Source organism: Abramis brama (genome assembly GCF_963993115.1).
Source record: "Abramis brama genome assembly, chromosome: 23".
NCBI lineage: Eukaryota > Metazoa > Chordata > Actinopteri > Cypriniformes > Leuciscidae > Abramis > Abramis brama.
In genome coordinates this window covers 22,374,676-22,504,750 of record NC_139985.1, presented here as the reverse complement: position 1 = coordinate 22,504,750, position 130,075 = coordinate 22,374,676, and the positions used below count along the sequence as shown (strand labels likewise).

The 130,075-nt window shown below is 38.2% G+C and overlaps 2 protein-coding genes and 1 long non-coding RNA gene across 4 annotated transcripts; 2 read left to right on the top strand and 1 right to left on the bottom strand.

The window, feature by feature from the left end:
- Positions 1-7,140: 7,140 nt before the first annotated feature.
- On the bottom strand, positions 7,141-8,005 carry LOC311074515. The gene is made up of 2 exons (XR_014604311.1): positions 7,447-8,005; positions 7,141-7,250 (listed from the first exon to the last, which is right to left on the bottom strand). It is a non-coding gene; the product is annotated as an uncharacterized lncRNA (long non-coding RNA).
- A 15,758-nt stretch (positions 8,006-23,763) lies between these two features.
- Positions 23,764-83,475, top strand: rap1ab (RAP1A, member of RAS oncogene family b). Its single transcript, XM_084101947.1, has 8 exons — positions 23,764-23,999; positions 40,692-40,780; positions 51,836-51,904; positions 52,010-52,066; positions 56,620-56,760; positions 78,118-78,261; positions 78,370-78,479; positions 82,399-83,475. Exons 2-7 carry the CDS (start codon positions 40,724-40,726, stop codon positions 78,457-78,459), a joined length of 558 nt encoding a protein of 185 aa, XP_083958073.1. The 5' UTR covers positions 23,764-23,999; positions 40,692-40,723; the 3' UTR covers positions 78,460-78,479; positions 82,399-83,475.
- Positions 83,476-96,934: 13,459 nt separating this feature from the next.
- rpn2 (ribophorin II) lies at positions 96,935-129,713 on the top strand. Of its 2 annotated transcripts, XM_084100691.1 has the most exons (18): positions 96,941-96,996; positions 98,910-99,097; positions 99,359-99,454; positions 102,201-102,376; positions 102,479-102,554; positions 103,073-103,207; positions 110,728-110,904; positions 115,894-116,012; positions 116,900-117,005; positions 117,501-117,592; positions 117,680-117,794; positions 120,144-120,338; positions 120,500-120,586; positions 122,352-122,447; positions 122,616-122,691; positions 123,125-123,254; positions 127,640-127,737; positions 129,171-129,713. In XM_084100691.1, the coding sequence occupies exons 1-17, from the start codon at positions 96,984-96,986 to the stop codon at positions 127,689-127,691; spliced, it is 1,929 nt and encodes a 642-aa protein (XP_083956817.1). In that variant the 5' UTR covers positions 96,941-96,983; the 3' UTR covers positions 127,692-127,737; positions 129,171-129,713. The 2 variants fall into 2 exon arrangements, with proteins under 2 accessions (XP_083956818.1, XP_083956817.1); XM_084100692.1 differs by lacking the exon at positions 127,640-127,737 and having other exon boundaries at positions 96,935-96,996.
- Positions 129,714-130,075: the final 362 nt, after the last annotated feature.

Below are 130,075 nucleotides of genomic sequence, written 5' to 3'. Positions count from 1 at the left end.
ATTAACAATTTTATAACATGCCAGTCAACAACTGTAGTATAATTTAATTTGAGGATGCATGATCTGCTGATATCACAGATTTATTTATTTTTCAACAAAATGTTCTGTGGGTAATTCACAAACTACTGAACCAAACTGCAAGCCAAGACCATAAACTGGTCATTATCAATCTCATAATGAAATACATAACATATGTTCTTAATACTTCCGTATACTACTAGTCCAGTCATTTTAAGCCAAAATGGGGGGTCAACCTTGAACAAATTGCAACAGAAGCAAACTCAACTGATTTTGTATCCTCAATATGTCCTGAGTAAGGGAAAAAAAATCCCCGAAAAATCCCAAATATAGCCTATTCATACACCTATTCATTATTTTTCTCACGTGAATAGAGTAAAAATTTTAACCTTTAGATATCACCATGAAAATTACTGAGTTGATTACTTGCATCAAGACAAAAAATGTATTACAAGTTTTTTTAAATGTTTTGTTAACATGGACAAATGGTGCATAATCTAATGTGCCAATTTGCCTAAATACCACAACAGATCTAAACATTGGGTATAGCCAGGCGAAAATGTCTTTTTGAATCTTGTTGACAAATAACAGTAAAATACTTACTGTTAAGGTCTGAATGGAACCCATCTAGGCTACCCATGAACATTAATACATAGAGGCAGGAAGAAGTAGGCTACTTTAGAAACCAGCCTTTATTAATTATTATTGCAGAGATGGGGTTTGGGGCTGGGTCTGTGGGACTGTTTCTGGGGATTCACTTTTTATTTTACATACCTTTTGTCTTCTCCATTCTCCTTACCATTGTCTCCTGTTCTTCCCTCAGACTCGTCCCCCAGAAACAGCCCCATGGACCCAGCCCCAAACCCCATCTCTTAAAAATTAATAAAGGCTGGTTTCTAAAGTACATCTTCCTGCCTCTATGTATTAATGCTCATGGGTAGCCTAAATGGGTTCCATTCAGACCTTAACAGTAAGTATTTTACTGTTATTTGTCAACAAGATTCAACAAGACATTTTCACCTGGCTATACCCAATGTTTAGATCTGTTGTGGTATTTATGCAATTTAGCACATACGTAATTAGATTATGCACCGTTTGTCCATGTTAACAAACAATTTAAAAAAACTTGTAATGCATTTTTTGTTTGTCTTGATGTAAGTAATCAACTCAGTAATTTTCATGGTGATATCTAAAGGTTAAAATTTTGACCCTATTCACGTGAGAAAAAGAATGAATAGGTGTATGAATAGGCTATATTTGGGGCTTTTTCTAAACTTTCCCCTAATGGGATTCTTCTGGGCTTTTTTTTTCCTTACTCAGGACATATTGAGGATACAAAATCAGTTGAGTTTGCTTCCGTTGCAATTTGTTAAACCTTTTTTCATAAAATGACAGGACTATACTATAATATGATAGTTTCACTTGTTATTTACAGCATAGACCTAGGGTCTTCAACAGGAGTTCTTGACCCTATAGGGGGTTTGTCTGTGGCACGAGGTGTCTGCCAATTATTTTTTGATTTCTTAAACTAATTGTTATAAAACAATATTAAGTTAACTTCCACCAGAACAAATTTTTGCTTTGTAAATGTAAATGTACAAACATATGACTCATCAATAATAATTATTTTAACAGCATATCAATGTAAGAAATTGCATAATATTACATTTAATTAGATTTAAAAAAAAAAACATTATGGTGCTATCTAGAGGCCAGACTAAAAGGGGGTCCCTGCTTTAACTCTCTGTCCAGCAAGAAGTCCTTGGCTTGAAAAGGGTTTCTTGAAGATGATTAAAGTTTATTGTTTTTTTGTTTGTTTGTTTTTTAATCACTACAATATGACAATGACATTCACCTTTATTAAAAGTATTTTAAAATCTGTTGTTAAACATCCAGGTGAATGTCTCCGGTTCCGTAACCTTGGTTCTATGAGAGGTGGTAACATCTACATTGCGTCAGCTGATGCTGCAGGAATTCCTCCCTTCTCCACTTTTGTTGAAAACATGGCGGCTAACGCAATGTCTCGTTCCTGCCTCTCAGGGAACCGAGGTTACGATAGTAACCGGAGACGTTCCCTTTCGAGAGCGGTGACTTCTATATTGCGTTAGCTGACGCTGCGGGAACCATATTAAATCCCGCCGTGAGAGTGAGATAAGCCCGGAAAAACGGGGCCAAGCTACACAGCCACGGAAGAGACAGACAGTCAGTCAATAGCTGCGCCGCAAGGAGTGCTCGCATCTGATAGGCGGAACTAGACCAATGAGACATCAGCTCCGACTATTAAAATTTGCATATACAACGCAATGAAAGCGAAGGCTTCACTGATCCAGGGCAGACACAACACAATAAGCACTCAAGCATGAAAGTAAACAGTGTCAAGGGCGGTAGCGGTGACAGCTGTATTAAACATAGTAGCCATATACACAGAGTCAGCATAGCGGTAACCACTGCGTACAACTAGAACAGTTCACAATACATGAGTAAAGAACTTAACTCAACGAAAGCACTTGAGACGCCACAGACGATACATTCAGCTTGTAAAATCTGGCAAAGGTGTTCTGAGAAGACCAGCCAGCAGCAAAACATAAATCCTGGATAGACATTACTCTAGACCAGGCCCACGAAGAGGCAACAGCCCTCGTCGAATGAGCTCATGTTAGGGGGACAAACCTTCCCCTGACAAGCGTAAGCCAGCGCGACAGCGTCCACAATCCAGTGAGAAAGTCTCTGTTTTGAGACAGTTCATGTCTTTCCCTTAGTACAGCAACCAAAGGACACAAAAAGCTGGCCCTACTGAAGGAATGCGGCCACGAGATTCACATACATCGGCAAAGCCCTGTTACAGGGCAAACAGCGCTCTGAGCATCAGCGTCATGAGAGTATGACAGCTCAGCAGATAAGCGGGCAGAGAAACATACTGTGTTTTGAAGGGTGTAACATTAAAGAGAGACTACTCAGTCGATCTTAGGCGGGATGAGGTGCTGACGAAGAGAGAGACCTCGACGAGGGCTGGAACGAGCGACGGGGCAACATTCGTGACTCATAGCCTTCACGCTTCTGCGCCTCAGAGAAATCCTCAGTGACTGATTACACGGTGTCACCAAGAGGCCGGAGGGAGTGATTGGAGCCTTTCTTTTTTCAGACAGATGAGCCGGAGACGAACGGACGGGCACAGATGCACAACGATGGTCTCCTCGACGGGGGGCATGCGCACAGAGCCGTGGGCTTCCGCCTCGTCCCTTTGGACACGCACTGATTGGGGTGCAGACCACGACTTTACCACATGCTCGTGGAAGTCGTGGAAGAACGGAGTCCTCCTCCTCGAAGCAGCCTGGCGGCGGCCCGACTAGACTTACCTAGGAATTCGACTTACTCCTTTTTTCCGGAGCATTTCACGTCAAGTCCAGCGCGTCCGCAAAAAGGACCGGTGGAACGTGGCGACGGCAGAGGACTATGGCCCCAGGCCTCATCGTCACTGTCGTTTCTGGGTGGGAGAGGTGCCCACCAGCGGCTCGCTGGCGGCAGTGGGCCTCGACCCCGTAATAGCAAAAACCCTTCCTGGTTCTCAAGTGTGCACCGGCAGGTCGGCGCAGTGCACGCACGTGGAGTCCAAGAAGGCCGTTTCAGCGTGGGCCAGGCCCAGGAAGGTGGCGCAGTACTCATCGGTGTGGGGCGGGTCGATGGGGCCCGCACAAATCCTGCAAAGTTTAGCCATCGGATGCGAGGAAGAAAAGGTAACTAGTCCTCAGGTGCAACTTTAATGATGACAGCGTGAAGAAAGAGATTCTGACGTAATTGTCACGCCCATGCATTTTATACTGCCTGTCAGTATTTGCATACTTCGCGACAATTGGCCAGCTGCTCCAAGCTGGTGTTAGCCCATAATATTTCAACAAAAGTGGAGAAGGGAGGAGTTCCCGCAGCGTCAGCTGACGCAATGTAGAAGTTACTGCTCTCGAAAGGGAAACACAATTTCTTAACCATAAACATGCTGTCATCTGTCTGCTGAAAAGGCAAATCAGATTGCATATGTACCTTTTGGGCAGGTTGTGATATTCTGAGCTTTGCCTTGTATTTTATTTTTTTTGCCTTGTACTTTGTCTTGCAGCTGCAACATTGAAAACATTAGATTTCATGTCAGCTAATTTCTGAAAGTTAATTCATACAAAGTGAATGGTCATGCTCGTAGTGTTCATGTTTGTGTTAGTGTGGAAGATGTAAATTATCTGCAGGATTCTTGTGCGTTGAATTCAAAAGTCAAGGATGCATATTTAGATTAAGATTGAGATAAGTAATTTAACCACAGTTTAATTTTATTACACGAGTACATACGGTGCGTCCCAATTCGCATACTATCCGTCCTAAATAGTATTCGAAAATAGAATTAGTACGTCCCAAATCGTAGTATGTTGAAATAAGTGTTCCAAAGATACCCGGGTGGTCTACTATCTCCGGTCAGAATCAACATAGATATCATATAAACGCTAGATGTCTTATGGCGCAGTCACTTCCGGCATCACCGTTTGGCCATCTTGTCACAGTGAAGCTGTGCATTAGGTGAGTGATCAGCATGCACACAAATCCTCATATCTCGCTGAAATCTTGATGGATTTACAAACGGTTTGGTTTCTTACAAACGTTATTAACGTGGCTATAATCCCGAATGCTTGAACATGTATGTTATAATTATTCATATGTATGAAGTGTATGTATGTAGTGTCATAACTACATCTCTGACGTTTATAACAAACCAATATGGAAGCAGATTAGTCTCAAATATAATTCACGCAAAAAACATGATTCACAAATGCATAGACAATTTCACATGCATGAAACCTAATTCACGTACACACAAAAAAAATCCACGTGCGTGAAAAAAAAAAAATTATTCACAAAAAGCAATTCACATGCGCAAAATAAAATGATATACTCATAAAATACATTTCACAAATGCAAACCACAATTCGTAGATATACAACTGTGCACAAAAACCTTTGAATGTTTAAAATGTACGAGTGTATCCTTGCATTTGAATGTGCAAATCGTCATTCACGTAGGAATCGCCTTAGATATGTGTGTGTGTGTTTTTGACTTTCCTGGCAGCATAACACCAGAGCCCGTCTACGGAGAGCCTTGGCACTCCCTATTAGCCCCATTATATAGATCTTGGTTGCAGTTCCATTAGAATTCCACTGGAGGTGATCGCGGGCGAGTGCAGACTGAATGGGAGTCTATGGGGCTATACGGCTAAATGTGTATCTTTCACCCGATTGCCGTTGAGAAATCTCAGATTTTATTGTAGGTTTTGCAAGTTCAACATGGGTTATAGGTCGAAAGTTGAATGAACTAGTACTTATGTCCTTTCGATTTCTTACAGGTTGAGTTGTTGTTGCCCATAACACGCTAGCATTCTGCTAATGAACGCTGATTGGTCAGTGAAGGACTGATTACGACCAGAGATACCGCTTGATGGCATTGTGGCATCCGAAGCGGGACCAGAAACAAACAAAACAAAAACTCTTCTAGCACGTGTATTTACCTGTGTCAGCTGTGTTGTCGATGCCTCGAGTGAAAAGAAAGTGCAGAGCGCGAAAGCACCAAAGTGACTGAAGGATTGCCGTAAAGCTGTATGTCTGGTCGTACGATGTGTATGACGTCATTGACATTTTAAAAGACTTTTTAAAGCAAATAAGTGACTCTAAAAAATCTAACACCCAGCAATGTGTAATTTCTTTGCATCTCCTTTCGAATACAACATTCAAATTACTAGACAAAAAATTATATCCTGAGAAAAGTGGATTTTGAGGGGTATTTTGCCATAGACCTCCATTCATTCTGCACTCGCCTGCGAGCGCCCCCGCATGGACAGAGACGTGTTACTGCAGCCAGTCCAGAAACCGGAAGTAAGCAGAGAGTGCCAATTCTCTTCCTATTAATTAGACATTCTCTGATAACACCATAGACAGTAAAAGAAATGGACACAGCGACCCCATTGGATTCAACGGAGACAAAGTGAAGCCCATTAGAAACTCTTACTTCCTGGGGGTCCAGCGTACTGCGCAGACTCAAACTGAGCTTGATGACGTAGAAGTGACGTGAGCAACCCGTCTGACAATTGTAAGTCTTCTAAAAGCTGTGCCAAGAGAAATCAATCTGAATCACCCACCGAATCTTGCAGAGACGGCGAACGTGAACAGCAGCAAATTTTGGTAAGTATTCTGATTAATTATTTTGTCATTTTGCGTAGTATTTATTTCTTTATTTTAAAATTTAACGCCAGTAGCCTACGCTATCTTTAAAGTTAATGCATAATATTAAGAAGTTATGATAGAACCTGTGATAAGCATATTCTGATGAATTATTTTGGAAATCAAATCGTATAGTATAGTAATAATGTAATGTAATAAACATAATATAATGTATATTCATATTACAATAATGAACATGATATTTTACATTATAGGCCTGACACAAGAAGTGGCTAAAATCGACATTAAAATATAGCCTACTTTGGATTGGAATCGTGTGAGTAGCCTGTTCTTAGTAATTTTAGTTCGTTTATAATAAACTATAAATTATAATAAAACACACAAAATAAAATATATAACAGAGAAATAAGTAGCCTAAATGTAGGCCTAAATCTCAGCACAATCTTCCAAAATTCAAATATGATTCAAATAGGAATTTTTGGAATTCAAATTAAAAAAATTAGACCCGTTTATGCATATGTGTGCATAAACGGGTCTAATTTTTTTAATTTGAATTCCAAAAATTCCTATTTGAATCATATTTGAATTTTTTCAAAAAAAATTACCAAAAAGCACATTTACCAAAAAAATTCCATCTTCTCCGTTTCCCTCTATCTACATTAAACCGAATAATAACCCATTCAAAACAATACTATAGCCAAGGAACCATACTGTAAGTAGGCCTATACAATATACTATCCCCTCGAGTCATTTTCGTATCCATTCAATATTAATTTTAAATAGTCTCTTAAAATGACTCATTGTACAGTTCATCTCTTCACGTAATACATTGACCATATAATATTCCAATTTATAAAAAATGATGAGCTGTTAAATCATGCAGTTTTGGCTAATAAATCATGGACAAACACACTTGAACAGAAACGGTTTTCTTTATTTTTTACATTAGGTTATGTAGGATAGGACATGTTGTATATGGCTTCCGACCAGGATGAAAGGGATCACATTCATCTTCAAGCGTATCTGTAAATAAATAAAGGAATAAAGTTAACCGCGATTGACATTGAGATGTTTTTTTTTTCCATTGCATAATTTCATGATAATTTCTCCATCCCCCGTTAATACCCCGTTACCCATACTTCATTATTTAATTAAGTAGATACATTATTTAAAGATCGTGGATAAATGTTAGGCTACTTCATGTATACTTGCCACATACCGAATTATTTCCAATTCCTCAAAACGTTGTTGCACAATTTTTCCCCGTTGCTTTTATGGACTCTATATGGGCTTCTCCCTTGACTCTACGTCCCCCCGATTGCCTCATAGACGTCTATGCTCATAAAATATTGCCTGCGAGCTTCTCCTCCTGTCCATACGGTAATTTTTTACTGTGCGACAGAGAGTCGCGTGGCTATGACGCAATCATTAGCCTACTTTTACAAAAACTGCTTCTACAGGGCCATAACATAAGCTACAAGGTAATGAAGCCTTTTATACATTGTCGTGTTTCTTTAGAAATAAATAATGGACAAATGGAGTCTTTAAACGCCTCAGATGTGAAGTTATTCGCTGTCAAAGTGACGCCAAAATGAATGGGAGTCAATGGGATGCTAACTGCAGGTGGGGTTCCGTTAGCCAATGGCGGCGTCCGGGGGTACCTTCAAAATAATACAAATCCCTGCCCCCTTGGATAACACTCATAACACAGAGCAGTCATACTCTTTAGCCAATCAGATTTAAGCTTATCAATCGACCAATCGGTATCACGTGAGGGCGGGCCTACCTGCATGTTAAGTCATCAGCTTTCGACCAGTTCATGGCTGAGCAGAGGTAAGTGCAGTTAAAAGTTCATTTCTGTGTTTAGAAGTTAGAGATCAGTTGAAGCAATAGTTTATTAACTGCTGTTTAGTCCACATATGAATATAAACATTTATTTTTAGTATTGATGGATTTTCATGTCCTGTCCACCACACATTCAACTGATGATAATGTATGTAATGACGTGCATATATAGGAGACATGTTTTGATCTGCATATATTATGTAGTTTTATTGTTTCAGATTTCCAAGACAGATGATGTATTAAGTTGCAGACAACCAGTACTGTGATCTTACCATTTCTACTGTAATTCTTTGAAAACAGTCATGTTGCAAGCCATCCATTTTGACAGTTGTTTCAACAAGTGGTTGAAAGTGATGCATTGTTACTGTATTAATTTGTCTCCTGCGGACTATATGTACACGCTTTAGGAATAAAGCCTTGCTATGCATGCATTATTAAATGTTCTTGTAAGAATTAAAAGATTCAGACATAGTTCAATTTGATGTACACGTTTTATTAATTTGAAAGTTCCCGAATCCTTTGGGAATAAAATATATAAAATGACTTGATCATGATTAATGTTCCTGTTACATATGAAGATCATGAACTGACAGTCTAAACTGTGAAGCACAATATTCAGTACAGAGAAATATACGTCTCTTCAGGAGTTGTGAGATCCAGTCAGAGTGTACTTTGCTTTTAAAGTATATAAATATAAGTGCAATACATCAAGTGAAAAGTTAAAAAATGAATTGTGTTCAGTCCGGTCATCAGTAGACCTCTCTGTTAGGACATATAAGATTTTGTCCTGATATTTAAAGTACTAAAACCCTATAGTACAAGAGGTGCAGACAGAGGATGTGGGAAATTAAGTGATGGTATTTGAATAGAGTTTACTGAGTAATCTTAGTCGCATAATCTTAATTGCCTCTCTATGATAAGTACCTTTGTCTTATCATCATAAAATCAGATTTGCCTATTTTACTAGGCAAAGTAAAATTAATGCTTCACAATATTGTCCTGTGAGACCTTAAGATGACAATAAAAAACCTTATTTAAAAACCTTGACATTACAATACAGCATAAGGAAATGCATGTTGAATATATTGGTAACACTCTACAATAAGGTACAATAAGTTAACATTAGTTCATGTATTAAATAACCATGAGCAATACATTTGTTGCTGTGTTTGTTAATCTTTGTTAACGTTAGTTAAAAATACAGCTGTTCATTGTTAGTTTACAGTGCATTTACTAATGTTAACAAGATTTTAATGAAGTATTAGTAAATGTTAACATTAACAAAAAATAATAAAGGCTGTTCACGTGCAGTTCATTATTAATTCATGTTAACTAATGAAACGTTTTAATAAAGTGTTACCAATTAAGACATAAATACAACAAAAAAAAAAAAGTATAAAAGAGAATAAAGAAACAACATGAATTAAGATGTTCGTGACTGCTATCCAGATGTCACACCAAAGGTGAGTAATCCTGAAAAATGCAGGGAAACAAGTGTTAATAATAATTAACCCCTTAGCTGTCACCCCCCTTTTTGAGAATGGACATTAAAATGCACTATTCAAGCTTAAATGGTTGTAATTCAAGAATGCTTTGGAGTATAGACCCAAGTTTGGTCTTGTTTTAAAGGGAAAAAAATGCAGATTATTACTGAAGTGAAAGCACTTCAAAAAATTAAAGTATGAAAAAGTTATTGAGGTTTAAATTTACATTAAATCAAATATAATTTATTTAATATTTTTCTTTTATATAAAATATATATTTTACAAAATATGTTTTACAAAAAAATTACTATAAAATCAAAGCCATATATCTAACCAAGTTGTGTTCCAAATTTGAAGTTGATATCACAAAAATTGAAGCTCCCATGAGATTTTGTTTAGGCGTATTACCAAAAATAGCCACCGGGTGTCATTGAATTCCATTGAATTTAACTGTATGCATTCTACCATAACAAATTAATAAATTTCTGTCCAAATATCACTTCTGTCACAAAATATGGAACCTTGAGACTCAGACCTTTCTGACAATATGTGTTTTGTCAAGATTAGAAAATATTTTGATCATAAATTATGAAACATGACGACGCCCAAAAGGGGAGGAGCCTGATAAAATCATTTAGAGTACCGTTTCTATGGTAACACAATGTCCAATTTCAAAACAGTTTTCACAGGATGAATTCTGAGATCGTAAGCTTTCAAATGATACCTAATTTATGATAACTACTAAAATATGTGATGTAATAAAAAAAGGCAATAAAAAAGATAATATTATATTTTAGAGGATAATATGTATATTATACTTTTTAGAGGATAATATTATTTTATATATTTTTTTATTGACAAATACTAGATTAAATGTTTTATTATGAACTTTTAGCATGAAAACCAAAGTTTCAATTATTAAAAGTGTGTGCGTCAACTTTTTGTGACAAACGCCAGAAACGCCTGTTATGATGTAGATTTTTTGAGGTGCGCTCTTGTCATAAATTCATCTATTACTGTTCCTGCATAAACTGTAACAAAAAACAGTGCTGAAATATCTATTAAGGAGTCTTAGACCTTTCCAACGATATATAGTTTGTCATGATTAAATTAGGATTTAATTGTAATATAGTGGAGTAAACTTAGGCGTCCCGTATACGGGACGGTGACAGTTAAAGGGTTAAACATCATACACAAATGGCAAAAAACACTGGCTGCTCATTAAAATAGGTCTATTCACTATTTAAAGAACAATCTCGATGGGTATTGACCACAGATGATTGTTTTGAAATCATTAGCGTGATTGTAGCTGTGAGAGCTGTCTGTACCTTCAGCTAAAATACAACAAAACAAGCACCATTCTTCTTCATTTTTGACACGATATGGGACATCTGATTACAACAACACTTGCTTACATCAGTTAATAGTTCATAAACTATTGCTTCAACTGATCTCAAACTTCTTTAACTTCAGTTAAAACAGAAATGAACGATTAACTGCACTTACCTCTGCTCAGCCATGAACTGGTCTTCTTCTTCTTCTTCTTTTAGTTATCTGGCCGTTTACTCCATAGGAGCATTACCGCCACCTACTGAATATTTTATCCACCTGGGTGATGAATCTGTATTGTTTTATTTTCTTTTCTTTCTTTCACCTTTCCTTCCTTTCCTTTCCTTCCTTAAAAAATAAATAAATAAATAAATAAAAATAATTGAAGGGGGGTGGATACCCCACCCACCCCAAAGGATCAGAGCCCAGGCTTCAGCTGACGCTGCGTGTTCAGCTCCTCCAGCTTCCACACTGGGCTCCTCAGCCTTTAAGGCAGGCAGAGGCACCATACATCTCACCCTCAGACCCTATATTCCTATATCCTGTAACATATACCTGTAACCTCCAAAAAGATTAAAACAGCCCTATATATCTGATTGTCACTTAAACCCTTCCCCAGAAGATCCACAACACTCACTGGCCTATTTTTAATACTATTAAAAAGACTGTCACGCTGACCATCATATTTACCACACTTAAAAAGCACATGCTCAACTGTTTCTAAAATATTGCATTCGTTACACATCCCACTGTCATGCTTCCCCATTAATGCTAATGTTGAGTTTAATCCTGTATGTCCCATTCTTAATCTAGATATCATTACTTCTTCTTTTCTATATCTTCCAAAAAACTGCACTTTTTTCCCTACTGATTTCTCAATACTATAAAACCACCTACCTGTACTGCTATTTTCCCATCTTTGTTGCCATTTTTGTATTAATTTCCTATTAATCACAGATTTTATTTCACTTCTACCCAAAGGGACTTTAACTTCCACCATGTTTTTCTTTAATGCCTCTTTTGCTAATTTATCAGCTATTTCATTCCCTATTATCCCGATATGTGCTGGCACCCAACAAAAATATACAGTTATACCTTCCATTTTCAGTCTGTACAATAAAGTATAAATTTCCACTAACAAATCTTCTCTATCACTTTTTGTAGATTTTATACTTTTAAGAGCTGATGAAGAATCTGAGCAAATTAAAATCCTGTTTGGCCTAACCTGTTCAACCCATTGTAGTCCTACTATAATTGCAGTTAGCTCAGTAGTGTACACAGACAGTTTGTTACTTAGCCTCAAGCTTATTTCTGTCTTAAAATTGGGAATATACACTCCTATGCCCACTTTTTGCTCAATTGGATCCTTAGATCCATCTGTGTAAATCTGCACAAAAGAATTAAAGTTTTCTCTCATAAAAACATTAACTCTATAACTATTACTGCATATTTCTTCTGCTTTTTCCCGAGCCTCCAATAATCTCATTTCAACAACAGGTTCAGTAATATTCCACACTGCCACACCACTTAATGGCATGTTAGGACAAATTGCTTCATCCTCTATACCATAATCCTTGACCCACTGTCCATATTTCCAGCCAAAGCTATTTCCTCCATTCTTTTTGTATTCCCAACAGTCATTTAGTATTACGCGTGTACAATGATTCTTCTTACCACCTTTTAAGTTAGCCCAATACATCATTGCAAGCTTTTCTCTTCTCAGGTCTAATGGCATTTCCCCCATTTCAACCCTGACAGCATCTAGAGGAGTTGATCTTATAGCTCCACAGCAGATTCTAAGTGCTCTAGATTGTATGTTCTCCAGTTTCTTTAACTGAGATATAGCTGCATCACCATACACTGCACATCCGTAATCTATGCTAGAACGTACTAGGGCTTGATATATACATAACATTGCACTTTTCCTTGCTCCCCATTCATATTTAGTTATTGAGGTCATACAATTTATTACTCTTTTGCATTTATTTTCAATTTTCTTAATATGTTGTTTCCAAGTCATCTTCTCATCAAAGATTAAACCAAGATACTTAAACTCTGTCACTCTCTCTAAAAGTTGATCATATAATTTCAATGTAATCTGTTCAATTTTCTTTTTCCTTGAGAAAACCACATATTGAGTTTTTGATACTGAAAACTTCATTCCCCAATCTACTGACCATCTTTCAACTTCATTTATAGCTTCTTGTACTCCTTTAATTACATTTCCTATATTCCTACCTCTTTTCCATATAGCACCATCATCCGCATACAACGCCTTCCCAATGCTTGGTTTAACTTTTTCAAATATATCATTGATCATTAAATTAAATAAAATTGGGCTAATCACGCTTCCTTGTGGGGTCCCATTCAGGATACCATATGATGCTGATGTTTCCTCACCTATTCTTACCTGAAATGTACGTTCAAATAAAAAATCTAATATCCAGTTATAAATTCTCCCTCCTACACCAATTCTATCTAACTTAATTAACAGTCCTTCCCTCCATAGAGTGTCATATGCTTTTCCAATATCAAAGAAAACTGCAACAAGAAACTCCTTCATTATTAATGCCTTCCTAACCTCATTTTCAAACAATAAAAGAGCATCCATTGTTGATCTTTTTTTTCTAAAACCACACTGAACTGGTGTTAATATTTCTTTCTTTTCCAGAAAATAATTTAACCTTCTTACTAACATTTTCTCCATTACTTTGCATAATGTAGATGTAAGAGCGATTGGCCTGTAGCTATTAGATTTTGTTGCATCCTTACCTGGTTTCACTACTGGTATTACTATTGCACTTTTCCAATCTTTGGGCAAATAACCTTCATTCCATATATGATTGTATAAATCCAACATTGTTTTAATTGCTACCTCTGGTAAATTCTTTAACATACTATAAGTAATCATGTCTTTCCCTGGAGTTGTATTCTTTGAGTTGTTAATAGCTATTTTTAACTCAAAAACATTAAAATCCTCATCCATACTATTTTCAGCTCCTTGTTTTTTCACACGAACATTCTCATATATTCTGCTTAATTCCTGTCTTCTATTTAAAAAATTGTCACTTAAATTTTCAATACTATGGACTTTAGAAAATGTTTTAGCTAGGACTTCTGTCTTCTCTTTATTTGTTATGGCCACTTTCCCTTCCTCTTCAATTACAGGAATCTTCTTACAACTATTAACACCATTCATTTTCCTAATCATTCTCCAAACCACATTCATTCCAGTTTCTCTCCCAATTGTATTACAGAATTCCTGCCAAGCCTTTCTCTTTGCGCTTTTAATTACCTTCCTTGCAATAGCCCTTTTTTTCTGATATTCTATTACGGTATCTTGAGTTATTACTCTTTTTAAAATCCGGAATGCCTTATTCCTCTCTCTCACTGCCACTGAGCACTCTTCAGACCACCATGGCACATTTTTCTTTTTCTTTCCATTACCTGTTATTAATGGTATAGTCTGATTTGCTGCAGAAATTATTCCTCCTACTACCTTATTATATTTCTCTTCAATATTTCCTTCCAGCTTAATGTTTGTGAAATTTTCTTCACACAACATATAAAATTCCTCCCAATTTGCCTGCCTAAATCCCCATCTTGCAAATTGACCCATATTTTCCTTTTGCACTGTACTCTGGATCTCACATATTACAGGCCAATGATCACTGCCCAAGTTATCTTCAAGTACACTCCAAGTACACTTACCAGCTAAAGCTGCTGACATTATTGTTAGATCCAAACATGACATACCACCTTTTACTATATCCATTCTTGTTGGTTTCCCATCATTCAAGCACACAAGTGAGTTTTCTTCTATAAATTCTTCTACGATTACCCCATTGTTATCTGTATTTTTACTACCCCACAAACCATTATGTGCATTAAAATCCCCACATATGATAAATTTGCCCTGAATATTACCCATCATTTCTTTTAATATATCATTACTTATTTCTTTACATGGATTGTAGAAATTTGTAATTCTGATTCCTTCTTGTTTTCCCAATACGTCTATGGTTACACATTCTAAACTATTACTTGTGAATACTCTTTTATATGCAATGCTCTCTTTAATAAATGTTGCACACCCTCCACCTCTTCCAGCTTCTCTGTCTTTCCTTTCAACTACATATCCATCGATCTTAAAATCCAAGGAGCTATTTAACCATGTCTCCTGAATACACATGATGTCTGGCAATTTTCCCATTTCTACGATATGTTTTTTAAAACCTTGCCCATTTGATATTAAGCTCCTGGCGTTCCAATGTAGTAATAGGAAAGACATTATATACCTAAGTATTATTCTGAGTCATATCCAAAGCAACATTTCCTTCCTTAGCTTTCAAAATCTCATGGACCTCCTCTGCTGTAACACCTGCTAACTTCAGAAATTTATTAGCACACCCAACAATAATCTTTATCTTATCTGACTTCCTTTCCACTTGCGAGGTACCATTAACCACCGCACAAATAAAAGCCACAAAATCAATTTTGTTCATCACAATATGTTGGTCTGGTTTATTTCTCACATCATTTACATCTTTCTGAAGAAAGGATTCTACCATAGTTCCTTGCACATTAGTCATTTTTGTTTCAACTGCACCTTTCACCTTACGAGTTGCTTCTGCATATGTTAAATGTTGTACCGTTTTTATTTTTTGTACTTCACGGGCTTCTTGTTGTACTGGACATCCTGCATATGCTGCACTGTGTCTTCCTCCGCAATTGCAACATTTTATCTCTGCACCCTCCTCACACTTTCCATAATCATGTTCTCCCCCACATTTTGCACAACGCATTTTCCCTTTACAGATACTAGCAGTATGTCCCATGCGTTGGCATTTGAAGCACCTTAAAGGCGGAGGTACGTATTCTCTCACTGAGAAGCTTACAAATCCTAGTTTTACTCTTATCGGCAGATTTTTCCCTTCAAACTGTATCATCACGCTCATGCTTTCACATTTTTTATTGTCTTTCCACATCTGTAGCCTTCTAGCAGAAATGACTGTGCCTCCACTCAGGCTGCCTTTGATATCATCCATACTTACATTAAGAGGTACTCCCGAAATAACACCTTGAACTTTATTGCCTATTTCTGTGCACGTTATCCGTGCCCCTGCTAGCATTTTCATTTTCATTATTTTTTCCTTCTGCTTCTGATCCATGCATTTAATCATTATTCTTCCATTGCTAAGACAAGATACAGCTTTCACTACTCCTATCTCTTTCTCGATTATTTTCGATATTTTGACAGGATGGGCTTGCTGTTCTGTCTGCTTAGCAAATGTAATAATCACTTTGATTTTTTTTCCAGACATCTCTTTAGTAGCTTCACTTCTCGTGTGTCTTCTTTGTTCACAATCAGATCCATCACCCAAACTACTCTTTTTTTTCCTTTTATTGTATCTTACTTCCTGATACTCCATATCTTGACCATTATCATCATCCGAGGTGTCTCCCCACTCCGCTCCTTCTTCCGCCATTTTTCCCACGCCCCCCAACACGAATCTTCTGGTTTTTGCGAGGATTTGACGTCACGTCCTGTTTGAGGTATTCCCCATGAACTGGTCGAAAGCTGATGACGTAACATGTAGGTAGGCCCGCCCTCACGTGATACTGATTGGTCGATTGATAAGCTTAAATCTGACTGGCTAAAGAGTACGACTGCTCTGTGTTACGAGTGTTATGCTGCCAGGAAAGTCTCAAAAACACACACACACACACACGTGATTGCGTGATTGATATTTTAGACTAATCTGCCTCCATAAACCAAACCGTTTGAAAATCGGTAGAAAATTGAGCAAGTTATGGTTATTTTAAAGTACATGCACCATTAAACGAGTGAGCGAGCACACTGTGGCAAGATGGCCGCCACGTGCGGACATCGACCTCCATTGGCCAGCAGCGCGCACGAGACATCTAGCCTTTATATATGATATCTATGAGAATCAAGCGTGCCGCACAAGCCCTGAAAAGTGAAGCCAAAACGTCTCGATCGCCCCCCGGTGACTGGTCCTAGTATAGGCCATAAGCCCCGCCTCCCCGTGTTATTCAACGGGACGTGAGACCAACTAAACAATTAAATTACACTTCAAATATCTTTTTTCCAAAGGTGGTTTCTTTCATTTGCTGTCGTTTTTATCACGCTGATGTAAGTTCAAGTGTCTGTTTCAAAAATAAGTTGGTTTTTAGTTAGTTACGTCAGTGGTTCTCAATCCTGGTCCTGGGGACCCACAGCTCTGCACATTTTATATGTCTCCTTTATCTGACACACCCAGTTCAGTTCAGAGCTCTTTCCTAACGAGATGATGATCTGAATCAGGTGTGTTAAATGAGGGAGACATACAAACTGTGCAGAGCTGTGGGTCCCCAGGACCAGGATTGAGAACCACTGAGTTACGTGATGCGGTGCTGTAACGTTATGATTGACAGCTGTGATTGACAGGTTCTCTGAGCGAAGTAGTCACTGAAGCACCAACGGACATTTTTTTAGGGATCTTCGGAGGACTGAGGAGATTGTATTTACTTTATTTTAACAAGCCTCTTGTCGTACTGTCCAGTATGGCGGACACTGGCGGCTTCACTTCTCACCAATGGAAGAGAGCGAAGGGGCGTCGTCCATTTTTTTTACAGTCCATGGTCTATGACGAGTGGATAGTGCCACGGATAACTTACCGAAGTCGACAGTCGTGTACTTTTACGTGACAGATATGAGGTGTGATTTGTATGAGGTGTGATTTGTGCATTTACTTTGCAAACTAAGCAATCATCGTGTCAATTGTCGCGTACCTTGCCGTGACCAATGACATATGATATCGTGCATGTGGATAAACGTCTGGATAACGTATGTGTGGATAAACGTGTGGATAAAGGCCTGGATAACGTAAGTGTGGATAAACGTGTGGATTAATACTTAGGCTATATTCTATTATCTTTACTATTGTACCTTTTTAATTTTGGATATGATCATAACACACACGTTTTCATGTTTTTGTGGGTTGGGCAACAGTGAAGACACCAGTATGACAATAATTAGTATAATTATATTTACGCAAGATTTAAGATTTTAATATAGTAGGACTGCAACAAGTTTTAGCTATATTACTTAAGGCTGCCAGTTAGAAAAAGGTAAATCAATAATTTAAATCTTGCAGTTGGTATTTGACAGATGTTACTGCCTACAGTAATTTTGTACATTTAGTAAACATGTCTAAATGAAATGCCTAGTTTAAAAAAAGGCGGGATGGGATCTGTATCGGGGTGTTGGATTTTTAACAACATCCCAATATAACCAGCCCAAACAAACAACACTCATTTACAGATTATCATACAAATGAATGAGGGCATAGTTATATGTGAACACTCAGAATTTATGATTAAGCAAATGTTTAAAATCGAGGTACCCCAATAGGGCAGGCAAGCCAGGCAATCGCATGATTTGATTTGTTAAACATGAAAAGGACTTATTTGTCTGGCATGGCCGCTCGCTTATAACCTATAACCTAACTTTAATCTCTAGATAAATGTTCACTATTATTAGGTGCATATCCAAGTGTTTGTGCGGTGTGTGGAGCGCGCACTGCATGACATGGAGGCACCGACGCGATTATTTCAATTTATTGAGTTAACAATTAGTTAAAACTAATAAAATAATAAAACAAAGATTAAATTAAGATGCTCGTTAATTTATGAGACAAGCTCCAGTTCACGTGCCAGTGCCTCCGTGTCTGATTATATGTCTGCTATATTTACTTCTTATTTATTAAATCCAGCCAATTGGTTGATGAAACATTTATTAAAATTAAGATACAATTAATACAAAACGAAATTAAATTTAAGCTTTGTGCTTTCTGTTTGAGGTCTCTGTGAAAGTTTTAAAGCAGTCTTTTAGTGCCGCTTTCAGAGCGCTCACGTCCGTAACGGTCACATTGTTTTTTCCTCATAAATGCAAACACGAAAAATAAAATGGAGAAATAAGACAGATATCCATCCAATTATAAGATGGATTTTATTGATAGGCTACTGATTTCATTGTATTAGTAACATAAGAAACCTGACATAAGATGACAGATATGACAAAAAAAAAAAAAAAAATCATATCATAGTCTGATTCATTTTTAGATTTGCTTTTTTTTATTCTGATGGATTTGTAAAGAAATCAGATATTCTCTTCTGACTTGCCATAGTTAGCTGAGTTTGTTTTCTCATTTGAATATTCTAATTTTAGCACAGTCACGTCATTTGCCAGATGGACTTTTGAAATATATTTATTTCTCAAAATCACAAAACCACATTTGACAGCATATAAAAACGAAATTACATTGTGAATAATTTTATGAATAAAGGTGGAAAATTAAAAACCTGTTGAAAAACAAAAACTTTATTTTAAGTCATATTTTAAATTTTCGTACTTATTTGAAGGCCGTGATTTTAAAGGAAGCCAACTTTCAAACAAAACTGTTAGAAACAAATTCAACAACATTTATTTTCCTATATTAGCTTATAGAAACTCAATTTCACATTATTTCTCAAAATATACCATTCACATACTTAGAACCAAATATTTAAAATTCCCTTTTCCTCCCAAAGTTAAAGAAGTTCATTTTAAAATTTTAAATGGGATATATCCATCAAGTGAATATTTACGACTTCGATTTGGATTTGACTCAAATAAATGTTTATTTTGTGATGATATTGAAACCACGGAGCATCTGTTTTTTCATTGTATGTATGCAAGGCCGTATTAACCATAGTGCTAGGCGGGGCTAATGCCCCGGGCCCGAGCAAGAAGGGGGCCCGTGATTGGCTGTGGAGCATATTGAATAGCCATCGGTAACGCTGATTGCCAAAGCCTTACCACGCCCCACACAAATCAGCCCTGTTACTTGGTGGCGCTTTGCCGTAAATTACATGCATTATCATGGTATCATTATCAATATTATTAATTGACCGTTTGCAATTGACCCTCCTTTAGTTACTCACGAGTCACACCACACATCTTACTCACGCAGTGTTTTCGGTGCTGATGCAGAAGTGACGCGTTCATGAACGGCACCTAAAAGCTGTCACAAAGAACCAGCAAGTAATGATTATGAATATGTAAAATTTTGCAATGAGACATTTTAATTGTTTATTGCAAAGATGAAGTTGACGATAGGCTCCTGACTCGCGATCTTCAGTAGGCTAGTGAATGCGCCGGGCCGGAGAGAAATGCACATTTCGATTACATAGTTTTATTTTGTTTTGAATGGTTCTGTTTAAAAGTAAATGTTTCTGTAGATAATAGATAATAGATATATTTCAAATTTGTTTAGGTCTGTGAGGCGAGTAGGCTACCTTTTATACGCTGAGTTTCGGGATGATCTTAAACTCCAGTTCAGGCGCCGGCTTGATTATATAGGCTATAATTAGCCTACTTTTTATTTAGGCTATTAAATCCAGGAAATTGGTTAATGGAAAATGTATTAAAATTAAGATACAATTAATACAAAACGAAAGTCGATTTAAAGAAAGGCTTTGTGCTTTCTGTTTGAGGTCTCTGTGAAAGTTTTAAAGTCTTTTAGTAGGCTACCTCGTCTGTAATGGAGAACTGTCAGCCTAACATTGTTTTTTTCCTCATAAATGCGAAAACGAAAAATAAAAGACAAAACACTTTTTTTAAAAGACAAACCATCAATTTTTGGAAAAAAAATATGGATTTATAGCATTTTGGAAAAAAATGGATGGATTTATAACGTTTTGGGGAAACAAATGGATGGATTTATATCGTTTTGAAATGAAAAAAAAAAACTTTAAATTCATCATCAACAATATTGTTGTTTGATTTAATGATCAGTGTTCAACATGTTCAGACTGAGCCGAAAACACATACACACACACACACACACACACACACACACAAACACATTTTAACAGGATAAACTGAATATTCACAAAATGTGTGGGTCTAGGTAAAAAATAAAAATTTCCTGAAAACTGATTTATTGAAATGGATTTATCGCGTTTTGGAAAAGAGTTCCTCATCATTATTGTAAGATAAAATTACTCATATAATGACAACATTTTGCTCATTATCCACCCCTATATCCGCTATTAGCAAGTCATATTGACATAAAGAATTCTGTAGTTGGTGACCTAAAGTGATGGGGAGGGGGGCAGTAACTCGTAGCCCCCTAGTGAGGTCTTAATGCGGCCCTGTATGTATGTGGAGGCCTTATGGTCTGATCCTCATCCTGCTTGGAAAATTGTATGTTCACAAATCAAAATAGGCCTACCTAAAGATGAAACCAATGTTCTGTGCATTTCATGGTGAATTTGTTTCTTATACATAAGCCTTCAAAGTGATAAAAATGAAAAACGCAATTAGTTATTTTTCCACCAGAAGAATATGATTTAAAAGAAATCTGTGTATTTGTGGTTATTTCATGAACCTGTTTTGTATGTTTTTTTTATGTAAAGATTTACTAATACTGCCATATTGTTTGTACATGAATAATTGTTCAATAAAAAAAGCTAAAAAAAATCTCTGCTGTCAGAACACATTTTACATGTCTCTTCTGTAAAGTACCTATTAATGAGCTGATCTTAATCAGATGGTTTTGATTGAGGAAACATGCAGCATATACAGAACAGACAGCGAAACCCATAAAACATTACGTTTAACAGGTAAATTAAATGACCAGTTTAAAAAATAATGAATAGGCTACCTTTCTTTTTTAACCTTTCTTCTGTTTTTGATTTACATAGGCAGCAATATTACCTTTAAACACACACATAAATACATATATAAATAAATAAATATATAATCATATATAAATGAGATATATTACTAATAGCGTCTACACTGTTGTACAACCCATAAAACATGAAAACAGTGTGTTATGATCATATCCCAAATTAAAAAGGTACAATAGGAAAGATAATAGAATTTAGCCTAATTGTTAATATCCAGACGTTTATCCACATGTACGTAATATTCAGACGTTTATCCAGACGTTTATCCACACGTACGTTATTCAGACGTTTATTCAGACGTTTATCCAGACGTTTATCCACACGTACGTTATTCAGACGTTTATTCAGACGTTTATCCAGACGTACGTTATTCAGACGTTGATCCAGACGTTTATCCACACGTACGTTATCCAGGCGCAAAGTAAAAAAAAAAATCCTTTCTCAGCTCCGTCGCCGCCGCGTCGCCGTGCACTTTGAGCGCAGCTCCAACACGTGACCGTGACGTCTAACGTCTCATGTCTCATATCTTACGTCTGACGCCTGATTACTATGGGATTTTGGCCAGACGATTGGCGAGCGTATACACGTTAGTTCACCTCTTAGTTTGCTTAGCGATTGCCAAAAAGTGCACAAATCACACCTCATACAAATCACACCTCTCGGCGTGCTGTGGTGTGACGTTGGAGTCAGGCGTTGGTGTCACGCGTCTGTGGTGCGGCGTACCCCTTCTGTCACGTAAAAGTACACGACTGTCGACTTCGGTAAGTTATCCGTGGCACTATCCACTCGTCATATTAGTGTAGTCTTAGAAAAGGCACTATCCAGTCGTCATACTATGGTCAGAATCCGAAGTGCAGATCGATGCGCACTATAACGGCTAATATTGCCCACAACCCATCGCGCGTTGGACGAGGATTCGGTTAGAACTACAAACACGAGTGAAAAGTGTTTAAAAAACTACAGACATGGAGGACACTCGAGTCCGGCGGTTATGTAGAGAGGTTTATAGATAAAGGGGTTTGAGTGAGTAATTATCAGTATCTAACCTGACGAAAATGTATTTATTCAATGTTGTCCACATTATATTGCATCTGCAGCGGCATTGTGAACTTTTGTAAAAATACGTTTAGCCATTAACTTTTAAATGCATCATTATATTCAAATTGCAAACACATGAGGAGAGTCTCCGCATGAAAGACCCACGACTGGCAGATCAACGTGCAACTACATTTCTCTCCGAAACGATAAGAAATTAAATTAGATTGAATGGAGGATTTTAACTGTGACAATATGATTGACAGGGCAGTTTACGGTGACAAGACGCACGCGACCGATCTGTCCGTTAAGATGACGAAGTAGTATGTCCCAAAGCTTGCCTACTCTTTTGCTACACACTCAAAAGTATGTACTTTTTTTTTCACAAAAAGAGTACTTTTAGGGCGTAGTACAAGTAGGCGAATAGTGACCTTTGTTGTTGTCCTTCTTCTTCTTTGGTGTTTTACGGCAGTTGGCATCCAAAAAGTTGCATTACTGCCATCTGCTGTCAATTATCATGTCACTTCATACTTATACTCGTCTTTCCAGTCCAGTCCTCTTTAAAAAATAAAACAAATATTTCTTTCCTTTTTCACTTTTTCCACGTTCTAATATATTTTTTTCCACATTTTTATAATTTCTTGTAAATGATGTTTCAACTCTTGCCTTTCTTGTGTAAATTTTCTACATGACAAAATGGAACTAATTTTTTCCTCCTCTTGGCATTCACCACATTGACCCGTGGGATGTTTTCCTAACATACAAAGAGTTCCATTTAATTTACAATGCCCAATCCTAAATCTTGTTATTATAACTTGTTCTTTCCTTCTATTTGTCATCTCTCTTGTACAGTGCCTACTTTATTTTGAATCATGTATAGATGTCTTCCTTTACTTTCATGATCCCATTGATATTGCCATAATTCCATCACCTTTTTCCACACTAGACTCTTCCCTTCTGATTTTGACAATTTAATTTCAATGTCAGCATGCTCTTTTTTTGTTGCCTCTTTTGCCAAATGACCTTTGTTTTGTCGGGTGGCGGCCCATGATTCCACCTGACACCGGAAGCTGTTAGACTCTACGCTAAAATCGCGGTGCTGCTAGTTCGCGCTGGAGCGCTGAGTAGGTGAGTGACAGGCGCGTTACGTGAGCGGCTCGCGAGGTCGCATTGAGGGCAGTACAGTCGTCTTTTTCCGCTCCCAAAGCCCTTTTCGTGTGAGCCACAAGTGCTGTTTCGTGGAATGACCCAGGTTGCTGAGGAGGAAAGGGATTGAGGTTGTCTGACTGCAGCTGAACACGCTAAAGTTTGTCGGGTCTATTCCGGCGGGTGTGTGAAGGTAGGCGGCTAAACGAGCGCGCTAACAGACCATTTTAATCATGAACCAGAAAATCATGAAGAGATTTTAAACCAGTCCAGATATATTGTGTGGTATAGTGTGTTTTATTCACTTACAGTCCATAATTGTACCAACATTGTTTTATTCCTTAAATACAAAATGATAGTCTTTTTTTTTCTGGTTCCAGCAGTCTTAGCATGTTAGCACAAATCTCACTGATTTAACCACGTCAAAATCTGACCAAAATAAACTCTTATTATTGTTGTTATAACACACTCAATAATGCTCTTCTATATAACCTAGGTAGTTCCTTAAACAAAATGATTAAATAAATGTCTATATCATTCGCCTATATTTAAAGTGTGGTGCTCTCCATCATGAAATTAATCGTTTTGTCCAATGTTTTAGGGTGTTTTTTATCCACATGCTTTCAATCAAAACAGCACGCTATTACAGATTAAGTGAACCCTGTTGTTTTTTCACACTGTTTTCATACTTATGAGGATCCTAACTAGAGCTGATTTTGGTTTAATAAACTTTCTAACGTTAGCCTGAAGCTGAATTTAGAATCCCTAGATGACTAGGATGGATCAAGTGATTTGCTGATTTGACAAGAGTAGGCATTGGGCTTTTTTTTTTTTTTCTGACAAGAATGTTTAGCAAATTAGTTTTCAGTTCTCTTTGCTGGTTTTACTGTGGAGTAAAGTGTGAGTGAGGCTTCCTTTTTCTTTTCCACGAATTTAATCATGGTCATGAGTTTTCAAACTTTTTATGACTATCATGTTTTGTTTCACTTGTTGTACATTAGCTCCTCAAACTCATCAGAGTCAAGCTTATTTTGTGAAGATATTCATAGTGGTTTTAACCAGATAAAGTTACTTATGAAAGTAAATTGCATTTCGTTAAACCAATTTGTCTGATTAGTTTGTCAAGAGGTTATGATTTGTGTCAAACCTTGCCTGGGACTTTTCCGAAACCAAAGGTTTTTTTTTCTTCTAACCACTACTGCTTTTGAGTAATATTGAACTTTTTTTTTTTTAAATGATCCTTTTACTTTGTGCTTTTGTTGTAGGGGTTTTCTAGTATTATTGTTTTGTGCAACGAAATGGTTATTTTTGTTTGTCTGATAAACAATATGCCAAACTGGTGATTAATAATTGGTTTATTTTTTAATTAAATGGTTAGATTACAACAATAAAAATCAAATGCATAGATAAATTGTCATATATAAAATTGTACCTGTAAATAATGTACCTGTAGTTCACAAATTGAAATCCATAGCTGCAATTAAAGAATCCAGCTGATTTTTTATTTTTTTTAGATTTTTTTTGTTTACAGGACAACTGCTAAAAACTAAATGCATATTGATAGAACTTATATAGAATTGCTATTGATAGAATTGAATAATTATCATTTTCTGCAAGTAGACTTTGTTAAAGGCTGAATTTGAAGGCAGAGATTATGCAAATTTTATAATATTAATGTAAACCCTGCATTAAACAAGTTATTTAGCAGCAAAAATAATACCAGCATATTGCTCATCTCTTAAGCTTGAAAGAACGGACGACTGATCACGTTTCCAGATATGGTGTCTTTTTAGTAATGAGAAGAGGATGGGGAAATGCAAGTTTAACAGTTTCTCATCATGACTCATGCTTCAACGTAGGTAAAACGTGAAGCAGGGTCATTCCGTGTCAACTCAACTAGAGGTCCCTGGCTCAAATGTTTGATTTTATTAATATTTGTTTCTATAGAAAGACAAACATAAATGGTGATGAAAGCCAAACTATTAAATGTCACAGATGTATATTTACTGAGTAATCCAGTATTTTATAGGGGGGGGCTAAAAATGACTTAAGAAAGATGGCATCATCATTATTTTATTTTTACACTGAGATTGGTAGGTCTGTTAGTAAAATCCGCTAGTTAACCGCCAAACCACGTGATTTGTTGCTTCTTCACCGCGGTAAGAAAAAAATCCCATACCGTCACAGTCCTAATCATGTACATAATTCACCCGCTATGTTGCTTTACACCATTTTTCATATCAACAGAAAAATATAGCCTACCAGGATAACCTGGCTTCTCTTGAGACCCCCTGCTTTGCAGTTATGCTAAAGCCCATTGATGTGATTGGTTACATCTTATGCTATCTGAAGAGCTTGAAACAGAGTGCCGTTTTCTAACGTGTGTTATGAGTCAGAGACCTCCAGAGCTGTCAATCATGTTATGTGATCATCACAGATGGTTTGTGTTTCTGGTGTTGTACCAAACCTAATTTATCTTAATATACTGTTGTATGTTGTGTTGTGGATGAGATTAAATCTAAATGGGAAAACTTACTAGATGCATACATGAGGAAAAATGTATTCTGGTTCAGTGCCACCTAAAGTTCAGGCGTGAATTAGCTGAAGACGATCAACCATTTCATGTTCTGTGTGAAAGCTCTGTTCGTCTGCGCTTAGCTTTATCGCGTTACGCTCAGAGTGAGAGGGCCGTTATTTAGTAGAAACAACTTCTTCTTTTTTTTGTAGGGCCAGTGAAATTTTTTGCAGGGCAAGTAAAAAATTTAACCACAATTTGCCAGTAGAAAAAATCCTTAGCGTTGAGCCCTGCTATGATTTCAAAAGACGTTTAGCAGAGCAGTTCTTTTGGTTCACAGACCATTCATTCTGCCTTAGATGAAGATCAGGGAAGTTTAGTTCATGCTGTGTGGCGAAAGCAGCCTCTCCATCCTAACATGGAAAGACTTCAGTAATGATGCCATACTTGAGTGAGGAAGGTAGATATGTTTATTTTGTACAGAAAGTTTTACAGGAGAAAAAAGAGAATTCAAGTTTTTAAACTACCTATGGATTGACTTCACTTGCATGCATTTGCTTGCTTTTGAACATAATTTGAATTATTTGGAGTTGCAGATGTGGTCTTGCACTATATCCGTCCATGTGTATGTCTGTAGTGTATTCTCCATACATCATGTGTGACTCATGGCTGGAAGTTGTTTGCTGCTTTAATGCTCCTAATCACATTTTACATTTTTACCTCTGGTCATTTTCTCTCTCTGTGGCCTTAGCTTGGCGTCTCATTGCCTTTTCTACACTGCCTTTACCATTAAAGGAAGAAAATTCTCTGTGCATGCCAACCATTCCTGCAAAACCAGAATCAGACTAAGGTATTCGTGCAACGGCACCCATGAACCTCTCCAAATAACACTGGATGAGTTTAGTGTTCCTTGAGTGCACACAGCCTGGACAATGTTTAGATTTGGCCCCTCACCAAGGACTCATAACTTCAGAAGACTTGTGTTTGGCTGCATGTGTGTTTGCTATATGAAACCCAGCTGAATGGTTTTCTGTGACACCTTTTTACACTAAAAATATTAGCGTGTGTGTATTTATTCTGAATGGATCCCACATGGTTGCAGCAGCGATCTGAGAAGTTCATGTAAAGAATGTATTCATTCAAGAACGGGCAGAGTAAATGGTTTTTGCTGATCAATGTACTTGGTCTGCATTGAATGTAAAGCTGTTCAGAACGCAACTGGTTTATTCGCTTTAAAGCCAGTGGAGGTTAACTGTTAACTCTGTGAACTGACACGGTTATGTGAATGCACTTTCAGTGCTGTTATCTAACAGACTTGGTTTTTATGATAAAGCATTTTTTATTATAATATATTATAATCGCAAATAGCTTTGTGCTTTGTTACTTCTGAAAATAAACAGTGTCATCTTTCAAATTCTGAAATTCATTAATTTGAAACAATAAATGGCGTTTTGACGCTCTTAAATGTGACGTAACAGATCGCTGTAGCACCTCAGTTCAAGCGACTGCGCCAGTCTTTTCCACTTTAATAAAAAATGTATCTAGAAAAACATGCATGAATATCAGAAGGTATGTTGAAAGATACAGTACAACTTACTGAAATCCGTATCATGTCTCATATAATATCTTAATCAGTATTTCAACCATGGAAAGTAGGGGTTGACCGATTAAAGTAACAACATGTAACTTTTCAACCTTCATAATATATTTCCAAGACCCTTGTGATAGTACATCGACTTACAATAGGTTGAATGAGACGTCTGCCAGAGCCTGACGGGGTCTGTATCGCTTTTACTGGCACTATGTAACTCCGGGGTGCGGGTAGTAACCAGCGCTCAAAAAGAACTACAAAATTCGACTGCTTTACGGCATACGTCACTTTGCCCACCACTTCCTCAAATGTGGCCAACCAGCGCGTTTGTTTTCGTACGTCTGTTTTCGTCATGGCTGAAGCAGCAGCGAAACGTAAGAAGTCCAAGGTTTTGTCGGAGTAGAGTCGGAAGAGGAAAAGGGAGAGTGATAAACTGAAAGGCAGGACGAGGATCAATATTGGTCGAGCGTTTGCTCGCTGGTGTTAGCTTATGGAGGAGGAGAGTTACCAGACCGATGCTGACTTGGCCGTCATGCTGTTGAACTAGTAAGTAACTGTAAATTGCTTGCATACTATCTTTAGTTTTTCTAATCTGTTGTCTGCCTGGCTACGTTACGGAAACTATCTGGTCCTCCATTTATTTATCTTCATGAATCAGCTAGTAGATGAGCGAATTATCAATCTGGTAGCTAGTAAACACTAACATGGTAGTTTTAGATGGTTAGGATGCTATCGCTATCATTCTCGTTCAGATTTGAGCATTGCAATCGACATGCAAATCGCAAATGTTTGAGTTAAAATGTTTAGTCTACAAAACATGTATAAATTATGAAAGGGGGAAGATTAATAATATTATCATTGCCCATATGAAAAAAACCTGCATGCTTCATATACAGTAACCGTAAATCATTTTACGACAGCGGTAATGGACAATTCCGCTTCCAACCTGTAGGGCGACCGCAGAGGAAAAGTTCCATGTTGTTGCTTTAATCGGCCGTTTTTTTGCATTTTTTTAACATAATCGGCATCGGCCAATATCCAAGTATATCAAGCCGATTATTAGGCGGGCGCATCTGTGGGCAGCCTAGTGTTGTTGTTGTTGTTGTGGAACACGTGTTCGGCGCACGCTGCGCCTAGAGTCATTTTCCAGCAGAGTGAGCAGACCTCATCCAGTGCCTAAGGAAGGAGCTAAGTTCCTTGGACAAAACTCCTTTATATTTAATTAAAAACGTTTGATATGTTACTGACAACTTTGAGAAAAAATAGAATAGGCGACATGACGTTTGGCTACTTTGGATATTGATAGCGTAGTTGAGGTTGCATTAGCACAGCAGAAGGGTTGCTATCATGTCACAATAAGTAAGCAAGAATTTTGCAATTACAGACAGAGAATCTGAGACTTTTATTTGTTCTGTTTGTGTGTCTTATATTTGAGAGGGTTGTCACTTAATGCAGAGAAATAAGTAATAAAAAAGAGACCAACGCACTATAGGCTAGTGAAGGACTGGCTTTGCTGGTGTCGTCGTTGCTAGGGTTGGGTAGCTACAGACAGACCCGGTGCTAATATGGCATTGGTGCCTTAACGACCGCTATCTACCGGACCGAATATCAATGCGGATTTCTGTGCTTCATTTTGGTGCTACTGTTATGCCTGTGCTTCTCTTGGATGCTCTGAAAACGGATGTTAGAATAACAGAAACATCGCTTCGCTGCACGTGACGCTAGTCAGCAGCTAACTTTAGCATACCGTTAGCTAGTAGCTGGATTAAACGCGGTTAAAATGCTGGCCAAACAGTGTAATGTGTGACTGTATTTCACTGTAGACTAGGGGTAGAATGGTACATCATGTATTCGTATTGAACCGAAACGGTACGGGCGTCACGGTTCGGTGTATAAATTTACATGGAGAATACATGGTATAAAAATAAATAAAACTTGCGTGCAAATTAATTAAAAGACACCTATTATGACTCTTTTCACAAGATGTAAAATAAGTCTCTGATGTCCCCAGAGTGTGTATGTGAAGTTTTAGCTCAAAATACCCAACTGATAATTTTTTTACAGCATGTTTAAAGCATTTCATTTTTTGGCGCTGTTTTATTGTGTGCCCTTTAAATGCAAATAAGCTGCTGCTGCACGGCACAGGGGGCGGAGCCTCACGAGCTCGCGCTCAGAGCCAGGACAATCTCATCTGATAATATCAGAACAGAAACTCTCAGTTGCGGTGTTCATTTCGATTTGGAGTCGGACAATAATGCCTACAGAGCCAGAGAATATATGCTGTATGGAGATAGAACAGGTATAGTTTAGTTTAATTATGGTTATAACTTATTTGTCATCTGCTTTTATCCACTATTAATACAAGCCTGCTGTAGCAGACCCTGTCCGAATGATGACCAAAATATACTGATGAGTTCAATGAAGTTTATTGTACATCACACAAAAGATGAAGCATTAGTTTTACTCCAGAGAATCACAGTAAGAGCTGAATAAACACAGTATAAGAAGTGAGTATTAAAGTCTTATCCATAAACTCTCTCTCTCTCCCTTTCATTATCATGGAACATACACAGCGAAGTACACACAACACTCGTTACAACTAACAGTAAACAAATATATACACACCTTATCAGTGGGTGCTTAATAAACTGGTAAACCTTATATCCGTAAAAACGACTCCATGAGCTGTCATAAAGTGCGCGCTCACTTTCATTTCTGCCGTGGTCAGTAACGTTAGTCCTGTCGCTCTGAAGACTGTAAGCTGGATCACAAACAGTACAGATCCATCCTCGAGTAACAACGAGAGTAAATGAAGACTGCTATGTGTATTCTTATATCCAACAACAAAACACCTCAATCACTTAGGAGACATTCTTGTCTACAGCTGCTCAAGCGTCGAAACACTGATGGAGTGTGTCCAGCTCACTCAGGGCGGGTCTATGCTCAAACTGTAGTGTCAATCAACAGTCGTGGGAGGGGCCTGTGCAAAGTGACGTCACATTGCCTCGAATCTGAGAACAGCTTGTTCTGAGACAGTGCTTATGATTTATGGGGATTATAAAAAAAGCACTGGGTGGATTTTTATCATTATAGGGTGGTTGTGTACACACACTGCCAACACACATTTATGTTCAAACACCTTGTAAAAGTGAATTTTGCATAATAGGTGCCCTTTAATGTAATGCGGAACTACTGTTAGATACGCGGGTTCTTTAGGGACACCTAATCTGTAGCTTCGCCTTAGCTCTGAAGCTCTATGCTCTGAAACAGGCTGCAATGTAAAGATTGCAATGCTGGAATATGTTGTGTGTGTTTGTGTGTGAGAGAGAGAGAGGCGCGGGCACGAACGAAAAGTCGCGTGTTTAAAGTCGCAAAGTGTTTACTTATATTTGTGTGTGTGTGTGAGGCGCGGATGCGATCGAACAGTGGAAACATAAAAACATACTCCGTCATTTTGTTTATACAAGACATCATTCAAACTGCAAAGTGTTTAAGTTACTGTTAATTAAAATTTTAAGGAAAACAAATATATTAATCTGAAATGTAGCAAATTAATTTTCAATTCAGGTACAATTACCAAACATATCTCAAGGTCTTTTTGTCTTTTGTACAAGTGCAGATTGGTCAAGTGTTCAATAAATGTTTTTGTTGAGAAATATTGTCTGTCTTAAGTAATTATTTGTGTTACATTTTATCTTTCAAATAGAGGTTAAAAACAAGCACATAATCGGCCAAAATAAATCGGCAGCATTTATCGGCCATCGGCCGACCCGGATTTCAAAAGATGGGCATCGGCCTGAAAAAACCCATATCGGTCGACCTCTAATGGAAAGATGCCACTTAACGTTGCATTTACCTCAGGAATGTCATCCATTTGTTAGTTGGCTATAAAAGGAGCTTACTGTTAATTATATATGTATGTTGCATGGAGAAAAGTGGTGCTTATGAAAACTACCTTATGTGTAAATGAGTTGTATACAAACATAGTTGGTTATGTCTTAAGTGAGCGCAAACAATGGAGAAAGACAACACGTGTAACAGGGCTGGGCGGTATATCGAGTTTGTACGATATAATATTATTTTTATTTATTTATTTATTTGTAGCAATTGTTTTTGTTTTTTGTTTTTATAAACGATATGGAATGAGGCAATACTGTTTATAGCACTATACAGTAGTTTGAAAAATAGTGGAGGATGCAGAGTGAGCTGCTGCGGGGATAAGTACATAATCCACTTTGTCCTAAACATGAGCCATGCTTTATATCAAGGGCTTCAAAATAACTGCTAAGATATAGTTAACACGTACAGTTTAAATCTCTGACAGATACGTGTGCTGACATATAGATACTAGGGGTGTAACGATATTCAAACCGAACCAGAAAACCACGATACACCTGCACGTGACAGTACATATCGCAATACTCTCATGGCGTCCCGAATGCATCCCACAACCTACTTCCCGCCCAGCTCTAGCCCATTGTTGAGGTTGACCTCACTTTACCTTGTCGCAAAACGATTTTTTTCCTTTATTTGTTTAAATAGTAATTAGGGGTGTAACGGTACACACATTCGTCCCGCAAATTTTTGTGTGTCTTGAGTGTACAAGACGAATGCAGCATTGTAGCCTAACCACCAATAATTGCAAAAAGCTCTGCATTTTGTTACTTTAGATTACTTTACTTCAATGACCACAGAGAACTCGAGAACACAGGAACTCGGTTTAACGTCTCATCCGAAGGATGGTGCTCTTTGACAGTATAGAGTCCCCATCACTATACTGGGGCATTAGGACCCACACAGACAACAGGGTGATTCATCTATATTTAATTTATTCAGTTAATACAATGCAGTGTTTTTTTATTTGATTTATTTATTCATTTTCTGTACCTAATCTACCTAATCTCTATCATTTCATTTGTATATTACTATTATGTTTATTTTTGCTATTGGCTTGATTATTTTTTTCTTATTTTATTACAGACTGTTTATTACTGTAAGAAATTTATATTTTTTATTATTTACATTTATTCATTTTGCAGATGCTTTTAGTTTTATCCAAATCGACTTGCAAATGAGGAATACAACAAGCGAATTCATTGTAAAGAGGAGAATAGACACAGGAAGTTTCAGACACTGCTCAGAGTAGCATAAGCTAGAATAGGAAGGGATTAAAGGGAAACGAAAGCATAGAATTTAGTTTTTTTATGATGAGGTTAAGTGTAGTGGTCGACCGATATATCGCCAATGCCGGCCGATAAGTTTTTCTGATTGACCGCTGTGTTGGAAACGGGACTTTTATTTTGACGGCGGTTCAGAATTTTATTTTGACAGACGTTGTTTTATTTGAACACCAGCGCCTGAGAAGAGAAGGGCAGCGCCTGATCACACAGCGCTCACTCACATTCTCCGTCTTCCTTAGTTTATGATCTCTGTCTGTCATATGTAATACTTTGTTAGACATAACTGGTAAACAGAGAAAGTAAACAACAGAAAAGGCAAACAATCAGGCTAAAATACTTGCTAAAACCTTGCAGATTTAATCAAATCCAGCTGTGATATCTTGTGAAGTGTGCATTTGTAGCCTGCATAAACATGTTAGTGCAAGTGACGGTCGGTCCGTGTGAAGTGAGTGAATGCGAACAGAAGATCAGCTTCACAAGAGACAAAGATCGAAAAACTTTAAATCCTGCTTTAAAGGTGCAGATATGACAATATGCAGATTTAAATATATCCGAGCTGATTGAACACAGATGAGGATATTTCTTCAAAATAAATTATATTTACAGCACACAACAAAAAAATTCTGGACAAGCAACTTTTTTACTCGGACAAGTGAATGACAGATTTACTTGTCCAAAGGACAAGCACATGAAAAGGCTTAATGTCGACCCCTGAGTGAGTTGGAGTTGATAGCAATGACAAAGTGCCAAGGTTATTATTCACCTTATTAGGGCTAAAGGCGGGCGTACACGGTGCGAGTTCGGACCAGGATCGGACACTCGGGAGGTCGAGAGATATTGCACACGCTGCGAGTCAGTTTAACTGATAATCGCGTCAAAGCAGCTGGTACACGGCACGACTGTCTGTCCTGCACAAATTTTATCCCGAGCAGCAATCACGTGAGCTTTCGCGCTAAACACAGAGACCGTCAATGTTGCATGCAGCAGGCAAAGCTTCAGATAGAAAAAATGACAGAAATGTGTGTGCAAATGATTTGTTGTAAAGCAGAGAACAGTAGCCATTCCTTTCAACATAAAAACTAAAGAGAGAAAGAGAAAGAGAGAGAGAGAGAGAGAGAGAGGGAGAGAGAGGTGTGTGTGTGTGACAGTGTATGCGCACCCTGTATGGTTGCTGCCACTGAGGTATAGCCCCACGTGGTTGTGTATGATTAGCAATAGGGGACAGCTGGTGAAAATCGGGCCGACTCCCCGAATTTTTTAAACATGTTTAAAAATGATCGGGAGGTCGGGGAGGTGCTCATAACGGGCTCGGCTCGGCTCGTGATTCCTCTCACACGCTGCGAGCCGCGACCATGCAAGCATCACCGATTCCACTCGATTACTCCCGAGTGAAAAAAATCCTCTGCGAGCTCGTAAAAACAGCAAAAATCGCACCGTGTACGCCCGCCTTAAGGGCTATGGTTAGGATAACTCAAGGGCTAGGGTTAAGATAAGGACAACTGAAACTCAACTCGACACTACAAAAAATTGACAATGACAATAGCCTAATTGACAATGACAATACTTAATGATCACAATTAAACATTAGTGTACTTAATATGTATGATGGGTGTGACAGTGTCACACTTATACCTTATAGTAAGTAGTAAGTGGTGCTTTGCATACCCCTCCCACCCCCCAAAAAAGGGCTGCTGCTTGATGTTGTGTTGGTAGTAAAAAATATTGTGGAAAAAAAGGTAGTAAAAGGTAGTAAATTCATCTCTATGATTCCTACTGACTTCACCCTGTGCTGCAATATACATTTAGTTTTACATTAATTTACAGAAATCAGCTGCGTGGATGAAAACTGCTGATGTTATCGGATTTTCAGGAGATATTCTCAATTCATTCAGTTAACGGACGCTCTGAGGTAAAGTGTTCAGACTGCAGACTTAGCAATGATTGTATTTAATTGTACAGTACAATCATAACATAGTACAGACATTATCTTAATTCCATGATGTCCTTAAACATAACAATATTGCTGGCCATAAACTGAGAAAGTGCGCGTCCGGTGTGCGTCTGTGCGATACCTCGAGTTGTCCTAGACGCGACGCTGCGCTTCTCGTCCGGTGTGCGACCCCCTTAACGCCACGTTTTGAGTAGATGGCGAGCGCGAGACGCAGAAATGGATGCCAATAAGATTCTGAATGGAAAGTTTACTTTTAAAAAGTTGCCAAATGGTTCCATTGACAAGACCAAAGTGATCTGTGTGTTTTGTCGTTGTGAACTGAGCTATCATCGCAGCACGTCCAGTCTGAAATACCACTTGACGCGAATGCGAATTCTCTGATTCGATTATTTGCTCTGAGTGTGAATGTTAGTGTGAAATTGAACACTACAGTATATGCCAATGTTGTTTTCAATAAAAAAACATTTGCACAAGGCAAGTCGATGTTGATAAGAGCATTAAAATGAGAAAAAAATAATGGGACAAAAAGAAATCACTGGACATTTAGAATAGATAAAAATGTGCGATTAATTGCGATTAACTGCGAGTTAACTATGACATTAATGCGATTAATCGCGATAAAATATTTTAATCGTTTGACAGCACTAATATATATATGGCCGATGCCGATATCTAAGGCCGATGCCGATATATATAGCCGATATCTAAGGCCGATGCCTATATATATATATATATATATATATATATATATATATATATATATATATATATATATATATATATATATATATATATATATATATATATATATATATATATATATATATATATATATATATAGGTACAGTGCAATGCAAGTGAATACACCCATGCTAAAGTTGACTAAAAAGAGGAATAAAAAATCATATTTTGGAAATTGAACTTAATGCCTTAATTTAAAAAATTAGGAAAAATCCAACCTTTAAGGACACCAATTTTCTTTGTGAATGAATAATGTATCGTAAATAAATAAATGTTCTTCCTTAAAATACATGGTGCATAAGTGAGTACACCCCTATGTTAAATTCCCACTGAGGCAGGCAGATTTTTATTTTTAAGTATTTTAAAAAATATATTTTTAGGATACTATGCATCCTGATAAAGTTCCCTTGGCCTTTGGAATAGCGTACCGCACGATATACGTCACCTTTTCTCATTAATATTCATTAAGCTAGCGACGGTTGCTAGGGGGGTCAAACTCGCGCGTGTCACTCATGCTAGACGCATGTAAACAGTTTACGGACGAGATGTCTACTGAGCTAAACCTGCTAACTCTGTCCGAGAATGATGTCCCCGGTGCCAAATTCACTGGTATAGAAGTAGAAGAACATACAAATATTCAATTGAAGAGATGGCTTGAGTGTAGAGGGCTGAAAAAGACGGGAAAAAGAGCCGACCTGATCCAGAGGTAGATTGTTATCGACAGAATTTCTCCCCCAAAAAACATCGCCTTACATTTTGCAGTTTCAACAAGCTATCTTTTACCACCCTATGTCCTGTCTGTCATATATACTATATATACTATGTCCTCTGGTTGTCTTACGTCTGACAGTTGTTGGGGGTAATTTATATTATTATTATTAATGTATTTATTTTTTGTTTAGCGATCGCTAATGCTACTTGGTCACAACCAACAACACTTAATTTTTAATTAATATCAAATCTAACACAAGTTGACCCATCGTTCACATTTATCCCTCTGGGTTTTTGGCTTCGGGAAACGAATAAAGAATACATCCTTCATATGTGGACGGTCATAGTGTCTGGAGTCGTTTCTGCAGTGTTTACTCGGCATGTTCTTATTTGAGGGATAACCGGCAGAAAACAAGCAGTACTAGCATGAATCATAAGCGAGCGCGCTTCTATGTTGACCCCCTTCCGGTTTACGTTGCTGACGTCACGCGGCCTTGCGGTCTAAAAATAGCACTCGTGCGGCACGCTATTAAAATAGCCCCACATCATCACATAGCCTTCACCATACCTAGAGATTGGCATGGGGTACATTCCATAAGATCATCTCTCAATGCAAATCAAACTAGCTTTTAGGCTAACTGAAATAAAATCATGCCAATCTCTAGGTATGGTGAAGGCTATGTGATGATGTGGGGCTATTTTAATTCCAAAGGCCAAGGGAACTTTATCAGGATGCATAGTATCCTAAAAAAAAATTAAAAAAAATACTTAAAAATAAAAATCTGCCTGCCTCTATGGGAATTTAACATAGGGGTGTACTCACTTATGCACCATGTATTTTAAGGAAGAACATTTATTTATTTACGATACATTATTCATTCACAAAGAAAATTGGTGTCCTTAAAGGTTGGATTTTTCCTAATTTTTTAAATTAAGGCATTAAGTTCAATTTCCAAAATATGATTTTTTATTCCTCTTTTTAGTCAACTTTAGCATGGGTGTATTCACTTATGCATTGCACTGTATATATATATATATCGGCCATCAGCCACCCTGCTTTCTTAGATATCGTCATCGGCCATGAAAAAAACAATATCGGTCGACCACTAGTTAAAGGGTAACTAAACCCTAAAACAACTTTTTTTAGTTAATGATCTGTAAGACTGGGGCTTTATTAATGCTGTTAATTTATTCAAGGAAGTTTTTTGACATTTGGGTATAAAGTGTTTTAATTCTACAATATATGGTGTAAAAACCATAGACTAAAAAAATATGGGCGTAGTGTCCGTGACAATTAGCTGAGGTAACGTGACGGCTAACAAACAGCAGACAAACGGCTAATGATGACTAATGACCACTGCAGCGGGAATCCACCTGTCACTCAAAAGTGGACACCCTTAATTATGCAGAACTTTAAGGCTTAATATAATGTAAACGGATGAGTTCAAAAAAAATTCACCCCCCTCACAGAGTTGTCATGAAGGGAAAAATAAGCTATATAGACCAAAGCCACTTTTTGCACCAGGCTGTAAACGTGTTTTTTTCTGCTGTAAAGTTAGGTATTTTAACATGGGGGAGATACAGATTTGACTCACTTCTGCACCCAGCCTCAAGTGGCCAGTCGATGAATTGCCGTTGAATTCACTTCAGTGTTGGTTTCAAGAGAGAGACAGGGAGGTTGCCGCTTGGTAAAAACGTCTGAGTGCTGCCCTCTTCAGGTTGAACGGTGGTTACTGCAGTTGAATTTTCCTATTGGAAGTTGTGGTGCCCTGTGACGTAAGCAGGTACGAGCTCACCACGCCCTTGCCTACAGAGAGATGGATCTCAGGTGCACGCCCCCCCTCCGCTGAGCTCTGCCCACTTTTCCAGCATTTTTCAAATATTGCCAGTAGGTGGAGTTAGGTTCTGACCAGGGGTTGTTACCCTTTAAGTGCTCCCGGAAGAGATGAGTTTTCAGCTGTCTTGTGAAAATTATCAGGGATTCTGCATTACAGGGGAAGTTTCAGCTCAACTTCATTCCAGAAGTTTCAGCTCAAGGAACAGTGAGCAAAAATGTTCTGGAAAGTGATTTTGTGCCTCTGTGATGATACCACCAGCCGCCGCTCATTTGCCGATCGTAGGCTTCTGGTAGGGATGTAGTCTCGTAAGAGCGAATGGAAGTAGGGAGGGAGCTGAGCCTGTGGTAGATCTGTAAGCAAGCGAGCAGCAAGTGGTAGCCAGTGCAGAGAGATGAAGAGAGGTGTGACGTGGGCCCTTTTGGGTAGCGCATTGCAGTAATCAAGCCTGGAAAGACCAGGGCCTGGATGAGAAGTTGCTGCATGCTCAGATAGGAAAGGCCTGATCTTTTTGATGTTGTGTAGTGCAAACCTGCATGACCGAGCTGTCTTTGAAATGTGGTCTTTTAAGGTCAGCTGGTCCTCAAAGATTACTCCAAGATTTCTGGCCGACCTTGATGGGGTAGTTGATGATGAACCTAGCTGGATAGTGTAATCGTGCTGTAGAGTAGGATTGGCAGGGACGATGAGAAGCTCAGTCTTTGCCAGGTTGAGCTTGGGATGATGATCCTTCATCCTAGGGCTGGGCGATATGGCCAAAAAAATCATATCTCGGTATTTTTTGGTTAAATGGCGATATACAATATATATCTTGGTACTTTCTACGTTTTTCTATTTGGATAAAGAAAATCTGTATTTATTTATTTTTTTTTAAATTCACATCCTGCCCAATGATATCCTACAAACAATGTTGATATTGAAGGATATGGAAACAAGTAATGTAGGCTATGCAATATATTATGTGCAAAAAGGTGGTTAAAATCACATTACATTCTAACATTACAATCTAAAAACAAAAATAATGCTTTTGTTTTTAATTTGACTAAAGACTAAAATAAAAAATAAAAATAAAAACAAAAGCACAAACTAATTATATTAGCCTGCATTTGATTACCCCATTATAAATGGTCACTTTCATAAAATACTTGTATGTTTACAATTCCACATATGGCACATTTATTGTCTCCAACAACAAATATTTTATCAATATGTATATTTTAGTCAGAATTATTGCGCTACTATTCTATTGTGCTCCGTCTTTTTGGCGCGCATGCGCGTGGCGGCGCTCATTCACGGAAGCTTGAGTCTTAGCGGAAATTCACTTGCAGAAGGCTCGTCCTCTCCTGACAGTGAAATGGACATATTTCTCTCTAACCATCTCTAACTAACAGATGGAGAATATACCTGTGAAATGTAAGTTAAGCACTGAGGAAAGCAGCACATCTCAAACGCATTCAGCAGCGCAAGTATTTATCTGTCAGTCAGCAACAATAGCCTCTCTGTCAGAGCATCTGACTGGGCAAGCTGCTTTAAACTTGTTAACTATCTTACCAGTTATTTTGAAGCCCTTAATATAAGCTTGTCATGTATAGGACAAATTGTACTATGTACTTTCACTGCAGCAGCTCACACTGCATCCTCGGCTATTTTTCAGATGTGCTCGTATCAAACTACTGTATCGATATAAACGGTATTGCCTCATTCCATATCGTTTCAAAAAAATATATCGATATATCGTACAACTAGATATACCGCCCAGCCCTACTTCATCCATCGTTTTTTTTTTTTTCTCCTCTCTAAATTGGATTGAATTGTATATATTGCACTACTGTTGAATATCGGAGCCTCAACCAAATACATTTCAGTGTACATATTGTCTTTTGTATATGACAAATAAAATGAATTAACTTGAACTTGAACATATGTCCGCCAGACAGCTTGAGATTCGTGCAGCTACTGTGGGATCATCTGGTTAAATTGAAAGGTAGAGCTGTGTGTCATCAGCATAGCAATGTTAGGAGAAATCATGTGCCTCTATGATGGGTCCCAGTGATGTAGTGTATATGGAGAAGAGGAGGGGTCCAAGAACTGAACCCTGAGGAACCCTGGTGGTCATGTGTCATTAGTATGAGAAAAAAAATGGGATTTTAACTGTCGGTCTCGGGTCGGGCTCGGACATAAATATCTTTATGCCTGTCGGGCTCGGGTCGGGTTCGGTTACTGCTCTGTCGGACGCGGGCCGGGCTCGGACAAAAAAATTCGGCCCGATCCGCACTCTAGTGCTCTCTACCCCACACACACAAACTACCATATATCCATATGCAGTGACCTACTCATTCTCCTCTCTTATCTTGTTTTTAGAGCACTGAGGAGTCTGGTGAAGAGACCCTGCCATGCGTGAATACAAGCTTGTGGTGTTGGGCTCTGGTGGAGTGGGCAAGTCAGCCCTGGTAAGTGCAGTATACAATCTCTTCCTCACCAAACCTCAGAGCAGCTAGACTCCAGTGCTCGGCCAAGCAATGATGTGATCCACAGTAATTATCAGTAGTAGATGGCTGCATCCCAAATGGCTTTGGATTTCTTTGATTGGATGTGCTGTCTTTTGTCGTTTAGTTCCACAGCTGTAAAAGCCTATTCACTTATCCATGCCAAGCATGAACTTTCCATACTAAAAATTATGCACCACAAGATTGTTGAATAAAAGTACTAGTTCTGTGAATGAACACAACATTTGAATCTCAAGTATCATGATGAAATCATCCTTTACAATACTTGAACCATGACGAACCAGCCCTAATCATTACAGTATGCAAGTTCAGTTTCTCAACTTAAATTTTTTCTAGGGGTGTCCCCTAATATTTGACTAAATGTTAGTTGATGAGAAGAGACTCATCAAGGTTTAGTCCAAAATTGAATTACTCTGTTTGTCGCAGAAAAAAACTGCACAGGAATTGGCAGTCCATGCCGGATAGATCAGTACCATGGCTGGTCCATGTGGTAATTATGTGGGGCAGGAAATCCAAATGTCACCTTTCAACCTCAAACATGGATTATCATTTGAAACATCTTAGTAGCCTAATGTTATCCACTTTACATGACTGCTGATATTACTGTATACTAAGTGCATTGTATCACATGATTAATTTAAATGTTAGCACATATTTACACATTTACATTTAGTCATTTAGCAGACGCTTTTGTCCAAAGCGACTTACAAATTAGGACCAAATTAAGCGAGTCATCGTTAAGAGGAAAAAACACAGCAAGTGCTCAAAATACAAAGTGCAGGCATTGCTCAGAGTAGCATAAGCCAAATAAGGGAGGTTTGCAGTGCAAACCGGCATTATCGAGTAGTCTTTGTAATTTGGTCTGTGAAGGTCAGCGGGTCATCAAATATTACTCCAAGATTTCTGACCGACCTTGATGGGGTGATTGATGATGAATCTAGCTGGATAGTGAAGTCGTGCTGTAGAGACGGATTGGCAGGGAGGCATAGAAGCTCAGTCTTTGACAGGTTGAGCTGCAGGTGATGTTCCTTCATCCATGCCGAGATGTCCGCCAGTCAGCTTGAGATCCGTGCAGCTACTGTGGGATCATCTGGTTGAAATGAGAGGAAGAGCTGTGTGTCATCAGCATAGCAATGGTAAGAGAAACCATGTGCCTGTATGATGTGTCCCAGTGATGTGGTGTAAATGAAGAATAGGAGGGGACCAAGAACTGAGCCCTGAGGAACCCCTGTGGTCAGTTGATGTGCTCTGGATACCTCGCCTCTCCATGCAAACTTGAAGGATCTACCTGTGAGGTAGGACTCAAACCAGTGGAGAGGAAGTACCTGTGATGCCCAGTGATGAGAGGGTGGACAGAAGGATCTGATGATTCACAGTGTCGAAGGTAGCAGACAGATCCAGGAGAATGAGAACTGAAGATTTGGAAGCAGCTTTTGCAGTCCGTAGGGCTTCTGTGACCGACAGTAATGCAGTCTTGGTTGTTTCTATCTATAGCATTCTGCTATTTCAATCAGCGCGAGTAAGGTCATTTTGTTTAGATCAGCATGAGAATTCGCTATGAATATTCTCAAAGTTGGTATACTGCTCTTTCAATGATACCAAACTTGTGGTGAGAGGAAGCGCAAGAAGCGAGCAGAGAAAAACAAAAACATTTTCATGGACGTTTTCATGAAAAGGGAAGGTAGTCCTCTCAGAAAACGCACAAATAAAGATACTTTTAGATGTTTAATTGTTATTTGGAGCATTGGGATCGCTAGACGAGGGCTTAAGGCTGATTTATACTTCTGCGTCGGACCTACGCCACAGCCTCTACGCTGTAGACTACGCGTTGGTTTTCATTTATACTTCTACGTCGTTGTTCGCGTTGATGCGCAATTACACATGCAGAGGGAGCATGTGAAACCCGAGGGAGGGGTTCTAGCAGACAATCACAGCGCTTGCGTCCGCGTAGAATTGGCGCGTTGGTACATTTTTGCAGAGGTGCGCGTCAGGGTACGCCGAAGCGTACGCGTGCTACACACAGCCTACGACGTAGCTACGCCGTGAGTTTGACGCAGAAGTATAAATTGGGCTTTAATTAACTCATTTTTGAAAACCTCAAAATCGACCAAAATTTTACTTGTTTTGCCTGTAGCTCGAAATTAGCCTGCTGGCATTCCGGCTCCTTTTGCCAGCACGGATCACGTATAGCCAAGTAAAATTTTAATTGGGTTAAAATAACAGTCAAAACTATAAAACTATAAAAATGTGTGTGTCTTGCAGAATGTCAACATCACGTAGAGTGGAAAAAAACATTTACATATTGTAGCTGTTACAGATTCAACCCCTACAATTCACTAATTCTTCCTAAAATCAGAAGATTTAAGAGCAATTCGGGCAGAAACCCCTTCTGCCAAACTAGGGGTGGAACGGTACACAGAAGTCACGGTTCGGTTCATACCTCGGTTCAGACATCACGGTTCGGTACAAGTTCGGTACAATGGAGGGAAAAGCAAAACAAAAATGCAGAAGGCTTGTGCATGTCTCAGGCTGTACCACCAAAGGAAAATAAATTACTTATGCCTTGTATTTTTTGAATAACTTTTATTAATAAAGTAAAGGCATAGAACCAGTTTATTTGTAGTGCACTGACAATAGTTTTATATAATTAGTTTATTAATTAAATTAATAAAAAGACAAAAAGACCTTGAGATATGTTTGGTAATTGTACCTGAATGAATTGAAAATTAATTTGCTACATTTCAGATTAATATATTTGTTTTCCTTAATTTCAATTAACAGTAACTTAAACACTTTGCAGTTTGAATGATGTCCTGTATAAACAAAATGACGGAGCATGTTTTCATGTTTCCACTGTTCGATCGCACCCGTGCCTCGCACACACGCGCACAAATATAAGTAAACACTTTGCGACTTTGATCGCCCCTGCGCCCCCCTCTCACTCACTCACTCACTCTCACACACGCACACGCGCACACGCACGCACACACACACACACACACACACACACACACACACACACACACACACACACACACACACACACACACACACACACACACACACACACACACACACACACACAAAACATATTCCAGCATTGCAATCTTTACATCGCAGCCTGCTTCCGAGCTAAGGCGGGGCTACAGATTAGGTGTCCCTAAAGAACCCGCGTATCTAACAGTAGTTCCACATTACATTAATTAATTTGCACGCTAGTTTTATTTATTTTTATACTGTGTATTCTCCGTGTAAATTTATGCACCGAACCGTGACACCCGTACCGTTTCGGTTCAATACTAATACATGTACCATTCCTCCCCTACGCCAAACCCTGTGTCCCGTCCCTCATTGATGGTACTCCAAAAAAATGTCCAAGGTTGGCAGGTCTGTATTAAACGTATCTTTTGCCTCTAAGCCAATCACAAGTGAGTGAAGTCTTACAATTTACTAGCCATTGTGCTAGCTAATTAAAGAAATGTTTTAGTCGCCTAGCGTGACATTTGGTCGCGTATAGAGGGGTGGTCATTGAATCAGCCTGAAGGGGTTGTATTCGCTTGGGGTTGATTTTCAGTTTTACTCCAGAAAATCACCGTAAGAGCTGAATTAACACCGTATAAGAAGTGCTCATTAAATATTCTTTCATATTCTTGTCTACGGCTGCTTTGGTGTCGAAACAGTAGCGGACTGTGTATAGCTCACTCAGGGTGGGTCTATGCTAAAACTGCAGTGTCCGTCAACTGTCGTGGGAGGGGCTTGTGCAAAAGTATGTCACATTGCCCCGAATCTGAGAACGGCTTGTTCTGAGACAGTGCTTATGATTTATGGGGATTAAAAAAAAGCACTGGGTGGATTTTTATCATTATAGGGTGGTTGTTCACAATCAATACACACATTTATGTTCAAACGCCATGTAAAAGTGAATTTTGCATAATAGGTCCCCTTTAAGCCCAGGACACACATCAAAGAACTAGCGTCGACAAAAGCTGAGTGTGTTGTCACCTTTCGTCGGCTGCATCTTGGCCAAAAATCTGTGCTTGAACACACCAAAAGGACTACTGGCGAATGTCAACTAGGACGTGCGTTCTACGCCTGCATGTAAGGAAATAACGGTCTATGTCATTAGGTATCATTAGTCTATTTTTGTCATTCAAAAAGGGAAACAGAAACTAGAACTGCAGATATTCAAACCGTAAACAAAGTAGCGCTTGCTTGCCAATTTTGTCAATCATGCTGATCACTTTCTTCATTCCAGTTGTCTCGTGTTATGAAAATATTCACACATTGAAATGCTCGGGTAAGATAACATAAAATTATAACAGCCTTCTGTCTGTACCGTCTTGACAACTTTTCTCGCTTTCATCACTTTCGCCTTTATTCTCGTGCACTGACTCATTCAAACTTTTTATAAAATAAACGTTTTATTTGACAGTAGTTCCCCTTTTTTCCCCCGTGAACATAGCACACATAGCAAATCGAAGTCGTGACCCTAAAACCGTGATACTTTGCATAATGATTTGAACCGTTACACCCCATTGTATGGACATGCTTATTAATTTTATTTGTGTAGGTCTTAAAGGGGTCATATAATGTCATTTTTGTACAAGCTAATATGATTCTTTAGGGTCTAAATTAAAAGTTTGTAATATACTTTAATTAAAAATTCTCATTAGTATTGTAAGAAAACACTCATTTTACCTGGTCAAAAACAGCTCTGTTTTCAGCACGCCGTTTCAGTGCATGTGTCTTTAAATGATAATGAGCTTTGCTCAACCCGCCCCTCTGTTCTGTGCGTACACCGTTTGTAACACTAACTCTTCGTTCATTATAAACATGGGATTATGAATTATATTGAAAACGTCGTACATAGAAAACATGCCATAATGTACCCTGAGTGTAAAAATAGCCACAATCAGCATCGTGAAGCGTGCAAGCTATTTGCAAAGATTAATATAAAGGTCAATAAAACGTTACACTCACTTGTTCTTCTGGAGGTTCAGCAGGAACACGAATAGTTGGTACTGATCCTTTTTTCAGGAGCAGCTTCTTAGCAAATCCAGCTTTATACTTGGGGTTGTTCCGATACTAGTATCTGAAATGCCGCCGATACCAATAAAAATTCTGGCATCGGTATCGGCGAGTACATCTACCCATGTACCGATCCGATACCATTTTATTAAACAATACCTAGTTATGCACGCTAGCTTTGCTTTACGCTGCAAATCGGAGATCAATTCTTCTTCGCTGCTCTAAACAGTGGTTGCTTGTGGCAACACAGGAAGTTGTGCTGTTGCCACAAGCAACCACTGTTTAGAGCAGCGAAGAAGAAATGAAAACGCAAATTTTCAAATGCAGGCGTGCGGCAAGCGCATAATGTAAGAGACGCTGGCGCCCAACATCAAATGGCAAACGTAATGAAAACGGAACAAAACTGCGCTACTTGTTATTTTGTGCTTCACGGACCATTAAACAGTTTGGAACAATGCAGCGCGAGCCGATCTTGATCAAGCTAACTGTTACACTGTTGCTACACAGTGCTAAGAGATCCAGTGAAGAAAGCATTTGAATTCGCCACTTAAGTAATAACATCGCTGCGAGATCTAGTGAGAAGCATTCACATTCTCCGTTATTAACGGATCAAACAGCGCTGACGTGGAAACCAGGAACATTGTGCTTTCAAGTAACGTTACGTTGGTTTTATTTTGACATTATGAATAAAATTGCTGCCCTCAAATGTTAATCTGAAATAAAATAAACCTTTGTTTATAACTTAACTACTACAATATTACATTTCATTTTTTTTATAAGGAGCTGTTTTTGTTTTATATGTCAATTATAGCTCCATCATTGCTCAAAGTAAAAAATGATCATACTTTATGATGTTAATAAAAAAATAAAAAATGTAAATCAAGGAAATTTCTCTGGCATTTCTTTCTTTTTGCTGTATTGAAAACGTACCGAACCGTGACACCAGTGTATGGTATCGAGCCGAACCATGAATTTTGTGGACCGTTACACCCCTATTATTCATATATAATTTTTTAGATTCCTAGATTTATTTGTTGCACTTTTTTATACAGTTATATTGTAAAACTAAAATACCTTTTATAAAATAATTCTATCAATTCATACAGGGCTAGTATGAATTGCAGCTGTATACACACCCAGGTATCGGATTAGTACTCGGTATCGGCCGATACCCTGAGTCCAGGTATCGGAATCGGTATCGGGGAGGAAAAAAGGGTATCGGAACATCTCTATTTATACTGACCCTTGTTTGTAAAGCAGTCTGGTGAAATGATTCGCGCAAACATGACAGCATTGACGTTGATCGTGGGGAATATTCCCTTCGAAAACAAACTCAGCCACTGCGTCTTCAGCTGTACGGATTTAGAAACATCATCAATATGACTGCTGTGTTCGTTATTACACCCAAGAACAGAACACCACAATCGTTAGACGCCATTCTACTCAGCACTCCAGCTATCAACAATGAATGCGCGTTGGCGCGTGCTATGATTGACAGCTCGCTCACGAGGGCGGGTCTGTGTTGAAACGCTGCTGTCAATCAACCATCGTGGGAGGGGCGTCGATATTGTGACGTCACAATATCGAACAGCTTGATTTGAGACAGGAGGAAACATATAAGAAGATTTAAAAAAAAACACTGGATGGATTTTTATCATTTTATGATGGTTGTGTACAGGCACTGCCAACACACATTTCAGTACAATCAACTTGTAAAAGTGCATGTACCATTATATGACCCCTTTAAAAGTATTACTCTTAGCACTCAGCCTTACAAGTTCAAGTAGGGGAATGCGATATCACAATATTAGATTGTGAACGATTAAAATGTCTCCACGATCTGCCTTTAAAGAGAGATTGTAGTATGGTGTTACAGTGCACATTTTGTCAGTTTCAGTTCTGGCGCCCCAGTCCCAACATTCTGTCCAACACGACAAACATCACGTTTAGCAACAGTGGTAGGGTTGGTCTTAAATACCGGTAGACATGAATACACTAACGTGAAAATTTCAGTTCTTCATCGTCATAATTTTATTATTTGCATGTATTTTTTTAAACCCTTGCCAGTTTAAACTTTCAAACAATTTTTGCTGATCTGACATACTCTTTTCTGCACACATACCTGAAGTGCACACAGAAAGCCGGCTGTCACAAGCCCAAATACTGAACGAAGTTCTTTTTCATGTCTTATTGCGCTTAAACTGTCAAATACATACAAGGTCTACATAACGCGGTCGGTTATGTCTTAAGTTAACGTTGGGAGAATGTATTGGATCCGTGAATGAGGTCTGAAAGTGGCAGCAGCCTAATATGCATGCTGCTGTCTGTGTCATTAATGTTATTCAAACAACAAAAGACAAGGAGAAAATCACTCGCTGCTCTTGACTGAATATCTTCAGAAGCTTTAATTAAAAATCAATGTATTTAAATTCATACAGTTGACGTCTATACAGTGTTTTATCATTACATATGATTATTTAATTTCTTTAGATTAACAACTTTAGAAGAAATGAACAGGTTCAACCCTGAATCTTTTTTTTTTTTTATCAAAAGCAAACTTTAACCATATTTTAGGTTTTTAAATAACTATTATTATTTTAACTTGTTACTCACCAAGGAAATAGCCAATGAAGATTGCATAGCGTTAAAACGCCAACTGACCAACAATGACCAAACTTGAACTTTGGAACACAGTAAAATGCAAAAAGACATGGAGCAGGGACCCACGATATAAATTGTCAAACAGAGCTACATTAAGCATATAGCTTTCGACGTTAATATAAACAAACCATATTATGATAGTTATATTCAGGGGTCCACATAAGTGGTGCGCATGTGCGACCAGAAAAAAATGCCCTGGGTAAATAAGTTCAGACCACTCATTTGCATACCGACATGGTGGACAGCTGTTAACGCGCAATTACCGTTTTAGATCGACTAACTGTAATGCTGTATAAGATTTCTATTGAACTGAATGCATAATAAATCTGCCGGTTTCAGAGCAAAACGCAAAGCTGTAACATTCACTGACGCGCTTCAATCGGCAGTGCTTGACCGGCATTGCATATACTTACTTCCTGGCAACTCACCAAAATAAAAGCTTGCTGATTTTAGGTTTGAAAATGTTGAAAATTCATATAAAGATTTTTAAAAAAAAAGAAGTAAATATTAGCGTTGTTTTTTTAAAGGGATAGTTCACCCAAAAATGAAAATTAGCCCATGATTTACTCACCCTGAAGCCATCCTAGGTGTATATGACCTTCTTCTTTCAGACGAATACAATTGGAGTTATATTTAAAAAATTCCTGGCTCTTCCAAGCTTCATAATGCCAGTGAATGGCTGTATGTCTTTGGAAGTCCATCAAAGCTATTCATTAATCTATTCATTATTAAAGTGCTCCACGCATCTCCGGGGGTTAATAAAGGTTTTCTGAAGTGAAGCGATGCGTTGGTGTAAGAAAAATATCCATATTTAAAACTTTATCGACTAAAATAGCTAGCTTCCGGCAGACGGCTGAACGCATCGATTTACGCAAAAATAGTGATGCACCGATGTGAAAATTGTGGCCGATACCGATAACCGATATTAATATTGCTATTATTGCCGATACCGATATTTACCAATGTCGATATCTCTGTATAGAAAACACATTTTTATGATAATCAAATAAAGAGCTATTTTACAAACACTTTTTTTTTTTTTTTACTTTTGTAATTTATTTTCAGAAATGACTGATATTGGGCACCTTTACCTGTGCAAAATGTGTCATCAGATTTTCAGAAGAAAAAAATGATATTTATATAAAAAATATAAAAAATTATAAAGGATACAAGTGTGTCCTGAATTCACACTATGAATAAGGACGAAAAGGCAGTGAATAGGCAATGTCAATGTCTGAGAGTTTTGTATAATATGCTCATTGGGTTTAATGGTGAGATTGACAAGTGCTGAAAAACTGTGCTGTTGAATTTACGCCTCCAGCCTAGTTCAACGATTGTGTAGGCTGCTCTGTACCTAACCTCTGTCATTAAGAAACATCCAGAAATTTCCCAGATATTTATAAACACCCCTCAGCAATCTCTGATATATTAAGTGAATCCCATAAACTTTCAATTATGTCCATGGTTCACGTCAACACACTCTGAAAACGTGCTATGTGTACGTGCTACGTGTAGGCTAGAATAAAGTTGGGCTGCAGCTACAGTGGATATTTTAATTGTTAGCGTGCTTTTCATCCATTCAATGGTGAAACGAAACTCTTCTTATCACTCAAGGAAGATATTTTTCCACCTCCACATAGGCTGTTTTTTTTTACTAGGGTGACAATACATCAAGACTTTAGAGTAAAAGCAAGCTGCAGCCGATCGATACTGTATAGGCTACTGACCCGGCCTGGAAGTGTACATGCATAGCCCGAAGGACGTTAACTTAATTTCTACTATGTCGCCAAATATATGGATTGAGCCAAACTGGACTGTTTGGCAAGACGACTGCTGTTCTTTGCAATTCCTATTACGACCATATAACTACATTCTACCTGATACTAGGGCTGTCACTTTTGAGAAAAATCAAATTCGTATCAAATATCAAGCAATGTATTCGAATATCTACGTCATGAAGAGGAAAAAAACATATATAAGTCACACTGACACACACTAACAATCACCAATTTCATCGACAACATCATCAACATCAATCAATACATGTTAAACAACCCTACAAGTTTAATAGTTAGGTCTATCTACACCTCCGGGCTGAGTTTAGAAGAGAGATGGCTGACGGAAAAAATGAGTACCTGTATCTATTTTTCTTTACTAGAGGTAATCTAAACTGGGACCCAGAAGGTAAGATCTGAAACTCTAAATGAAGGGGGTGGGAGCTATCAGAGATAACTGCATTTGCCTTCCTAACTACCTGTCCTTTATACAGGTCAGAATTTCTTACCTTACATCTTTCTTGTCTTCAAATCGCGTTCTTCTTCTTCTGATGTAAATCCAATGTAAGCTCAGGCGCGTCTTTCAAACTCGACGAAAAGTGAAGTGAAGTGTTTTGGTGTTTTGTTGTTGAGGTAATGAGCGAGTTCGCGTTCCATGTGGAGATTTGCATGTGAATCTCTTTTGCGCGAGTGGGCGTGGCCAAATTAAATATAATGAGCAAGCGTTTGAGAAGCTGGACATCTTGTTGGTTTTATACAAATTACTTAAACAGAGAATATTTGTTTTCGTTTTGAATCCGATCATTTAAAAGTACACACTTAAATGTTTATAAAGGTATATGGCTCATAAATGTGACAAGTATTCGCTGAGTTTTGTTTGTTTATAGACGTGCTCAAGAAAAAAAAGTTCACTGCGATGGAGAGGCAGAACGCACACCCTGTTTATTTTCTTTATTTTACAAAAGCACAATGTTTTGATTTGATTGTAAGTGGACACATACAAAAGTAGAAATATCACATATTCTTTTTTTATATTTCTTTTTTCTGTATGACCATAAATGACGGAGTAATTTAAGTTTATAGTGCTACAATGTGGAGAAAATCCAGCAAAACGCGCCCGCGCGTTTGCCGACCTCAGAGGGTTAAGGCAAATTTATTTTGCCACATCGGTTTCGCCAATATGAAATTACAGTATCACCTGAGGGTGCTCCTGCCTTTCGTTTGGGGGTGCTTAGCACCTTCAAGCACCTCCTTAGAACCAGCCTAAATGGGTTTATTAGCCTCAAAATCTAGATTTGCACCAGTTGTTTCTAAAGAGGTGGAGAAATCCCAGGCTCTGGGTGTAGATATTACAAAGCGATCCATTCTGTCGAGCTAAATTGTATAAATTATTAGCCAGTAGCGTTGTCAAGATATTTTGCTCACAGTCTTCATAGTGTTTAATGAGATGCAAGTTGTTTTCCTCCCACTGACTATTTTAAAGCCTTGTGTGAAACATTCTCTGGCTCTAATGAAATATCTGTGCATCTTGCAGACGGTCCAGTTTGTCCAGGGAATTTTCGTTGAGAAATATGACCCCACAATAGAAGACTCCTACAGAAAGGTAGCAATTTCTGCTCAGTAGATTCTGTCTTTTTTTTTAATAACCTAGTGGGTAATGGAAGTTTATCTTTGTTTATTTTTATTTTCTTCCCTTCTCCTCATGCAGCAAGTGGAGGTGGACGGCCAGCAGTGCATGTTGGAGATCCTGGACACCGCTGGAACAGTAAGTGTTGTCGGCCTTCCTGTTTTCAACCTTCTGTATTTTGGAGAGCTCAGCTGGCAACATACTGCAACTAGGTTAGAGGAAAAATAAAGAATTGACACCCTTCTTTTGTTTGCATTATCATCAGAGGTCTGTACGCTTCTTACCAAAACCTTACATGCAAGGAATTTTTAATAGGAAAAACTGACCCCAGACAGGCCCAATCAAATTAGTTTATTATTATTTATTAATAATATTGCATGTTTTGTCTCTTTGAAATGCACATTTGGCAGTAGCTCGAGTTGATGGTGGCAGTAGTTTGAGCTTGAGTTCATAAACAAAAACCGGAACATCTGTAAAAATTGTAGCCTCATTTTTATAGGTGTTGTAAAGTTTTTTCATCAACGCAAGACCAGGAGACAGTTGGGATCACGTTCAACAGAAGTTATTCTTTATTGAGAACTCCGCTGTACGTTGCTGTAGTACTTCCAATATGATCTAATCTAAAGTAACTTTACATGGTATCTTTATAGGCATTCAGTGGGCAGTCCTTGAAAGTCACCCTGCCTTAAAGATGACCACTGAATCTAATCATCTAAAAACAATAGAGGCAATTACCCCCAACTGAGATAATGGCACCCCCCAAATGGTATAAACAACACATGGTCACGAGAACTAAGACTAGATAACATTCACACACAGTTCAACGTTTAGTTTTCTTATGTGATGTTATGTAAGAGAGTAGGATCCGCAGATCTAAAACATATTTGAAATAGATTCTTAAATTTGTAACCCTTCAGTCCCCCATTTGAGAGTTCTTAAAAACTCTCACAAAAATACAAATTTAGACATTTAAAAGTTCGTTCTTGTAACTTGAAAAAAGTTACAGGCACAAACATGATCTGTGTTGTTCATCTGTAATTGCATGCTGACACAGAAACAAAACATGCAATTTAGGGTCCGTGAATTTTCTGCGTTGTGTATTTTTCATTTTCTTTTGTGATAGTTCGTTCAGCAGTGGGTCTGGTTGTCTTCTTGAGGTTGGGGCTTCATACGCAGATGAGACGGTCGTTGCATATGGATCTCGGAAAAGCCATCAAGTTTTATCTGCACACTGTAAGACAGAAAACAGAAAAACAGAGAGCAGTATTTCTTCAAACACTAGAGTTGTATGTTTTTTTTTTTTTAGAGTCTGCTGTTGTTGTTTCATTCTTTCCCTATTTCTTAATTTATTTGACACCTATGGACCAGTGAGGTGGGGATAAGAGGGGGGATGAGGAAATCTTCACCACATGGCTGACCCCCGAGGCCTGTTGCACTTCGGTTCTTCCATGGGCTCCGCAATGGTCTGTGTGTCCTATTCTGTCCCTGTTGTGTGCATACTGTAGAGTGTGTGAGAAAATTGGCACATTTCCATTCTCCAGTGAAACATCAGTCCTAATAAACATCATTAACAGAGGATGGTGTCTGATTGCAATATTCTGTGGTATAACATTTAAGGCTGTGAGTATACTGAATGTCCCCCAAACAAAGGCTGTGACAGTCAATAAGTCTTTCATCTTTGTTGTAAGTTACTGGGGAGATTAAGCAATCACAGCCCAAATGGTTAACACCTCAAAAAGCTTACCCACGAGTCCAATGACGAGGGGAGGGGTTGCTTCAAAGTAGCTAACAAATGTAGTAAAAGCTGCATAACATTGTTAACTTGTCTTAAGTTATTTTTGTTTTTTCTACATTCTTTTCCAAAATGTCCGTGCTTGCCACAGTAAGAACAACTGGCTTCTCTAGGACATTTGCATTTCTTTTTCTTCTCTGAGTTGACCATAACAGAAACTGCTGCAATTCTTACTCTCTCTTTGACATCAGAGTCTCTTTCCCAAGTGACTAAACTGTCCAAGTTGTCTTGCAGGGTTCTTGTACACCATGTGATGTTTAAGTAAGGCAACGCCTTTCTGTGTTCTGGCAAAAGACAATGAAACCATGTGCGAACCAAAGGGCCATTATCACCTAACACCTTTTCTGGAGTGTCTGCAATTCCACTGTACACTGCAGCTGACTGACAGAATCGTTCTGTGTACTCACAAACAGTTTCACCCTTCTTCTGTACACAATTAGTAATTTTCGACCAATCCATTTTTGGGTCCTAAGATATTCTTTAGGATTTTCAAAACACCTTCTCTCAAATCGCCTTTACTGACATGTTGCAGTTCGGAAGCAACAGCAGACTCAAAACTGTTGAATTCAGATTCAGTTAGAATTTGTCATATCAGCTGTGTAACTTCTGCCAACGACATGTCATAAAGACGCATTTTACTGATCAATGCTTTCCTAAATTCAGAAAAATGTGTGCGTGCTGAGGGTAAACTCTGGGAGAGTCTATCTATATCCTTAGGACCTAAAGATGTTTTGGCAACAGTTTGTATTTGGACAACAGAAGAGTTGGGAGTAACACTTTCAGTTCCCTGAGATCTTCTCCTAGCCCCACAAACCTGCACTGAATCTACAGGCTCATCAGTTACTGATTGGACGGCTACATCTGTTTCAAAGAAAGCTTTTAAGTCAGGATAATTGTTATCAGGCTGACTAACTTCTTCCACATCAGTTTTTTCTGTATCTTTGTTGCGGTTTACTTTCTTAGTCACAGAAGATAATCTAGCACGGAGCTCTTTGATCTGTTTCTCTAGCTCTGAGTTGCGCTTAGACTGTTCTGTAGCTAGTGTTAAACCAAATTCTCTGTGACAACAGATAATACATTTCACATTGTTCTTGCGAATACTTTCTCCTAGTACCTTCTTACAATCTTCAATTGACCATACTTTGTCTGGATCAATGCCAAATTTCTTTGTTAAATTCAATCTGACTGGCTCAGTCACGATGGAGTCCATGTGCTCTGATAACAAAGACTTGAATTCACTATCTGTCCAAAAAGGTGTAATCTGTCTAGTACTTTTCCTAAACATTTTGTGAATTTCTGTTACCACAAACAAACACTAAAAAAAACTTCTCTCTACTGTCTTACAAACAGAGGGTACAATCTTATTAGCACATGACGCAAAATTTCTCTAGCTTACAGATAGGTCTTCTCTAGCAAGAGCATACACACAATATTAACATGTAACTGTTAATCTTCCCTGCCAACAGCAGAGGATAAATTTCATCTCTAAAAGAAAAAAAAATTTTAGAGGCTCATCTTTAGTTAACCAAACACTACAGCTGTTTGTTAACTACTTCTCTGAATGGCGCAGAGGAAAAACACATTTGTACTGGTCTGCATTGGTTCTTTGAATGGAGTGAAACTCACCGAATCGTTGGTTGTACAGAAAAAAATTTGTCTGGAATTTTTGTTGAGATTTTTGTCAGCTTTGTTGAGATCTTTGAGCTTGAAGTTTCAAGATTCAGTCTGGAACTCAGTCAGGCATTGAGATCTTTTTGGAGCTTGAAGTTTTCAATCTGGAGGAAGCTGGAAAGATTCAGTCTGGCAATCTTTGTCAGATCTTTTGTTGAGCTTGAAGTTTCAAGATTCAGTTCTTTGAGCTTGAAGTTCTTTGAGTTTCCTTTTTCTCCATCCGGGTCACAGGGCACCATCTGTTGTAAAGTTTTCTTTCATCGACGCAAGACCAGGAGACAGTTGGGATCACGTTCAACAGAAGTTATTCTTTATTGAGAACTCCGCTGTACGTTGCTGTAGTACTTCCAATATGATCTAATCTAAAGTAACTTTACATGGTATCTTTATAGGCATTCAGTGGGCAGTCCTTGAAAGTCACCCTGCCTTAAAGATGACCACTGAATCTAATCATCTAAAAACAATAGAGGCAATTACCCCCAACTGAGATAATGGCACCCCCCAAATGGTATAAACAACACATGGTCACGAGAACTAAGACTAGATAACGTTCACACACAGTTCAACGTTTAGTTTTCTTATGTGATGTTATGTAAGGGAGTAGGATCCGCAGATCTAAAACATATTTGAAATAGATTCTTAAATTTGTAACCCTTCATAGGGTAAAATTTTACTTCTGACATGAGTTACCTCTACTCTTATTAAAATTCATCATTGATCTTCCGTAGTATTATATTGTATATATTTGTAGGTCATGATAGCCACAGGTAAAACCATGCATGGCACATCAATGCCAAGGTAAAAACTAAGCTATATACTGTAACTGTTTTCTATTATATTATGAAAAACAATAGCCTAAGAACATTTACTATAAATTCACAAAACAGCTATAGCTTAATAACAGTTACTTTAGTTATGTTTCTTTACTTCTTTAATAAATGTCTACATTATTATAATATAATTTGATATGTATATGCCACATTTCAGCTACAAAACCATGGTTACCACAATCATTCTCTCATTCTCTCCTCTGAAAGTCCACCCAACTTTTTTTCAAAAACTTTTTATGCCATTTTGAATTGTCAGTTTTGTATTTTCAGTGAAGGGACAGAAACCTCAGGTTTCAATAAAATATATTTCTTTGAATTTCAAAGATGAACGAAAGTTTTATGGATTTACTTGTAAGTCTCAATGTAAAATTTCATGATGTTTTTCCTTCTTATTTTAGGAGCAGTTCACAGCCATGAGGGACCTGTACATGAAGAATGGTCAGGGCTTTGCTCTTGTGTACTCAATCACAGCACAGTCCACATTCAATGACCTGCAGGACTTACGAGAGCAGATCCTACGAGTAAAGGACACAGAGGATGTAAGTTTGAGAGAAAATACAGAGAAGCACTTTACAGACTTAGTTTAATTATGTTATGTTAACCCTCTGGGGTCTGGGCTGTTTTTGGGGCCCTTGAGATGTTCTGACATGCCCTGACATTTGTGCTTTTTTCAGTTGCTTATAAACATATTAATGGCAAAGGTGTAAATTCACTCTATAAAGCACAAACAGGGCTACAATAATATATATGAGCCACGTGTATGTACATGTTTTTATTTTTGAGAGAATAATGTTTATGCATGGATATTGAAAAAACTAAAAACTAAAATTTCTGAAATAAGGCCACAAAACACATAGTAAATATGTGTCAATAAGACTTTTGACTAATGGATGTCCTCGCCTAGAATTTTTTCTTCAAAATTATGTGAAAATAGTCTTGCTTTATCGTTCACATAAAACCATACATTGATTTAAATTGATGTAAAACAGGTTTTGCTTGGAAAGCCAATATGCGAGGGGGGCGTGAACGAGGAGTGGTTTACACCTGAGAAATACAATGTCCCATCCCACTCTGCATAATGATGAGCCATTCACTCAGGTGTGAAACTGACTGAGCCACAATGCAAGGACAAAAGATATATTTAGAAGAAGACTTATATTGACCATTTAAGATTTTGCTTACATCTATCTTGTAAATATGTTTTGCTATTTTATTAAAAAGGTTACAATTACAACAATAATTACAATTTCAACAATATTTCAAGTGTACTCTTTCTTTGTAAAAAAAAATGATTATAGGCCTACATTTTATCTATGTATTCATTAGTTTGAATTTAGTCAACATTGGAACAGCTAACATCTTAGTTGATGACTTATTTTTGACAAAAATAGTAATTTATATATAGAAATTGCTAAACAAAAGCTTATTTGACGTGGCAGTATATTCTACAGTAAAAACTGTACCCAAATCTAGTCAACAAGATGTTGTCTTTCATATTTCGCCTGACTGTAACGTTGGTTTCATGAAATATTAGGGCATATTGTTAATTTGCAGTTTAATACGTTGCTTATACAAATAGCCTACATTTTATTTCAACATATTTCAGTCGATTTTTACTCATCTCAGTATAGCAATACAGTTTGCTAAAACATCATCATTCATTCACACACGCGATTTAAATTTAATTTCTGGCAAAGATGAAGTTGACGATAGCCTATTGACTCGCGATCTTCGCAGTAGGCTAGTGAACGCACCGGAGAAATGCACATTTATTAGGCTACATAGTTTTTTGTTTTGGATGGTTTTGTTTAGAACCAGCTTTCTGTAAATATATTTCACATTTTTTAGACATGTGAGGCGAGTAGGCTACGGTCTGGTTAATGATGATCTCCAGTTCAAGCACCTTATGTTGGGATTGCTAGCCTATATTTACTTTAAATCCAGGAAATTTGTTAATGAAAAAATTATTAAAATTAAGATACAACTGATACAAAACGAAATTCGTTTTAAAGAAAGGATTTGTACTTTCTGTTTTGAGGTCTCTGTGAAAGTTTGAAAGTCTTTTAGTGCTTTTTTTAGAGCGCTCGCGTCCATAATGGAGAACTGTCACGTAATATTGTTTTTTCCTCATAAATGCGAACACGAAAAATAAAAGACAAAAGACTTTTAAGTAAAACTTACTCCGAAATTGTGTCCTCGGCGGAATTCGCTCTTCAAAATGCTGCCGTTCGTCGTCTGAGGCATTGATCGGGGGGCGTATGCGATGCATACTAGATCACCTAACTATTTACATGTGAATCGCGCCGGGGGGCGGGGCGGCCTCAGCTCATTTAGAGATAATGAGGCAGAAGGAAAAACGGTACCTCTCCTTGCTTTCAAACGGATTACATGAGTTGAAAACATTTGTTTTTTATATAAATTACTTCATTTAAAAGAAGAGATTTCAAGCTTCATAGAGACATATCTCACGTGCCTGTGTGAGAAGTATTCGCTGAGTTGTGATTCATTTTCGGACGCGTTTCAGAATGGACTACACTGGCAGAGAGAAGGCAGAACTCGCCTCGTGTTTATTTTTCTTTATTTGGCAAAAAGCACAACAGTTTGTTTTTATTGTGAGTATACACAAAAATAATACACATTTAACAGGATCGATTGATGTATAATACAAGCATATAAAATAAAAATTAATATTAGAATTTTGATTACTTTTTGCACTGATAAGGAAAAAAGCGATCAGATCACGCCGGCGTGATTGCCGACCTATAAGGGTTAAGTTTGGTCTCATTTTAAAGACCCTTGGCAGATTGTTGTTGAAGTAAAAAATTTAAAAAAGTGCAACCAAAAAAATGTTATAGAAGTTTAAGTTTATGAAAAATATTTATGAACATTATAATCAATATTTTATATAAAATATATATTTTATGAAACATTTGGAACTCTAAAACTGACATAAATTCAAAGCCATAAATCTAAACCGGTTGTGTTCCGAATTTGAGGATGATATCTCAAATTAGCTTTCAGTAAGATTTTGTTTGGGCGCAGTACCGGACTTTCCCCATTGGATGCCAGCAAAACTCCACTGGTGAACACAGTGATTGGATTTTCGATTTGCAGTTGAGTTTTTCTCTCTCAAATATTACAAGCACACAAACACACTTTTTATTTTATTACACACATACAAACCACACTTAGACATCCATACCAACAAACCCACACAATTATCGTTGTATAATTTATCCAGTTGGCTCTATAATATGCCGAAGCAGAAAACAGAAATAAAGCGAGTATTTGCTTTATAGGCCTAACCTGAAAAAATTGTAAAAATGTCAATTTTGAAGCCTTGCCAACAGAATGAAAGCCTATTAAAAAAGATTGCATCATTTTATAGTTAAACGGCACAGGGATTAAAAAATGCAGTTTTAATGGGTTTCAATGGGGCCATTTTTGTCCGAAAGGTCCTGAGAGGAAGTATTTTGTGTAACTAGTGCAAAATAGATTTTTTTAAAGGAAATGGTGATGAAATAGTAAAATTCCAATAAAAATACACACCCGTGCCAAATTTTATGCAGTTAGCATTAACACAGGCAAAGTGATCAAAAAAACCAAAACTGAAAAGGACAAAAATGTCCTCAAGGATGCACAAGGGTTAAAGACCAATGCCGTAGAAACAAGCCTTCACAGCCTGAACGAGCCACAAAGTGCGTCTCATGCCTGGGAATCTCCCATGCTGAAGCCGCACTCTCCGCTGGTGGCTGCTCGGTCTGCGAGAGCATACCTGTCTCTGTGCTTCGGACGCGGCTAGCTCTCTCCAAAGACAACAACACCGCTTCTCTTGCTCCTTTTCCCGCTCTACTTCTCCCGAGGAAAAAGAAGCGCCGCAGCCAACGGCAGCCCGAGGGTATGGAAATAAGCGAGCCCACGCTGGCCACGTCCCCGTGTGCCTCGCTTTCTCCTGCTCAAATGCCGTCACCAGTCCTGTTCTCTCAGGCGGACAAGCGCCCCCAATCCCTACGTGGCGGCCTTGTCTCATTCGGTGGATCGGACGACGAACGCAACGACAGCCCTCTCCATTGCTGCGTCTGAGGAGGATTGGTTGGGCTCTGTCGACCCCACCCATGTTCTCAGTCAAGTGCCAGCGCCTCAGCCACCAGAGGGTTGTTCCATAAAACAAGATTAGAATACAAGCCAGACTTATTTTGGTTAGTCAGACTTATTGTGGTGGATTCTGTTTCATAAAGAAAACTTAAAATAGTTCAAACTCAGTTACCCTGGCAACTTGTGCTGGGAAACTAGCCTGGTCCAGGGCAGGCTAACTGTCAGGCTAAGCCTCAGTTGTTACACAGATCCTCTAACACTGACCGACAAGAACACAATGATATTACCACTGACACTCTCTCGTACCATTATTGGACTTAATTAACCACTATTATATATATATTTATTATGTACTTTATGTCTTTCAATTCAAACACGTTTAACACAATTATACAAATAGACAGTTCCTTTAAAGACATCATATTTTCCCCCAATAAATATTCCTTATTTTTCCTTCTACTTTTTTTCTTTTGTGATACCAACACATACACATACCAACACATAGCCTAAAAAACACATAATTAGAAAAAATAACCAAAAAGTACATAGTTACACACTTTACATATGATTTAAGGGGGAAAAGACAAAAAACAATAAATAAATATTAATAAAAATGTAACATTCACATATTTATATCAAACTCTTATAATGACACGTAATTCCTAATAGTTATTCAAGTAATATTATTTGAATATCAAATATTCCATATTAAATAAGTAAATAAATAAAATAACAAATAACTAGAAATAAAAGGGAGGGAGGGTTATATAAAAATGTAGTTAATGTAGGCTAATATATATTCCTTTATTTTATGGAATATTCTTTGATTTTAGAGTTGCACATATCTTTTCAAAATGTATACATTTGCTCTTAATTTCATGTTATCCTCTCCATAATGTACTTTAGAAACTAAATCTACTCATTTAAAACTGGGGATTCTTGCTTTCTCCAAAAAAGTATTGCATTAAAAGCAGTAATTCTCAGCATTCTAAATAAGTATACATCATCTTTATTAAGTAGCATAGGTCCTATACCCAAAACTATATTTTGTATCTTTATATATTTAGTTTCTTAAAAAAAAATCTTCCCTGAATTAGGCTACTTCTGTTCACTGAAGTACTTATGTTCGCTAGAAGTTTACGGCAACTTATCCAACATCCTAAAGATAAATTATTATAATTAGAAGATATTTCTAGTGTTATAAAATATTGCATATTAATTTTCCAAGCAAAATGTATATTTTAGTCAGAATTATTGCGCTCCTATTTGGCGTGCATGCATACAGCAGCGCTCGTTCAATATGAAGATTAACTTTCTAACATTTACAGATGGAGAATATAACTGTAAAATGTAAGTTTTGCACTGAGGGGAAAAAAAACATGTCACAAATGCATAAAACAGCACAAAATATACGCTGTTTGATGGTGGATCGATTTGATCCACGATCGACCTCTAGGGCTGCTTAAGAAACGCGTGCACGCAATTATCTAGACTAGATAAACCTGGATCAAATTCGTGAGATTGCGTGAACTTCAATTACCTTTTATGGAACCACTTTAGCCCCAACTTATTTGTTAGGCTCATTCAAGTCCGGTTTTGGAGTTTAATCCCCGCTTTTCTTAGCGTCTTTTATAAAACAGCCCTCTGGACTAACTCGGACGCGGAGATGCTGCGAATCCTCACCGTGGCTGTCTCGGACGAGTCGGCTGGATGGCTGGACCAGGGCGCCAGCAGGTCCCTCGTCATAGGCCTGCGCCGTTCTTCCCTGAGGTACACGAAGAACTAACCAAGACGTGGTGCGCTCCCTACTCTGCCCGCACAATCTTTTCTATTTCCGCAACGCTCTCCTCTGTTGACGGCGCGGCGGAAAAGGGCTACGAGTTGCTGCCGCCCCTCGAAGAGGCCGCACCTGACCAAGCCATGCCGAAATACCTCAGCTCTCGCTGGACGCGCTTTCTCCGCCTCCGGCCAAGCTGCATCGGCCCTGCACACGATGGCTGTGTTGCAGGTCTACCAGGCCAAACTCCTCCAATCGATGGACGAGGCTGGCCCGGACCCTGAGGCCTTCCATGATCTTCGGAGTGCCACAGACTTAGCTTTGCGTGCTACCAAAGCTACTGCGCAAGCTATCGGGAGGAGCATGGCTAACCTAGTCGTGCTCGAGCGCCACCTCTGGCTGAATCTCACTGAGATTAAGGATGCGGACAGAACTGTTTTCCTCAACGCTCCCGTCTCCAGCACCGGTCTCTTCGGCCCGGCGGTGAAGAGATTTTCGGAGAGGCATACCGAAGCGCAGAAGTTGTCCCAAGCTATGCGACAATTCCTGCCCAAGCACTCCAGCTCCACGTCGAGTAGGCCCAAAACCGCACCGCCTTCTCCTCAGCCAGCGAAGCCGGTGAAGCAGGCCTCTCGGCCCCGCCCTGCGGCTGATACCCGCCGCCACTCACAGCCAGCTAAACGCTACCCACTGCCCCGGCGCCAGGGCCCCCGACCCAACATTGTGTTGGACCCTAGGCCTCCGAAGACCTCCTAGCAACGGGATTAAAAAGAGAGGGCTCGAGTCTTGCGCTAGCCGGACCACCCTCAAAGAAACCCACGAAAAACCCCACAGCTCCCTGTTCAGCTCAGGTGGCTGGGGAATTTTATATTGTAGAAACTGGGCCTGCTGCACTGCGCGCATCCCTACAAACAAACGCTGTTTTCGCAGCGACCCAAATAAAGCACATAAAGAGTATGTTTCAAGCACACAACACACGGGTTCCCAGTCCCCCTTTACTAGGTGGCCCCTTCCCAGTTGTCACTTTGACTTTGTCCGAAGCGAAAGCCTTTACAGTCAGCCCAACACTAAGTATGTGCACAAATCACAATATAAGGGTTTTAGGTCCCCCTGTATTAGGCGGGCCGTCCCCGAATATGTGCCAAATCTGGCAAGCCATTCCCTGCGTGTCGAGTTGGGTTATCGTGTGTATCCAGCGTGTCACGTGCTTCGCTCTGAAATACAAAATCTGTTAGCAAAAGGGGCTACAGAATTAGTCCCCCCCCACGCTAAGACAGTCGCTATTTTCTAGTACTGAAAAAAGACGGCGGCATCAGACCCATATTAGACTTAAGGCATCTGAACAAAGCCCTTATGAGACGGCCATTCAGGATGCTAACTATCAGACAAATCCTCGCGCAAGTTCGCCCAGGGGATTGGTTCTTTACTGTGGATCTGGAAGACGCGTACTTTCACATTCAGATAGCCCCTCATCACAGGCCATTCTTGAGATTCGCCTTCGAGGGGCAGGCTTATTAGTACACAGTTCTGCAGTTCGGTCTGTCTCTAGCACCCCGTACGTTTACAAAGTGCATGGACGCGGTGCTTTCTCCCCTGAGGCTTCAGGGAGTGCGCTTGTTGAATTATCTTGACAACTGGCTTGTTCTGGCACAGTCGAGAACCGAACTTTTAACACACAGAGCTTTGATCCTCGGCCATCTGGAGTGCCTAGGGCTCAAAATCAATTTATTCAAGAGCAAACTGACCCCCAGCCAGAGTGTAATCTTTCTGGGCACAGTTATCGACTTTACAACTATGAGAGCACGGCTCACACCAGAGGGTGCGCTCTCTGTACAACAGCTGACAGCCTCCTTCAGAGCAGGCGTGCGCACACCCCTCAAAAAGTTTCAGAAACTTCTCTGCCTCAATTGCCAGTACTCTGTATGGGATTACTGCATATGCGCCAGCTCCAGCACTGGCTCAAACGCCGCATACCAGCCCATGCATGGCAGTCAGGCAGCCTGCACATTACGGTGAATCACTGTTGTTTACGGACCCTGATTCCCTGGCGGGCTCAGGACTGGTACCACGAAAGCGTGACCATGGGGGTGGCCTCCAGGAGGAAAGTGGTTTTCACAGACGCCTCCAACCTAGGTTGGGGAGCGCTGCACGAGGGCAAGCCTGTCTCTGGCCTCTGGTCGAGCACGAAGAAGTACTTGCATATCAACTGCCTGGAAATGAAGGCCGTTTGTTTGGCCCTGAAAGCATTTGTCAAACCTCAAAGGACACCACGTCTTAGTCCGCACGGACAATATGTCAGTGGTGTCATGTATAAATTGCCAGGGTGGTCTCAGGTCAGGCAACCTGTACACCATGGCGAAAGACCTCCTTCTCTGGACGCAAGCCAACCTTCGCTCTCTGAGAGCCGCACATATCCCTGGCATTTAGAATCTGGGTGCGGATATGCTTTCTCGAGACAACACTCCCCTAGGCGAGTGGTCTCTAAACCCTTGGATGGTTCGTCTGATATGGAGTATTTTCGGCAAGGCCGAAGTCGACCTTTTCCCCTCGAGAAACAACACTCACTGCGCAGCGTTCTTTTCGAAGAGCAGGGATGCGCTGGCCCATCCCTGGCCCAGTCATCTCCTTTATGCGTTCCCCCCCCGTTTCAATGATTCCCCAGGTCATCAAACGGGTCAGGGAGAGCGGATGCCCAATCCTCCTAGTGGCCCCCCTCTGGAAATCCAGGCCGTGGTTCCCAGAGCTGGTTCAGATGATGGACAAAGTCCCCTGGCCTGTCCCTCTGAGGAAAGATCTCCTCACACAGGCGAACGGGACGATCTGGCACCCTCGCCCCGACTTATAGGCTCTACATGTGTGGCCCCTCAACGGGTACCCAGGGACCTCCCTGAGAAGGTCTTGAAGGTCTGAGGCTAGAACCCCGTCTACCAGGCGCCTCTATGCCCTGAAGTGGTCAGTGTTCTCCGGCTGGTGCTCGGATAGACACTTTGAACCCCAGTCGTGCGAGGTATCAGTGATACTCTTTCCTACAAGAGCTGTTGGATGCGGGCCGTTCCCCGTCCACGCTCAAAGTTTATGTGGCAGCCATAGCAGCTTATCATGCTCCGGTGGCTGGCCAATCACTAGGAAGAAACGACTTGGTCGTATGGTTTCTAAAAGGAGCCAGGAGGATAAACCCCTCCAGACCTCCTTTCATACCGTCTTGGGACCTCTCCACGCTCCTTGGGGCCCTGAAGGGTCCGCCATTTGAGCCGCTTCAGTTGGTTGATCTCAAATCACTTTCGCTAAAGACTGCTCTCCTGCTGGCACTGGCATCTATCAAGCAAGTGGTCGATCTGCAGGCGCTCTCTGTGAGCCCCCTCCTGTTTGGAGTTTGGAATAGGTGACTCTAAAGTCACTCTCAAACCCAGACATGTTTATGTACCTAAGGTGCTCTCGACACCGTTTAGAGCACAGGTGATTACATTATTAGCTCTTCCCCCTTCCGAAAAGGATGGGGAGGCTAATCTGCTCTGCCCTGCTAGAGCATTAAAGGTCTATCTGGAGCGTTCTGCGCCCTATAGGCAATCAGAACAGCTCTTTGTCTGCTTCAGTGGCCGAGCTAAGGGGTCTCCAGTCACGAAGCAAAGACTGTCCAGATGGATAGTGGATGCCATCTCTCTGGCATACACCTCAGTGGGTCAGGCTTGCCCTATTGGTACTAGAGCCCATTCAACTAGGGGCATGGCCTCGTCATGGGCTTGGTCCTCTGGGTTTCCTATTCAGGACATTTGTGCAGCGGCCGGTTGGTCTTCGCCCTCCACATTCGTGAAGTTTTATAACATGGAGGTTCCTTCCCTGCAGGCGAATATCCTTTCTGTATGATCTAGACCAGACGATGTATCTTATCTACGTGTCATGTTACTGTTCATAAGCACATTATCCCTTATTATGAAACCCGCCTCTGGCTTGGTTCTCATATTCTTCTATGCATAATCAGACCCGACGGTGTCTAGTCTTATTGGTATAATATATTGCAGGGTTTCCGCTGGGCATTAAAAAGCATTAAATTGTAATCCTACAGGCATTCAAATCGTTTTGAAGAAAATTTTATATTATCAATTTATTGGAATATAGCCTTCATAATTAATCATTTTTATTTGCTGTTGCAAAATATGTACGTTAGTGTGATAAAAACACGCGGAACCAGTTTGGTGATTGCCTCCGGCCGGAGCAAAATTGCCGTGATGCGGAGATGACATGGGCATTTTGAACAGCAGGAACAACAGGAATAAAACTAGACCAGAAAAATGGGAAAGTGCAAGGAAGACAAACAATTTAGGACATGGTTGCAGCCCGTTGGTGGTCAAAATAAAGAAGGATTTTGCAGCGTTTGTAAAAAGGTATTTAAGTTGGGTAGCTACAATGGGAATCAACGCCGTAAAATCTCATATGCAGTCTGACAGCCACAAATCGACGGAAAAAGGCAGACAGCAATTAACTATGTGTAGTAACTTGACATCCGCTGTTGAAGCTCACTTTGCGTTTTTGTGCAGTTTTGTTGTCATGCAATGTTTTGTCACAGCACTGTCTCTTGAGTGGTATATGTTGGACTGACTTGAGTGGTATAAATGTTGATTACTGTCTGTGTTAATTAGGGCTGTCAACATTAACGCGCTAACGCATGCGATTAATTTTTGTCCAGTTTAACGCGTTAAAATATTTAACACAAAACGCAGCATTCGTTAATTTTTGTCATCCTTTGGGTAGCGTTACATTATATGATCCCGCTCTTATTCATGTAAATGCTTTTAAACGCGCTGCCTGTGAATGTCCTGACACGCACAGAGAGAAAGACGCACGCCAGTATCCTGCACACAGACTGCGCACCAGAAAGCGGTTCTCTTTCACGCTTGACCCTATTATGCCAAAATGTCTGTTTTGTCGAGAATCCTCATAACATAAGAGCATTCTTAAATTAGTGAAATAAAGTCTTTAATGAACGCAAAGAGTTGAGAGAATGAGGCGCGTTAGATCCGTGTTTCTGTCAGCAGCGGCTGCTCTTAAAGGGACAGCAGCCAATAAAGCTTACCGTCAGTGAAGTTAATCACAGAACAAAGGGAACAGAGAAAATTACTCACTGCTATTGACTAAAGAACTCTTGTAGCTTTAATAAGCATTAGTCTATATTTAATCTATAATTTATGCCGCGCAGACTGTTTGATAACTTTATTCAATTTCTGTATTAGACATGTGCCGGTATTCGGTAATGCGATAAATCGCGGTAATGAATATGCACGATATTGTTATCGCGGGCACTTCAAAATACCGTGAAAAATAATAGATCAGAATTTATATTTATAGAACGCGCATTAGCTTATTTTCCATCAACCGCTTAAACAAACACTGCGTAAATGCTGCGCGAAACACGTGCGCACTCTGATGTAAACAATCCCCACATGAAGCACTGTGTGCATGCGGCGCAGTGCGCACTCTAGTTAATGTAAACAATCCTCACATGGAGAAGAAGCATGGCGGAAGGAGGAACGCTGCTGACGATTTATCCCCCTTCTAAAAGCAGGGCTGCCAACTCTACGCATTCAGCGTGAGACTCACGCAATCGACACTTTTCACATGCTCTCGCGCCACACATCCATTTTCTCACGCAGAGAAAAATCACGGAGCAAAGAGGACACTGACACCGACAGACTAGACAGAGCAGGTTACTTTTGATATGAAAAAAAATCTCAGCTCTCATGTTCTGTCCATTTTATTACGAAATTCAGACAATAAATACCGTTTTGGCGCTTGTAAATGTGACATGACCGATCGCTGTAGCGCCTCAGTTCAAGTAAACCGATCCTCTGTTACTTTTTATTTAAAGATACAGTACAACTTACCGAAAGGTATTTATGCCTCATACATAATATCGATCAATCAGTGTTTTTCAACCACGGAAAGAGGTCAATAAAACTGCAGGTGAACAATTATGTCACAGAACGTTACATTTACCTCAGGAAAGCCATTTAATGATCAAACACATTAGTTGACTAGAAAAAATAGCTATAGAGAGGAGTATTTTGCTAAATATGTGCACTATATTGCATTTGTATTATATTTTTACTTGTGTCATAATTTATTATAATGAAAACCAAATTGTATTTAATTTAATTTGTTAATTTTTAACCTTTAATAATTATAGCAATTAAAATATCGTGATAATACCGTATACAGTGATAAAAGCTCAATCAATTAATCGCAGCATGAAAATTTGATACCGGCACATGCCTATTCTGTATACGTCCTACCTGTTAGACAGGAAGGGCAAAGGTAAATATTACATTTATTATGGGTTTATGTGTGGATTAAGTTCACTTAAATTAAAAGTTGTCATTTTTTTTAAGTCTAATGTTAAAAAATGTATATGTATGTATATAATGTAATGTTGGATGGCTATAATTAATGTTTAAAATTAGGGGGGAGAAATCATTTTTATCCAGACATCAATAGCTGTATTAGTATCAGTGAGACTGGCCTTTATGTTGTCTCTACATTCATTTGTAGATTAACTGTGAAATTATTACATTATAAAATATATAAACTAATATAAACCTATACAAATGTAGGTGTTTTTAATTGCGGAAAAAATTTATGATTAATCAAGTTAATTTTTTTTAATCGATTGACAGCACTAATATATGTCTGTGGTTAGTCATGGGTCATGTATGGCATTAAAAATGAAAAAAATGGCATTAAAAAGCATTAAATTTAAATTGAAGATACCTGCAGAAACCCTGTATTGGGGTATGAACTTATTGACATCTCTATATATGTTCAGACCCAACGGTGTCCGGTTCTGGCTTGTCCTGTGAGCTCAGGGGTCCTGAGTTTCAGTTTGCAACCAGTTACTTATAGTGCAGAGTTTTACATTGCGTCCCCACTGTGTATAGCTACGCAAAACGAAGTGACTCGAAAGGGAACGTACTCGGTTACTAACGTAACCTCAGTTCCCTGAGAGTAGGGAACGAGTAATGTGTAGCCGGCCGCACTATAGTAACATGACAAGTTTGTCGCTTCACTCAGTTTAAACCTGTTAAAATGGCGATTTCGGGCTCTTTTAGAGACGTAGCCACGCCCATTTTGGCAGTCTCTGACGTGTGTAAAACCCCGCCTCGCCATTGGATATGCAGTTGCCGCAGCACAGCCAATGAGTGAGCCAGACACTCGCTGTGCAGCTGCAATGCGTTTTACAAAAAGGCTTCAATAATCTGAGGAAAGGAGTTTCCCCCACTGCGTATAGCTACGCAATACTCGTTCCTTACTCTCAGGGAACCGAGGTTACGTTAGTAACCGAGTATGTTTTTTTCCCCGACTCCCCCGAAATAAATTTGATTTATTTCAAAATATCTTCTGTTCCACAGAAGTTGTGTGGCCCATTCAAATTGAACATCAAATTTTGGGTTGCACCTTTTATTTTACAGTACATGCACTTGCAGTGTACTTACCTAAGAAAATACTGGTTAATCTAAAGGTAATTACATGGACTTAAATGGGTTAAGTTTAGGGGTAGGTTCAGGATTAGTACCTACCATAACAACAACAAAAACAGTTGCATCGAGTCAAAATTGCATTGTTGAGAAAGAAAAAAAAGACAGATAAGTCGTATTTTGTTACATTCATGTAGGGCTGGGCGATATGGCCAAAAATTATCAAGGTAAAAATGTTCATATTAGTTTATAGATAATTATCATGATGAATGTCAAATCTTTATTTCTTTCAAGTTTAATGGCAGATTTTTGGTCCTGAGTGAAAGTTGTGGAAACCAGACAGTTAATTGTTGTTTTATCATCAGAACATGACAAACACTAGCCAAATTCACCTAGCTTGAGTGTGAGTGATTTCACCAATGTGTTCTTGAGATGGAATGAAATGTAAATTTGTTCATTTACAAAAACAGCAACATCTGTAAAAATTGTAACAAAGTGATTTTTATAGGGTAATATTTTATAGGGTAAAATGTGGTCTTCCATAGTATTTAGATCATGTTAACCACAGGTAAAACCACACATTGCACTTCACTACCATGGTAAAAAAAAAAAAACTACGTTGTTTCTATGGTATTTATGAAAAACAGTAGCCTAAAGACATTTAGTATAATACAAATGCACAAAAACTGCTATAGATTAAAGGGGTCCTATTATGCTCTTTTTTTGAAGTCTTGATTTTGTTTTTGAGGTGTACTAGAATACGCTTTCATGCTTGATTGTTCTAAAAACACATTATTTTTCACATATTTTACATTATTATAGCACCTCTCTCCCCAGTCTGGCTTGAATGCGTCATGTAGTTCCTGTTTCGATGAAGTCCTTCCTTCTGAAATACAAAATGTGCTGTGATAGGTTAGCTTGCCCAGTGTTGTGATAGGCACCGCATTGAGTCCTTGTTCGTGGCTTATTGTGATTTAACATCAATGACTTTAAGTAACTTTAAGTAGTACTGCAGAGTTAAAGTGTAACACTTTAGAAAATAGATTTTTGATATTTGTGAATCGACACAAATCAGTTGAAGATAGAATCACGATTCATATATGAATCGTTTTTTTTCCTACACCCCTACTATATTACGTTTGGTTTTTAAACCATTACTACGTAAACAAGGTTTTGTACTTCATTCGTGTCCTAATATCCACTTAAAACGGCAACCTTCACATGATGTTCCAAAATGTGTTTGTCACACAGTCTATGGTCATACTGTTTGAGCTTTCTGTAGCTCAAACAGTAGAGCGTTGGCGCTTGCAACGCCACGGTCTTGGGTTTGATTCCCAGGAAAAGCAAGAACTGATAAGAATATAAAAATGTGTACCTTGAAATGCAATGTAAGTCGCTTTGGATAAAAGCGTCTCCCAAATGCATAAATGTAAAATGTAAATGTCATACCACTGCCTTGATGTGGTTGTCATGCTGACTAGCAGAGCCCCTACTGTTTAAATTGAGCTGTTGAGGTTGTGATGTCAAGATAGCAATGCTTTTAATGATGTATTTATGCGCATGTATATTTGTGTGTGCTTCACTTGCTTGCAGTATCTTTCACTGTTGTGCCAGTTCAACAGACTTAATCCTTCAATTATGCCTCTGATAGCAATGTGTGAAGCCATACGCACTCAGTATTCAGGCCATAGACTATGCCACGCATGATCTAGTAGTCCATAGATCTGTCCAGCATTTGTAAAGATTGGGCTTAAGATTGATGGTGTTTTTATTGGGCAGTGATAGGGAGAGCCTAAGCAAACAAAACCAAGTTAACTGAAGTCACTAGACTATTGACAAGCTAAGTTTGGATTGACAATCATTTGGATGATGACACTCACTTCAAATTCAATAAATCAAATTAATTTCAATTAACAGTGAAACTTTGGAAACAAAGATTATCTGAACTGCAGTTATCTAAATTCCCACATTCTGATAACTGATGTTACAAATACCAGAGAAATGTCACGTTTTGTGATTACTAATTTTAAAGGGGTCATAAGATACTTTTTAATGTTTTACTTTTCCTTTAGTGTGTAATGTATCTGTTTGTGCATGAGATCTGCAGTAGGGGTGGAACAGTACACAGAAGTCATGGTTCGGTTCATACCTCGGTTCAGACATCACGGTTCGGTACGAGTTCGGTACAATGGAGGGAAAAGCAAAACAAAAATACAGAAGGCAATTTTTTTTTTTTTTTTTTTTTTTTTTTTTTTTTTTTTGCATGTCTCAGGATGTTCCACCAGAGGAAAATAAATGTCTTAAGCCTTGTATTTTTTAAATAAGTTTTATTAATAAAGTAAAGGCATAGAACCAGTTTATTTGTAGTGCCCTGACAATAGTTTTATATAATTAAATTAATAAAAAGACAAAAAGACCTTGAGATATGTTTGGTAATTGTACCTGAATGAATTTAAAATTAATTTGCTACATTTCAGATCAATATATTTGTTTTCCTTCATTTTAATTAACACTAACTTTACTCTCATCTTAATTATAAATAATTTATTTCTGTATAAAATAATACTACCATTAAAAACATATTTGATTTTCTGTTTAATCAATGTAGAATGTGTAACTTGAAAATAAACAGATTAGTGCTCTGTTTGAGGACAAGAAATGAAAACCAATGCAATATGATGAATGTCCAAAAGACGGCACCGACAGAACAGTTTTTAAATGGGGTTGGATAAATATTTTTTGCTTTTAAACAGAGAGAGAGAGAGATACAAACAAAATGACGGAGTATGTTTTTATGTTTCCACTGTTCGATCGCGCCCGCGCCTCTCTCTCACACACACGCGCACACACACACACAACATATTCCAGCATTGCAATCTTGACATCGCAGCCTGTTCATGTCACCGAGCTTCAGAGCTAAGGCAGGACTACAGATTAGGTGTCCCTAAAGAACCTGCGTATCTAACAATAGTTCCGCATTACATTAATTAAATTGCACGCGAGTTTTATTTGTTTGTATACCGTGTATTCTCAGGGTATACCGTTTCGGTTCAATACGAATACATGTACCGTTCCACCCCTAATCTGCAGAGTTAAAAAGCTCATTGTGTGTCCCAGGGATTTATTCTATCTAACAGAGAACACTAGTGTTGGGTGATAGTTATGCTGACGAGTGACGTTTTCGCTTTGGCTTAAACAACAACTGTATAAGAATGATGTTACTTTTATAACAAGCACTCTTGACAATTTGTGAATAACTCACCTTGCAATTTAAAGGAGCTGTATGTAAGAAATGTATTTCAATTAATCATAAAATGGCCCTGATATGTCACTAGACATTAAGAAATCATGTTCATTTCAAATACTTATATCACTGACAACAGTAGTACGGCCAGGATATTGTCATATAAAAAGTGAAGTTGCAGCCCTCAACTGATGTTGATGTTGTCATCTTGTGTTTTGGCCTGAAGCACCACCCTCCACCTATCTACCAATCACGAAGTCAGTAGTGTTTCGGCATCCGGGTTGCCAGCTCTGCTCTAGTTACCACAGCTACGTAGCAGCCTACGTTCCTGCTGGATCCTGCAGCCTATCTGGCAACCTCGAGTCAGGGGGGAGGGGGAGGGGATACACCGCCTTACAGTAATTTGAAAGTGATTGCAGTACCAGTTTTGGCCACAATCTTACATATGGCTCCTTTAATTTTGATATGGGATGTAGTTTTGTAGTTTTCATTGAGGACCTTAATCCTCATACACGCGTTGGAGTCGCATGTGTAGTTGTGTGTTGTCATCAGGAAATTAGGGAAGGCAAATTAATTGTAGGTCCTAATATTAATTTGATTACACTAGCCAGATAATAATAATAATAATTTAATACAATAATGGGAAGGAAAATTTGTTTCAAAACTTTATTGCATGGAATGCGAAATGAACAAAAACAGTCTGACACTCATTTTGACAACACATTGTTTACCCAATTATTACTATGGAAATCTTGAGGCAGTGGGAGGCAGTCTTAATGTGTACCAGGAAACAAAGCAGTACTGTTTTCCGTTTCAGCGGCAGTTTATGAAAATTGACTCTTGTTCTTTGCTTTAAGGGGAGACACGGCAGGCAAAAACATTGTTGTTGTTTTTTTTTTTAACTGGTCAATTTTGAGATTTTGGGCCATTTGTCTACAATAACATGTCTTCAATAACATGTCTTCTTTCAGACTTGTGGTGAAAAAGTCCAAAATACACATTCAGGTCTTTATTTTACTACACTTTGTCTATTTGCGTCTGTAGATTTCTCCTAAATTCAACAAAAGTTGGCGTTCCAAATCAACATGCTGCTCCGCGATCGCTGTCTGCACCCTGTCATCACATATACCGTTGGAAAGTTCTCTCTCCTGTACAATGTTGTCGGATCCAAATATGGTCATTTCCTTTTTATCAGCAACCAATCGTGAAAGTACAATGGGGCATTTAACTCTAAAAGCCAAATCTTATTGGCTGATGTCAATTTTAAAGACCTTTTTCTCAATGTTTTTTTCTCATACTCTGAGCCAGAAATCTCCACTTCAGCAGCACTTACATACACCAAACTTTCCAGTTGTATTCCTATCTATATTCTCTAAGGTTTTTACAGAGGGGTTTGTTCATATATCATTCAGATTCTGATTTGTACAACATTTTATACCTAAAAACGGGGCGAAAATTGATTTCTTTTTTTTTCTTTTTTTTTATGGCTGTTGACAGTTTTTTCTAATTAAATTAGTGATAAAAGAGATATCCAAAATCCCCTCTGTAAAAACCTTTGACTGTAATGTGTAAACAAAATGAAACACGAATTTTGAATCTGGCTTTATCCAATGTTCAGATTTCTCTTCTGGAAATGGAAATATATGCAAATTAGTGCATATTTAATGAGATACTACCTAATTTGCATATTTAAACATAAATATTCTAAAAACTTGTAATACAAAAGATATTTTTCTTAACATCAGTAATCAACTGGGGAAGTTTCATGCTGATATCTATAAGTTTTTTTGTTTTTTTTCTATTCACCTGGGGTTTCTCCCCTTAACAATGTAAAACTCATTTACATCGAGGAGCAATGCTATAGTGGCGTCCCTTTTGACTTCTGATGCCTTGTGGCTGTCCTGTTTCCATCTTTCACTGTATTTATCTTTCACTATCTGTCCTCCACTGTCTGTCTTTCACTGTCTCTCTACCATTGTATATGTATGTGTGTGTATATGTGTGTATATATATATATATATATATATATATATATATATATATATATATATATATATATATATATATATATATATATATATATATATATATATACTTTATTTTCTAATTCTTTATTTACTATCTTTATAAGTGTATTATAATTATCACAAGAATAGAATATATTGGTATCATCAACAAATAATATCAATTTCAATAATTTAGATACACGAAATATGTCATTTATATATAAATTAAATAATTTAGGACCTAATACTGATCCTTGAGGGACCCCACAAGCAATGCCCAGACATTGACGTAAACTCGCCCAACTTCACAAACTGTTGTCTCTCAGTTAAGTAACTTTTGATCCAGTTCAAAGCCACTCCCCTAATGCCATTTTTTTCCAGTTTGAGTAAAATTGAATGATTAAGTGTATCAAAGGCTTTCTTTAAATCAATAAATATTCAAACTGCATTTTTTTTTTTTTTTTTTTTTTTATCTAGGGTGTTTGTAATTTCTTCCACAGCTTCAATTGACCCTTCGCAGGGAGCTTGATTGACAGGTGATCTGACCAATCATACTTCGCCATCCGCCATTTTGTCCGACAAAGCAGTCAGGAGAGTTAGTAGATTAACATAGGAGGATTTGAACTTGAAAAACGGAGTGTACTGACGCCTTTCTGTGGTTAAAACAACATTCCTTTTTGTGTTTGTTCATGTTTATTTGAGGCTATAAATTAACTAGAAGGAAGAGATGATCGGTTCACGAGCAGCTTTAACTGATGCTCTACAGCGATCTGTCACTGCACATTAAAGAGCAACAAAACGGTATTTATTGTTAAAATTTCTTTTTAAAAATGACCAAATTTGAAAGGTGAGACTTTGTTTAATATGTTTAATATCAAACGTAAGGATGGCTGAAGCGAAACAGTCGTTCCGAAGCTTTGCGAGATCCCGAAGCGCAGATGTGTCGAAACACTGATCCGAAGCGTGATTCGAAACACCCATGTCACGTGACTATGACCAAACGAAGCCTCAAAGTGTTTCACTAAGTGTTTCATCAGGTGTGGTCCGCCGAATCAGCGTTTGATTGGAACGGTCGGGAACAGACCACACAATCGCACATCTGTATAAAAGTGAAATAAACGCATTTTGACCTCGTGGGTTTTTGTGAGAGGATTTTTTCAAAGGCTGGAGAAATTATCTGTAAAAAAAGAAGTAGGCTAAGTCCTTCCACAGCAGATAAATTAATATTTTTGAATAAAAATCTCTAAAAAAGTGAGACATTGTGGCTTGATTTCTTTTATTAATATTCATTTTTCATGACCAAAATAACATTATGCACAGTGAGGAGCCTATAGGTTACAAGCTTCACATATTAGAACATTATAATAATAAAAAAACAACACATTTTTTTAATGGCTCGTCAAGGTTGTTTCAGATCAACACCTGCAAGTGACCACTAGGTGTCACCGTTGAGACGGGTGTCGGATTGATTCGAAGCCTCAACAATATGGCACATTTGGTTCAACTGTTTCATTGGTTCACGAGGCCTCGATTTTGCCATCACTAATCAAACGTAACCGAAAAGTAACCTGCTCTGTCCTGTCTGTCAGCGTGTTGTCAGTCTCCTCTCTACTCCGCGATGTATTTTTCACTGCATGAGAACATGGTGTGGCATGAGAACGGCGTAGCTTGTCGGACATAGCGACAGTAACTAAGGGGGGCGGGTCTTTGCGAACGGTCAATTAAGGCCATTGATGTCGACCTCTTTGCTCTAAAACCATATTGACTTTCATTTATTATGTCATGTTTGTCTATAAAATTTTCTAATCTGTCATTAAATAGTTTCTCTAAGATTTTTGAAAACTGAGGTAGCAGAGAGACAGGTCTATAGTTTGTGAAGATGTGCTTGTTTCCATTTTTATATAATGGTATTATTTTTGCAATTTTCACTTTATTTGGAAATATTCCAGTCTGAAATGATACATTGTATATGTATGTTAGCACATGTAAACCATGTCTGACTTTACTATAAAATTGAGAATATACCTTGTGTTACAGATATTGCACAAGTAGTTCACTGGTGGGTTCATTACAATAGTGATGTAACTTTTGGCATTCTTCATCTTCGCCGGTCTAATGAGCAGACTAAAAATGTCACAAAACTACAATGTTTTCATAAATGTTGCATGACTGTTTAGTAGGGCTGTGTATCACCAACAATGTCACGATACGATACGCATCACGATACTAAAGCCACGATATGATACGTATCACGATATGGATCAATTTGGAATTTCAGAGTTTAGTAACAGTAATATATGTTTATTGTATAACCAGTGTTATAACAGTTGTGATCACTGAAAAACTATTTAGTTTTTGTCATAAAAAAACGAAGAGTTAAATTAAATAAAAAACTTGTCACAAAAAAGCTTAAAATGGCTCTTCCTTCAGTAGCGCAAATAAATACAATAAAATAAAGATAGCCTACCAATAAAGATAAAACGTTTTGAATAGGTCTAGCACTAGTATTCAGAAATAGAAACTGAATAAAGTAATTAAATGCAAAATAACACTGGGTAGTATTTTAGTCCTGACTAAATTAAATACATAGGCTATTAATCCAAATTCTTCAAATTAAAACTATCTTTTGTTGTTTTGACAACAATATTAATGACAGACACATATGGCTTCTGTCCCTTTAAGAGCTAACGTTAGTGCACGGATCCTGATTTCATTCACTGTCCCATCATGCGTTTTAAGACATAACCGACTGTGTTTAGAGGATACTCAACAAGACCGAAATGTTTGACATAATTTTGCGTGTTTTTGTTTGTTAAAGTGATATAATCCGCGAAAAAGAACTTTTGTTACTCGCGAGCTGTTTGTGAGCGCGTCGAATATAAATGCCTCGTCCATTTGGGGAGGTGCGCGTGCAGGCAGCGGAGACTCGCGCTGCGGAGCCAGGCGAAAGTATTCGCGCTCTTTGTGAAATTGCGTCTCACAGAAAGTTTTAAAATGACTGATCTGATTGTATAGTCTGTGTGGATTAATTTACTCATACAATCTACATGCTAAAGTGCAGGAATGATTAAAATTATGCGCAATACCCGTGCCGAAATTCGAGCCCTGAATTGGCTACATAAGCACAACAGTATCGATACGGCAGCTGCTGTATCGATACGCGCATCGTCAGGAATTCATGACGATGTATCGTTGTATCGATATTCTGAGCACAGCCCTACTGTTTAGTGCCTATGGCTGAATGATAGATCAACATAATTGCCATTGTGTATCTGATTTATTTTTTCTCTCCTCCTCTCCGACTATAGGTGCCGATGATCCTGGTGGGTAATAAGTGTGATCTGGAGGACGAGAGGGTGGTGGGGAAAGAACAGGGGCAAAATCTGGCCCGGCAGTGGAACAACTGTGCCTTTCTAGAGTCCTCTGCCAAATCAAAGATTAACGTCCTTGATGTGAGCATGTTTCATATACTTGCTTGATATGTCCCCCATTCAGAACATATTCCAGTAGTTTCATGTTCATATTGAGTACATCATGAATGTATTTTTTGCAAATTGCAGATCTTCTATGACTTGGTCAGACAAATTAACAGGAAAACACCGGTGGAAAAGAAGAAAGCAAAAAAGAAATCCAATTGTGTCGTCCTGTAGAGCCAGCAGCACTGAGCCAGGTCTGTCATGTCACTTACGTTATTCATTTATTAATGTACAACTAGAAGTTGGGACATTTTTTTAAATGCATTAATCATGAATCTGTGGTTTGTTAATTCTCTTGAACCTTTATTTAACTGACAAAAGTACAAATTAAAGATTTCCAATGTTTTCTCTGACCAAGTTAATTGTATTTTTAAACAAATTTTGAGTTTGATGGCTGCAACTCTCCAAAAACGTTGGGACAGAGGCAAAATAAAATTGAAAAGATTATAGAATATCCTAGTTGAACTTTGAAGTTTTGAAACCGTCCACAATAGGTGAATTGGTAATAGGTGATGGTATTGTGATTGGGTATAAAATGAGCATCTCAGTCTTTGCTAGCAAAGATGGGTCATGGCTCACCACTTTGTGGCAAATATTGTGAGAGAATTGTCAAACAATTCAAAAACCACATTTTCAATGAAAGATTGTAAATAATTTGGGTCTTTCAGCATCTACCATACATAATATTGTGGAAAGATTTAGGGAATCCAGAGAAATCTCATTCTGTGTAGGTAAAGGCCTCTGTTGAATGTGTGAGACCCAATGTGGTGTGTCTTTTGTCTTTTTATTTGCATTCCCACTGAAAAACAAGCGTTCTAGCGTGAAAATGTTGCCTATTAATATAAAGTTGACCTGACTTCAACTCTTCTCGCCGTCCAAGACGCGCCGCTATTAATAAGCCATAAATCATAATAATGTACATTTAATTGTCTATATAAAATACATAGCCTAATCAGCACTCATATGCACACATAAAGCTTGCCATAACACACCGGGAAATGTAAAGATCATGAATGTGTCGTGAAAAGAACAGGAGGAGACCGTCTAAACATTTTAATAATTTATTGGTAATGTTTTCTGTGTTTTCAGCTGCATAGATTAACAATGATGCTAACTCGTCATATCTGCTGTAGTTGACGCGCCTATATGCACATTTCATCCGGATTACATAATCTGAGAATATTTATTTTCCATTTGAATCTGTTCATTCACATGTAGACATTTCAAGCTTCCTGTATATATTTCTCATGTCTGTGAGGCAAGTATACACTGAGTTTCGGTACATTTATGTGATGCGCTCAAGGTCACTGAGATCGAATCGACAGAAAGCACCTTTATTTTACAAAAGCACAACGTTTTGTTGTGAGTTAAAAAAAAAAAAAAAAAGTAGACCCTTTACAGTTTGCATTACTCTTATCTGTATGACCAAAAATTTTGTGTTTTAAGTGAAATGCAAGTGATTGTGCCGGCACCTGTATATCATGCACGCTCTCCACACAAACACTTAAATATGCGCCTAATAATAGCACACATTTATCTAGGTTAGCATTAGAGCGAGCGGAGTTGTAAAGTTGCTACTACTTACATGTTTCAAGTGATACGCCATATTTGAGGTCGATGAATGAGTGGCGAATGTTTGGATTTCATACTGTTAACAATCTGTCTGTTACAGCCTACATGATTTTGCCACTTCCTGTGGATTTAAAAAATAATAATAATCTGCGACTAACCGACTAATAAAATCTTAGTCGACCAAGCCTCTTCTAGTCGACTAATGGTTAGAAATTCATGCAGGTTTGGAACATCTTAGGGGTGAGTAAATGATAACAGAATTTTAATTTTTGGGTGAACTATCCCTTTAAATATAGCCACATGGGAAGAACTTTGGAAAACCATTGTCACTAAATAGTCTGCCGCTTGAATCTCTGTTATGCAAGAAAGCTATACATCAATTCTATGCAGAGATATTGCAGAATTTTCTGAGCCTGAGCTCATCTCAGATGATTCAAAAGACAGTGGAAATGTGTGCTGTGGTCAGATGAGTTCACGTGTCAGCTCGAGTTCTCCGTCCCAAAGACGAAAAAGACCATCCAGACTTTCATCCGTGATGGGTGCAAAAGGAAACCTCTGTCATAATATGGGGGTGCATCACTGAAAACGGTATGGGTGACTTGTAGTAATGGGAAACCGAGGCTTTCTGAAGCGTTTGAGGCTTTCATCAAATTGTGCTGAAAAATGGTTCATTACTCAAAGCTTTTAACACAATACGCATTAGTGATATCTGGTGGTCAGACTTGTTTTCTGTACCATGTCTAACAAATCATCACGGAGCAGAGGATATGCAGTTTGAAAAAGCATGATGTGACCAAACAAAGCTTTGGAAGTCAGTGACATACAAGAGTGGAATCTGGGATCAATACAGTTCTATGTAATCTAATCTAATCTAAATTTAATTTGTGCCAATGAGACCACAACTCGTGTCATGTAGCCTGGTCAACGGATTCACATATTGATCAATAATATAAAATATACAAGTATGCTATCTTAATTAATAATTGACGTGAGTCATTGAAAAAATATTTTGAATGAGCTGTTTAACCCTTGTTGTTGATGTTCTGTTCAGTGTCTCTGAGACCCCAGCTTTAAAACATGATTAAATGCAATAGAGGTGTGACATGCATTCATGCATTCAGTTTCTATCTGGTGTTGAGGTTTCAGTTGACTCAAAACTATTCTACTCAATCCCAAATTAGTGTACACACATAACCAAGTCAATGCACAGTCAAACACAAGGGTAATGGGATGTGCTTTTGCAAAGTGAATAAGTCTGAAATACAAAAATTCAAAGCTTCAAACGTCATCAGTCACATGGTATTGTATCGGTACAGTGTGTGATACAATAGTGCTTTGAAAACTGCGTCAGAGCCCCAGTATTAACCGTCCCATCACTAGTGACTTGCGTATGTGTGAAGGTGCCATTGACGTGGAGACGTATTGGGATTGTACAGATACTTACACTGCCATCAAGATGACATCTTTCCTGGGAAGCAAGACAATGCCAGCCCTCATTCTGCATGTGCTGCAAACTGAGTGGTTTCGTAGACACTACATAGTAAAGTGGTTGTGCTTGACTGGTCCGTCTGCAGTCCAGATCTGTCTCCTGTTGAAAATGTATCAGCCCATCATGAAAAGGAGAATCAGATTAAGAAGACCACAGGCTGTTGAGCAACTGTCTTGTATCAGGCGAGATTGGGCAAAAATTCCACTTGCAAAACTGCAACAATTAGTTTCCTTAATTCCCAAACAATCAAAAAAGTGTAATTAAAAGGAAAGGTGATGTGACACAGTGGTACACATGCCTCTGTCGCAACTTTTTTTGCGGTATTGCAGCCATCAAAATCTAAATTTGTTTATATTTACACTATACATTTAAGTTGGTCAGTGAAAACATTGGAAATATTTTCTTTGTACTTCTGTCAGTTAAATAAAGGTTAAAGAGAATTAATTAACCACAAATTCTTGATTTTATTACATTTTACAAAATGTACCAACTTTTCTGGAAATGGGGTTGTACATCTGTTCGGTCAAAGTCTCTCCCACCTACATTATTTTTCATAGACTGATTTATTGTTTAGGCCAAATAATTTGCCCAGTATTCAGAAATTTTAAAGCAGTAAGGCCTGTTTCATACCACACATGACAACAGCATACTTATTGTGGTGCCCATAAGGTTACAGCATTCACCACTGCACGCGGCCCAAAGCGGATGCAAGTAGAGTTTCAGTGCAGTGCCTGTTTTTCTGCTTGTAGCATTCTGAAGTGCATGAGTGTTTATTAGCACGTCTTTTTGCAAGATAAGGTTTTATCAAGCAACATTCCATCAAAGCGTACCAGCATTGTAGGGTCTGATGATGTGAATCAATATGTTTGCTTGTACAGTTTCTGTAAAAATATTCAGTAAATTGATTGTTTACCAAACTTATCCACTAGAGGGCAGCAGTTGCTCAGTCTTTAGCAGTTGAAATAAAATTTGTTGGCCTTATGAAAGTATAGGATAGAAGAATAGGATTTAATGTGTATTTGTGATTTTTCTTTCTCTCTCTTTCTCTGCAGAATGCTGTAATGAAGAACTGTTAGCTTGTTTGGATCATGCCAGCATTCCCATCCTCAATGAGTGATTCAATGGAACAGCTGACTGACTCAAAGCAGCACCGGACAGAGCGAGCAAGAAAACCAGTCACAACTCTTATTTCCCCTTTATGTTGGCAGAAAAATCTGAGGAAAAACTCTATTTCCCATGAGCCATTTCAATAGAACTGAGAACAGCTTAACATTTCCCTGATCTTCCGGACTTTTTACATAACTGCGGCTGATATTTACATTAATAGTGAAAATCAACCACCTTTTCAGTATCCACACAATGAATCTTAGGACACAATTGCTTGGGATTCTTGAGCTATCTTTTTTTCCCCTTTATGTTGAAAATCTGGTGGCAATATTTAAGATCCTTCAGCTTCCTCTAAAAACCCATGGATACATCTGTTCAGAAACTTGACTGAGACAGAGGAAAAAAATCACTGAAATTTTACCACAAACGTGTTTTTAAATTTTTTTTTTTTTTTTTTTTTATAAACTCTTGAACTCTGTGCTTTTAAATGGCCTCATCTGTTGAAAAAGCCGGACGAGAAATCCGAGTTAACAGTATTCATTTGTGCAATACTGCATGTTCAAGGACATGGAGGATGACAATGTTCAATAGCAAGTTATCAGCATGACCATCTTTAAGTGTAGCTGTTGTAAATGATGTCTAGTTCAATTGTTTCCTCTAAGTTGTACTTACATTCTTGGTACAATGTGTAAATGTCTATAGATGACAAACATGTATATAAATATTGTTTTGCTGACAACTATGGACACTCATCAGAAAGTACTGCCCCATTTCCAATGTGACAATATTTTGTATTCAGTCACTTGGTTTTCCTAGCTCATATATCATATGCCATTCTGTTTCATAAAGACTGTTTCAGAAGTAAACAGGCCTTTTATAGTGTAAAAAGTGGGGGAAGGAACGATCGATTTCTATACCTATCGAGACTGAAATATATTGTACTAAAACTTTTTCCTCCTGTGTTTTTCTGTCAAAAGATGTTCTGGCTTTTAAGATTATTAAATTTTAGTACCTTTTCATTATTTCTGCTGTTTTGAATTTTATTGGTTTATCTGTCATCTTTAACAAGATTATTTTCCCTCTTTCCTGGGATGTTCTTAAAGAGCTATTATCAGATCGATGGAAGCAAACCTTGTTTTTTTTGTTTTTTTGTTTAAATCCTCCATCTCACTGTTGGTATTCTGATGTCTAACTTTCTTCTTTTTCTGTACATCACATAAAACCCAATTAGACACGAACAATGTGACAGCCAACAACTTAACATGGCAAAAAGGAACCTGAGGACTTAAATTCCTACTGTATGCCATCAGTAATATAAATATTATGGAATACTCTATTTTAAAATGTTTGGTCCATATCTGCATAGTTCTGGTATTTTAATAGGATTCAGCTGAAGTCAGTTCAGTGTTGATTCAGTTTCATTGTAAAGACATTATTAAATTAGTTAATTTCATCAATATGGCTGTTGGCAAGAAAAAGTGATCTCGTCGTCTCTGCTGAGGATCTGTGCCGATGGCTGTCTGTCGACAAGGCCTTCACAGTGGATTGTCTAGTTGACAGGATCTCTGCTTACATTCAGGAATGTGTTGTGGTCGTGCCTAGGTGAAGGTCCACCATCTGATCTGGATACGGACCAGAAACGGCTGATTATGGCAACCTCGGGTGTTAGTGTAATGTTTTTGTTTTTGTTTTGTTTGTTTTTAACAATGGAACAAGTACATCGGGTGTTATAGGAAGTGTCCTCAGTTCCGGCTGACCTAATTTATGCAGCCTAATAATCATTTGACGGATGTGAATCATAGAAATGTGATGTGTTGTGTATGCCAGGTGAAAGAGATGTGTTTTTAGTCTAGATGTAAACTGACAGTGTGTCTGCTTTCCAAAAAAGGCTTGTATTTTGCAGTTGATTTTGATATTCTAAGTACAGTAATCGAAATTATTCAGCCCCCATTGCAAATCAGGTTTATTGGCAAAATTTACAGACTTTCAGATGTTTCAGCTGACCATGTCAAGTCACCTTTATTTAAATAGCTCTTTATACAATACAGATTGTGTCAAAGCAGATTTAAAGTAATGATCAATGATGCGAACAAAATTCAATTCAGCTGTAAAGCAGCTCTAAAAATAAGACAATAGTGTCATTGTTCAGTTGAAGTCAGTTCAGTGTTGATTCATCAATTATGAAATGAGTTAATTTAATCAATAAAGCAGCTCTGGAGAAAACATTAATGTAATCATCCAGCTCAGTTAAGTTTTCATCCAATAATGTCAATAATGTCATTCATTCAAGTCAATAATATTGCCGAATCTTAAGTGTCCCACAAAAAAAGCAAGCCAAAAGGTGACAGTGGCAAGGAACCCAAACTCCATCAGTGACAGAAATGAAAAAAAAAAAAACCTTAGGAGAAACCAGGCTCAATAGTAGTAGGGCCAGTTCTCCTGAGATGAACAGATGAATAAACATGTTGTGGTTAAATTCCAGGCTGCATCAAAAGTCAGAATCTGGAGTGAAGATGTTTAAAGATTGGGATACATTATGCCAACATTTTGTGTGAGGGTAGTTGAAGCTGGCCCAAGGGTCTCTGCAGAGGACTTGTCTGGTTCTCGTGTTCTTCGAGAACCAGAATGCTGACCACAACATTCTTTTAAATGGACTAGAAAATTATGTTGGCATTAGTGGAATTGCATTAGCATGGTTTAAATCATACTTATCTGACCGTTATCAGTTTATAGCTGTAAATGAAGAGATGTCTTATCGATCAAAAGTTCAGTATGGCGTACCACAAGGCTCAGTACTAGGACTGTTGCTGTTCACAGTGTACATGCTACCCTTAGGAGATATTAGGAAGCATGTCATTAGTTTTCACTGTTATGCTGATGATACTCAGCTCTATATTTCTTCACTCCCTGACGAAACTTACCAATTCACAAAATTAACGGAATGCATAGCTGATATAAAAAACTGGATGACTAGTAATTTCCAACTTCTTAATTCTGAAAAAGAGATATTCTAATTATTGGACAAAAAAATTCCTCACGTAATAATCTAGAATACTGACTAACACTTGATGGCTGCTCTGTTAAGTCTTCGTCTAAGTCTAAGTCTTCTGTTGGGCCGTGCCGTAAAAAGCGCTGCTCTCAAAGGCCACCAGAACCTTCGCCTGGCGTCCGGGAGCGAGGAGTGGTCAGGCTCTATCCCTGACCCCACCCCGTCGACACAGGAGTCCAGCGTGAGGGCCTCGGCCTTGACTGGACCACGCCCCAGGAGCCTGCACCCAACAGGTTGGACGGCTGCTTTCTCTCAGGACGCCGCTCTGCACCTGTTTCTAGGCTCTTCCTCCCCGAGCTTCACGACGAGCTCTCCAAATCTTGGGGAGCCCCGTACTCGGCCACGATAAGATCCTCTGTCTCTTCCACGCTCTCTGCAGTCGACAGCGCGAAGGACAAGGGATATCTCTCTGTTCCTCCGGTTGAGGAAGCAGTGGCAGCGCACTTGTGTCCGCCCTCCGCTGGATGGCGCGCCAAGTCAACTCTGCCCATCAAAGCCTGCCGGACCACGTCTGCCTTGATCGGTTGCGCCTACGCCGCCGGTCAGGCTGCATCTGCACTACACGCCATGGTTGTTCTGCAGATCCACCAGGCCAACCTCCTCCGCTCTCTGGACGAGGCTGGACCAACTAAGGAGTGTGTGACGGATTTGAGGAGTGCGATGGACTTGGTACTCAGAGCTACTAAAGTTGCCGCCCAGGCCATCAGCCGCAACATGGCTTCTCTCACGTCACGGAGCGTCACCTTCCTGGACGCTCCTATCTCTCCGACTGGTCTCTTCGGTCCCTCTGTTAAAGGCTTCGCGGAGCGTTATTCGGAGGTGCAGAAACGTCTCAGGCTATGAGACATTTTCTGCCGCGGCGTTCCAGTTCTGCAGCAGGCCGTGCTCAATGCGTGCCCTTGTCCTGGCTAGAGCTGCATTGTAACGGGTTTGTGGTCCGGGGTTTGGGTCATAGAATGGGGTCATAAAATACTGCCTGCAGGCCAGGCATAGCCCCTGTCTCCAAGCAGGATCCTTTCATAATCACCTGTATAATGGAAAAATGCAGTTCTGTTAAGTTCAGCAAGTGTTTGTAATACAGTGAGCTTGATGTTTATATTTTCCCTTACCACGTTCAAATAATGTGCATAAATGTGACTCTCTGAAAATTCTTGAGTCATGCACAGATCCTGGCCATTTTGCTTCCACATTTGTGATATGGAAAATAGTCACACACCATCTAAGAGATTTTAGTCAGTCCACTACATACTTTTTTGATTCTATTCCTTTTTTTATATTTGATATAATATTTCTAATCTGGAATATTAAGAATCGTAAAAGTAAATTGCCTGCACATTTACATTGTGAACCCCCTTTCGGTTAACAAAATTCCCTTCATTGAGGCCTTAATTGGAACGTGTGTGCAGTCTATCAAATCAAATCAAGTGTATTTGTATAGCGCTTTTCACAATACAGATTGTATCAAAGCAGCTTCACAGTATTAAATTAAAATAAAATAATACAACAAGGTTTGTTTCTAGTGGAATTTATTGATTGATAAAATAAAATTAAATATCCCCAAAATATCCCCAACTGAGCAAGCCAAAGGCAACAGTGGCAAGGAACCGAAAAAACTCCATCAAGTGACCTAATGGTGTCCTAAAACTCCATCAGGTGACCTAATGGAGAGAAAAAAAACCTTGGGAGAACCCAGGCTCATTCGGGGCCAGTTCTCCTCTGGCATTTATGAACTAGAGGCCGGATTGTAGTTTGAACTGTAAGATTAAAAACATTATATGAATGCCTGGCCGAAAAGATGCGTCTTTAATCTAGTTTTAAACTGGGAGAGCGAGTCCGAGCAACGAACAGTATCAGGAAGACTATTCCAGAGTTTCGGAGCCAAATGTGAAAATGCTCTCCCTCCTTTGGTTGATCTGGATATCCTAGGTATGACCAAAAGCCTCGAATTTATTGATCTTAAAGAGCGCGATGGATTATAGGGCGATAGAAGATCCGTTAAATAGACTGGAGCTAAGCCGTTTAGGGCTTTATAAGTCAGTAGCAATACCTTGTAATTAATACGGAACTTTATAGGTAACCAATGCAGTGATGATAAAATCGGTGTTATATGATCATATTTTCTTGATCTAGTAAGAACTCTAGCGGCTGCATTTTGGACTAACTGTAGCTTGTTTATTGAGGATGCAGGACAACCAGCTAATAAAGCATTACAGTAATCTAGTCTCGAGGTCATGAATGCATGAACTAACTTTTCTGCATCAGAAACTGATAGCATATTACGTAGCTTAGCAATGTTTCTAAGGTGGAAAAAGGCTGTTTTTGTAACATACGAAATATGATTTTCAAAAGACAGGTTACAATCGAGTATAACACCCAGGTCTTTTACTGTAGAGGATAAAGTAACAGGACATCCTACGATGTCAAAGTTGTATTGTGAGAGGTTCTGTGGGCGTTTTTTTGAACCGATAAGTATTACCTCTGTCTTGTCTGGATTTAATAGAAGAAAATTACGCGTCATCCAATCTTTTATATCTTTAACACACTCTGTCAATTTGGATAATTTAGCGTTTTCATCCGGCCGTGATGAAATATATATTTGAGTGTCATCAGCATAACAATGGAAACTAATTCCATGTTTCCTTATAATATTTCCAAGTGGCATCATATATATTGAGAATAATAGAGGGCCTAACACAGATCCCTGCGGCACTCCATAGTTTACTGGAGTTATGATCGATTTTTCTCCATTCAAATAGACAAAATGGTAGCGGTCAGATAAGTATGATCTAAACCAGCTTAATGCTTGTCCTTGAACACCAGTATAATTTTGTAGTCGATCTAAGAGTATTGTGTGATCTATAGTATTGAACGCAGCACTTAGATCAAGTAAAACTAGTATTGAGATACAGCCTTGGTCAGAAGCTAAAAGTAAATCATTTGTGATTTTAACGAGCGCAGTTTCAGTGCTATGATGCGGCCTGAATCCTGACTGAAACTTTTCATAGATATCATTTTCTTGCAAGAAAGAGCCCAGTTGAGCGGACACAACTTTTTCTAGTATTTTAGACATAAATGGAAGATTTGAAATGGGTCTATAATTTGCTAGAATATTATGATCTAATTGTGGTTTCTTAATGAGAGGTTTTATAACTGCCAGTTTAAATGTTCTTGGAACATGACCTAAAGATAAAGATGAGTTAATAATATTGAGGAGAGGCTCTTCCACTACAGGTAACACTTCTTTCAGTAGTTTAGTTGGTATAGGATCTAATAAACATGTTGTTGTTTTAGATGAAGTGATAAGTTTATTTAACTCTTTTTGTTCTATAGTTGTAAAGCACTGTAATTGTTCTTGCGGGGGGATAATTGAGGCTGAATTATAAGGCGCGATTGAGGATTGAACGTTTACAATTGTGGTTCTGATGTTTTCTATTTTCTCAGTGAAGAAGTTCATGAAATCATTACTACTAAACTGTAACGGGATATTTTGTTCGGGTGACGTCTGTTTATTTGTTAGTCTAGCCACGGTGTTAAATAAAAACCTTGGATTGTTTTGGTTATTTTCTATTAGTTTGCGGAGGTGCTCAGCCCTGGCCGCTTTTAGGGCCTTTTTATAACGTGACATACTGTCTTTCCACGCGATTCTAAAGACCTCTAAATTAGTTTGTTTCCATTTACGCTCTAAATTACGGGTTTCTCTCTTTAGAACATGCGTAGTATTATTGTACCATGGTGCTTTAATTTTCTCTCTGACCTTTTTTAATTTAATGGGTGCAACAACATCCAATGTTCTAGAGAGAATGGTGCTCATAGTGCTAGTTAGTTCTTCTAGTTCATCTGTTTGTTTGGGTTCAGGCAGCAGCTGAGACAGATTAGATAAGCAATTTGAGAAATTATCTATGGTGGATGGAAGGATTGATCTGCCTGGTCGATAACGCGGCGCAGCATGACATATTACAGCAGTACGTAATATGCAAGTTACCAAGTAATGGTCAGTGACATCATCACTTTGTGGAATGATATCTATATCGGTTGGATCGGTTCCATATGATATAATTCAATCGAGTGTATGATTAAGACGATGAGTTGGTCCGGTGACGTTTTGCTTGACCCCAAAGGAATTTAATAAATCTATAAACGCAGCCCCTAACGCATCATTTGAATTATCTACGTGTATGTTAAAATCTCCAACAATTAATGCTTTATCGACATTGACCAATAGATCTGAGAGAAAATCTGCTAACTCTTTTAGGAAATCAGCGTAAGGCCCAGGCGGTCTATATACGGTAGCCAAGGCTAGAGATAATATGGATTTTTTTCTAACATCTAAGAGCGTAACATTTAGTACAAGTACTTCAAACGAAATAAACTTATAGCCCGTTTTCTGAGTAACATTGAGAATATCTCTATAGATTGTTGCAACACCGCCGCCACGACCAATCAGACGGGGCTCATGCTTATAGGAGTATCCAGATGGAGTAGACTCATTTAGACCGAAATAATCATTTGGTTTAAGCCATGTTTCAGTAAGGCAAAGTACATCGAAGCTATTATCTGTGACTATTTCATTTACAATAACTGCCTTAGGTGTGAGTGATCTAATGTTTAGAAGACCTAGCTTTAAAAATTGTTTTTGTTTACTAATAGCAACATTTTCTGTTTTAATAACAATTAGATTTTTCCTAGATCCTGCAGTAGAATTATTATTTGATCTCACTAAACGAGGAATAGACACAGTTTCTATGCAATGTTCTACACTAGTATTTATATCATTTAAATTAGTGCAGGAGAGACTATGATTTGGACTTTTGGTTACTAGTCATCTAATGGTATTTAAAATTTTGGAGATGTTATCCGACAGAAGATCCACTCCGAATCTGCTTGGGTGTAACCCATCGGCACGGAAAAGCCTAGGACGCTCCCAAAACAGATTCCAATTATTTAGTCTATTATAATAGTCTATGGCACCAATCACATTAGGGAAGCCTGAGGGACACATACTGTACGTCATACTTATTGGCATGATCATTATTGCATGATCTTAAAATTATAAAATTATAACATACCTGTGTTGGCAAAAAAAACCCTACTTTACAGCCTTGGGTCTTAAGTGATTTGGAAATACCACAAAAAACCCTAAAAACAGCTTGAGCACCAGGTAAACGTTGCGAATGGCACGAAAGACAGCATTTTTCACCGTGGAAGTTCTCCGCATCTCCAATAGTGTAAAGGAAAGTGCCACTCGCAAAAAATCTGCAGAGCAATGTACACAGTTTGTGCCTTTGTTAAAGCCCGACTCTGACAAGTCGAACATTTAAAGTGTTGTCACAACAAATGAATTATGTAAATGAAACCCTTACGAGTCACGAGAAAAATGATATCTCTCAAAAAGTACATTATCGCGCTGGGCTAAAGGACTTCCCGTATCAGCTCCGCTTATAAAGCCGCAATCTAATCTTGTTTACAGGAAATAAGCCTGCTCCAGAGCAGGTTTAAGCCTATGGAACTGTTGCTATGACAGCAAGTCCAGGATGAGTGTCGAAGAACCAAACAATCCAAGATCATGCCAAATCGTCAACAATCAAATCCAGCTAACTGAGTTAGCGACGTACGAAGAACGGACCCCTGAAGTGTCAACTAATCTCTCCCCTGTGAAGGCCTCCTTCCCTTTACCTCAGTACAGATAAAACGCTGTCAAAATAATTCCAGTTCACGTGGCTATGCGGAAGCGATAAATAATTATGTATTATAGGCTACATTTTTAAGGCCAGACAAGTAATTTGTTGAGGTCAATTTGTAACACTTCTTTGCACACATATATTCAAACGCTCATACCTACAGACTAAACACGTAATACGCATGTGCACGCTGTCAGCGTTTTCACAGGTTTGCGTTTTTAAAGTTTGTGCAGAGATAACCTTTTTTTTTTTTTCTCATTATTTTTCAAGACTTGCACCTTGGAATCTATTTCAAGGTGTCATGAGTCAGGTTATCTTCTCTCTTTCTCACTATCCTTTTACACACACACACACACCTCTTCGTACGTTCATCTGAGATCCTCTCTCTCTCTCTCATAGACGGATATTATAATCGAGCTGCTATTAGCTCGACTAGCTGCTATTTAAAAATGGCGGTCACAAGTTTCTATTCGTCTTGTTGGTCACGGTAACCCCGCCCCCAGCCCCTGACGCAAGCGGTTCTTTCTTGGCTCCGTTCTAGACCCTGCAATGATTTGGTGCTAATGTAATCCCCTTACATTGAATTGGCTCTATCACTCTCTTTCCTCTCTCCACCTATATCCGGTGTGTGGTGAGCGCACTGGCGCCGTTGTACTGTGGCTGCCGTCGCATCATCCAAGTGGATGCTGCACACTGGTGGTGGTTGAGGAGAGATCCCCTGACATGATTGTAAAGCGCTTTGGGTGTACAGTAGTACATATGAAAGCGCTATATAAATGCCCGATTCTATTCTACTTAAGAACCAGTTTTACTGGTTCGGAGCTGGTGCTTTGGCGGTGGAAAAACAAAGAACCGATTTGAAACTAGGCTCTGGCTCCGAACCAGCACCAGCTCTGCCTTGGTGGAAAAGGGGTAATATGTAAGTTACGGCGAGCTGCACGAACGCGTTGGATTCCGATGTATTTTTGCAAACCCATGAGCATCCATAGTATTGCAACGTCCGTTATTGTTGATGGCTTGTTCGAGATGCATCGGAGCGGCGAGGACCGATCGGAGCTGCGGGAGTGTTTGGAGAGCATACGACTCCTTGTGCTTTTAGATCGCTATCGCAGTGCTTTGATGTCATGCGGCGATCGATCTGCTACCCCTTTTCCACCAAGGCAGTGCTGGTGCCGGTTCGGAGCCGGTGCCTACTCGCGAACCAGTTCTTTGTGTTTCGACAGCCAAAGAACCGGTTCTCGGCCAGGAAAATTGGTTCCAGATTGGCACCAACTCTTTACTGGACTAGAACCGTTCTTTAACCACGTCATGCTGGGGGCGGGGTTATTGTCGAACTTCTTCTCGAACGTAACCTCCGTCCGAGCAGCACAAATGTGTTCTAAACGTCTTCTTCTGACCCCAATATAGGATCGCAAAGCAAGGAGAAACATTTGCAGAAAGACGGTGTAGTCCGCCATTGTAATTGTTATGTTTAAATTTGGCGCAAGCGTTTCTAGGGAAGCTAAAGGGGGTCGCACACCGGACGCGCAGCTCAGCTCAGCGCCGCGCCACGTCTTTTAAATTCAAACACATTATTCTCTAAAAGTGTACACACACCGGCGGCGCCGTTCGGCGTCTGTCCGCGGCGCCCAGCAACGGCTCAGGACCGTGTTCAAAATCCTGCCGCGCAACAGAGCGCCATTTAACCGACGTTACATAGTTTTATATTAAATTTGCATGTATGTGTCTCATATCGTAGTTAATGTATACTGACTTCACCCTGTGCTGCAATATACAGTTAGTTTAATATTCATTTACAGAAATCAAAATTGCTGATGTTATCGGATTTTCAGGTGAGAGATGTAACGTTACTAGACGCGGCGCTGCGCGTCCAGTTTACGACCCCCTTTGTAGTAGCCTATGGCAACGTACACAGTGATGACGTCGTTCGCTGGGCTCTCTAGTCAGTGGAAAAACAAACAGGTTCTGAGAAGGTTCGCAAGTTGAACCAACTTTGAACCAGCACCAGTTCCGAACCAGTTCTTTTTTGGTGGAAAAGGGGAGAAGCCGATGCATCTCGAACAAGCCTGGCGTGTTTGTGTTTGGCGCTACCGCACTAGCGGTTGCTGGGCAACATGAGACGTATACAGTGACGTAAGATCTGGCTCTGTTGTGGCTCTCTAGCCGGTGGAAAGGCAAACCGGTTCTTAGTAAGCTCGTCAGTCGAACCAACTCTGAACCAGCTTTGGCTCTGGCTCTGAACCAGCACCCGGTTCTTGTTGGTGGAAAAGGGGTGTTTCGCAGGCCTCTCTTTCTACCCGCACCTGTTAATCATCGCAAAGCAGCGCGAGTGTTCACCCTTTATCTAAGTGTTGGTTCTAGTAGTTATTTGTCGGATTATTCATGTCATGCGTTAACTTCTGCTCCCTTCATGTCGATAAGATTTTTTGAAGAACTCACCCTGTCTTGTCTGTCCGGTACAGCCTACGTCTATGTATTCTCTGTGTCCTGCATCTGCTGCGTGAGTTCCTCTGCAGTCCTCTTATCCTGGCTGAGATACTAAGCACTGTCTTCCATCTCTACGGGTGACCAGTTCTAATTCTTCATCAAGACAGGAGTTTTTTGACTGTTTTGTTTTCTCCAGTTCTGTGTTCCACAACGACAGACTGCCTTGTTTATATTTTTCATTAAAGACTGTTAAATCTTGTCAACTTCTGCTTTTGGATCCTTTCATTATAATCGTGACACAAGGTTTGCGTTCTCGAGCCACCAGGCACTGTTGTTGTGCGAATGAGGGTGCTGGAGCACATTAAGGGTTTTCTGTTAGAACGGTGTCGTGTTAGCAGCCCCTAAGTTAATAACTGATGATCTTTGCAACAGAAGTGAATCAATCAAAACTAACTTTAGCTGGACAATAGCTTTATTCTAGAGCTGCTGTAAAGCCAAACAATCTCTGTTACTTTAATTTCCATTTTGCACTGTAAAGCTGCTTTGAAACAATCTATATTGTTAAAAGCGCTATATAAATGAAGGTGACTTGACTTGACTTCGATGCTGCTCTGTGCCGATGGCTGTTTAGTCGACGAGGTCTTCACAGGTGCTAGGGCTTGTCTTGTTGTCATGGTCTCCTCTGACATTCAGGGCTGTTGTGTCCATCCCTTTATTACCACATCTTCTGACAGCTACTTCCAGCAGGATAACGCTCCATGTCACAAAGCTATACTCAAATTGCCTCCACAGTCACCAGATCTCAATCCAATAGAGGACCTTTGGGATGCGTGGGAACGGAAGATTTGCATCATGGATGTGAAGCCGACAAATCTGCAGCAACTGCGTGATGCTATCATGTCAATATGGACCAAAATCTCTTGAGTAATGTTTCCAGCACCTTGTGGAATCTATGCCGAAGAATTAAGGCAGTTCTGAAGGCAAAAGGGGTTCCCACCCAGTTTTAACAAGGTGTACCTAATAAAGTGCCGTTGAGTGCATGTTCTAAATGTGAATTTTGTCATTGTTGAGCACTCTAGCTTATATATAACCTAAGACTTTAAAAATGTCTCCGCCCCACTCTTGGAGGTAAGGCTGTGAATGAGCATTTCATTGGTTGGACCTACTGCCCTGACATGTCCTCTTCACTGTACAAGTTGGTATTTTAAGTCTGAATGTGGGATGTGCAGATATTTTCAATGGTTAAGGTTAATAATAAGGATAATAAGATTTTCAGTCATGACCAACAATGTAACTTATAATGGTTATTGAACAAATCTTTTGAAATGAAAAGATTCATACCAGATATCTTTAAAAAGCTACTACCTAAAGAATAAGGTCTACTTAGAGAATAAGCACTACCTAAAGAATAAGTACTAGTACCTAATGGAATAGATACTATTAGTAATTAAAAAATAAATACTAGTAACATGAAAAGAGATACTAATACATTTTAAGTATTAAAGTTGGCATGAAACGTAAGTAGTCTTTTCTTCCCTATTTTGACAAATATGGCTTCTGGAATGAGAAAAAAAAATGTAGGACATGAACTTGATTTTGTCTATCTGGAATTGATTAGATCGTAGGAAGTGGGCATTGCTAACTAAATGGAGGCAGATTTGAATGCCAGTTTGCCGTCAGTTGTGGAGGATATGATATTTAGTCCCACCCTCCCCACACGTCATGAACTGATTTTAAGTGAAAAATACGATTTAATTTCACAGAATCAACTTGACTACACCAACAAACATAATTTGTATGGGTTAGATCAAGGACAGATGACAGTCGAAAGGTATTTTGTTTGCACAATTAAAATAATTTTAGCACATTTATTTGAAAGGAATGTATAGCTGTGCTGAATTAATGTTTGTCATGTGACAACACTGTAGCATACTACTCTGAAACATTAGGCTTTTTTTTTCTTTTTTACAATTTTAACAAACAGAAAATACAATAACAAACAATCTTTCAAAGATTGCACAAAGATTAATAAAAGCATATTATAAAAATAATATTAAACATTGCACAAATTAGATGTTTCTGTAGCTTTCTTGTTTACAGACATTAAAATTGTATTTAAGTACAAATGCAATTCTTGTTTGAAGATGTTAAAGCAGGGTTTACTTTTTGCATACCGGTATTTACATTTATGGATATAAAACTTTCCAATAAATAAAAGGAGGTTTATACAAAAACTTGCTTTGATTAAATTCTTGTCATTAATATAAAACCCAAAAATAATGTGTCTATAAGATAAGAGAAAAACAGATTTTGGACAATCAAGGCATTGACATTACTCCACAAAGACTGAGCAAAAGGACACTCCCAAAACAATTGGCCTACAGAAGAATCTTCACAAAAAGAGCAGGATGTATCAGTGTTGCTTCTAAATTTCTGCTAAAAAAATGTTTCTCAAGATAAAATCTGTAAATCATTTTATAAGATATTTATTAGACTTTATTTGTTGAAAAAAAATTCTGAGGGAAATTTCCGCCTGTAAATAAGTCCCAAAGCCAAAGGCATTTGTTTATGATAATTGGAGAGTTTTATAGGAATCTTACTAATAGAATAATCGCACATTAAAAAGAAAATTGTACGTTACCTCGTAATTGAGAAAAGACATAGGCCTACGTGTGATTACACCAAATAGAAGATTGTTTACAGAGGAAGAGTTTTAAGCCAATTAATTTCAAGAGTCAAAATCAATCAAATTTAAGTCGCCTTTATTATAGGAATTTAATATAACAGATTTTCGTAATACGTAACGCTCTCTTTAACAGGAATATTACGGAAAGTTTGTAATATTGTTTTTAATCGGCAGGAACCCGCCACAAGGGATCTGGTTGGCTGGAATGAGAACTAGTACTGGAGTGACCAATCACAAACAGACACAAAGCACAGCACACCTTCGGTCCTTCAATGCGCGAGTCTCTTTTAATTTTCACAGAAACGATATCATCGTGATCATTTCTAAAATATGTTAATTTTAACGTACACTATTATTAAAAAAAGACCTTCAGAAGTACATGTATTAACATCTCACACGTTTCATTCATTTTTGCATGACTTGGCTTACACCATATCTAGTCTGTAGGGGTGTGTACGCCTCAATGTAATACCCGTTTCATACATTTTAAATGTATGCGAAGTTTATTTTTAATAAAATATGTTTTATATCGTATATATAGCATATAATATTGGCTTGTTTATTTTTTTTAAATATTTGATATTTTTATTAGATCACCTGAACGCATAGTTCACCCTACACCGGTAAAATAGATTTCATCCGAGTGTCCCGGAAGTTCTTTGAGCTTTTGGTGACGCTGCATTAGGCGACATGGCTCATCTCTGTAAGTGTCATTTTTTGCACGTTTTACGCTATATTTAATAGTTATGTTCATTAAAACACATTATGAGTAAACAGTCATGCGTTATTGATATGTTTAGGCAGTTTTCTGAATGCATTTTATCAAAATTTATTCGAATAGTTGTTTTTGCAGGCAGCTTTCGCCACCCAGTCAATCAGCACTTTCATTTATTCTGATATTAATACATAATAAATATGATATTAGATACATTTTTTAAATAGTGTTGTGCGTAGTATTTATCCAGAGTCTGTAAACGTTTGAGTAGAAATGTATAGTCTCGTTAACAGTAGCAAAATCAGTACTATAGCTTCTGAATATAGTAGCACTTATAGTGGACACATGTCATTTCTGGTGTTTAATATTTAGGGGCGGCTTCCCGGACAGAGATTAAGTCTAGTCCTAGAATAAGATGGCTTTTTAAACCAGATTAACAGAAATAGTCTGTCATGGTTTTAAATAGTTCTCCTAGACTTGGTCTAGTTCAATAAGCTAATTTCCTGGAGGAAGACTAGAGCTACTCCAGGACTAAATTGAGGCTGAATGTAAACCTACCAGGAGGCAGGTTAATGTTGTGTTTCAAAGAAGACACATGTATTACTTGTACTATGTCAGTGAAAATCAATATATACACACATATATGTATATGTATGTATGTATGCATATGTGTGTGTGTGTGTAACAGAGGCAAGAAAGTAAGAGCTGTGCCTGTAAACTTCACTTCCCTGGCCTCAAGAGGTGCATTAGCAACTGATGCTAGAGAGTAGTGTCCGTGTTAGCATGTCTGTTTGCTCAAATTATTTTAATAAATGTTTTTTTTGAGGGAATGCAAAATATTTTACTAGCGAATGCAAATTTTCTCAGGGGAGCGCAAAACATTTGTGAGAGAACACAAAAGCATTGACGAATATTTTTTTCTCCCATCTTATATTATTTTTCTTTCACCTTGTCCCTTTAGGGGCTTCGTAGATTCCACAGCTGATGTGTGCAATTTTTCTTTGCTATTTGCTTTTAAAGAGTTTTCTCATGTTCAGTAAAGTTTTTTTGTTTTGTTTTTGATTGCAGTCTTTTTTTCTTTCTTTTTTTGCTGTCATTGTTTTCCTTTGATTGGCTTTCTCAGTTTCATCCAATTTTAAGATTTTCTTTGTCCATTCCATATTTTATAGGCAACCTCTATCATGCTAATTCAGATTAGCACAGTTGGTTTTAAATGAATCTGGTTTATTTCAGTTCAGGACTCCATAGTCCAGGACAGATGTTAGTAATCTGTACTTAAATCTGTGTTTCAGAAAGCCATTTTTTAAGCCACGATTAACTATTCTAGATTATGGCCTACTCCTGTCTTAATTTAAACCGTCTGGGAAAATGCCCCTTAAAGTTCTAAAGTATTCACTTTTGTTGTTGGGTAATAAAAAGCTAAATAAGGACACTTATTCTTGGGTTCTAGCTGGGAATTTTACATTTACAGTTATTCATTTAGCAGACGCTTTTATCCAAAGCGACTTACAAATGAGAACAATAGAAGCAGAAAAACTAACAATAGGACAGCAATATGCAAGTGCTATGACCCTTCCCAGTTTATTCTAACGCATGTACTTTTTTTTTGAAGATAATAGATATAGAATAGATGATAAAGTGTTAGTATTAATGGATCAGGTGTTGATGAAAAAGATGCGTCTTCAGCCGTTTCTTGAAAATGGCCACGGACTCAGCAGCTGTGGTTGAATTAGGCAGGTCATTCCACCAGCATGGAACAGACCAGAAAAAAGAAAAGAAAGAGATTTTGTGCCTCTTTGAGATGGATGGCACCACAAGACGGGGTTCACTTGCCTCCCTAAAATGTTGATGTGTCATCATCAAATGAACTGCATTCCGTTTGTACATGTACCCATTTGAAGGTTTCTTCAGCTTGCTGGTCCTGTCCCTGGTTTTTGAGACCCAGACCCTGACGCCGTCCCATCATCTGACCCCCACCGATGTGGCCAGACTCCAGGCTGTATTGAGCCAACCCTTCACTGACCTCAAATCTGCTTATTACTCTGTTGTTGGACTTCACAAGTTGGGAATCTTTGTTGCGGATGCAGATGTAAGAAAAAACATCTTTCATATTGGTGAAATGTAGAGTTTTCTTACACATATGCCGGTTTCTTAGTAGTTTTTATAAATGTGCCTTAGAAAAAAACATTACTGGTGTGCATCTTGAGACAAAACAAATTGTTTTCAGTTAAAACAGCTCAGACATGCAATTTAGTCTGGGACTAGCTTAAGCCTTGTATGTGAAACCGGGGGTTAATGTTAGTAAGTCTTTATCACTGTCTCTAATTTTGTCTTTCCTCTCTACCTCAAGGAGACATGCCGGTTTATCAAGTCAAACTTAGACCCCTCTAGTGTCGAGTCGCTGTTTTATGCGGCAGAAACCAGCCAAGCTCTCTCTGGATGTGAGGTAACATACATAGTGTCTCTCCTTTTTGTCTTAATCACAGTTTAGCTCCAGCTCCCTAGCAGTTAATTTTGACAGCCATTTTTGATTTAGTCTTCAGACAAAAATGCTTATTAGTCTTAGTCACATTTGAGTCAAGTCAAGTCATCTTCATTTATATAGCGCTTTTAACAATGCAGATTGTTCCAAAGCGGCTTTACAGAGATACAAGGATAGTTTAAAGTAACAGAGATTGTTTTGGCTTTATAGCAGTTCTTGAATAAAGTTTTTTTCCAGCTAAAGTTAATTTGATTGATTCACTTCTGTCACAACAATCATTTGTTATTAACTTGGGGGCCACTAACACCACACCGCTTTAACAGGAAACTCTACAAAGACTTTAAATGCGAAACCTGTGAGAATGCTGATGGCGTGCACATGCGTACTACGAGTTCAGTCTATTGGTATGCATGCTTGAATATATGTGCGCAGGTTTGTAATTGCCTACAAACCAAGCCTTAAAAAACTACTTGTCTGGCATTAACATTTCTGATAGAGAATTTTATCACTTCGGGGTAGATACGCAAACCAGATTTTCCCGACAACGCTTTATCTGTAGAGTGGTAAAGGGATCCTCCATAAGGAGAAACTAGTTGGCACTTTAGCACCCCGCTATGACATCGGGTCCAGGCGCAGGTCCTTCATCAGATCTGGATACAGCCTGGATCCGGCAGGCTGCGGGAAAACCTCGGGATAAACAAAAACACTAAAATTAGCGTAGATGCCATTCTTCTTATGATGTAATGAGTACATCAGGATTTATGGGAAGTGTTCCCGGTTCCGGCTGACCTGATCTATGCAGCCTAACATTGAATTATAGAAGTCTATAATGTGTTATGTGTATGCTAGATCAAAGATATGTGTTTTTAGTCTAGCTTTGAAATGACAGAGTGTGTCTGCTTCCCAGACAATGGTAAGAAGACTGTTCCAAAGTTTTGGTGCTAAATAGGAGAAGGATCTACCGCCAGCAGTCGATTTTGATATTCTAGGTATTATCAACTGGCCAGAATTTTGAGATCGCAATAGATGTGAAGGACTATAATGCGTTAAGAGCTCGCTCAAGTACTGCGGAGCTAAACCATTTAGTGCTTTGTAAGTAATCAGCAATATTTTAAAATTTATACAATGTTTAATAGGGAGCCAATGCAGTGTTGACAGAACCGGGCTAATATGGTCATAATTCCTGGTTCTGGTAAGAACTCGAGCTGCTGCATTTTGGACCAGCTGTAGTTTGTTTATTAAGCATGCAGGGCAACCACCCATAATAGCATTACAATAATCTAGCCTTGATGTCATGAACGCAGTTTTCATTGAGAGCATATGACGTAATTTAGATATATTTTTAAGATGAAAAAATGCGGTTTTACAGATGCTAGACACGTGACTTTCAAATGAAAAATTGGTATCAAAGAGCACACCCAGGTTCCTAACCGACGACGAAGACTTTTCAGAACAGCCATCAAGTGTTAGACAGTATTCTAGATTATTATGCGAGGACGTTTTTTGTCCAATAATTAGAATCTCTGTTTTTTCAGAATTAAGTTCTGAATTGAGAATTGAATTGAAGTTGCTAACTTGCTAGTCTATGGAGCTAGAATTGTGTCTTCATTACATGCGAGAAAATAAATTATCTGAGAGAAAAAAAAAAAGTTTGAGAGAAAAAATTATCACACTGATAGCAAAAAAAGCATTTCATTAGAGAAAAAAGAATATTTGAGAGAAAAAGTTTTCATACCAATAGCAAAAAATAATCATATTTGAGACTAAAAAAGTTTTGAGAGAAAGTATTTTCTCATAGAACATAAAAAAATATAAATTTGAAATTTTTAAAATTATTTCTGAGAAAAAAATCTCTCTCAAAATAAAAACTCTCAAATATATATTTTTTTGCTATCAGTGTGAAAACATCTCTAAAAAAAAGTGTTTCTCTCAAAACGCTTTTCTTTGCTCTCGATGCAATTTCTTGTGTCAGGATTTTGCTTTCACTGTGAAAATTGTGTCATGGGCGGGGCCACGTTCCTATTGGCCAGTCGGGTGAGCATCGTCTTGTCTTGAGTCGAACTGAATCATTACACCATTGTTCGGTTCACCTGCATAGATGCCGACCTCTGCCTTAGTTGAGCACGGACACTCCAATGTTTGGGTAAGATGATGACACACACAACTCGATGGGTAGCTGGCTGAGCAAGTTCAGCATCACTGAAGATTAAACATTAAAAAATAGCACCCATATTCATGAATGAATGTGTATTATATTATTAGCTGCCCTGTCGCTGTTCCTGTGGAGGAATTACTGATGAAATCAGGGCAAGTAGCTGCCGTGCCCTCTCACACACTATAGGAGCAAAACGCTTAAATCTAGGATTTTTTGTCCTCATGTTTGTGGTCCATCACATTTTGAAAATCTTATAAGATGTAAAAAAAATCTTTTGGTGTGTACCCAGCATTATTCTGTGGATCTCGCCCGTTTTCTCCGTTTGTTACCACTGTTTTTCTGCCACCCCAACACACAACTGCAGTGATATAACTGTGAAAGCTGTCTACATAAAGCTTATTAAATATGGTAAACACAATGCCCAACTGTGTTTGCTTAATGCACAAGAATCAATGAGGTTTGTTTTTGTGTCACGCATGCACGTTTGCGAATACAAGTGAAATGCTCTTACTGTACGGTCCTGTAATAACTATTGCTGTATTTTGATCCTGACAGATTTCTTTGTCCAATGAAACGCGTGATTTGCTGTTGGCTACAGTTAGTGAGGATTCCACTGCATCTCAGATCCATCAGTCTGTGAGTGCTCTCAGCTCCCTTGGGTTACCTCTGGCCTCACAGGAAGTGGTCAGTGCCCTAAAAGCTCGCATCTCCAAAGAGGACAATGTCTTAGCGTAAGTACACTTCTTAACATTTATTTTTTCTTAAGTCTTTCTTAAGAAATCTTTATTCGTTAACTTTTGAGACATATCTCTGATTTTCTCTTTTCCTGGCAGAATCGTTCTGGCACTGCAGACTGCGTCTCGTCTCTCTCAGCAAGCTGAACTTGGAGATATCCTGGAGGAGATTGAGGTGTGAGAGTTTAGCACATCCTTTCTGATTTATTAGCTATGGAACAATCAGCTGTAAGCTGGAGAATAAACAATAGACATACTAAAATAACACGAGTAACACTGGAACTGCCTTTATTTATAATGTAATTCAGTTAGTATAAAAAGGGGACTTTGCATAAGTTAATTTAGAGAAATGAAGTAATTACATTAATAAAAATTAATGTTATGATTGTTACTATGGATGAATCTCACAAAACATGTCCAGGGTCACATTTCATACAAAACTCTAAAAAATAAATAAATTAGAAATTAAATATTCTTTATTATTACAATTATAAGTGCAAAATATAATAAATCTTAGTGGTCCTTGAATACTAGGCTTAATTTTTTTTTAATAATTTGTACATTTTGGGATTAAATATAACCCAGAAATGTTTTTAACAGTCAACCAAAGACCAATCTAATTTGTTGCACTGTTTTTCAAACTTTTATGTTTTGTCACATGCTTTGTTCCACAAACTCCTTTCTTTATTGTAGGATCTGGCTGCCCGTTTAGATGATCTAGGAGGAGAGTATCTTCAGTTTGAGGAGGGGTTGGAGGCCACAGCACTGTTTGTTTCTGCTGCGTACGCCCTGTCTGATCATGTGGACATGGAGCCCCCCCTGAAAGAGGTTTGGAGTTCAAAATAAATATAGAACTACACTACCAGTCAAAAGTTTTGGATCGGTAAGATTTTTAATAATTTTAAAACAAGTCTCTTCTACTCACCAAGGCTGCATTTATTTTATAAAAAAACAGTAATATTGTGAAATATTATTACAATTTAAAACAGCGGTTTTCTATGTGAATATATAGTAAAGTGTAATTTATTCCTGTGATCAATGCTGAATTTTCAGCATCATTACTCCAGTCTTCAGTGTCACATGATTCTTCAGAAATCATTCTGATATGATGATTTGATGCTCAAGAAACATTTCTCATTATTATCAATGTTGAAAACAGTTATTTACATTTTTATTTCAGGATTCTTTGATGAATAGAAAGTTCAAAAGAACAGCATTTATCTGAAATCTAAAGCTTTTGTAAAATACCGTTCAAAAGCTTGGGGTCAGTAAGAATTTTTATTTTATTTTTTGAAAAAAAAAAAAAAAAAAATCAACACTTTTATTCATCAAGGATGAATTAAATTGATCAAAAGTACAGTAAAGATATTTATAATGTTACAAAAGATTCAATTTCAAATAAATGCTATTCTTTTGAACTTTCTATTCATCAAAGAATCCTGAAAAAAATTGTACACAACTGTTTTCAACATTGATAATAATAATGATCAAATCCGCATATTAGAATGATTTCTGAAGGATCATGTGACACTGAAGACTGGAGTGCTGAAAATTCAGCTTTGATCACAGGAATAAATTACATTTTAATATGTATTAAAATAGAAAAGTTATTTTAAATTGTCATAATATTTAACAGTATTAGTTTTTTGTTTGTTTGTTTTTAAATGCAGCCTTGGTGAGCAGAAGAGACTTCTTTTAAAAACATAAAAACTACTGATCCAAAACTTTTGACTGGTAGTGTATGTAGAACATTTTCCTAGTAGAGATGGAGTGAGCTCTATCAGTGATGCACCAAAAATTTTGTCCGAAAGCAATTTTGGACAGCCATTGGCAGTAGGGCTGGGGTAAACGATTATTTATTAAACGATTAGTCGGGCGATTATTTTATCGATTAGTCGACTAATCTAACGACTAATTTGAATTAATTATCCTGTCTGTTATTCGCATATCTCTGTCGAACCGTTACTCCGATGGATTTCAAACTCGACAGCTGTCTGGGCACGAGTAAGTGCAGTGCCAAGTTTGACGTTGTTTGGATGAGAAATGCAAAAGATATTGTTAAATATATCAGTAAAAGAAGCACTTAGAAGGTTGTGGTTTAAAAAAAACATTAAAAAACCATTCTGACATAAACACACTGTCAGCTACAATGTTTAGGCCTACTTCTGAATAATATAGTATAAACGTGATAAATCCATTTTGATTAATTTGAGTAAAAAATGTGTTTTCTTTACCAAGAAAGTGGCAAGATGAAAACCATTATTTTCTGTTTCAAACTTTCACATAGCATCTTTAGGTTATAATAACATAAATAATTCAAATCCAGATTTTGATTTTCAAAGATTTATTATAAAAACAGATTATTTTTCCCCCAAAATGCAATAAATTCATGACACGTTTTTTTTTTAAATGCAATTAATCCTTTGAATCAATATAAAAGTTATTTTTCATATTGAAACTGTTGAAAATACACAACAAAGTAAGTTGATCCACATGACAGCCTCTGAACTCGGTCAATACTAATCTTATATACAGGCACGTAAGTTACTGGACTAAACATAGGCTACATTCAATCAGCCATCGCTAAGAAATACCTTCTGAATTTTTTTGACGGCGATCAGCTGTAAAATGGCTTGGTCCTGCTCGGTTTTCGTTGACTTTGAGTGAAAGAATTGAACGTTTTTTAAAAGATCCCCTGGGGTTAACGTGTCAGCATTCGACATAAGTTTGACGCTGTCGTGTGAGAACAAGCAACAGTCGGCATTTCTCTTCCTCCCGCGTGCCTCATCTTGTTAATCTCCTCACGTAAATGATTAGATTTCGATGGCTTACGTTTCTTCCCTACGGCAGAATCCACCACAGGTTCATCAATGCCGTCAAATGTATTAATTTTTTTGTTTGTTTGTTGATCAAAAAGTGCAAAGTAGATAAGGAAAACTAGGATGCCGGGTGTATTCAAAGCGTCACCGTTACTGTTTACAATGCATGGAATGGTGCGCTGTGATTGGTTGAGCGGATTTATCACATTCTTCAGAGAAAGGAGACTGGCATTTGTCGCGGTTTGGAAAGAAAGGGAGAAAACATGACAATAACACGGTGGGCGGTGTGTGTGTGGCGAGCTGTACCTCCGGGAATGGTACAAAAAATAAAGAAGCGTCGACGCAAAAAATATGACGTCGACGTAATTTCGCACCGCTACAGCACTAATTGACAGTCATGTTTTTGTTTTAGTGGGCCGAATTCATTGACTGAAACATTGACGTTTAATTAGTGCTATTCTAATGGTGTGTTTACTTTTGACTGTGTCTACGTCTATTTCATGCACACAACGAATATAAACTACAACAGGTAAACATGCCAGTGTGACATTAGTGCTGGATTAACTACTGCATTCTAAAATCTCAAGATCAATTTTTTTGCTGTTTTCTATTAATTTGTGGTCAAGTCACCTTTATTTATATAGCGCTTTTTAAAATAGATTGTATCAAAGCAGCTTCACAGTGATAACCTGAAAATAATGCAACAAAGTTTGTTTCTAGAAGAAAATTGCGTCATCGTCCACCTGTCCACCAGGCAGATAATAGTAATATTGTTGAATATTAAATGTCCCCAACTAAGCAAGCCAAAAGCCAAGGCAACAGTGGCAAGGAACCAGACAGAATGGAGAAAAAAACCTTTGGAGAACCCAGGCTTAGTCGGGGGCCAGTTCTCCTCTGGCCGACGAACGAACAGTGTATGATTATGATTCAGGCAACATTACAGGTCAGAAGTTAGATTGGATCAGAACATTCACAATATTTATCCAGTTCCATCTGGTTGGAGGTTGGAGTCATCACGCCGGTATGGAGACGGGTTTGTTGAGGTGTCCTTGAGGCCTTCACAGGGCTGATGAGGCTGGCACTTCAGGGATGCGTTGTGGTCGTATCTAGGCACAGGTTCACCGTCTGATCTGGATACGGCCCGGATGTGAGGAAAATAAGTATTTGAACACCCTGCTATTTTGCAAGTTCTCCCACTTAGAAATCATGGAGGGGTCTGAAATTGTCATCGTAGGTGCATGTCCACTGTGAGAGACATAATCTAAAAAAAAAAATCCAGAAATCACAATGTATGATTTTTTAACTATTTATTTGTATGATACAGCTGCAAATAAGTATTTGAACACCTGAGAAAATCAATGTTAATATTTGGTACAGTAGCCTTTGTTTGCAATTACAGAGGTCAAATGTTTCCTGTAGTTTTTCACCAGGTTTGCACACACTGCAGGAGGGATTTTGGCCCACTCCTCCACACAGATCTTCTCTAGATCAGTCAGGTTTCTGGGCTGTCGCTGAGAAACACGGAGTTTGAGCTCCCTCCAAAGATTCTCTATTGGGTTTAGGTCTGGAGACTGGCTAGGCCACGCCAGAACCTTGATATGCTTCTTATGGCTCGTTTCCACTGAGCGGTACGGTACGGTATGGAACGGTACGCATTTATTTGCGTTTCCACTATCAAAAGTTGTGAATGGTACCAAAATGCCGAACCGTACCGTACCACTTTTTAGGTACCCTTCCATTGGGGTACCTAGCACAGTGGTATGGTACTAAAAGGTGGAGCTAGACTCACTGCAGGACGTTGATTGGTTGACAGAGAATCGTCACTTGCGCGTGCTACAAGAGGAATGACAACATAAGAAGCGCCATTTTTTAATACAGTTTAATATAATACTACTGTTACTGTGTCACGAAATGTAATTTTAAGAGTTTTTCAGGCGAGAATGTAGTTGTTTAAAGCTCAAATCTGTGGTTTATTTTTAAAGATGATTTTTTGAGATCCATGCGATCAGCGGGCGCTCGGCGCTCATGTTTCCCGGCTGGATGAGCCTTTCCTCGGCTAGTTCTTCTGACGTTTGCCGCTGACTCCGACGGTAGTGGTTAAACATGAGATATAATTCGTCTTGTGTAGACCTAACGGGCGATCTTTGGTCTCGTGAATATATAATTCGTTCCCTGTCAATCGTTTGGCTGAGGGCTAAGTTTAGTTTCATATTATAGGCTATTTGTATTTAACTTTACTGTTGTAATGTTAGACTAGAGCGCTGCATTTGGATATTTGACTGAATTGTTTGCTTTATTTCTTATTGTATAGCTTCTTGTACCTTTTACTTAAACTTTTATATAGGCTATTATTGATAAAACTGAAATTTTACAAAAAGAAATATGGTTTCTTGTCATTTTTTTATTACAAGATTATCAATGATGTTTATTGCAACATTTGTACAAATACATATATTGCCTGGAATATGTTTAATTTTTTTTTTTTTTTTAAACGAAAAGAGGTAACATTAGGGTTGTGTTTTAAATTTCGTTTTGTTATAAATAGAATAACGTATAACGTGCAGTGAATAATTAATGAACCATGAACCACATTTGTGTCCCTATAATGTTTAATTTATTTAAATGAAAACGAAAAGAGGCAGAGTGGTGTTTTATAACATATTTCGTTTTATTGTTGCTTAAAATGTACATACAGAGTAACAGATAACCGGAGTAACAGAGCGAGCTGAGTGACGCTTTTAAGAACGCGCTGTACCATTTGCATGTAGGAGTTGCACATGGCAAGTACAAACCTTGCGTAGGCCTACTTGATATTGAGAAAAGCCTAATGTCGGCGCTTGTCTTCTTGTGACAAACATGTCGAGGAGCAAGAACAAGATCTGCTGTATGTCATCCATTGTAGTTTACTATGTTCTTCTTCGCGCGAAAATGACGTCGATCGAAACACCACACCTATCAAGTAAGGGTACTGTTGGCAGTGGAAACGCTAGCCAGATCATGGTTAACAGACCCGAACCGTACCGTACTGTCCCGTACCGTACCGTTCTGCTCAGTGGAAACGAGCCATTACAGAGCCACTCCTTGGTTATCCTGGCTGTGTGCTTCGGGTCATTGTCATGTTGGAAGACCCAGCCTCGACCCATCTTCAATGCTCAAACTGAGGGAAGGAGGTTGTTCCCCAAAATCTCGCAATACATGGCCCCGGTCATCCTCTCCTTAATACAGTGCAGTCGCCCTGTCCCATGTGCAGAAAAACACCCCCAAAGCATGATGCTACCACCCCCATGCTTCACAGTAGGGATGGTGTTCTTGGGATGGTACTCATCATTCTTCTTCCTCCAAACACGTTTAGTGGAATTATGACCAAAAAGTTCTATTTTGGTCTCATCTGACCACATGACTTTCTCCCATGACTCCTCTGGATCATCCAAATGGTCATTGGCAAACTTAAGACGGGCCTTGACATGTGCTGGTTTAAGCAGGGGAACCTTCCGTGCCATGCATGATTTCAAACCATGACGTCTTAGTGTATTACCAACAGTAACCTTGGAAACGGTGGTCCCAGCTCTTTTCAGGTCATTGACCAGCTCCTCCCGTGTAGTTCTGGGCTGATTTCTCACCTTTCTTAGGAACATTGAGACCCCACGAGGTGAGATCTTGCATGGAGCCCCAGTCCGAGGGAGATTGACAGTCATGTTTAGCTTCTTCCATTTTCTAATGATTGCTCCAACAGTGGACCTTTTTTCACCAAGCTGCTTGGCAATTTCCCCGTAGCCCTTTCCAGCCTTGTGGAGGTGTACAATTTTGTCTCTAGTGTCTTTGGACAGCTCTTTGGTCTTGGCCATGTTAGTAGTTGGATTCTTACTGATTGTATGGGGTGGACAGGTATCTGTATGCAGCTAACGACCTCAAACAGGTGCATCTAATTTAGGATAATAAATGGAGTGGAGGTGGACATTTTAAAGGCAGACTAATAGGTCTTTGAGGGTCAGAATTCTAGCTGATAGACAGGTATTCAAATACTTATTTGCAGCTGTATCGTACAAAAAAATAGTTAAAAAATCATATATTGTGATTTCTGGATTTTTTTTTTTTTAGATTGTCTCAAATCCTGTCAGACATGCACCTACGATGACAATTTCAGACCCCTCCATGATTTCCAAGTGGGAGAACTTGCAAAATAGCAGGGTGTTCAAATACTTATTTTCCTCACTGTATGTCGTAATTTAGATATATTTTTAAGATGGAAGAATGCGGTTTTACAGATGCTAGAAACGTGACTTTCAAATGAAAGATTGGTATCAAAAAGCACACCCAGGTTCCTAACCGACGACGAAGACTTGACAGAGCAACCATCAATTGTTTGACAGTATTCTAGGTGAAGTGTGGAAGTTTTGTCCAATAAATAGAATCTCTGTTTTTTAAGAGTTAAGTTGTAGGAAATTACTAGTCATCCAAAAAAAATTATCAGCTATGCATTCCGTTAATTTTGTGAATTGGTGCGTTTCGTCGGGGCGCGAAGAAATATAGAGCTGAGTATCATCAGCATAACAGTGAAAACTAATGCCATGCTTCCTAATGATATCTCCCAAGGGTAGCATGAACAGCAACGGTCCTAGTACTGAGCCTTGTGGTACTTCATACTGAACTTTTGATCGATATGACATCTCTTCATTTACTGCTTACAAACTGATAACGGTCAGATAAGAATTATTTGAACCATGCTATTGCAATTCCACTAATGCCAACATAATTTTTGAGTCTATTCAAAAGAATGTTGTGGTCGATGGTATCAAATGCAGTACTAAGATCCAGTAACAGAGAGATACAACCACGGTCGGATGTTAAGAGCAAATCATTTGTAAAACTAATGAGAGCGGTCTCAGTACTATGGTATGGTCTAAATCCTGACTAGAAAAATTTCTTTCTAAGAAGGAACATCGTTGTGAGGACAACAAAACATTTGTAGTGCTCCTGGCATTCAATAATTGCAATAAGCTTTGTTACTTTTAATATGAAACAAACTCTCAACTTTCAAATCCTGTCAGTTTTTTCATGATATTCAAACAATAAATTATGTTTTGGCGCTCTTTTATATGGCGTGACAGATCGCTGTAGCCCCTCAGTTCAAGTGGCAACATGAATCAAGCACACATGAACTGATCATCACTTCCTTCTTACTACTATTTACAGCATGAAATAAACATGAATAAACATCAGAAGGTATGTTAAAATAAACAGTACTACTTGTACTGAAATGAATCATGGGAAAAAAAATAAACAATTTTAACAGCTTGTATACTTGTATATTGAAAGCTAGTCAATTACCCATAAAACCATTAGTAAACTAGAAAAAATAACTCTAGAGAGGAGCATTTTCATAAATATGCACTATATTACATATTCATTATGTTTTTACTTACCATTTTAGTGATGTCTTATTTTTTTGAACAAGTTATTACAGTTTACTATTGTTTAAATGTTTGTTTTAACAACAAATTGGAGTAAAAACACACTTGTCCATCACAGGATCAGGTAATCCAGCTGGTGAATTCCATCTTCAGTAAGAAGTCTTGGGACTCTCTCTCAGAGGCATTCAGTGTGGCCAGTGCGGCTGCAGCTCTTTCCAACAATCACTTCCATGTGCCTGTTATTGTCAGTGCCCAGGGCCCTGCTGCCGTATCCCACAGCCAGCCCTTCCTCCAGGTAGGCCTCAATTTTAATTGTGTACTCTGTAAATATCTATGAAAGGAGTCATGAAATGAAGAATCAAAATGTACTTGATATTTACACATAAGATGTTACTCTGCAATAAAAACATACTGCAAGTTTCAAAGCTCAAAATTAACTTCCCAATTTAAAATATGAATTGTTCTTTTCTACCTTTCTCAAATGTCCGGATTTGAAATTGTGAGAATTGTGATGTTACAATTCTCCATCACATGCCCTTTAACATGCGTCATTGCCATAAATATATCAAGGTGTGTTTTGAACAGCTCATGTCTGTCCATCAATCACAAGAGCAATACTGTTGATGGATAAGATCGTCAAATAGCCTTTCTAAAGATCCAAGCATTACAAATGCCAGGCTGAAGTTGAAATTAAAGGATTAGTTCACCCAAAAGTGAAAATTCTGTCAATAATTACTCACCCTCATGTTGTTCCAACCCCGTAAGACTTTCGTTCATCTTCGGAACACAAATTAAGATATTTTTGATTAAATCTGAGAGCTGTCTCACTCCTCCATAGGCTTCTATGTTATTGAAACTTGCCGTCCCAGAAAAGTTAGTAAAGACAATGTTTAAAATAGTCTACAGTGACTCAATCATAAGTTTATCAAGCGACGAGAATACTTTTTGTGCGCAAAAAAACCCCAAAATAACGACTTTATTCAATTATTCATTTTCTTCTATGTGGGCCTCTGGTGAGTTCACGTAGTGTAACAGCGCAGCGCTTCTGTGTTGTACGTCAGCACGTAGGCTTACTATTGGCCGACGCTGGTCATGTATGTGATGCATGTGACATACAACACAGATTGTTTTTTATTGCGTCCGGTGTAGACACTGTGTTTCTGTGAGTTTTTAATAAACGTGAAACCAGTGCTTAATGCTATTAAAGTGTTAGTTCACCCAAAAATTAAAACATTGTTCCAAACCCGCAAGACCTTCGTTCATCTTGGGAACACAAATTAAGATATTTTTGATGAAATGCGAGAGCTTTCTGATCCCTTCATGGACAGCAACGTCATTGCAACTTTCGAGGCCCAGAAATGTAGTAAATCATTGTTAAAATAGTCCATGTGACTACAGTGGTTCAAATGTAATGTTATGAAGCGACGAGAATACTTTTTGTGCTCAAAAAAATGTAGTCAAGTCATCTTCATTTATATAGCGCTTTTAATAATGTAGATTGTTTCAAAGCAGCTTTACAGAGATAAGTGTATAATTTAAGGTAACAGAGATTGTTTTGGCTTTATAGCGGTTCTTTAATAAAGTTATTTTCCAGCTAAAGTTAGTTTTGATTCGCTTCCGTCGCAACGATCATTTGTTATTAAATTAGGGGCCGCTAAGACGACACCATTCTCTCTGCACAGACTTTAAACGTGAACCTGTGATAAACGGTGATGGCGTTCACGTGCGCATTAAGAATTGGTTCTGTGCAAATGTCAAAAAGCTTCAATAAAAAAAAAAGAAGAAAAAAAAAAAGAAGAAAAAAAAAAAGAATTGGTTCTATAGTTATGTGCATTTGAATATATGTGCGCAGGTTTGTAATTCCCTACAAACCAAGCCTAAACAAAGTACTGGTCTTTCCTTATAAATTTTGATACAGAATTTTATTTTGTCACTTCGGGGTAGGTACGCGAAACGAATTTTCCCGACAACGCTTTATCTGGAGTGGTAAGTTGGCACTTCAGCACTGCGTTGTCATCGGGTCCAGGCGAAGGTCCTTCGTCAGATCTGGATACGGCCTGGATCCGGCAGGCTGCGGGAAAACCTCGGGATAAATAAAGACACTAAAATTAGCGTAGATGGCATTCTTCTTATGATGTAACGAGTACATCAGGATTTATGGGAAGTGTTCCCGTTTCCGGCTGACCTAATCTATGCAGCCTAACATTGAATTATAGAAGTCTATAATGTATTATGTGAATGCTAGGTCAAAGAGATGTCTTTAATCTAGCTTTGAACTGACAGAGTGTGTCTGCTTCCCGGACAATGGTAGGAAGACTGTTCCAAAGTTTTGGTGCTAAATAGGAAAAGGATCTACCGCCAGCGGTCGATTTTGATATTCTAGGTATTATCAACTGGCCGGAATTTTGAGATCGCAATAGACGTGAAGGACTATAATGCGTTAAGAGCTCGCTCAAGTACTGCGGAGCTAAAACATTTAGTGCTTTGTAAGTAATCAGCAATATTTTAAAATTTATGCGATGTTTAATAGGGAGCCAGTGCAGTGTTGACAGATCCGGGCTAATATGGTCACATTTCCTGGTTCTGGTAAGAACTCGAGCTGCTGCGTTTTGAACTAGCTGTAGTTTGTTTATTAAGCGTGCAGGGCAACCACCCAGTAGAGCATTACAATAATCCTTGATGTCTTGATGTCATGAACGCATGAACTAATTGTGCCGCATTATACATTATATCAGATATATTTTTAAGATGGAAAAATGCGGTTTTACACAGATACTAGACACGTGACTTTCAAATGAAAGATTGGTATCAAAGAGCACACCCAGGTTCCTAACCGACGACGAAGACTTAACAGAGCAGCCATCGAGTGTTAGACAGTATTCTAGGTTATTATGTGAGGAAGTTTTTTGTCCAATAATTAGAATCTCTGTTTTTTCAGAATTTAGAAGTAGGAAATTACTAGTCATCCAATTTTTTATATCAGCTATGCATTCTGTTAATTTTGTGAATTGGTAAGTTTCGTTAGGTTTTGAAGAAATATACAGCTGAGTATCGTCAGCATAACAGTGGAAGCTAATTCCATATTTCCTAATATCTCCTAAGGGTAGCATGTACCCTTAGGAGATATCAAATGAACAGCAACGGTCCTAGTACTGAGCCTTGTGGTACACCATACTGAACTTGTGATCGATAAGACATCTCTTCATTTACTGCTACAAACTGATAACGGTCAGATAAGTATGATTTAAACCATGCTAATGCAATTCCACTAATGCCAACATAATGTTCGAGTCTATTTAAAAGAATGTTGTGGTCAATGGTGTCAAATGCAGCACTAAGATCAAGTAACACTAATAAGCCCCTTTCACACAGCGCTTTGAACCCGGGAAATTGCCGGCAAATTGCCAGAGCGCCTTCTGTGTGAACGCAAACACGACCTGGGATTTATGCCGGGATTGATGCCGGGTTGGGGACCTAGTAACATTGCCGTGTTCATTCCCGGAACGCGCGCTGTGTGAACAAAAGCTGTAATAATGCCGTGTCGTAATGATGACGCTGAAGCCGGGATCGTTCGCCAGCTGTGAAACGGTACGTAATGCGCTAGTTTATGATTGAATCAGAGAAAAAAATGCACAAGCGTGGCTTCTTAAGACGAACTTAGCAAACTTAAGACGCTGCTGAGACATTAAAGTCACATCGATGTCACGTGTCTTTACGGGATTTTTACGGGTTGTGTGTGAACGCACTCTCTGATTCCGGAAAATCACTGGCAGTGTGAATGAACCAAAATCAAACGAACCCGGGTCAAATCCCATGTCAATTTATCCATGTATTTTCCGGAATCTCTATGTGAAAGGGGCTATAGAGAGATACAACCACAATCGGATGATAAGAGCAAATCATTTGTGACTCTAACGAGAGCTGTCTCGGTACTATGGTAGGTACGGTCTAAATCCGGACTGAAAATCCTCGCAGATATAATTTCTTTCAAGAAAGGAACACATTTGTGAGGATACTGTTTTTTCTAATATATTTAAATAATGACTTTATTCAAAAATTTCTCTTCTGTGTCAGATCTCCTACGCTATTCGCTTAGTAAACGCAGTACAGCGCTTCAGGGTCCTATGTCAGAAATTGAGTATTCTTCACAGAGTGAAAATGAGGAAAATTATAATTTTTTACAAATATTGGATGTTTAAGATGGAGTGTGAAAACGACTCACTAGCATGTTGTGCACATGCTCTGCTGCCAGTAGAAAGACTTGGTGTGTTCACACTTGGCAGGTTTGGTTTGATTAAAATAAACACTTGTGCGAAACACTGGAAAGGTGGGTCTCAGTCAGCTTCTAGATGGACGCTTCTAGATGCGGTTTGACTGAAATATGAACGCAGCATAGACATCTAAACAAACCAAAAACCGTACCTGTTGTGGACAGAATGCTTAAGCATACCTGCTTTTTCTTGTCATAGTTCCGACCCCTGTACTAAATTGTAATGGGAAAAATCGCAACTGTCTACTTGCAGCTGATCTTTGCTTGTATGTGTAACGGAAGGAATTCCTGGCGCTGTTGACTGCTTTACACATTTTCTAAGCTCTTCATGAATGGTAAAAAATGCCATCATATGTACACCAATTCAATGAGCACTTTGCAATTCAAACACACAGCTTTGTTTTGGATGTTCGGTAAGTTCCGTGTTCATGTTTATTTATATAGCACTTAATACAATAGATTGCTTAATTAAGCAGCTTTACTATATTAAACATGAAAAACAGTGTCTGTGTCTTGTTTCATCAAAAGTAAAACTTAATTTTCTACTATAAAGTGGCTCTCCATGAAGAGAAATTAACTGGAAAAGATTTCTGCATGAAAAAAGGCAGAGCCTCATTGCACACCTACCCATTACGTAATCGCTGCAGACCAATGGTAGTACAAAGGTGTTTGCTAGCCGTAGTGAACTCTTCTGGAAAGTTCGCTTTGACAAGCTGTTTCGAACTCCCAAAACAAACATTAAACAAAGTTTGTTTTGGTCGAAATGACGTCACATCAGTTCATTCTTCAATTTCACTTTTCAGTTTTCTTTTTTGGTCTGGACCAAACGAACCGAACTACAAGTGTGATCACACCCTTACTCTTTTAAGGGTATTTACCAAACTCGGACATCTTTCAGTTGTCTGGTCTTGTGATAAGTCTTGATGATAAGACTGAGGTTTGTTTTTCCCAATTCCCAAGTAACTTTTTTTTTTGCTCTGAGATAATCTGTACTGTCTGTGTTTGTCAATGCAGCTTCAGGTGATGGATGTCTTGTGCCAGCCGCTCAGTTCAGCCAGGGTGCTAGTGGAGTCCGCCAGTGCTGTGTCCTCAAAATCTGCCATCCTGAGTCAGGCACAATTCACCCTCAGAGAGTATGTGCATTGTAGATCATGGATATTGCTTGTTCTAGAGTTACAAAATACCAAAATGTTAGTAGTTGATACCAGTGAAATGTCTGGTATTGATACCAATACCAGTGATTGGGCATACAATTTTGAAACCACAGCAAAAAATGATATGCATTGAAAGTACTTGGTGTACTCAAAATAAAAAATTGTCATAATTTACTCACCGTCATGCCGTTCCAAATCAATAAGACTTTCGTTCATCTTCAGAACTTAATCAAGATATTTTTTTATATTCTCTCATCATTTTTGCCCATTTATCGAAAGTCTGTGCAGGTAAGCTTTGAAAAGAACATAAATACATTAAGTGATCGATATGAATCAAGAGGTTTAATCAAATTCTTATGAAGAGACACGATCAGTTTATATGATGAACAGATGTAATTTTGGATTTTATTCACATATAAACAGTGATCAACGCACATACATAGAGCTCATAAAACATGGTGAATGACAGCTCAGACGTGCGTGCTTGACCTGCAAGAACCAATGAGGTTTGTTCTTGTGTGTCAAGCAAGCACGGTTGGGCTTTGTGTTTATACTATATTTTAAACTATTTAAATATATAGTGTGCACAGTGCTTGAATATTTTAGATTTGCTGAGTATGTTACCTGAAAAACAAGAACATTTGCAATGGGGGTAAAAAGTAAACAATACATTGATTTGGTACTACTGTAGAAGGACTGCTATTCTTATTTCGTTTTATATTTTAGCATTAGTGTGGTTACAAAATACTAGTATCATTTTTTTCTAAAATATTTCACAATTGTGGATAAGTAATGCAATAATTTGCCTGACGCCTATAATTTTTTTTAAATATTGAATGTTTTAAAGTCTTTTCTCTGTTTCACAGTGGGGTTTTTGAGCTGAATTTCATGGCCAGCCAACCAGCGAGTGGCTACTATCAGTTCTCTGTTGTCATTGATGGTGACAGCCGATTTGTTGCCAACCATGTTGAGGTACTTAACTGAATCTTTGACACGTACTAGGGGGGGAAAAGTTGAGTTGTTTGTATCTGTTTAGCTTATGTGTCATGTCTTGTCATGACTACTCATAATTCACACATTCAGTCAAAGAGTTGACCTCAGCATTCAAGTCTTAATTGTTGCAATGAACTGTGATTCATTTCCTTATTCACTCAACATTCACGTTTAATTGGTCAAGCGAGCATTCATTCACATTGTAGCTATCCAAAGAATAATTGCTCTGACTGTTCAGTGTACAATTATAAGGTCAAGAGCATGTCACATTTCCTTTGGAGATTTTCAGAATTCATAGGCCTCTTTCACTGAACAAAGTAAAAAAAAAAAAAAAAAAGACAGTTACTGTAATTGCTGTATTTTTCCTTTCTCCCAGCACATTCGCATTTATGAATGTCCGTTTTAATGTATTACAATAATTTCTTAGTAATTTTAAAGCCTAAGATTGAAACTTGTTTGATTTTACTTTCTCAGCTCAAAGTAAAGGTCTCTACCCGAGTTGCAATCAACAACATGGATTTGTCTGTGGTGGACAAGGACCAGAGCATTGGCCCCAAAACCACAAGGCAAGATTAGCATTTATCAGGCTCCATTTCTTTTATTTTAATTTTATTGTAAAACTGTGCCAACATATGCCAAATTCTGTGATTCAGAGTGGAATATTCAACTAAAGCCAAAGCGCCTTTTATGGCGGACAGCCATCAAAACTTTGTCATGATGTTCCAGTTGGTTGATGAGACCACAGGAGTGGAACTCACCCCTCACCAGGTGATTATTATAACTAAAATGATTTTTTTTTTTTTTGCCTTCATTATTTTGATAATTGCGGCACAAGCATTTTTGTCCTTTGCATGTCAAGTTTAGAGTGCACAAATACCAAGGACAGTCTTAAAAAGAATGTGTCTGGTTTCAAAGAATTTCAAAGAATGAAATGAGAAATTATATTTTATGCCAATTTGTTTTATTTGAATTCCTATTTGAATATTTTCCTGATTAATTAGGCACATTCTCCCAACTAATTCTGAGAATTTTACAGTTTAAATTGTATAGTATTTATCAAGGTATTTGTTTTAACTTGGAATCTATTTAGAATTACTTTAAAGTAAAATGTCCTCCTGATGTGTTATAGTAATTTGGAGGAAAATATGCTTATTTGTCATGAAAATAGTCACACTGCAAAATATCTTAACATTCCTTCAAAATACTTTTTTAAATGCAAAGTATAATTTCTTGAAATGTGAGAAATTACATACATATGTTCATGTTTTCAGAGAAAACCAGTAATGTTAAATCAGGGTTGCCAGCTTTTCAAGCTCTGTCTCAAGACAACACAAAATGAAAGGGCACAGCCCAATTTCTCTTGAACCTCAAAGGGACTTGTATTCATAGAACTGAATTTGAGCTGCTTATCACATCAGATGCTGACAGAGTGCTTTACCGTTTAATGGAATCGCTTGCCCTAGTGTATAACATATTACAATTCTGTGCAGGTGTGTACATAACTGGTGCGCATGCGTGGTAAAAATAAATGGTGCGCAGCCGATAACATGGAGGGAAGCTCTTTTGAGTACCAACATTTTTGTCATTTTTGAGGACAGGGGCACATTTAATTACTGGAGTAGGATTTTTCTCCATCTCTGGTAAGATGGTAATCATGATGATAAGTGTATTCATTAATTATTAGGGGTGCAAGTGTGGATCCGTACGGACCAGGCCCCACGGTTCGGCACGCATGTGATTCGCGGATAAACTGCTAAAATGAACCATCATAGAGTGAAATTTTATAATTTGGATGTGTTTTGCCAATTTACACTTTCAAATGATTTTTTAAACGTGAAAGAAGAGGGAAAAATCGGGACTCGTGCGCTGTTAGCTAAGTGTAGGATAAGTGTGCTGCGTAAAGTGTTCACTTGAGAACCAGACCAAAAAAGTTATGTGCACCCCTGATTATGTGCATATTTACATTTCGCAAGTTTGCCATAACCCTGTAACTGAACAAAGTATAAGCATAACTTTCAAAATGTACATGTAAGTGTTAGGGGTGGGACAAAATATCGATAGGTTGATATATCGTTGTCCTTCATGGCTCCACGAGATGGTGCTCTACGCGTGACTGAGGGAATGAGGGAAACGTGAACATAAGAAGCCTAAGAATTTTAATCGGATGTCGGCCAGCAGTGTGAGTAAAATAATAGATGCCCCAGCCAAGTTTAAGTTCAATAACTGGACGCACTTCGGTGAAGAGCGTCAAAGATGTCCATTTGCAACATGTTTTGGAAGCGTTGATCATTGTAGCCAATAGCACGTGAACACAATGGCCAACCAGAGGTGTTTAAGAAACCGCTCAAAATGCTAGGGGGAAATGCTGGTATCTCGTCACATTTTTAAAATTTGAAAATACCCAAGTCGGTACCTTTGACAACACTATTCCCAGGTTTATTTTAAGGAAGCTGGTAAACACTGAGATCTTCCCAGGTTTAAATAAGAGGTTGGTAAATTTAGAAATGTACCAGGTTTATATAAAACAAGTCGATAAGCAGTTAAATGTGTCAGTTTACACACAAAGAAAAGTTTTTAAGCTTTTAAAAAGTATAAAATGTTTAGTTTACTTAAAATGTTAAAATTGTATCGTGAGGTACCCTGTGATTCCGACCCCTAGTATGCGTGTCAAACAGATGGAGCTCAACAGAGAAATGAGCGCAATAATTTTTAGTAAAATATGTACAGTATTTTCATGCATCATAAAATGTATGCAAGAAATTATATTTTATAACAGTAACTGTGATGAATCCTTTACATTTAGTCCCTATAAAACAAAAAATGGCATGTTACTTTCTTCAGAGGACTGAATGTGTGTTCTTAAAGAACATTCTGTCTCTCCATACAAAAATAAATACAATAGTTAAGCTATAGTTGTTATCTAGTGCATCCAGCACAACATTAGGCTGAAGTATTTGTAAAATGAATTGTTGGATCTGTAACCTCAAAATAGAAGTCATTGATTCAGTCATCAATGTTATCAAAATCTCACTCAGCCAGGCAAGCAAAGTTGGCAACCCTGGTTAAATTCACCTTTCAAAAATATTTGATTAAACTGATTCAAGTCATTGTTCTCAGACCTTTGTGAGGTTACACAACCAGAAGACAGGTCAGGAGGTTGTGTTTGTGGCTGAACCTGACAGTAAGAACTTGTATAAGTTTGAGCTGGACACAGCTGAGAGAAAGACAGAGTTTGACTCCATCTCTGGCACCTACGCTCTTTACCTGATGGTGGGAGATGCTACGCTGGACAACCCCATTTTGTGGAATGTGGTAAGGCAGTTATTTTTACTGGAGAATGCTGGGATCTTGAAGTAAACTTTTGTAGGTTTCTTATGTTCGTCTTTTTTCTGACATGTTTGGAAATTAAACTGTTGAACTGTTACAAAAGACATGAAATCAGTCTTTGAAATGACTTTAAATTCTTTTCAAAGGCTGATGTTGTGCTGAAGTTTTTGGATGAAGAGGCACCTTCAGCAATTCAGGCTAAAACTTTGTACACACCCAAACCGGAAATCCAGGTAAGCTCTCCAGTGACTGGAACAGCATCACAATAAATGTTGTGCCTCTAGGGCTTGGCGATATATTTGGATGTCTATGATTTTGATTAGTTTTTTTCTGGTTATGTAATATATTCATGATGTTTTTATAATGATTGCAATTCACTATATTTCTGTGTCATGAGTTTTACAATGTTTGTCTAATGGCTCCCAAATATGAGTGTTAATATTAATGTTGTAAAAAGTGCTTGATAGGTGGCTGTTTCAAACTCACCTGTGCGTGCTTTGTGAAGAGCATCAAAGGATTATATTTACAATGCATTTTTGAAGCTTTGGGATTTGTAGCCAATCACAGACATGTCTGTTGAGTGGATGAGTGCAATGGCCAATCAGACGTGTCAGTACAAGCTCACTGTTCTACACGCTTGCAAACTCTCATTATAACCAACACGTATTAACAAGAGATTCATTATGCAGCATAGACAGCTTTTGTTTTTATTATAACAGGACAAGAGTGCTCAGTCAGTGAGTTCACTCTGAACAGAAATGATTGACAGCTTCAGTGATTTATAAGCGGAGCAATCACTTTCTGTATATATAACCCATTCACATTTTGAGTTGAATATTTTTCTTCATGCTGCCTAGTACACACTGTAAAGATGTTGGATTAAATCCGAAATTGCGATGACCATACCAACGGAAGGTCAAAAAAATGTATTATGTCAAAATAGGTCTGTGCATTAAGTCTTGGAGTGTAAATACAAATCTGTCACTTGTTCTGTTGTGTAATGTTTCTTTGTTATTCATTTTATTAATGTTTACTTGGCCTTTTTTAAAGCAATGTTTACTCAGTGTAACTATGCAATTTTCAACCCTCTTTGTATTGCTACAGTGTCGGTAATATGTGTAAAAAAAATGCGGACCTGGCAACTCTGGTATGAACTAAGGGTGAATCATAGGGTTAACGAGCCTGCTTTATCGTCGCTATTTTTTTTAATGCGTTTTAATGCTTAATGCATTATTGTTGTATAGATATCCCTAAATTCAACAGAAGACCTTTTTTTCACAAAAAGTTGCAGTCTGACGTGTTTTTCCGCAGCCTTTTGATTTGACAGGATATAATCAGCCCTGATCATCTGCTGATACATCAATGCATCCCTATTATTTACTGGTGTGTTTATACAGTTTTAACCATTAGTAATAAGGGTATGCAATTGCAGTTCATAGAGGTTTCCTCTCAATACACTCTACATTGCCCTCTTCGTGGACATTGACCATGTGAACTCATTTGAACAAAAGGCACAAGATGCTATTAGGAACATATTCAAGTTATGGTGGATAACGGTTTTGCTTAAGTCACCTTAAATACTGCTGTCATTAAAGAAAAGAGGAACATACCAAATAATAAAAAATTCTGGCATCCATGTACATTTTTATTAGTAATTTGAGCAATTAAGTAAGCATTGACACATTTTTTGAACAAGAATAATGCAAAAGAGAAGCATTCTCATTCATAAGAAAATATTGCTGTTTTTTTATTGCTTTTTTTTTCTGACATTACACTTTTTCCCTACATTAAATATTTTGAATTTAATTGATCATAATGTTTGGTTGAAAGTATGGTTCTTCAAAGAATATCAGAGCACACAGGCTATACATAAATATTGAGATGTATATCGAAAGGTAAAAAAAAAATCAATGTGTATTTTTTTTTTTTAAACTATCACTCAGGCCTGTCTGTCACCTCATTCTTGTTTTTTTTTAATTAATTTTATTGTTTCTACAGCATCTGTTCAGAGAGCCAGAGAAGAAGCCACCCACAGTTGTATCCAACGCATTTACTGCCTTGGTCCTCTCTCCATTTCTGCTCCTGCTCATACTGGTAAGGACCTTCTGACACATTATTATGAGTACATCTAAAATGGACTTGCCATTAAAATAAATTTATGTAAATTAATGTTGTGACGTGTCACATTTCCATGTATTCAGTATATCATTCTTCCACTCTGTCTGTCATGTTAATTTTTTTCTCTCTCTGTCTCCTATTCAGTGGTTTAAACTTGGAGCCAATATCTCAAACTTCACTCTGTCACCCAGCACTATTCTCTTCCACATAGGCCATGCAGGTAAATTGGCTGACTTTTACTACATAGCACTCGGCAGTACTTAAGTGTGATCAATAGAGTCAATAGAGTGCAGCAGTAGGGTTCAGAAAGTACAAATCTCATTTTCTTCATAGAGAAATATCACTTTCTTTTTACATTGACATAGGTTAATGTTTGTTTTTTCCTTCAGGACCCAAATTTTACATTGAACATGAGGTCAAGATCTAGCACCGTGCAAAAGCAGTTTAGCGTACAAATATAAAGCAATTTCCTCAGAATCAAACATTGTAATTGGGGCAATTAATTTATTTAAAAATAACTAATTTAACAGTTTTCAGTGATTAATCATATTTACACATTAAATCTCTAAGTGAATTTATAACGCATGTAATGTGACATGCTTCTGAGAGAAAATGTAATATTCTGGTTAAAAAACAATTCTCTTCACTTGCAGCTATGTTGGGTCTGATGTATGTGTACTGGACCCACTTGGACATGTTCCAGACTCTGAAGTATCTGGCTATTATAGGCAGCCTCACATTCCTGGCTGGGAACCGCATGCTGGCACAGAAAGCTGTGAAAAGGTGCAGTATCCATCCATATTTTAAACCTTTTCAAAAACACATTTGTCCATTATGAGAAACGTGAAGTTTTTCTTTCAAACTGTCCTTTTGTCAGCACCATTATAGTAAAGTTTTGTGGATTCTTAAAGTCCCACTGCCTTGAAATGCACAGCGTTATTCAATGTGTAGACATTTTTTGTGCTCTCAAACAAGAAATCAGGTTGGGACAAATTGAGTGGCTTATTCCCCTTTATTTAAATCCTCATTTGACAGCTTAAAAATATTACAATTTAAGTCTTAAAGAGTTATATTATTTGTTACTACAGCAAAACATAATTTTTAGTAATGCTGATGTTGTTTCATTATTTTGTAAAGCTTGTCGTTTATTTTGGTGCATGGCACCGGTGTTATCTCTTCTACTTCTCAGTGCTGTTAATAATGCAAAGGCTGTTGATGTGTGTTGTTTTATGTGCTGACTCTGTCAGCCAGAAACTACTTTCTCTCAATATTGCATTTACACTTACATGGCGACAAGTGCATGTAAACGCAGCATAAAATGAAGAAATATTTACCTACATACATTTTTCACAAAAATATTTAATTGCATCAAAAATATAACAAGTGACTTTGGTAACACTTTGCAATAAGGTTTCGTTTGTTAACACTAATTAATTACTTTAGTTGACATGAACTAAGCATGAACAATATTTCTACAGCATTTATTAATCTTTGTTAATTTCAACATCTACTAATACATTATTAAAACCAAAAGTTGTGTTTGTTAACATTAGTTCATGTACTGTAACATGAACAAACAATGAACGACTGGATTTTTATTAACTAACATTAACAAAGTTTAATAAATACTGCAACAAAAGTATTGCTCATTGTTAGTTCATGTTAGTTACATTAACTAATGTAAACAAAGAGACCTTATTGTAAAGTGTTATAGAGACTTCTGTGAACAAATGAACTGTTTAGGAACATGAAGCTAGTCTTATGAAGCTAGTCTTTAGGAACCTTAAAGGCCAAATTGAATTTACATTAAAGTCAGTGTGATATTAACAGTGTTCATTAATAATATATTGTGATTCGTGATCAATATCATTATGAATATATAAAAAATATTTGATATAGAGTGCAGCCCTATTTCTGACGCAGTAAAAGGCAGCTTCTAATTGCACTACTTGACAATTGAGAGGCTTTGATTCAGTTCAGCAAAATGTTCAGACTGCCCTTGGGTGTCTTCACTCTGAACATTTTGCTGAACTTGTGGATGTGTCGCTGTCTCTGTAGTGTGTGCTTGGTTCACTCAGAAGTTTCCTCTCCTCATTTTGTGTCTTTTGGGACTAGATTAATTTCACAAATTTAGAATCTACCTCCATGAGTATGACCTACTAATTAACAGTCGTTCACTTTCAATTAATCTGTAGTGCCTTCAGAGAGACCATAGGGAGAACGTAATTGCCCATTCAGTGATTAGTTTTAAGGGTTTAGTGTTTTATTATTTTCTAGGCACAGTTCTGTACAGCGGGAATGCCTTTTAAGAAGGGTTTGACTTCTGCTTTTCTAGAGTTTCATCTCTTTCCCAAAGGGACATTCATACATGCAGCAATTAAGGGCAAAGCATCCTAAAGTCATTAACTATCAATGAGAGTCTGTGATATCTGCTGGCATTAGGAGACAGTTGATGCAACAGAGTTGAGAAAAGTTCTTCTGATGTCAGGGAAGCTCATCCATCTGTAGTCAAGTTTAGGTGTCTTATGTTTATTGCCAATACATGTTATTTGTTGGCAGGTTTTCAAAAGTTATGGACAGTCACACAGCCCCCCAATAATATTGAGGCATGTAGATTAGCATTAGAAACACCTAAGAGCAACTAGCAGTACAGTGACCTGGTAATTCAGCGTTAAAGGGCCCCTATTATGGATTTTTGAAAATTACCTTTCATGTAAAGTGAAAGTGCACCGTATATAAAGTTATTGTCTTTCAAAAGTAAGAGTCGACTCTGAGTCAATTAAATGAATCGTTTTTCAAACGAGTCATAAGCCGTTTCGTTGTGACGTCAAGACGAAACATTAGCATATTGCGCACGCAGACACCAGGGAAAACTTGAACCTCAAACCTGCAGCTGACCGCAAACCGCTTGCTCTTGAAAGATGGTTTTCAAAATACTTAGTTTTGAGTTTTATATTGTGTAGGTCTCCTGCTAACTGGTTAACTCACATTATTGCTGTCTTACTGAAATACAGACCCTTTCCAAAAAATTTGAATATCATGGAAAAGTTTATTTATTTCCATGATTCCATTCAAAATGTTAAACTTCCATAGATTATAGATTCAGAGCCCACAACTTAAACGATTTCAAGTATTTAGTTGTTTATTTGTACATAATTTGGGCTTCCAGCTCATAAAACCCACGAAAACAGGATTTCAAAAAATTAGAATATTACATGAAATCACACAGTAATTACACAGTGATACCATGGTCACTGAACCAGGTTTCGATTCTTTTGGCAGTGTGGGCAGGTGCAAATCCTACTGGAAAATGAAGGAAGCATGAAGTGCTCTGAAAATGTCCTGGTAGACGGCTGCGTTGACTCTGGATTTAATAAAGCACAGTGGACCAAAGTCCTCTTTTCTGATGAGAGCAAATTTTGCATCTCATTTGGAAACCAAGGTCCCAGAGTCTGGAGGAAGAATGGAGAGGCACACAATCCAAGGTGCTTGAAGTCCAGTGTGAAGTTTCCACAGTCTGTGTTGGTTTGGGGAGCCATGTCATCGGCTGGTGTTGGTCCACTGTGCTGTCCACTCAACGCAGCCGTCTACCAGGACATTTTCAGAGCACTTCATGCTTCCTTCAGCAGACAAGCTTTATGGAGATGCTGACTTCATTTTCCAGCAGGATTTGCACCTGTCCACACTGCCAAAATAACCAAAACCTGGTTCAATGACCATGGTATCACTGTGTAATTACTGTGTGATTTCATGTAATATTCGAATTTTTTGAAATCCTGTTTTCGTGGGTTTTATGAGCTGGAAGCCCAAATTATGTACAAATAAACAACTAAATACTTGAAATCGTTTAAGTTGTGGGCCATGAACCTATAATCTATGGAAGTTTAACATTTTGAATGGAATTATGGAAATAAACTTTTCCATGATATTCTATTTTTTTGGAAAGGGTCTGTACTTCTGCTGATCAGTTGTGGGCCACACTATTACCTAAAACTGTGTATATTAATGCAGATCGTCTGTCGTTCTCACTACTTTTAGTAAAGATTAAGCATGGAGCAAGATTTGTTTTACCCACGTTTATTACATCAGTCATTCACGCTAGTGCTCGGCTAATGTATGCACTGTTATTGATACAGTTTCCACATGTTCACTGCAATAAATTAGAAAAATACTCGGTAAATAAATAAGTAGGCCTATAAGTAAAATAATCGGTTTGTTGATGGAGATGCACTTGTTAATGCTGATGGTGAGGAATTACAGTTGCAACATCTCATAATGTACCTCAAACCGAGTAATGTATCACTGAGAAACGTCCTGCTCAAGTCGTCCTTGCGATGGAGGTTCGGGTTGAATGAATTCTTCCAATGTTTCATCATCAGACTTGAGCTCGGATTGATATGGTAAAATCAACGTCATTGTTCGTTACTGTGTTTAGTTTACGGTGTAGGAAGCCTCAGGACACGCAGAGCTGACGTTGTTATGGCAATGGACATTTTTGTTTTCGACACACGCGCTGTACGCGGTATACCAATCACAACAGACTGCGCTGTCTGGCCAATCAGAGCAGAGTAGCTCGCGGAAAGGAGGGATTTAGAGAGACTGATTCATCTGACGAGTCGTTTGAGAATCATTGAAAATGTGGTGAATTTTTATCTAAAAATTAAACAGTTTTTTGACCTTTGATGCATGTTAACCTGTAGGAGTCTCCAAAACAACATTAGGAAACTTTAAAATAGCATAATAGGGGCACTTTAAAGGCACTGTATGTGTGATGGGGCATTAAGAGCCTCTCACACCAAGCACAATAACCATAAAGTTTTAATAATTGTTCCAATTCTTTGAGAATAGGGAAATCCACACCACAGCTATAACGATAAAGAAACAAGAACAATGTCGTTGGAATCACTTTCAGAATACTTTTTCTTTTCAGCTGTTGAACCATAAAAACTTTGACAGTTAATCAGAATCCACCCGGCTTTAAATAGCTCGAGCATTTACAGCAGCAAGTGACATAACAGCACCGTACATTTATGATAACGTTATCATCTGTTGGTATGGATTCTCATATAGTTATCGTTCTTGGTGTGAACAGACCTTAAGTCTCTGTGTTTGTTTATTTAACCCTTCTGCGTTTTTCCATTCCTTCTCTTTCTTTACCCTTCCTTTAGGATTGCTGCAGAACAAAGTAGTAGATTGGCAAAGTATAGGAGTCTGCGGTAAATGCCCTGTATATTATGCAAAACGAAATGCCAGTCTTCAGGCTGAAGTAAGGCTTGCTGTTGCCACCTGTGCATCCCATAATATTGCATCAACAATTTCCATGCCAACACCTACTGCATGGCTATGTCAGTGTGTTTGTGAAGTGAAGCTCACAACCTCCTCTGAAACATAATCGCCATTTGTGACTGTCAAGCCATATTTTTCATGTCATGCTATTTATTGATCAGATTGTTGTGATCACTTGTTTTTGTGTACGCTTGTTTCACTCCATTAGTGTGTGCAGTGACGGACTGCTAAACTACGGTTCAGGCCCTGTATGATAAATTGCTTGGTCTGAGATTGATTTAGTCCCAAAGTCTTTTTGTCACTGTGAAAGTTACTCGGCTGCGGAATTGCCTGATTAAAGTTCTGCTTGAGCAACTATAGTTATAGTTTAATTTTATGTGGACTCAAATGGAGCAGGTTCACAGTTCTCGTAAACATTAGTTTTTAAATTGAAATGGTTGAAGGCAAGGTATGGACATAGTGTATGGAAATAAGGGGCATCATAGAATGTTCTGGATTCACAAATGGCAGCAACATTAGTGCAAGGGTTCTCAACTGTTGTTACTTTGAACATGACAGCACAAACATTACTTTATCATACAGAAGTAACAATCTGTTTGAAATTAAATTTAAAATAATGAATTTGCACGTATTAGCCTTTAACATCAACAACAAAATATATATGGAGGTTTTTCTCCATCTTTTTAAAAGTTCTCAAGTCTATTTATTTAGCACTATTATATACTTGGATGGATGTGTTTATTATTAGTATTTAGCATGTGATGCTGTACACTTTCAGTAAAGTATGCTAGATCGGAGTAGCCTGCTGCATCATTCTCAACCTTACACTGAACTGGTCTGCAAAATGAGGAATTGCATTGAAAAAAATGATAGTTCTGTTTAGTGTTTGCACCAATACCTGATTGGCATAGGTTTTTTAATCAGGTGCTGCATTATAGATGAGATGCATGCTAATAAATAATTATGCATGAAATTTATTCTCCCCCTCCTAAAGTTGTTTTGAATACTGAGTAGATTGGTCATGATTTCATGACCATGATAAAAGTTGTGCAATATTGCTCCATTTAAAAGAATTTTCTTTTACAGTGCTTGCAATGCAGCACTATATTGACATTTTAACTTTCTTTAGAGTTTGAAAATTTGAATTTAGCATTCGAAATACAAACCAACAAATGGTGTCATCTTGATATTTGCATACAGCGTAGTGGTCTTTTCCTGCATCTGTTTAACCTTATTCAAGGCAGTGTGATTGACAGCAGGAAGATTTGATGGCATTGCAGAATTTGAAGAACCAAAGTTTAAGACCTAAGCTCAGCTTAATCTTCAACAATGTTTTGTTGCCTTGCAAGCACTACTATTCCTTCAGGAAGTACAAATCTAGTTTTAATCAGAACTTAATATTCTCTCTTTCAGACTTGAAAGAAAATGATGCTGGCAAAATCAAGAGAAGACGACCGTGGATGCTTCATTATATATTTTATTTTTTATTTTTTTTTACTTTAAGAAATTTGGGAACAGAATTATTGGTGGTGGTTAAAAAGAGAAACAAAAGTGTAGGCCGAAATGTTCTGAAATTGACAAAAATGAGAAACATGTTTGTTTTTGTTTTTTTCCTGAAAACAAAGCACTGTAAGATGAATGATACTGAGGATATATGATGATTGTTGCTTGTACATTGAGTTTTGTTTGGTGTTAATGCAAATGAAAACTTGTGATGTTCTGTTGTTGTTTTCTCTCTTTATTTTGGGTTCATTTGTTTGTTTTTAAATACAAATTCCTGTCCTCAGATTTTTGTAATGAATAGTGAAGCATGTTCCTGTTGGGAGCAAGAGGTTTTCTTTGTCATCAAGCAAACTGAATTATTGAATCATTCTCCCAGTAATCACCACACAGATAGCTAACGTGTGTTAGTTAAGTGTTTTTTAAAATAAATAAAACCATGAAAACATGTGCTTATTTAGTGGGGTTTTTTTCTGGAGCCAATGCTGTTTTTAGAGAGCAGTGTGACGGATATAATGCTGATATCTGCTACCAGTCAATAGTTTCATGTCACGCATGTGTCAAGTCAAAAACTTAACATGGAAATAGCCTAAACAAAACAAAATAATTATATTCTGTAGGGCACACGCCTCATTCTCGATCTTCTGATTACTGCTGCAACAGTGTTTCGATGGAAAAAAGTGTGTTGAATTTGATTTATTAATCAAGTTACACAAATTTGTTCATGTAACTTTAACATCATGCACTCTTAGAAAATGGGTTCAATGGGGTTCTATATATAACCATAGTGTTCTTGACTCAATTTTAAATAACATTTT

Bases quoted from the DNA above. Each gene is read 5' to 3' on its own strand.
- rap1ab (XM_084101947.1), top strand. From the start codon at position 40,724: ATGCGTGAATACAAGCTTGTGGTGTTGGGCTCTGGTGGAGTGGGCAAG. The intron at 40,781-51,835 runs GTAAGTGCAGTA...TGCATCTTGCAG, and splicing joins GAGTGGGCAAGTCAGCCCTG to ACGGTCCAGTTTGTCCAGGG. The intron at 78,262-78,369 runs GTGAGCATGTTT...TGCAAATTGCAG, and splicing joins CAAAGATTAACGTCCTTGAT to ATCTTCTATGACTTGGTCAG.
- rpn2 (XM_084100691.1), top strand. The intron at 102,555-103,072 runs GTGTGAGAGTTT...TCTTTATTGTAG, and splicing joins ATATCCTGGAGGAGATTGAG to GATCTGGCTGCCCGTTTAGA. The intron at 123,255-127,639 runs GTGCAGTATCCA...CCCTTCCTTTAG, and splicing joins GCACAGAAAGCTGTGAAAAG to GATTGCTGCAGAACAAAGTA.